The sequence below is a fragment of the Cetorhinus maximus genome, chromosome 10 (assembly GCF_964194155.1).
Source record: "Cetorhinus maximus chromosome 10, sCetMax3.hap1.1, whole genome shotgun sequence".
Taxonomy (NCBI): Eukaryota; Metazoa; Chordata; class Chondrichthyes; order Lamniformes; family Cetorhinidae; genus Cetorhinus; species Cetorhinus maximus.
Genome location: NC_135888.1, coordinates 69,981,372 through 70,125,550, shown reverse-complemented (window position 1 = coordinate 70,125,550; position 144,179 = coordinate 69,981,372). Strand labels below are relative to the sequence as shown.

The 144,179-nt window shown below is 40.2% G+C and overlaps 2 protein-coding genes across 6 annotated transcripts; both read right to left on the bottom strand.

The window, feature by feature from the left end:
- Positions 1 to 22,449: 22,449 nt before the first annotated feature.
- On the bottom strand, positions 22,450 to 38,572 carry LOC144685753 (vesicle transport protein SEC20-like). Its single transcript, XM_078550596.1, has 6 exons — positions 38,423 to 38,572; positions 33,370 to 33,462; positions 31,171 to 31,262; positions 26,761 to 26,865; positions 25,526 to 25,644; positions 22,450 to 23,436 (listed from the first exon to the last, which is right to left on the bottom strand). The coding sequence occupies exons 1-6, from the start codon at positions 38,504 to 38,506 to the stop codon at positions 23,240 to 23,242; spliced, it is 690 nt and encodes a 229-aa protein (XP_078406722.1). The 5' UTR covers positions 38,507 to 38,572; the 3' UTR covers positions 22,450 to 23,239.
- Positions 38,573 to 48,331: 9,759 nt separating this feature from the next.
- On the bottom strand, positions 48,332 to 121,663 carry crebrf (creb3 regulatory factor). Of its 5 annotated transcripts, XR_013577774.1 has the most exons (10): positions 121,495 to 121,663; positions 88,572 to 88,763; positions 85,938 to 86,063; positions 84,152 to 85,211; positions 82,014 to 82,211; positions 68,650 to 68,839; positions 65,117 to 65,187; positions 57,915 to 57,988; positions 55,687 to 55,806; positions 48,332 to 53,931 (listed from the first exon to the last, which is right to left on the bottom strand). XR_013577774.1 is itself a non-coding variant. In XM_078550592.1 (9 exons), exons 2-9 carry the CDS (start codon positions 88,578 to 88,580, stop codon positions 53,816 to 53,818), a joined length of 1,893 nt encoding a protein of 630 aa, XP_078406718.1. In that variant the 5' UTR covers positions 88,581 to 88,763; positions 121,495 to 121,663; the 3' UTR covers positions 48,332 to 53,815. The 5 variants fall into 5 exon arrangements, 4 of the variants coding, with proteins under 4 accessions (XP_078406718.1, XP_078406720.1, XP_078406719.1 ...); XM_078550592.1 differs by lacking the exon at positions 65,117 to 65,187; XM_078550594.1 differs by lacking the exon at positions 65,117 to 65,187 and having other exon boundaries at positions 121,561 to 121,663.
- Positions 121,664 to 144,179: the final 22,516 nt, after the last annotated feature.

Below are 144,179 nucleotides of genomic sequence, written 5' to 3'. Positions count from 1 at the left end.
GGTAGGAGTGACCACCGCACAGTCATTGTGGAGATTAAGCTCCATCTTCACATTGAGGATACCCTCCACCGTGTTGTGTGGCACTAGTACCATAATAAATGGGATAGATTTCGAACAGATCTAGCAACTCAAGACTGGGCCTCCGGGAGGTGCTGTGGGCCATCAGCAGCAGCAGGATTGTATTCAAACACAATCTGTAACCTCATGGCCCGGCATATCCCTCACTCTACCATTACCAACAAGCCAGGGGATCAACCCTGGTCAAATGAAGAGTGCAGGAGGGCATGCCAGAGCAGCACCCAGCGTACCTAAAAATGAGGTGTCAACCTGGTGAAGCTATAACACAGGACTACTTGCATGCCAAACAACATAAGCAGCAAGTGATAGGCAGGGCTAAGCGATTCAACAACCAACGGATCAGATCTAAGCTCTGCAGTCCTGCCACATACAGTCGTGAATAGTGGTGGACAATTAAACAACTCACTGGAGGAGGAGGCTCTACAAATATCCCTATCCTCAATGATGGAGGAGCCCAGCACATCAGTGCAAAAGATAAGGCTGAAGCATTCACAACAATCTTCAGCCAGAAGTGCCGAGTGGATGATCCATCTCGGCCTACTCCAGAGGTCCCCAGGATCACAGATGCCAGTCTTCAGCTAATATCAAGAAACGGCTGAAGGCACTGGATACTGTAAAGGCCCTGACAATATTCCGGCAATAGTACTGAAGACTTGTGCTGCAGAACTTGCTGCGCCCCTAGCCAAGCTGTTCCAGGACAGCTACAAAAATGGCATCTACCCGGCTATGTGGAAAATTGTCCAGGTATGTCCTGTACACAAAAAGCAGGACAAATCCAACCCAGCCAATTACTGTCTCATCATTCTACTCTCAATCATCAGTAAAGTAATGGAAGGGGTCATCCTCATCAGTCTACTCTCAATCATCAGTAAAGTAATGGAAGGAGTCATCAACAGTGCTATCAAGCAGCACTTGCTTAGCAATAACCTGCTCACTGATGCCCAGTTTAGGTTCCGCTGGGGCCACTCCTGACCTCATTACAGCCTTGGTTCAAACATGGACAAAAGTGCTGAACTCCTGAGGTGAGGTGAGAGTGACTGCCCTTGACATCAAGGCAGCATTTGACCGAGTGTGGCATCAAGGAGCCCTAGCAAAACTAGAGTCAATGGGAATCAGTGGGAAAACTCTCTGCTGGTTGGAGTCATACCTAGCACAAAGGAAGATGGCTGTGGTTGTTGGAGGTCAGTCATCTCAGCTCCAGGTCATCACTTCAGGAGTTCTGCAGGGTAGTGTCCTAGGCCCAACCATCTTCAACTGCTTCATCAATGATCTTCCTTCCATCATAAGGTCAGAAGTGGGGATGTTCGCTGATGATTGCACAATGTTCAGCACCGTTTGCGACTCCTCAGATACTGAAGCAGTCCATGTCCAAATGTAGCAAGACCTGGACAATATCCAGGCTTGGGCTGACAAGTGGCAAGTAACATTCACAGCACACAAGTGTCAGGCAATGACCATCTCCAACAGGAGAGAATCCAACCATTGCCCCTTGATGTTCAATGGCATTACCCCACTATCAAGGTCCTGGGGGTTACCATTGACCAGAAACTAACTGAACTAGTCATATAAATATTGTGGCTACAAGAGCAGGTCAGAGGCTAGGAATTATTCGATGTGTAACTTACCTCCTGACTCCCCAAAGCCTTTCCACCATCATCAAGGACAAGTCAGGAATGTGATGGAATACTCCCCACTTGCCTGATGAGTGCAGCTCCCACAACACTCAAGAAGCTTGACACCGTCCTGGGCAAAGTAACCCGCTTCATTGGCACCACATCCAAAAACATTCACCCCCTCCACTACCGACTCACAGTAGCAGCAGTGTGTACCATCTACAAGATGCACTGCAGGAATTCACCAAGGCTCCTTAGACAGCACCTTCCAAACGCACAACCACTATCACCTAGAAAGTCAAGGGCAGCAGATAGATGGGAACACCACCACCTGGAAGTTCCCCTGCAAGTCACTCACCATTCTGACTTGGAAATATATCGCCGTTCCTTCACTGTTGCTGGGTCAAAACCCGGAACTCCCTTCCTAATAGCAATGAGGGTGTACCTACACCACATGGACTGCAGCGGTTCAAGAAGGCAGCTCACCATCACGTTCTCAAGGGCACCTAGGGATGGGCAATAAATGCTGGCCTAGCCAGTGAAGCCCACATCCCAAGAATGATTTAAAAAAAACTACAACTATGGCCACCAGTTACGTAGAAAATTAAAAACAGTTTCCTTGCTTTTGTATTTAACCCCCAGATAAAACTCAGAACTCTGTTGTTTACTATTTGCATTTCAAGACCTCTCTACTCCTCCATTCTGTTAAGGGTATGTTTCCTAGCACTTATCCTCCAAAACATATTATATTACATTCCCCTGTGTTGAACAGTGTCAGCCAGCTCTCAGCCCCCTCTGCCATCCTATCTCTGACTTGCTGCAATCTTAAAATTTTCTGCCCCAAAAGGACAATAAGGCAGCTTTAAACAAATATTGTGATTTCAGGCTGAAAGAAAGTTGCAAAACCAAAACACCAGGAAGTGTCAGGACTGCTGGAGGTATTTAACATGACTATGCTACCACTAGGTCTCCCTAAAGTGTATTCTGAATGACTCCAGCAAAGACAGCATAGAAGCATTGTGATTAACATCCTTCTCTAATTAAAGATGAGTTTTTCACAAACATTTAATAATTCTCACCTTTCGAGTCTATTTAAAATATGTCCTGGCCAAACAAATTCCAAAAAGAAATTCGGACAATCAACAAAAAAAACAATATTTAAAATACATGGCTCTGTGCTTTACAGCTAGAATTTTATTGCTGATGAAAATTTGTGCAAACAAAGCAATGTTGGAAATACTCAGCAGGTCAGGTGGCATCTGTGCAGAAAGAAACAGAGTTACAAACTGATGTTCCGATGAAAGATTAACATGAACAGTGTTTCTCTCCACAGATGCTCCTGGCTTGCTGAGTATTTTTTTTCATTTCAAATATCAAGCAGCCTTGTAATATTTTGCTTTTGCGTTAGATATAGAAGCAGCATGGCTGATAAAGGATGGCAAGAATCAAATTAACTTCTGGGGAGCAAACTTGATTTTTGGCATCTATTTTTCCATGCCTGCATCACTCGCCCCCTCAATTCCTGCATGGCAGTTTGCACACCTCTAATTTGCACATGAAACCCAACTTTGCCTTATCTATTCATAGGAACACAGGAATTGCTAATTGTCCCTCTCGCCAGTTGCCCCAATTACCAATTGTCCCTCTCATCTGCTGCCTCTGTCAACTAGTTTACAACAGACCCGTTCTTCTACTGCTTCTGGTGCCCTTGCAAGTTTCAGCCAATTGCCTCCACGTAAATGGAATACTACAGTATCAATCAAGTAATGACATAAAAATTCAGATCCTACTTTTCTAATAGTGAGTTTTTTTTGTCTTTTTTCACAGAATCATAGATTGGTTACAGGACAAAAGGAGACCATTTGGTCTGTCATGTCTGCGCTGGCTCTTTGAAGGGGCAATTTACCTAGTGCCACTCCCCAGCCTTCTCCCCATTGTCTTGCACATTCTTCCTTTTCATATAATAATCCAACTCCATCTTAAATGCCTCAATTGACCCTGCCTCCATCACACACTCAGGATGTGTATTCTAGATCCCAACTGCGTCTGTGTGAAATTGTTTTTCCTCATTGCTTCTTTTGCCAATTACCTTAAATCATGCCCTCTTGTTCTTGATCCTTCAACCAATGGGAACAGTTTATTCCTATCTACTCTTCCAGCCCTCTCATGAACTTGAATATCTCTGTAAAATCTCCTGTCAATCTTCTATTCCCCAAGGAAAACAGCCCCAACCTCTACAATCTATCTACATAATTGAAGGTCCTCATCCCTGGAACCATTTAGTGAATCTTCTGAACTCTCCCTAACGCCTTCACATCTTTCCTAAATTGTGGCACCCAGAACTGAACGCAACGCTCCAGTTGAGGCTTAGCCAGTGATCTATTCAAGTTTAGCATAACCTCTTGCTTTTGTATTCTATGACCCTATTAATAAAGCTTAGGATGCTGGCTGCTTTATTAACCACTCTCTCAACCTGTCCTGCCACTTTCAGTGACTTATGTACATATACACCCAGGTCCCTCTGTTCCTGTACCCCACTTTAGAATTTACATTGCAGTTATTCTTGGCATCTCTATTTCAGAGACTCTCATCTGTGAGCTCTTTCTCCAACAGCCTCAAGAGTGCTTTCACTTGCCTTGAAATTTAGATAAAATATTGTCGCAGATCAGAATAAATCTAAATCTTATTTTCGTTTTAAATACCAAACAAATTTATGAAACAGTGAATGAAAAATATAGTAACAGGGATATAACACGTTACACCATACTAGCTCTTCACATGGAAAGAAAGAATTTGCATTTATATGGCATCTTCCACTTCCTCAGGACGGCCCAAAATACTTCAAAATTGCTTTTGAAGTGCAGTGATTGTTTTATGTAGGCAAACATAGCAGTTTAATTTACACACTGCAAAGTTCCACAAACTGTCATGAGATAAATGACTAGTGAATCTGCTTTAGATGTTGTTGATTGAGGAATAAATGTTGGCCAAGATGCTGGGAAAACTCCTTGTTCTTCTTCAAATAATGTCATAAAACATCCACCAGATAACATAGTTTAGTATCACCTGAAAACCACACCACCAACAATACAGCATTCCCTTAGCACTGCATGAAGTGTCAGTAAAGATTACACGATCAACCTCAGCAAGACTTACACAGATGAATGGAAAATACATGCAATGTGATCTGCCTTCATGCGCTCAAATTTCCAATATATTCCAGATTGCATAAAGTTCTGTTCTGGGGTGATAAACTTGTAAAACCTGCTCCCAAAGGACCACATATGACAGAGAATAACAATTAATTGCTAACTGAATTTGCAGTAAACATTCAACCGTAAGAGATCTCCTCTGGTGTTTACAAATCTCTTCAGCTTCACTGTGTCCGAGGATTAAATCAGTGGGGGATGGTGTTAGTCAAGCACAAAAAGAACATGAATTACCCAGTCATTTATTAAATCTAAAGACCTGTAGGAATATGTCAAATTGTCACTAGCTTGGTCATTAACTACATAACCAATTGAAATCTCCCATGGCCACTTGGGGCATGAGAACATAAAAAAATAGGAGAAGGAGTAGACCATATGACCCTTTGAGCTTTCCCCACCATTCAATAAGATCATAACTGACTTTCGACCTTAACTCCACTTTCCTGCCCTATCCCTTGATTTTGTTAGAGACCAAAAATCTGTCTATCTCAGTCTTGAATATACTCAATGACTGAGCATCCACAGCGCTCTAGGGTAGAGAGTTCCTAGGATTCATGACCCTCTAAGTGAAGAACTATCTCATCTCAATCCTAAATGATCGACACAGTGTCCTGAGAATACGTCTGTGGTCTGGATTCCCCAACCAAGAGGATCGGCCTTTCCACATCTTCTCTGTCAAGCCCTCTCAGAATCTTATATACTTCAATGAGATCACCTCTCATTCTTCTAAACTTGAGTGTATAGGCCCAATCGACTCAGTCTCTCCTCATTGGGCAACTTTTTGATCCCAGCAATTAATTTATTGAATCTTCTTTGCACCCCCTCTAATGTAAGTATATCCTTCCTTAGATGTGGAAACTAAAACAGTACACTGTGTTTCAGGATAGTGTCAACAAAACCCTGTATAATTGCAGCAAGACTTCCTTACTGCACCCCCATTTAAAGAATATTCTATTTTTCTATACTTTCTACCAAAGTGAATAACCTCCCATTTCCCCTGCATTATACTCCATCTGTCACTGTCACATTCCTGCCCACTCACTTGACCTGCCTCTATCCCTTTGCAGAGAGCTGATGGGGAGAGGGGAGGGTGAAGTAGATGTACGCCAGGAGTGCAAAGCCAGATCATAGCGGATCAGCAGCCTGCTTTAGGCTCTGCCAGTTTTTATTTTCCATTGACTTAGAAGATATTTTCAAGATTTTTAATGTCAAACTGTTAAAAGTTACAGCGAGACTAGGAAATAAGTTTCCAAAAAGCTTGAAGTGTTGTTCTGTGAACTTGAGTGGAGAGAAGATCAGGTGTGGTGAAAAATTGGCTACCAAGTCATTTCAACCTGTTTCATGCTGCTGATGTAAACCAATTTCACCCCCTCAGTGTCTTCCTCACAGCTTACTGTCCCACCTTGCTTTGTATGGGAAACAAACTTGGATAGGTTACACTTGGTCTCTTCAGTCATTAATATGGATTGGAAAGAGCTGAGGCACTGATCCTTGCGGTATTTCACTAATAACAGCCACCAACCTGAAAATAATCCAGTTATTCCTATTTCCCCTGTTTTCTGTCTTTTAACCAATTCTCCATCTATGCAAAGATATTATCCCCAACCCATGAACCCTTATCTTGGGTACAACTTTTTGTGAGACATCTTATTGAATACCTTTTGAAAATTCAATTATATTACCATCCATTGGCTTCTCTTTATCTATCCTGCTACTTGTATTCTCAAAAAAAAACTAATAGTTTTGTCAAACCTGATTTCCCTTTCATAAAACCATTTTGATTCTGCTCAATCAAATGATTTTCCGAGTGTCCTGTCACCACTACCTTAATGGATTGCAAGATTTTCCCGATAACTGGCGTCAAGCTAAGTGGCCTGTAATTTTCTATTTTCTCTCTCCCTGCTACTAGAATAGCAGTGTTAGATTTGCTATGTTCCAATTCACAGGGACCGTTCCAGAAACTAGGAAATTTTGGAAGATCAAAACCAGTGCATCCTCTTTTCTAGCCCTAGGATGTAGACCAACAGATCTAGGAGATTGACAGATTTTGGTTCCATTAATTTCTCTAGTACTTTTTTTACTGATATAACTTTTAAGTTTCTCACTCTCATTAGACCCTTGGTTCCTCATGGTATGTTTTGTGTGTTTTCTATTAGAACGTAAGATCATAAGAAATAGGAGCAGGAGTGGACCATTTGGCCCCTTGAGCCTGCCTCGCCATTCAATAAGATCAGAGCTGGTCTGATCATGACCTCAACTCCATTTTCCTGCCTGCTCCTCATAACCCTTGCCCCGTTCATCAAAAATCTGTCCAACTCAGCCTTGAATATGTTCAGCGACCCAACCTCCACTGCTCACAGGGGAGGAAAATTCCAAACACCTCAGAGAAGCAATTCCTCCTCATCACGGTCTTAAATTGGAGAGCCCTTATTTTGAAACTGTGCCCCCAGTTCTAAATTCCCCCATGAGGGGCAACATCCTCTCAGCATCTACCCTGTCAAGTAATCTCAGAATTATATATTTTTCAATACGATCACCTCTCATTCTTTTAAATGTCAATAAGTATAAGGCTAATTTGCACAACCTTTCCTTATAAGATTATCCCTTCATCCCAGGGATCAGCCTTGAGAACTTTCTGATGCAAGTATATCCCTCCTTAAATAAGACGACCAAAACTGTACACGGTACTCCAGGTGTGGTCTCACCAATGCCCTGTACAGTTGTAACAAGACTTCCTTACTTTTATATATTCCATCCCTTTCACAATAAAAACCAACATTCCATTTACCTCCCTAATTGTTTCCTGTACTTGCATGCTAACTTTTTGTGATTCCTATACGAGGACACCCAGATTCCTCTGTACCGCAGTGTTCTGTAGTCTCTCTCCATTTAAATACGAGAACACAAGAAATAGGAGCAGGAGTAGACCATATGGCCCGTTGAGCCTGCTCCGCCATTCAATATGATCATGGCTGATCGTGGGCTTCAACTCATTTTCCCACCCTCTCCCAAAATCCCTTAATTCCCTGAGAGACAAAAAAATGTCTATCCCAGCCTTAAATAATATTGTTTTCCTATTCTTCCCACCAATGTGAACAACTTTACATTTTCCCATCTTATATGCTGTCTGCCAATTTTTTGCCCATTCACTTAAACTATCTCTAACCCTTTGCAGACTACTTATGGGCAGGATTTTCGTCGGGCGGGTGCAGCGGGCCAGCCAGCATGAAACGCGTGTGGTGGGTTTCAGTGCTGCTGGGGTGAGGGCGGGAGGAGCGCGAGTGCTGAAGTCATTCCATCTACTGGTTCCTCTCTATCCACCCTGCTTGTCACATCCTCAAAGAACTCTGATAAATTTGTCAAGAGCTACACAAAAGGCAGAATTTTCAGGGCTTGCCGAGGTCAGGAACAAAGGCCCAAAAATACTGGCGCCAGCCATTTTAGGGAAGGCAACTGCAGGGCTGCCCTCCCATATGAGGCAGGTAGCCAACTAAATTGATTGTGTGTCTTGTAAAGGGCACAGACTGGTGGCAGACTGGGGTTTTCCAGCGGGCCTCCAGTTTCCCAAAGCAATAGAGGGCAGTTCGACTGCCTGGAGGTGGGCACCCAGCAGCAGTCCAGGGGGTCAGTTCTCTGAGCAGGCCTACATACTAAGTAGCGATTGTCATATTAATAAGGTTCTCCCTACTTGTCTGGTTGTGAGTACAGCCAAAGGTCAAATTCCACCTCACCCCTCCCTGCCCAACCATCCACCCTCACTTCTTCAGGTTTTAATTTGAATTTTTAATAAAGTTGGTGAGAGGGCACTTCAATGTTGAAGTATCCTGTAAGTTACTTACTCTCCACTGCAGCCTGCTGCTCCTCTCAAGCTAGAAGGTCCCTGATTGGCCCTCCAGTTGAGAACCTGCCCATCATCCTTATTTAGGTAGGGAACCTGACATCATGCCAATTAAGGGGGCATCTCCGTGAAAATCCCAGGTCAGTGACTCTGCCCCCATGGGAAAATTCAGGGCCTGATGACAGACCTGGGTCCTGTTTACTGACCCCAAAGCAAAAATTCAGCCCAAACTATTTGTTCAATACCTCTCCCACTTCCTTATTCTCCAATTATAATTTCTCCTGTTTCAGTTTCTAAGGGACCCATATTTACTTTCACTACTTTCTTCCTCTCCCTTATTACATACTTATAGGAGCGCTGATAATGTTTTTATATGGTTTATCTATATTTCTTACTGGTTTACTCATATTAAATTGCTAGTGTCATATTAATAAGGTAAGTATTGAAAATTTTTGGTGCGTTTTCTAATTGGGACATGCTGCTGAAGATTCGTGGGTAATTGGTGGGTAGATGAAGCAATCGGTACATAGCATTTAGCAGAAACAGCAGCAATGAGTTGGGATATGCAGTACAGGTTACCCAGACTTCAGTGCATGCAGCAAAAAATATAGTTGCAAATGGGAATTGAAAAAAATAATGGGGAAGAGGTCTTTGTGTGGTGGAGAGGGTTGAAATTAACTAAGGATGAGGGGTTTGTATCCAGTATTATACTTTGCTTCATGCATTAGCTGCTTTTGTTGGTTACTCTTGAAAGGAAAACATTTGCAAGTCTATGGGGAAAGGGCAGGGGATGTGGGACTAATTGAATACCTCTTTCAAAAAGCTAGTACAGACAAAATGGGCCAAAATAGGTTCCTGCTATGCTGTATCATTTCTATAATTTTAAGAATGAGCAGCAGGAAAAATGAGAAGATTTTCATTCATACAGTAGAGGGCAGTCTTGGGGTTGGATTCAGGCCAATTGATAAGAGCACAGCAGAACAAACTTTGCTGCTCTGGAAGTAATCAATGTCAGTTCTAGGAGCACAAAGCGGAACAAGAGTTCCTATCATTCCCAGGCACCGTTATCCTACATCTTAGTGAGCACACATACTCACTAATATATTTTCATTGAGACGTTTTTTTTAAATTTCAACTCAGCTTTGGTGTGATAGCAACAATTCTGAGCATGTTTAAAGCTGTATTAACATTATATATAAACTTCATACCGAAACTAAACATGTTGACTATAACTTGGAAGCAATACAACAGCTGCATTGCAAATGATCACTTAATTGCAATAGCTTAGGAACAGGATCATCAATTCAGTGCACAAGGCAACCGAAAAACAGAAAAATTATACACCTCAAAGTGTTATACTTAAAATATGACCTTACTTTGGGAGCACCACTCAATAATCTAAACTATGCAATGTTGTTGAAAACTACAGTAGATAGTGTTATATATTTGCCTTCTTGTGATTGTTCAGGCTCAAAAAAAGATTCCTGATAAGACTAATGCTGGCTATCATAGAAGAAACACAATGGCACATGTCATCTTATCGCCAATGATGTCATTTTTGTCAGGTGTATTTCTGTTTAGTGGAGAATGAACCTTGCATCAAAATGTTTTTCTGGGCTTTTTAGCAAATTAATTCCAGTGATTATGTTTGAAAATCTGCCAAATCCCACAACAGTTTTTTTTTAATAAAAAGATCAAAACTATTTCCATCTGTTACACCCATCATTTACTGAACTGTCCTTCTGAATTGTCAATACCTAAAGGCCAGCTCTGGGAAGACAAAGTGACTTTTGGAAACCTAGATTAAGTTCATTTTCAAGTGAGCGATATGTTAGGTTGTTTGCTGTGTAAATTAAACCAAAAATATTTTAAGTCACGCTTAATCTGATTTTAAAATTAACACTTCCTGAAACATTCATTCTTATGTACAGACATCAGCATTTCATCAATCCAATCATTTTTAGTTAAAGCACAAGTTTCGAAAGTGGATGAAACAGATTTGTAAGATTAGGGGTTCTTGGTAATAATGTATGCACCCAAATACATACACTGAACATTTTAAAACATCATACCTGAGTTTCATTGTAATAACATTTAAGCAATGAATGGACTGAAACACAAAATACCACCAGCAAATTCACAAATGGAGTCATGAGCAGGTGGTTGTGTGTTTTTCTTTCTGCACAATTCACTGAAAAATAGACTAACCAGCATAGAAAAAAGAAAGAGGAATTTCAAGCTCTAATTACCTTCAGCACACATCAAATTTCCATGATCTTTTGCACTTGTATTAATAATGTGCTAGAAGCTGGCCCTGCCCAGAGAGCTAACTAGGCTCCTAGGTTGAAGAATCACCATTGCGAGTTTACACCAATTGTGGCCATTTGTGGACCTTCGAGGAGGCTCCTAAAATTGAGATTTCTTTTTAGGCACAAGGTCACTATCAGGACACTTTAAAAGTGTTTTTTTTTATTTTCTAAGAGAATGACCACTGTACAACCAGTAAATGGTTCATATAGTTTTTCTTAAAAAAGCAATTTTCAGTTCTTTAAAATTGGGTACTCCAAGGTAGTCAGTGGACTAGACACTCCAATTAAAAATGTGTATTTTAATTATGATAAGCCCATTTTCAACTGTTAACACTAATGCAAAATTTTTTTTAAATTATGATGTAAAACATTGCTGATTGCGTTAGTTCACTGAAGATTTTTCTTCAACTAAATGCAAATAAGTTTATGGAAATATGAACAATAAAAATCATAAAAATAGCACAATCTTGAATGCTCAAAGCACAAACTCTTTAAAATTCATACTACACAGATACCCAGATTACATTGTACTTCTACAATAGTTGTTATTTCTTATTTTTGGTCTGGTTTTGGTTACAGATAGAAAATAAACACTTTGGTGCTAGACAGCAATACTACAGTTGCATATCTTGATGAAATGGCATGTTAAAGTTGAGTCCTGCTGTTCTCTAGACATTTACCACTGTAGATTATTTCTGAGACGCTTTTACATCATCTTGCTGTATGGCTAGCTTCATCTAATTTTTGCTATATTGGGATGGTTGGATGTCCCTTTTAACTGAAATCACACTTAAAGACATAATAGCAGCCTGACACAGTGACAGCCATGACAATCAAAAACATTCTCATTAAGGTGTTATCGGACATTATACAAGCACTACATTCAAACTGAATTATTAGCAAAATAAATGGATTCAAATCAAGTTTTTTTAAGAGTTGCACTCTATTTTCCCAACATCTGATTACTGTGTTCCAAATATGGCTTAACACAATGAATAACATTAATATGAATGTTAAAATGATCATCAAGAATGAAAAGGCTAATTGCAGGTCTACAATGTTGACTGCAATGAAATTACTGCAATGTTATGACTACAGCGGGAGTTAATTGCTGCACAAACCAAATCCCAGAGGGAAACTTGGCTTATGGGCCACAACCATTTTTTTTTGTATTCTGATAACAAGAAGACGATGTACCAAGCTCAGCAGTAAGAGGTCTAGTAACACTTTTGGGTTTTTAAAAATTACAAGTAAAAATTTTATTTAACAAAAAAACACCTTAAGCACTCAAGGTTACAGTTGCGCAATTAAAGTTAGTCTTACAAAACATTCCCCCCAAAACTCTTTTCTTGGTCAAACCCACAAGTAAACACCTTCCAGGCAACACTCCCTTATAGGTGTTTAAATATGAAAAATCCAATAATATCACACAAGGCAAACTGCTGTAGCTTCAATAAAGGTGTACCACATGACCTTTACCCTCTTCTATTTTATGGTATGGAATCCATTTCAGAATAGAACTGCTTGCTGCAGTCCAAGACTTCTCAACAGCTCAGACAGCTCCAGCCATCTCCAGCTTAATAGCTATATAGCCATCTCTCCAGCTCAATAGCTAAAAACCAGCTATCCACAGTAACTCTACTATACTTTTTTTCCCTTCCCTCTCAGTCCCATTGTTCTCACACCCCTTTGAAACTCAAACCCTTCCAAATATAAGATCTTTCATGTTTCCATCTTGTCTTTGCTTTTAGGGCAATAAAAATATATCCCACTATTATTTACCTATGGACTCCTGCAAAATGCACACATTTTCCTTGTGACCTCTGACTCCCTTTTGAAATTCAAACAACCTCTCAACTTATGTAAAAAATGCAAATGTTAGAACTAACCTATTTACTTGTGCCTCAACTTAACACCCTTTTCATGTTTCCAAAACCCCAGACAACCTGACTCCTATCAAACTCTTGCCCAGCTTAATTAAATCAACAAATCACACACATACCAAAATATTTTTAAAAATCCATTCTCACATCTCCCTCCCTAAAAAAAATGAACCATCTTAATTCCAAAAAGATGGTTTCATTTTTAAACACATTTCTTACTGCTTACTACACTTAACTGTACAAACAAAACTACTACACTATAGTATAGTAACCATGAAAATATATACAAGTCTTTTGTAAAAATAGCATTCATTCCAGTCCATTCTCCCTTTGCCAATACCCAAGTTCTTTTGAATTTTAAAATCTTGACAACTCATCAAAGTTTCTCATCCAGCCACATGTATAATTTGTAAATTGAACAGTTGCAATAACAAACTCCACTGAAACAGTCTTGCGTTTCTGTTCCAAAACTTTTCCAGAAACTTCAAAGGATTGCAGTCAGTATATAAAACTGTCTCTGAAGAATTGTTCGCAACAAACACTTCAAAATGCTACAAAGCTAACACCAAACTTAAAGTCTCGTTCTCTACAGTTGAATATTTCTTCTGGTGTACAGTCAACTTCTGTGAGAAATATCCTATCAGCTTCTCAATTCCTGGTTCATCTTCTTGTAGTGATATGGCACCAATACCGATGTCACTGGCATCAATAACCAACTAAACTGCTTTGTAAAATCAGGTGCTGATAGAACAGGTATAGCTGTTTAGTTTAGCTTTCAAGCTGTCAAATCCTGACACTCGTGTCCATTGGAATTTTATGGTTTTTTTTAAATAACTCAGTCAGTGGAACAACTACATGGCTGAAATTTGGCACGAATTTCCAAAAAATCCACTCATGCTTAGAAATCTCAAAACTTCTCATTTCGCTGTAGGCATTGGGAATTCCACAATAGCTTTTACTTTTGCATCTCTTGGGGCCACTTGACCATATCCAAAAGTGTGGCATAAATATGTAACTTGCGCTTTCCAAAATTCACTTTTAGCCAAATTGGCTTCCTGGAGTTGATCAAATAGTTCATTTAAGTGTGTAAATGTTCTTCCCATGTTTGACTGAATACTACTAAGTCATCAATACAAACAGCACAATTGCTCAGTCCACCAGTCACTTCGTTTGTTAGTCTCTGAAATGTTGCTGGTGCATTTTTCATACCAAAAGGCATTAATTTGTATTGGTATAGACCATCTGGTGTCACAAAAGTTGATATCTCTTTTTGCCCTTTCCGATAAGGGTACTTGGCAATATCCTTGCAGCAATTCAATTTTTGTGATAAATGTTGAGTATCCCACTTTCTCGATACAATCCTCCAAACATGGAATAGGATAGGAATCTGGTTTTGTTGCTGCATTCACTTTTTGGTAATCAATGCATAGTCTTTGTGACCCATCCGGTTTTGGCACCATTACAATGGGTGAACTCCAATTACTGTGACTGGGCTATATGATGTCATTTTGAAGCATAAATTCAATTTCTTTTCGCACTTGAGCTAATTTTACTGGATTTAATCTATATGGGTATTGCTTATTGACTCTGAATTCCCCACATCATCATCACGTGCAGCTCAATCTGTTTTCCCCAGTTTATTTCTACAAATTGCTTTGTGTGACTACAATAGCTCTTTAAATCACTCTGACACTTTTCTGGAAGATAATCCAATATTACATGTAGATTCTTAAGCACTCCCTCATTGTCCAATTTAATCAGAGGAAGATCAATTTCAGAACTCTTAATTCTTACTTCCATTTCTTTACTTACAATTGTTTTGGGGGAGGGGAGGTGATGGTGTAGTGGCATTGTCACTGGATTGGTAATCCAGGGTAATGCTCTGGGGACCTGGGTTCAAATCCTGCCATGGCAGATGGTGGAATTTGAACTCAGTAAAAATCTGGAATTAAAAGTCAAATGATTGCTGCAAAAACCCATCTGATCTAACCTACATGTGACTCCAGACCCTCTGAGAGTCCTCAAATCAACCCTGGGCCCCATGAAGTCTCATGGCAGCACATGGGCAAGGAAACCTCCTGCTGATTACCATGTCCTGCCCTCAGCTGGTGAATCAGTGCTCCTCCATGTTGAACACCACTTGGAGGAAGCACTGAGGGTGGCAAGGATGCAGAATGTACTCTGGGTGTCCACCAACAAGAGTGGCTTGGTAGCACCACTACTGACCAAGCTAGCCGAGTCCTAGAGGATTTGGCTGCTAGACTGGGCCTGTGAGAGGTGGTGAGGGAACCAACAAGAATGGGAAAACATACTTGACCTCATCCTCACCAACCTGCATGATAGTATGGGTAGGAATAACCACTGCACAGTTGTTGTTGAAATCCTGCCTTCAGATTGTGTTAAATGGGATAGATTTCAAACAGATCTAGCAACTTAAGGCTGGCATCCAGGAGGTGCTGTGGGCCATCAGCAGCAGCAAAACTCTACTTGAACACAATCTGTAACCTTGTGGCCCAGCATATCCCACCCCCCATTACCATCAAGCCAGGGGATCAACTCTGGCTCAGTGAAGAGTGCAGGAGGGTGTGCCAAGAGCAGCACCAGGCATACCTAAAAATGAGATGTCAACCTGGTGAAGCTATAAAACAGAACTACTTGCATACTAAACAGCATTATCAGGAAGTGATAGACAGAGCTAAGCGGTCCCACAACCAATGGATCAGATTTAAGCTTTGCAGTCCTGCCACATCCTGTCGTGAAAGATGGTGGACAATTAAACAACTCACTGGAGGAGGAGGCTCCACAAATATCCCCATCATCAGTGATGGAGGAGCCCAGCACATCAGTGCAAAAGATAAGACTGAAGCATTTGCTCCAATCTTCAGCCAGAAGTACGAAGTGGATGATCCATCTCAGCCTCCTCCAGAGATCCCCAGCATCACAGGTGCCAGTCTTCAGCCAATTCAATTCACTCCACGTGATATCAAGAAACAGCATAGTGCAAAGGCTTTGGGCCCTGACAACATTCCAGCAATAGTACTGAAGACCTGTGCCCCAGAACTTGCTGTGCCCCTAGCCAAGCTGTTCCAGTACAGCTACAATACTGGCATCTACCCAGCTATGTGGAAAATTGCCCAGGTACGTCCTGTACACAAAAAACAGGACAAATCCAACCCGGCCAATTACCGGCACCCATCAGTCACGGAAGGGGTCATCAACAATGCTATCAAGTGGCACTTGCTGAGCAATAACCTGCTCATTGACGCCCAGTTTGGGTTCTGCCAGGGCTACTCAGTTCATGACCTCATTACAGCCTTGGTCCAAAAGTAGACAAAAGAGCTGAACTCGTGAGGTGAGAGTGACTGCCCTTGACATCAAGGCAGCATTTGACCGAGTATGGCATCAAGGAGCCCTAGTAAAACTGGAGTCAATGGGAATCAGGGGTATAACATCCATGATTGTCAGTAGGTACTGCTTTCCACTTCTAGTCTTAGGGAGGTGTCCTACACAATCAATTAGGACCCTTTTTAAAGGTTCCTCAAATGCTGGAATTGGAATTGAAGGTGCAGGTTTAATCACTGCCTGAGGCTTTCCTATCACCTGATATGTTTGACGGAATTTGACTACATCTTTATGTAGGCCTGGCCAATAGAAATGTTTTTGCATTTTAGCTTGAGTTTTCCTAATCCCCAAAAATCCAACCATTGCAATTTCAAGAACTACTCACAAAATTTCATTCCAGTACCCAGATGGTATTACTGCTTAGTATACTACTGGCCACTTTTCATTTGCTGGAACATGAGGTGATCTCCATTTCCTCATTAACACATTGTTCTTAAAGTAATGACACTCTAGAATGCATTCTACTTCTGTTCAAAATAAGCTGTCTGATATCATTTCTTTAAATCTGAATCCTTCTGCTGTAACACCACTAATTTCACTGAACTAAACACCTCAACCTCATTCTCTTTACTCTTAACCTCCTGAGTAACCTTTTCAAAGATATTATCCAGCCAACTGAATTTCAGTATCCTCCCCATCTTTTAGAATCCTCCTCTTCCTGTTTAAACTTGTGCATTTGTGATCTCGTTACCACATAATCTGGAAACAATCCAGGATGCTCTTTCTGTAACACCTCTGTTGCTTGTGTCTCAACAGGCTACTTTACTACAATAAGCATCGTCAATATCCATGAACCAGTTATATCATTCGCTAGAATAAATTGAACCCCTGCAATGGGCACTTCCTCCACTATCCCAACAATTACCTCTCCTGTCTTCAAATAATGTTTTTAATTTACCATACACAATGAAATTGGTTTGACTTCGCCATGGATTCATTTAATTAATATTTTGTCCCGCAATAACCCTTCTGGACAACAGAAAGCACTATGCCATAACATTAAGGACTGGCTAGTCCCAGCATCCCTTAAAACTTTGACATCTTTTCCTGCTTTTCGCTGTTCACATGGATATATCTTTTCACATATAAAATCTTTAAATGTCTCTGCAACCTGGCCTTCAGAACTCCCTTGGGTAAATTGTGAAAACACTCTCGCTACCACTGATTCTTCCTGCTCCACCTGTACACAAATCACTGGGTTTTCTTGCCTCTGGATCTCAGAGCCCACAATACTCTTATCTCCAGAACTTTTCTGAGTTCTACTTACCGCAATCGGTTTTCCATTTAACCTCCAACAACTTGATCTAATGTTACCATTGTAATAAGGCTGGACACACATCAGTTTCCTCCTATGGCACCTCCCCATGCCCACGCAGAAGATGCAACACCTGCCCCTTCACTTCCTCTCTCCTCACCGTCCAATGGCCCAAACACTCCTTTCAAGTGAAGCGGCATTTCACTTGCATTTCCCCTTAGTCTACTGCATTCGTTGCTCCCAATGCGGTCTCCTATACATTGGAGAGACCAAATGCAAACTGGGCGACCGCTTTGCAGAACACCTGCGGTCTGTCCGCAAGAAAGACCCAAACCTCCCTGTCGCTTGCCATTTTAACACTCCACCCTGCTCTCTTGCCCACATGTCTGTCCTTGGCTTGCTGCATTGTTCCAGTGAAGCTCAACGCAAACTGGAGGAACAGCACCTCATCTTCCGTCTAGGCACTTTACAGCCTTCCGGGCTGAATATTGAATTCAACAACTTTAGATATTAAACTCCCTCCCCCCATCCCCACCCCGTTTCTTCCCCCTCCCTTTTGTTTTTTTCAATAATTTATATAGATTTTTCTTTTCCCACCTATTTCCATTATTTTTAAATCTACAACTAATACCTTGTCAGTCTTTCCATCCCACCCCCACTAGAGCTGTACCTTGAGTGTCCTGCCATCCATTCTTAATTAGCACATTTTCTTAGATAATATCACCACCTTCAACACCTCTTTGATCCTTTTGTCTGTGACATCTTTTGATTATCTGCTCCTATCACTGCTTGCTTGTCCCTACAACCACCTCACCCTCAACTTCTCTCCCCCCCGCCCCCCACCTTAAACCAGCTTATATTTCACCCCTCTGCTAACTACACTCAGTTCTGTTGAAGGGTCTTGTGGACTCGAAACGTCAACTCTTTTCTTCTCCACCGATGCTGCCAGACCTGCTGAGTTTTTCCAGGTAATTCTGTTTTTGTTATCAGTTTCCTTCCTTCAACTCTACTTTCCACCTTCCAGTCTTTAATAAACTGACATCCTTCAGCTTGATCTTTATTACCAACTCTGTGTATGAATGATCCTTTGCCATTATCAGGCCGGTTATATCTTCATTCATGATTTTACACCACAGCTTTTGACGCTGAAACAATCTTATTCACAATATTCAATTTATTTTTAAAAACATTTTTAAACTTCACAATTTCTGAACTTGGGCATCATCCAAGTGTGATAGGTAAACGAGGCCGAGGGTAACTTTTGCTGGACATTTGATTCCAGTAATAGAATTTTTAGATTGGTAACTATCGTGTTTATCTTTGTCATCTCGCCTTTGCTAAACATTGCTAGGAAACAAAACCAATTTGCCAATATTTATGTCAAAATGCCCCTTTTTTTGCATACGACATGTTAGAGGTACAGTACATTTGAACTCCAGTACACTGTGTACTTTTATGATTTCACCTCTACTCTTAATAACCAGTCTCAACCATGTTTAAAAGGGAATGGGGGAAGGAAATGAAGTTTCTGCAGTACTACTTCCAGTTTTAGTCTTCGCTTCCTTCAATAATCTAACACACTTAAGAGGCAAATTTTACAAGTGAACACTAACTATTGCAACAGGTCCAGTTCAGTCAGGTTCTCTTCTGCAATCACAAGCTGCCAAGCACTTTACAGAGCAAAGTGCTCTCATGGACAAAGAAACGAATGCATAACAGAATTAAAGTGCTGCTAGTATACAAATATCAACAGGTCTATTTAACTTAAAGCAGTCAACTGAGATATGGGAATGAGGAGAAAGAACACCTACTTCTCTTACTGGTGAGGGTATGCAAATCTCATATTTCTTCCTCATCCACCCACCCCAAAAACTACATTCTTCACAACATTGCTGGTCTTTACTGGTCTAACTTTAGATGGCCTTCTCACAAGTCTCTGCTCTTCAGTCTGTTGCTAGGAGGTGCGCAATTACATTCTCCTTCTTCCATTCCTTTGTAGACATGGCAGAGACTGGCAATCTAAGTGGTAGTGGTGAAATTATAAACACAACATACACAGTGTACTGGAGTTCAAATGTGCAGTACTTCTGGCATGTCGCATGCAATAAAAATGGGGCACTTTGATACAAATTACACTGACAAATCAGTTTTGTTTCCTTGCAATCTTTACCAAAGAGAGTTCCATTAAATGAGCTATTTCTGCAGTACTACTTCTGTTGCAATCTTTAAGTGGCAATTTTTACAGACCAAGACAGATAAAATACGCAACAAGAATGGAAAAGATTGGTTCATTTAGGGTTTCAAGGAGTAGCATATTCCATCTTTGACCAATTTCCTAAATACAGCAGTCTTAAAATATATATATAAAAAAATAGAGCAAGCAAGTATCATCAAAGATAGTCAGCTTCCTCAGTTTTTATGAAGCAATTTCCACATTAGGAGTAGAATGGTCTTTTGAATTTGGGAGTTTTTTTTAAATAACGAGTTTGAGAGAATTTTTAATGATATTGTTCTTCATATTGTGGTTGCAAAAACAATATGGCTCATCCAACTTCAAATTATTTTCAAAGATACAGACTTGAGTAACAGGGGAGCAAGGTTAAAGCACTGCAATTTAAGATCCAACACTGCTAAAGGGCCACTAATTAAACCCATAAAAATGAGTAATTTTGCTACTTTGGACAAAGTACCAATTTCTATTAGTATTATACTTTTAAAAATCAAACCAATGTTAATTATTTTCATCATCCACACTTGTTTAATCATAGGTTTATCAATTGCTTCGATATAAACCATTTGCAGTGCTTCAGGATCTGCTTTCAGGCTCATGTATGTCCAAACACTCAATCATGGTGGATGTATAGTCCTTGCGGATGAAAACAGCGTATCTAATGCTAACTTATCAATAGCAGTGGTATGAGGTGTTGCACAACCATGAACTGCAGGCAGCACCAGGAGACACCTCGACATACATCAAATACTCCAACCTCTTAGCAAGTAAGAGGGACTAGAGAAGCTGGGGTTGTTCTCCTTAGAGCAAAAAAGCTTAAAGGAAGATTTAATAGAGGTGTTCAAAATAATGAGGGGTTTTATTAGAATAAGAAGGGAAATCAGTAGCAGACAGTGGATACAGAGTTAAAGTAATTGGCAAAAGAACTAGAAGTGAGATGAGGGGCATTTCTTTTATATGGAGAATTATTCTAATCTGGAATATGTTGCTCGAAATGGTGGTGGATTCAGATTAAATAACAATTTTCAAATGGGGATTGGATAAATAATTAAAGGGGAAAATTTTTCAGGTCTAGGAGAAACGACAGGACAACGTAACTAATTGGATAGCTTTTTCAAGATTACATTCTCATGATGGGCCAAATGGCCTCCACCAGTGTTACATCATTTTATAATTCTTTGTATTGATAGAATAGATTTTAAAAATATTTTGGGGGAGTATTGTGTTATTCTACAAAGAAGACTCCGTGTGTGTGTGTGTGAGATTTAATTAAGCTGGGCAGAGATTGATAGGAGGCAGGTTGCCTTGGGCGGGGGGGGTGAAGTGGGGTAGCAACATGAAAAGGACAGAGGTGCTAAGTTTAAGTTTGAGGTACAAGCAAATAGGTTAGATTTAACATTTGCATTTGTAAATAAGCTAAGAGTTTGTTTGAATATAAAGGGGGAATCAGAGGTAGAAAGAAAGATGTTTCCATCTTGCAGGAGTTCCATAGGTAAATAATATTGGGGATATTGTATTTTATTGACCCAAAAGCAAAGACAAGGTAGAGGCATAAATCCTTCCAAATGCAAGATCTTTTGAGCTCCAAAGTGGTGTGAGAACAATGAAAATGAGTTATAAAATAAAAAAAAAGGTATTTTAGAGTTACTGTGGTGAGCTTAGGGGAGAGATAGCTGGAGCTGTTTGAGCTGTTGAGCTATAGCTGGAGCTCTGGGCTGGGAGAGGATGCCATTTGAATCAACCATCCAGTCAAGCCAGAAAAGTTTTGGGTTGCAACAATCAGTTTTATTCTGAAGTGGATTCCACTGCAGAGTGGAAGGGGGTAGAGGTCATGTGGTATGCCTTTATTGAAGCTACAGCAGTTTGCCTTGTGTAATATAACTGGATTTTATAGTTAAACATCTATAAGGGAGCGTTGCCTGGAGGTGTTTACTTGTGGGTTTGATCAAGTAGAGAGTCTTTTTGGGAGATGTTTTGTAAGACTAACCTGAAATTAATCGTGTAACTGTATTCTTGTGTGCTTAAGTTTTCTTTTATTCTTGTTAATAAAACTTGTACTTTTAATTTATAAAATCCCAGAAGTGTTACTGGACCGCTTACTGCTGAGATCGATATGTCTTCTTCTCGTTTTTAGAATATAAGAAAAAGGTTAGGTCCAGAGGCAAGCTTCCCTCTGGGATTTTGCGCAACAATTAACACCAGCTGTGGTCATAACAGTATCACAACTACTAATAGCAGGAAATAGATGATATTCACAAATCTTGGATTAGCAAGGAGAAATTCAGATAGATTAAAGGCCAGAATCCTGAACCAGACTGTTCCACCCATTTAAACCACTGCCACATAACTCACTTTACTGGTTCCATCAAAACTAGGGGGAGAAGCCGGACTCTGCCACATTCTGAGTCAGTGTTCATGTTTATGTTTGATTAATCTTAAAGGCAAATGACAATTTTGAGTATTATTGATGTTTTTAAAGAGTTTAAATAACAACAATTCAAATAAAAGAGCATAAATGTGGTATAAAATGCATAGAAGCCATTCCCTGAATAATAATTCCAACCACAGATAGTCAAACACTGAATTTCCTTCACTAAAAAGAGCTTCATCAAGAGATTAGACAATAGAATAGTTTACGCTTTTTCTAAAGCTTTATTTTGACAATTTGCAATATAAGTGCTTTACTCCAACAATTTGCAGTGCATGCCCCAGCCAATACCCCTCACATGTACAAGCTAAATAAGATTAATCAGGTTGTCCACATATTATTTAAATATTGTCTAATGGATGTTTCATATCTTTAAACCTGCAAACTTTAACGATTGTAATAACAGACCCAGATTCTTACATTAAATATGAACAGAGGTTGCAAAAATAGATCTATATAGCATTAATATAAGGAGGTCCGCAATGAAGGTAAATAATTGGTCCCATTTGGGCAAATATGAAGATATTAATTACACTGTGAAGGAGTGAACAGGTCTTGGAATAATATTTTTCAATTCTTAAATGTAAGCAGTCTTTTTTGAATCTAATCAAATTCAGCTGGCTCCACGATACATATTATGGAATAGATATTGCTAACAAAACTGTTGTACCTCAAATTTTAGCTTTTATAAGGTAACCGCAGATGTGAACTCTTAATTAGATGTTCCTGTCAATTTAGTAATAGCACACAGCTCAAGAAAAGGGAGAAAAAACAATATCTTAAGTTGGAAACAGTTATGCTTAGCTTCCTGGTGGTCATTTAACTTCCCAATTAATTCCAATTAGAATAGACATTATTTACAAGGTTTTCTTCATCTGTTTCCATTTCAATTCACATGCAAATATCACACCTGAATTGATTTCATTATGCCCTGGATAATTTAAAAGTATTCTCAATTTCAATTTCCACTTGATGTGTGCCTTTTATTCCAGCTCTATAAAAAAGGAAACAGGCGTTTCTTTAAAATATATACGACAGTTGCCAAAAATAGAGCCAATGCAAGGAAAATAAGTAGCTTGTCAGTCAACTCTCTGCGATTGTACTTTGTGATCAGCTTGCGCCCCAGCTGAATGGTGCCAGTCATGTTTTTAAATTCTTCATTTGTCTCCTGAACAGTCCTTGAGGATGTTGCTTGAGTAGAAGAAAAAAATAAAGATTTACATTAGAACAACACAATGCAAGACAAACAGCAAGATTTTTTTTTTTAAATATCAAAACCAAGGCAAGTTGTAAAATAGCAAAACAAGTCAATCAAGGCGCAAATTGTAGCCAATAAAGTGGTAGGGATTTGATTATACCTCGCACTACATTGGAGAACAAACCAAAGCACATTCACTTATCACTTGTGCATGGAGAATAACCATTGAAACAAATGACTAAAGAAATTTAGTGTCTTCCTCAGAACATCCGAAGCACTTCAACATTCAATAAATGCACCAGCTAAACTGCACGCAGCAAGATCCTACAATTAGCAAGTTCATTGAAGAATGGGCAAAATTTGACACCACCCTACAGTCCTAACGTATTTTCCAGTATGTTTGTTCTATGTCCTTCACATATTGAAACCAATGAAATAATACAATATTGGGTTAATGTTCCAAGACGGAGGTAGAGACTAGCAGCACCTGCATTTCAATAAAGTTTTGAAAATTTTGGCATTAAATTTGATATTTACAATAATAAAATCTTACATGTGACAATATTAAAATATTAAAATGTGTCAGAATATTTTAATATTGTAAATGGCGATCTTCAAATAGATGGATTTCAATACAAGATTCTGTACCACTTGCTTGCTTTGGTAATGGAACAGTGGGAATGTACTTTCTGATTTACTCCTGACTACTATAAGGCCTCACTTGACTGTTAAGAGCTGGAAATGGTAGAATGCAGCGTTTATAGCTTCAATGCAAAACTGCGATTAGCTAGAATTTCCAGTTTTATTAATGCAACTAACTTGTTTCACAAAATAGCATTTATTGATCAGGGAAGAATTAAGAGACGTCAATAAGTTAATGTCACATCTTGAATCTTTACATTTCATAATACCATCAAAACAGTTTACCTTATCTATCTGACTTCTGTTTGTGGGACCCTGTACGCAAACTGACTGCCACATTTGCCTTTTTTATGACACTACAAACTAATTAATTGGCTGCAAAGCGCTTTAGGACATCCCTAGAATGTGAATGGTGCTACATAAATCCAAGCTTTTTCTTTCAATATTTCCTTGCATTCAGCACTGAGTACTTTCATAAGCAGATTTTGCATCGTCCACAAAAAAGTGTGTCTTTTGCTCCTCAATATCTAGGTAAATGCAGTGAGATGTAGGGGTCAAACACAGAACCCTTCTCACAATGCACAGCCTTGCTGAAATATATCACGTGATACCACGTGACTTCTGTAGGCAGAAGAAAAACACCATCAAACAATGACTCAGGCTACAAACTACTAGACAAATGCATTGTGTATAAAACAGATAGCAAACAGTATATCTACAGTAACTGCAAACTTTTGCTAACGTTTTCAGAATGCCAAAAACAAAGATACATATCCTGTACTAACACAAGAGTGACCCTCAAAACATGGATACTTATGTGACACTCGCTATCTTTAACTAGTCTGTACCCTTGATGTCTGCAGACAGTCAAATATAAGCCCTCTATCATTAGCTCCAGTCTACAGATTTATCTATTGAAGCGACTACAAGGAATCATGGATCTTGCAAAAATCAGACTCTCATCATCACCTCAGATATAGCTAATCTCCAGCCAATATAGCGAATCAAAATCCCCAGGATGTCAACCATATGCAATATTTGAACTGAATGGTTTGGCCCCTTTTTTGAGCAAAATATTGCTTTCTTTCAATTATTTTGTTGAACTGGTGATGAAAGGAATTTAACACAACTTCAATTTAAATTCAATCATAAGGGATGCCATTTTGGACAAAATAGGTCTTAGATTCTGAACTGATAACATATTTAATTTTTCTTTTGTCCCATAGGAACAAAGTACAGACACATGACAATCTCCTTAGCATAGTAGTCGGTAACATGTACTCTCTGCACCTTGAAGAAACAGTGCTTAAATTTTAACCCTGCATGTACTGGGACAAGCAAAATCCCAATAAATAATCCATCAAACAGTAATTCTTCATTTGTGTCATAGAATAATTTAACATGGAGGACAGAGATATCCATGCACTACTTCAAACTTACCTAGTGTCTGCACCGACTCTTCGCTCTGCTGCACCTGTTGTGACATCATCCTACTGATACTCATCAGACTCTCTGTAATGCTGCTTGCAGTCTGTACCAAGCCTTCCTTCGTCATCTTTCTGAAACCCAAGAGAACTTATTCCATTTCAGCAGCAGTTTTTTCTGTTGTCTTTCTTCATTGTTTGGTCTCATTTCGGTGAGAAATGCAAAAGTATCCTGGACAGTTTGATCACAGTTTCTAACGGGAATATATAAACTGTGATAGAAAAGAAAACAACACTCACAAGAAGCCCTGTATTACAGAGCTTGTTTCAGAGAACATCCAAAAGATATAAATGTGTTAAACGTATACACAGAATGTAAAAGTCATGGCAATTTATTTTTTTGTTCAAAATGCACTAGCATTATTTTCTTCAGCCATGGCTTTTCAACACTGTTTACATTTCAGACAGATGGGGGTCTACCTCAAGTTTTTTCCCAATATTCATTGGCTGCTACCAATATATAATTTATGAAGTTAATGCTTATGCCTTTTTGTTTGAAAAGCTAACAAAGTAATTGTTTGCTCATCTTTATAAAAACTGAAACATGATTATATTCAAAAAGGCTTAATTAGGAAAGAAATTACTGCTTCATTTCATTTATAGACGCACATAAATATTCAAAAGCTCAGATTCCATCATATTACCATAGTTTATCACAATGGAAGGGGGAGGAGAGAAATGAGCACATAACGGCACAATTACTTAACCATTAAGAATAAAAATTTGTAGAACAAAACAACAGGATTCGGCACTACCAGAGTCACAGAAGTGTCATCTTCAAAGTCCTATTATTTAGAGCTTTAGGTTCTTCTCCAAATCATTTTAAAGGACAAGTGTGAAAAGCCACACAGAATATTCAATAGGTGTCTTCACCAATGACCTGTGCCTATGATTCATGTAGTAGGGGTTATATCATTGAAGAGGGATGGTACTAATTACATCTGTATTCATCCATCTCATCACCCAACCCAAGCACTGCAGATAGGGACATCTGAAATGCTCATGTACTTTGAGGAAATAATTGTGACATTCTGAGGGGTTAGTTAAGCTATATCCAGAAACCCTACCTCTGAATTATCATATATCAAGACATCCCAAGACACAGATTAATCAGTCCTTTCATAAACAAGTACAATACACTCAATGTTGTAAAACTAAATAATATGCATTTAAAAAATATACATAACTTACCGTTGCCGAATTGAAGAATCTCCACTTTGCAGCAATTCATCTTTTTCATAATTGTCTATAGCAAGCTTGCAAGCCAGGTTTGCTTTTCGCCAAGCTGTTTGGTTGCTGTAAAGAAGCACAGAACAACATTAGTATGCTGTGAGGTAATGAACAATTCTTTTTAGGCAAGTATCTGCACCTTGCTTCCAAAGCAATTTTTCTGCCTCGTTTGAGACTTGCCATACAAGATGGTCGCAAATTGTAAACAGAGTGCATCGTCTACAGTGTAAACACTGGGAATTTGGTGAGAGTGAGTAATTCGGTGCTGAGGACGAAGGAGGTGCTGCATTTGCCTTCAGTGCCTGTATTAGTTTTTGAAAGCTTGGAACAGTAAGTATTTTAAATTTTTGTCATGTTTCAGTGCGAGTTACTGTGTAAAGGAAAGAAAAACTTACAACAAGTGAAAATGCAGATACAACTACAACATGGCAGAGCAGGTTGTGTGTATTGGGCTGCAGTATGTGGAAGTTCGTGGACTGCAGAAGGGGAGGATCCAATTGTTATGATTCATGTCGGGACCAACAACATAGGGAAGTATAAGCAAAAGATCATATTTGGAGAGTACTAGGAACAAATTAACAACCGGATCTCAAAGATGATAATTTCTGGATTATGAACCACATGCAAATTAGTATAGGGATAAACAGATTAGGGACATGACTGAAGATAAGTGTGAAAATGAGGGGCTCCATTTCATGGAACACAGGCAGCAATACTGGGGCAGCAGCAGGCTCCATCTGTACTGTGCTAGGATTAGGGTCCTAGCAGAAGGAATAAAGATGACAGTCACAAGGACTTTAAATTAGTAAATGGGGGTGAAGAAGGGAAGGAGGGCTCATAAGGGTAAGTTAGTATAAATAATAATTCAAAAATAAACAAAAAGTAATAGAGCAGAACAACAGTCAGAAATTGTGCTTTAGGTACTACAAGTAAAGCAAACATTAAAAGATGAAAACTAATTAAACCACTGAAAGAAATAAGAAATGTTTGGCTGAAACATTAGAGCTGAAGGGCAGGTTAGGATGTGTGAACAAGCATTCTTCATATAAACACTTGGGAGTATAAAGGAACAAATTTAACAAATTGCAACTACAAATTCAACTTGGACTGCATAACATTAGTCATTATTGAGACATGGCTGCAAGACAGTCAGGGCTGAGAACTAACCAGGTTATAAGGTCTAAAGGAAAGGTAGGGAAATCGGTAGAGGGGTAGAATAGCCTTAGTGATTAAGAATGAAATCACTTTAATGATGAGAGGAAATAACAAAAGGTGAGCAGGTAGTGGAGACCTTATGGGTTGAATGAAAGTAATGAGAAGAATTTAAGTGGGAGTTAAGTGAGGCCCCCTGGTCACAGAGACTATTAAATTTTTACTTTTAAATTTGCGATTGATAAATTTTTGTTAACCAAAGGTATTAAGGAATATGGGGCAGAAGTGGTATGTGGAGTTAGGTCACAGATCATGTTCTCATTGTATGGCGTGAATCAGGCTCGAGGCGTGAAATGGTCTACGCCTGTTCCTATGTGTCTAAATCTGCTTTTCCAAATACATGATTTTATGAAAATGTATTCTGTCAATAAATACATCAAAGCTGTTGATGTTTGATGAACATATAAAAAATCCAAACTTCTGAGCTCCAGAATATACTATATGTCATGCCCTTTCCTAGAACATTTTTTATTTTTGTGGATTTGTAACTGATATTAAAAAATAGAATAACTTAATGCTGCTTGGCTCTCCATTACAAATAAGTCATTACAAAGAATTTGCCAGGCATTATCTTGAGGAAGATGTATTTTATTATTAAAATGATAGAAACCTGATGATGTGCAAATCTGTGGGGCAACCTTGTATATAAAAAAAAATACAGACAACTGGTGCAACCAAGCAGATTGACATTAAACATCGGAAATGTCAGTTCTGTATGTGTTAACTGAGTCAATTCAATTCCTTGGAGTGTAAACCTATTTCCTTTAAAGACAAATTTTGTTTCCTGCAAGCAAGAACATAGTTTTGAAAACTGTTTTGCATAGAAACAGACACACCTGAAACAATTTGGAACCTAATTTTTGTTATGATCACTGTAGAGACCAATAACTTTTAAAGGAGGTTTGAACTTCCAGTTACTAGTGAAAGAGTGACAGGAAAAGATTTCACATCAAAGCTTTTACTGTAACAAATGACTAAAGAAATACTAATGCCCAAACACTATTTTCCTTGTAGACAGCTTATACTTTAAACTACAGAAAAGAACATTCCTCTTTTTATACTCACCACACATTGCACTCCCCACAGAATTACAGTCCTTATAGCAAACAGTTGCTCTCAGCTTCCAATGCGTTCCCATATCTCCGGTTCACCAAGTAGTAACCGAGTGACCATCTCAAGGGTATTTTCCTCAGTTTTTGAAGAATATTTTAAATTCACCACTAGCAGTAAAGCCTGTTCTAATGATTCTTCTTTCCCCTGGTGATGCCAGGACAAATCTCCCGATATCCTTGAAAGGTGGCAGGATATGTCTCTTCGACTGGAAAACGTCTCCCTCCCACATCTGGCTGTGGTAGCTTGCAAAGCCAAGCAGCCTTTCTCCCGACTAACCACACAGAATTGGTCTGTCTGAAATTCACTGATCTGTGGGAAGTCTGTAACCTGATCTGAAAAATGGTTCTGCTGTCCTTTTCCCCATGGCAATGTGAAATACATTAGCCTTGTTAGTGAGGCAGAAATGTTAAATAGCTATTCTTGAGAGCATAACTCAACTGGACAGTTTACAGCCTGGTACCTTCAACACCTTTCTTGGACTTTAGCAGACTCAGAGTCTACCCATTGTAAACTCATAGGCTGCTACCATTGTCTTCAAGCGTAAATACCTTACACTTCTTTCCAGTAAAACAATTTGAGTCTTCCTTTGATTTCTAACAGGCAAACCACCTAGGCTTACTATCAGGCAGACTTCAAGACAGTAATACTTTGTAAAAATTGTTTAAAATCAAACATTTTATGAACTGTACAACAATTGATGGGTCCTACTAAAGTTTTTTTCCCTTTACAAAAAATTATCTTCCACAAAATTCTGATATGACAATCAGAAATCAGCCCAGTCTTTGCTGCTCTTTCACTCTCCCACCCCAAGAATGGGATGGCATCAAAAGCACAGGTGCACAGAACTGTTTCACAACAGGCAAAATCATTACTTTCTTAAGCGACAGAGTTAATGTCAGTTACAACAGGCATAACCATCTTTTTTGGTGGTATGATTTTGAATTAAATTAGCAGCACACGGGGCTCAGTTTCAATCAACATTCAACTACCTTAAGTCAGCAATTCTCATTGTGTCTTGAATTACCATTTATTTGTGAAAAGTAAGAACTGGTAGGAATCAATCCCCTGGCAGGGACAAAAAAACAAGTTTACAGTTCGCCCAGCACAATTCTGCCATTCCAAATCATTGGACTTTTAATCCATCTTGTGGACTTCTTCAACATGCAAATACTGTTAACAACAGGACAGCAACATGCACTTTGAAATTAAAGTCAAACTTTAAGACAGGAATATGTCCAGAATTAAAAATCTGATTACAAAAATGTTATTTTGAGAATTAATTTAATATAGAAAGCACACTAGAATCTGATTGGGGTGCAGTTTTCATATAGATTTTGCTGCAGAAAATATTTGCCAGAACTTGTTGCTTGCGGTTAAGTCACAAATTAATAATTTAATGTGTTTTAAACAGAAATAACATCCTAAAGGCAATTAGTACTTAAAAAGGGAGTGCACAATAGTGAAAAAAATGCACTCTGGGCTATGATATTCTAACAAGCCGGAGCAACAAGAGACAGTAGTGAGGGTTGCCCAAAATAAGTGCGGTTGTGACATAGGGGAAGGAGCATAGACAAGTTGCACATTCACTGTCCAGACAACAGTGGAGAGATAATAAATTACTGAATGTTATTAACATCCCCAAAGTTGGAGAGGCTGTAATTTATCCAAATCTTCAGCTATCCTTTGTCAAATTTTACTTTTTAAAAAGTCTCCCTATTATAAATATACTGTTACTGTAGTAGCAAGTCTGTGTAGGACTTGCGTGGTATTATAGAATTATTACAAAATAACTCTAATTCATAGGAATAGCATTTGAAGCAAATTTAGAACAAAATTACACATTAGTTGGACTACTAAAGTAAACAAGGCAGACAGGGCTGATGGCTGTAAGTTTTCTGTTTGTCATCATTTTGACCTCTGAAATCTTTTTCTACAGAATGAGCAGAACCTTTGCAAAGGCAACAAATATGCATAATCAATTACAAGTAAAGCCTGAAACTAAAATTAACCCAAAATTTTCAGACTTACACCCCAACGATCATTTACCTTAGCATCTGCTTGCGATGATTCTCCACTTCGACCAGCAGAGTTTGTTTATCAGATTCTTTGTCTTGTTCTTTTGCCATCTGTTCTAGATCCTTCAGAAAAATCAGAAAAGTATGTTAGCTTTCATACATAACAGACCACTTAAAAACCAGACAGTGAGTTATCAAAAGCCAGGAAAGCCAACTCTATATTGCTAGAATATAGTACTTTACTTTGCAACTCTTTCCCCTCTCTTCTCAGTCCCTCACCTATCCATTTTGCACACACTAAATGAATGTTGAAACCCAACAACAAACCCAATACATAGATTAAAAATAAAATGAAACTTGTCATATTTTGTTTCCCTTTTATATGGCAATATTTTACTTAGTAGAGCTGTGAAAAGTCAACTGCTCCTGAAGAGGCGCTGATAGCATTTCTTTTTTAAAATTATGCAGTCTCAACATAGCTTGCTATTCGCTTTCCCTTTCACTAACTCAAAGAATCAAAACCCTTTCTGTCTCTTGGAAATTTCCCTCAAGGCTTTGCTTGATGATATTTATAACATTAAATAACAGAATAAAGAATTATAAAATCTCCATTTCTTCATTGTCTCTTCACTGTTTCCTCTCAGTGAAATGACTTAATTGAAAACAGGACCAATCACTTTGTGAAAGCAGAGATTCCAAACTTTAGGATGCCGCGGAGCCCATCAAGCCTGTTCTTTCTATTGCCAAAATTTGTGCCCAGTCAACAAGGCTTAAAGTGTAATGGTCCCTGAACTACTACACAGTGATGAATTAAGTGAAAAATGAATATCTTGCAGTTTCCTTCATTTACCAGATGGGGTTCAGGGAATCTTCACTCAGGAGATGAAATAGAATGGGCAGTATCCATAATAGAATGAACTGCATACGGTCAATGGAAAACATGGCTGAAGCGTCTTTTCTTGCTTTATGCTTCTATATTTATAAATTGTTAGGTTACCATAGATGGAAAATTACCCCCATATCTCAATTGTCTCCTTACAAAAGTGGTAGTAGTATTACTGCATTACAACAAGCAATGTTAGAGACTGAAAGAAAATGAGATATTCCCCAAAAGAATGCAGGAAATGAACAGCCTCACATTAAGCAAGGAGCTTGAGCTGCACACTCAGCAGTTTATGATCAGGTCAAAACATGCTGACAACACTACTGTCCCCCTACCTTATCAATCTCATTGCCCTGTATGTTTCATTGGCTGTGAAATAAAACAGTATGTGCTTCAAACCAAATGGTGCCTTACCTAGTACTAATTTTGTTCATCTTCAGGGAGATTGAAGGTGTACACATGTGTAGAACATGAAGTTCCAGTTCAGGTCAAAAAGAAAAAGGAATTGTTGCACTCCAGGATCCTCTTACTGCACAAATACATACAGGTACCAATTTCTTTAAAGGTAGTAGTCAGGCCAAGAGAGCGGCTGACACCACTGAACCTAAGCAGGTATCTAAGGCAGACCCAAATTTGCAATATTACCTCTCCCCACTTTCAAAAATCTCCTCAAGGTCCTCCCCATCAGCCCTGCCTCCTCAAATTCTCCTTTACTGCTCAGGGTCTGTTTGCAGTTTGGGTGAAGTGTTCTGGTATGTTTGCTATGCTAAAGGTACTTTACAAACTCAAATTGCTGCTGTTGTTATGGGCATCAAGAATAGGATCAGGTTTGGTTTGGATATTCCTGATGGTTGAACTGTCTGCCAATACTCCCTGCTCCAGCTCACTCATGAAAGGTGACGTGGGTCAGATACTAGAAGATTGCTGACACTCATTACCTTCAAAAGAGGCTGAAAAAGGAGGAAAACTGGAGCAACAAATTGAGGAAGAAAAGTCCAAGAATGTCCTTGTTTTCATTTTTAGCTGCCGGAATGGATGTAGAATTGGAAGGTGGTGATGTATATCAGAAAGGTTAAATACTGATACTGGTCTAAACAAATTTCCAAAGTAGCAAAAGTACAGCACCTTATCAAAAAGAAGATAAATATGAAGGGAGCTGAGATTGAACTAAAAGTATCCAATAAATGACTCAGGTCAGTGTCCTAAATACACCAAATTATATGATGTTGAGTACAATTGCTGAGTCTGGTCACATGCCTAGTTTAAAGCTGATATATTCATATTCCTTGTTCGACACTATTTTAAGTAGAAAAAATGTATACAATGACCACTCAAGTCCTCACTCACCTGTATTCGAAGTCGGAGTTGCTGAAACATTTCTTTCACTTTAGCATTTAATTCTGTGAGTAAACTCAAGGGTCCAGGACTGTCTCTGATATCCTGCAGAGAAATCAATGGGTGTTCACAATCCAGCTCTTCTAACTCAAGCACTGAGTTTAAAATTACACAGATGTATCCCATGAGGGATTCTTATCCAATGATGGATTAAAATCAAGCCATAATTGATTTTGCGATTATCTAATGAGAATGAAGTTGAAAATAAATGTAAACTAGTCAAAACTAATATAAAAAGTACAAAGTGCTGGAAATTCAGAGCAGTTTGATCAACATCTGAGAGAACAATATTTCGCATTTCAGGTGTGGCTAACAGAAATCCGTACAATTTAATAAATGTATCATTTTATCATCCATCATTACGGTAAAGCTTTAAAGGCAAGTTTCAATTTAACAAGAGCACAAAGAACTTTCAACTGTTTGCAGTTAATTTCCCATTAAAGCCTGGATTATCCTTTAATTGGCAGTATTGAAAATTACTTTAGCTGAATCAATTTAGATGGGAAAATATAGCAACTTTATAGCAGAGTCTTAGTTGCTTTAAAGCTAACAGAAATATAAAAAGTTTCATCACTGGTTTTTGAAATTATTTAAATGTCCATTGTAGCGTGGCCCAATAACTTATGTCATGCAAACAATGTGTGCAGTACAGGACTGTGATATTATCCTGTCATGAGAATGCCACTGCAAATTTCACCCTCCACTGTTTGGCTATTTTTCACTGCTGCTTTAATCCTTTAGGACAAACAAGAACATAGGAACAAGTGTGGGCCATTCAGAATCTCCAGCCTGTTCAATTAGAACATGGCTGATCTCTACTTCAGCTCCTTATCCACTTTGATTTATATTCTTTACCTAATGCAAATATCATTGCACCCAAAGTCTTGAATATTTCAATTGACTGAAGTAGCTGCAGCCATTTAGCCAAGAAAACTACAGATTTACTCTAACTTTTATAAAAAGTATTTACTGAATTCATTGCTGAATGGTCTAGCTCTAATTTTAAAAACCATGCTCCTTTGTTTTAGATCCCCCACCAGAGTAAATAGCTTCTACCCTACCTAATCCTTTTATCGTTTTAAACATCTTAATTAGACACTCCCCCAAAATCTCAAGGAAACACAAGCCATGTTTATACAACCTGTCCTCATAACTTCACCCTTTAAGGCCTGGTATAATTCAGGTCAATTTGCATTATATCCATCTTTTTAAGGCTAATATATCCTTACTGAGGTATAGTATGGGACCCAAAACGTGCAGTACTCCAAATGGGGTCAGCCGAATACTTCATACTCAAAAACTATTCTCATATTTTGTCTGTCTTCACTGTAAAAGACACAAACACCATCCCAGAAATAATTCTAAATCAAGAGGTGAAAAGGAGGGAGGAACTTAAAACAATTACCATAAATCAGGGAAAGGGTACTGAGAAAATTCTTAGAACTACAGCCAGCAAGTCCCCAGGTCCTGATGGACTTCATCCTAGATTCTTAAAAGAAATGGCTGCAGCAATATTGGATGCATTGGTTTTAATTTTCCAAAATTCCATAGATTCTGGAAAGGTCTTATCAGATTGGAAAATAGCAAATGCAACTCCTCTATTCAAGAAATGAGGAAGACAGAAAGCAGGAAACTACAGACCCAGTCAGCATAGCATTTATCATAGGGAAAATGCTGGAATCCATTATTGAGGAGGTTATAGCAGGACACTTAGAAAATCTTAAAGCAATTAAGAGAGTCAACATGGTTTTGTGAAAGGGAAATCATGTTTGACTAATTTATTAGAGTTCTTTGAGGAAGTAACGAGCAACAAATAAAATGGATAAAGGAGAACCTGTAGATGTGCTGTACTTGGATTTGCAGAAAGCATTTGACAAGGTGCCACATCAAAAGTTACTGCACTGTAAGGGGTAACTTATTAGCATGGATAAAGGATTGGTTAACTAACAGGAAAGAGGGTAGGAATAAATGGGTTATTTTCATATTGGCAAGATGTAACTAGTGGAGTGCCACAGGCATCAGTGCTGAGGCCTCAACGATTTACAATCTATATCAATGACTTGGAAGAAGGGGCTAAGTGTTTGATTGATAAGTTTACTGATGACACAAAGGTAAGTAGGAGAGTAAGTTGTAAAGAGGACATCAGGAGTCTGGAGATATAGATAGGTGATGTGAGTGGGCAAAAATTCGGCAGATGGACTATAATATGGGAATATGTGAACTTGTCCACTTTGGCAGGAACAGAAAAGCAGTACATTATTTAAATGGAGAGGGATTGCAGAACTCTATGATATAGAGGGACCTGGGTGTCCTGGTACATGAATCACAAAAAAGTTAGTATGCAGGTACAGCAAATGATTAGGAAGGCAAATGGAATACTGTTGTTTATTGCAAGGGGAATGGAATATAAAGGTAGGGATGTTTTGCTGGGCATTGGTGAGACTACACCTGGAGTACCATGTACAGTTTTGGTCTCCTTATTTAAGGAAGCTTATAATTGCATTAGAAGCAGTGCAGAGAAGGTTCACTCAACTGATTCCTGGGATAAAGGCATTGTCTTATGAGGAAAGGTTGGGCCTGTATCCATTAGAGTTTAGAAGAATGACAGGTGATCTTATTAAAACATAAGATCCTGAGGGGACTTGACAGGTGGATGCTGAAAGAATGTTTCCCCTTGTGGGAGAGACTAGAATTAGGGGAAACAGTTTAAAAATCAGGGGTCTCCCATTTAAGATGGAGATGAGGAGAATTTTTTTCTCTCAGAAGGTCATTGGTCTGTGGAATTCTTTTCCCTAGAGAGCAATAGTGGCAGTGTCATTCAATATTTTTAAGGCCAAGTTAGATAGGTTCTTGACTGACAAGGGAGTCAAAGGGTATAGGGGTAAGCAGGAAAGTAGAAGCCACAATCAGATCAACCATGATTTTATCAAATGGCGGAGAAGCCTCCAGGGGATGAATGGCCTAATCCTCCTCCTAATTCTTATGTTTATGTACAACTAATGCATCATTTCCTAATTTTTGTATTCCAGTATCATCCCCTCTCCCCTTGAGATTGAGGCCAACATTGCACTGGTTGTTCAATTAGCTTTTATTGATATGTGTACATGGACACCCAACCCCATTGTTCCTCCACAGATCCTAGTATATTACCATTAAGAACACATTCCTGAACTTTTCCTCCCAAAATGATTTGCAGAAAATACTACAGGTGAAAAAGGTGTTACAAATTTAGCAATGATTTCTACAACTCTTTCCTTCAACATTGCATCATGGGTGTGCAAGTGAGGTGAAAGGGGCAGTCCTGGTCTTCTTCCTCATTTTCCTGAGATTATATTCATTAAGCAACCTAATGAAAGGGGAGTTAGGATCTAGCATCTTGTCCTTATAGACCAAAAATCGGCTGAAGCCCTATGGAAAGACCTAAAATAGGCAGGTAACCTTCCCTTTTTCTATTATAAACCCCTGTGTATTGTGTTCATTCAACAGAGCCCTTCCAGATGTTGATTTCAATCAGCAGCAAGAAAGCTGGTAAGTCAGGCAGAGGCCTGATCTGCAGATGCAGGTCTGTGTCTATGTTCAAATCTGTGCCAGTTTCTCAAGCAGATTGCCCAATTAGGGTACCCTATTCTCATCCAAAACGGAAGCAAGGGATGGGGTAGGTTGCGCTCCTCAATTTCACTAGTAAAGTGCAAACTCAGCTCACTTATGATGGAATTGAGAAAATACACATCACATTCAAAAAATCCTTCTCAATTGGTAAAAAATAACTTTTTCCCAACAAATTCAAAAAATAAGCACCTTAAAAAAACAAACTATCTGAAGACTATCTGCAACTGCTACATGGACTGAATCTTCACATACAAGCATATATAAGTCTTAAATATAACTTCAACCCATCTCCATATACTTATGGAAGAAGGCTATCCAGTCAATCTTAATTTCTTCATCTAGGATAGCCCTAAACCCCACTTATGGCAGCATCTAATTCTTTCCTAAACGACTGCAGGATTTTCACCTCTATCACCCTGCTTGGAGGTCCATTATATGTGCTGATTACTCTCTGCGACTGGTTTAAACCAAGGTTTTCCCATGTTTAAACAACTGTTGATATTAGCCTAAAAAACAAAGTAACACAAGTTCTAGAGTAAAGCAAAGTTATAAAAAACACCATCTTCATAAAAATGCTTGAGGGAGAAAAAGGACATGCTATTGTAATTGATACACTGATGTAGTTTGACATAGTTTACATCATTTTATGTTTACATAGGATGACCAACTGTCCGTATTTTAAGGAACTGTCCCTTATTTTGATTTTTTTGTTCCGTGTCCTTTAAAGCATGCCTTTTGTCCTGTCTTTCTAGGGCAGCTTTTGGGAGACTGATTCAGGGAGCCTCCAGGGTGAGTTTGAGTGACTCGAGTAGGACTACGAGTGAGTGAGTCAGCTGAGAGATGATAATGTGACTCAATGAGATAAATTGTAAATTTTGGTTGATTTTAATAACCCCCCCCGCCCCCCCACTATGATCTCAAGGCCCCACTGCCAATCCGTCTCATATTGAAAACCATCCCATTTCCAGTCCCAGTCGAAGTGCCCCTTATTTTATTTCATTAGAGTTGGTCACCCTAAATTCACAAAATACAATTATTCTGCCCAGAGTGGAAGCTGGAAAACAAAGTTACCCTCAATTTAGTTGGTTGAAATGTGCGTATGATCAAACAATCACGTGCATATCGATCACCGTTATTACACCACACTACCATTTATTTATCAGATAGTTGCAATGCGTTTGTGTATTTACACAGGCTATAAACTGCGCATGGATATATACACATTATACCCACATAATCTATAGTTTGAAGCCATACTCTCTACAGTGGGTCCTTTATTTAAATGCAATCTACCTCTGCACACACAATCCTATTTGTGTCGCTTCTGTCCAGATCATTCTGGTATAATTGCTATTAACAGATAGTGGGACAGCGAGTCACGTATTCGCGGCTTCACCTGCACCAACGCCTTGATTTCCAGATCGTATTTGATGATCTCCTGCGCGCAGATCCTGACATGAACACCCTGAGTCGCCGCCATCTTTCGCCAGTGATTACGGCGGCCGAGAGCCGGTTGGACGGAATGTAACAAACGCGCTTTATTCCAAAACAGATCAGCAATCAGGAGGTAACATTTCGCACTGCAGCATCTCCCGCTGCACTCAGTGAGATACTGCATTTCTATTCTCGGTTTCTGTAACTTGACCCTAATGCCATCAGCTTTGTTATTTTTTGTATAAAATATGAAACAACCTCATTTCAAATCTAGCATGCATTATATCTTTGAAATATTCAATTCCTTGTAATAACAGAGTGATTGGTGTGTCGCAGACCAGTGGTTCTCAGGACTTTCCAGAGAGTCCAGGCAATAGCAGGAAAGTGCTGCCTGAGCACAGCTAACCTATGAGGCCGAGAGTTCAAGGCCCCATGTTTGGGGTTCGGGTCTCATCTTACTCCACACAGAAACCTACGACCGCCTGCCACTGTTCAAGATGCTGAGCTTTTCAGATAAAAGCCTCACATGGAATAATATGGCAAATGTTGAGAATCTGTTTTTGTCATGATGACAGCTGATTGTGTGCATATTTGGACTTGAGTATTAGATATTTTACAGTAAGGTACACTCCATACTACTATTGGCAGATTAAATAATATTGTTCTTACAGTTAAATCTGACTTCGAATTGCTGTTCTTTCAGTCTGAAATGTAACAGTCGTCTCTTGCATTGGTACATTGTTAACCAAAGACCCCCAACAAAGCTGTCAAAGTAATAGCAGACTATTCTTCAGCCAGTCTCTCAGTGCTCCAAAAGCCCATTATTTTGATTCACTTGGTGTGGTAAACTTGAAATTTAATTAAATGGGATTTTTACAGGTGTTTAGAGGACCACATACTACAATTCCATCCACATTTTCCTGAAAAATAAGAAAAGTCAGCTTTTAAAAAGTTAATAGTAGCATTGTCAAATATCACACCAAAGATAGACACACTTTGCTGTGAGAAAGATATATCCTGTAAGTAATAGCTGTTTTCTTAAAAACATTATTAAAACGCTGTCTACATTCAGTATTTTCATGAGTATTATCAGTTAGATGAGGGTGGGGTCCATGATTGGTAATACATTTGAAAAGGGGCCCTTTAACCAAAGAAATTGAGAACCACTGCAGTAGGCCGATGCTCTAATTATGCAACAGTGCACAAGTAAGGAAAGGAATTCTAAACTTAGATTTCATTTTCTGAAAAATAAAGCTCTTTTTAGGATACACGTCTTAACTGCAACCCCACCTCCCCCCAAATATTAATGTTGCTTTAATGCATTTGTTTTACAAGAGCATGTGCTAATTGTAATATATTGCAAATATTGTCAGTTTCTTTCCTATTACAGCAAGGTTGCATGAACATCCTATAGCCAACTTTGTCAAGGAAAACTCTTGAAACAACTGGTGAACTAATTATTTACTTGAGTTGATAAATAAGATTGCATTTTATAATATTCAATGTGGAATTCAATAATAGTACTAACAAAATAGTGTCTTTACGCACTGTTCTTTCTTTTTAACAAGGTTGCTGCTCTGAAATAAAATGTTACCAGCTCATTCCATTATTTGCTTTAATTTTACTGAATGTTTGACATCAACATCATGCAGGTACTCTCACTAAAGGGACAACATAGTTTGTCCTCAATTGTTTCATATACACAATGCCTACTGAGGCAAAAGGGTCATTTTTTTGCTCAAAGATTACAGTTAATCAATCGTTAACCCATTTGCAAAGAAAATAGTTTACTGTAACCTAATACACACAATCCTTTAGACTGAGTCTTATGCAATTACTTGGGCATTTTTATAACTTGGTCAAAAGTAAAGCTATTTACAAATAAATTTCAGAAATCTTCATAATTTAGAATCAAATAAACACTACAGAGCTGATAATGTGGTCCTAGCATAGCTGCTTCTTCCAGCTTTGTGCTTGTTTATAGGGCAGAGCTAGTGCAAGAATAGCTTATTTACATGGAGTTGCAGAACTCCCAGTCCAAGGGCCATGTTACTCTCTGCCAGCTGCTCTTGGAGCTCCTTTAAAACTTTAAAGCTACTCTGCTGCTGAAGAGAATGAGAAATGACTGCACCTAACAGAATGGGTCCATTTAATGAATGTACACGATGGGTCAAATGGTCTTCTGTGCTGACAATTTTCCATGCTTCTATATGTGCCTATGCAGAAAACTGGCAAAAGCTTCAAAACAGCCAGAGCACCACCCAAAAAACTGACAATTCTGAGATGGGAAAACAGCTCTCTGCACTACTCCAAAACTGGAAAAACAACAGCCGTGCTAGGACCATGTTTTCAGCTCTGTATCATTTTGCTCTACGCAACTATTTTTCAGGTTCTATTGGAAAAAAAATAAAAGCCTGAAGATGGAAATACAATTGTTAGAGAGTCAAAATTGGTGATGCATTCCAGAAAATACTGACTTTCTTTCAATAAAAACATTGGTTAATTTAACCACATTTGTACTTCATTGAGATAGATTTCAGATCCCTAGTTCACAGAACCAAACTAACCGTGTACCCTCTTATCCACAGGGACATCATCAGAGTTAGTTATGCTCACAGAATCATATCTTTCAGTTAACATTACAGACTGCATCACCATTCCTGGGTGTGTTCTGTCCTACTGGCAGGGCAGACCCACCAGTGATGACAGCACAGTGGAATAGAGGTGGGAGGGAGTGACCTTGGGAGTCCTCAACATTGGCTCTGGACCCCATGAAATATCATGGCATTAGGTGAAACATTGGCAAGGAAACCAACCTGCTGATTACCAGCTACTGTCCTCCCTCAGCTGATGAATCAATACTTCTGGATGTTGAACACCACTTGGTAGAAGTGCTATAAAATAGCAAGGCACCAAATGTACATTGGTCAGGGGCTTAAATGTACAACAGCAAGAGTGGCTCATCAACACCACTACTGACCAAGCTGGCTGGATTCTGAAGGATATACCTGCCAGACTGGGCAGGCGTCAGATGGTGGGAATACCAATGTTGTAGGGTGGCTGAGGTGTACTATTAATGATACAGTTGAACTGCAGACATTTTTTGGGTTGAAACTTTAAGTTTATTTACAATATACTCAGCAACAACTACACATGTGCTTTCAACTCCAACTCTACACTGACTGCTGAGGTAGCCCGCGCTACTCTCCTATTGGTTACTACAGATCATATAATCTTGCCTAACAAGCATTATTCTTAAAGGTACATTATTCACTAAATAAAACCATAATTACCTCATTCTTCCCCCTTTAACTTGGCTATAAATATTATATTTGCTAGTACATATTTCTCAAGACAACATAATACTTACACTGCGTAAGGAATTTACAAGTTCAGTCTTTCAGGTGGTTTCCTGGTGATGTGTGGAATGTCGCAGCTCCACAACTTAAGATTCTTTGTCAGGAATCTCCTTTTCTGGAGTTGCCCGAACATCAGGTGCTTCGGTGGGCACTTGCAGCTCTGTATCCTCAACTCTTAAACGAAAATCAGACATGCTTGTCCTGGGTTGAGTTTCCTCAACAGGAAACGCAAACCCAGTCATGGTCACTGGTGGAACCAAATATTGGTAATTTGTCTGTCTCTTCCTTAAATGGTCCACATGCTTACAGATGATCCGGCCTTCCACCTCCACGTGGTAAGAAAGAGGTCCAGTCACCGCACTTATTTCACCCGGTAACCACTTTGGTCCTTCCCCGAAGTTTTTCATGTATACCGGCTCTCCTACGGTAAATTTTCTCTCGCAACTATGCCAGTTGTGTCTTATTTTCTAGCTTCCCTGACTCCTTTCCACCTTCCCCTCTAAATTCGGCATTTTTAAGCTCAATCTCATCCCGAGATGCAGTTTCAACAATAATTCCGCAGGTGTGATACCTGTTGCTGTTTGAGAGGTAGTCTTGTAGTGAAAAAGAAAGCATGCTAGTTTGGTTGTCAAGGAATCGCCAGTTAGGTTTTACATGCCTGCCTTGAACATTTGAACCACTCTTTCGGCCAGTCCATTTGAGAAAGGATGGGAGTGCAGTTTTCGTGAGTGATACCGTTGAGGCTGATAAACCGTTGAAACTCAGCACTCGTAAATAGCGTGCTGTTTTCGGAAACAACTACTTCTGGTAGTCCGTGAATGGCAAAACTCTGATGTAGTTTCTCAAATGTAGCGGCTGACGTTGGTGACTTCACCTCATTTACGTGCAACCATTTTGAATGGGTATTGACAATGAGCAGAAACATTGCTCCCAGGAAAGGTCCAACATAGTCAATGTGTAACGCACCCAGGGTCTACCTGGCCACTCCTATGGGTGTAATGGAGCTGTCACTGTGCAATGTCAGCAACTGCAAAAGTTGCCACAGTGCTTTACTAAACTCTTTATTTCGTCATCCATCCCAAGCCAGTGTGCTATGGTCTTCATACGGGAAATTCCTGGATGGGAACTGTTTGCGATTTGATTGCCAGGCCTACGTACGAAAGTGTATTCGTATGCTGCCAGAATTAAAGCCCATCGTTGTATTCTTGCTGAGGCTAAGGGTGATATAACCTTGTGCTCACTAAACAATCCCAGCAATAGTTTATGGTCTGAAATGATTGTAAAATGGTGGCCGTGAGTGTACTGGTGAAATTTCTTGATGCCAAAGATGATGGCCAGGCCTTCTTTTTAATCTACGAGTATCCCTTTTCCGCTATGGTGAGCGTCCTTGATATGCAACCTATTGGCCGTTCCATGCCGTCATTCATCCGATGAGAGAGCGTTGCTCCCACTCTGTAGGGAGATGCGTCACTTGTCAGCACCAATTCTTCTGGCTGATCATAATGCACTAATAGATTTGACGGGTGCAACAATTGTTTCAACTTTATGAAAACTTCTTTCTGGGGTGCCTCCCAAGATGTTTTGAGGCGTTCTTTGGCATAGGTACCTCTCTTATGGCTCTCACTTTCTCCTCAACCAGGTGGAGGCCCTGTGAATCTACCCAGTGACTCAAATAGGCTACCTCCCTCGCTTGGGACGTGCACTTTTTTTTCAAAATACACTCCAGCTTGCAAGAAACATTTTAAGATTTCTAAGTTTGCCAAATGCTCTTTTTCACCAATACATCGTCTAAATAAACCGCAATCTGGGGCAGTCCCTGCAGTAAGCTTTCTATTGTTCCCTGAAAGATGGCACAAGCGGAGAAGTCAAAAGGCAATTGTGTATATCGGTACAACCCTTTGTGGGTATTAATTGTAACAAATTCCCAGGAGGCATTATCCAACTCTAATTGTTGACAAGCATGACTCATGTCAAGTTTTGTGTATGTTGTTCCTCCTGCCAGCTTGGCATACAGGTCTTCGATTTTTGGAATGGGGTGCCTGTCTAGCTTAGCTACTTTAGTAACTGCCAGTTTGTAATCTCCACAAATTCGGACACTTTGGTTGGGTTTGAGGACAGGGACTATGGGCGCTGCCCATTCTGAGAACTGAACAGGGTGTATAACGCCCAGTTTCTCTAGTCTGTTCAGTTCAGTGTCAACTTTCTCTCACAGGATATATGACACCGATCTCGCCTTCATGAAGCAAGGGGTTGCTTCCAGATCCACATGAATCTTGGCCTGCAGGCCCTGAATCTTCCTCAGTTTGTCCTTAAAGATGGTGCCATACTTTCTAAGCTGCTCTGATAGCCCACTTGCTCTCAAACTGGAAATTTTCAGCCTATTCTAACTTAATCCCCTTTAACCAATTTCACCCCAGGAGGCTTGGTCCTTCACCTGCTACCACCATCAAGTGTGGCTTTGCCAGTAGGCTTCCATAATGGACAGTTACTCTGCTTGTGCCTTTTACTTGAAGGTCTTCGCCTGTATGTGTTTTTAGCTTGGCAGCTGTTTCTTCTAAACTTAATTGATGTTCACCATTATTCAAATATCTGAAGGTATGTTCCCCAATTACTGTAGTGGAAGCTCCCATGTCCACTTCCATTCTAACAGGTTTGCAATTTACTTTCACTGTGACAAATATTGGTTCTGTCTTTCCAACTTTCAGATTAAACGAGTAAATGTCAGAATTTGTTGTTTCAGGCTCTTCTAGATTGTAGATTTCATTGGGTTTCATTTGCTTATAAGCCTGCTTGAATCTTTCCTTGCATTGCCTCATCATATGTCCATTGCTATGATAATAATAGCATTCAGTTTTTTTAAATTGCCAATTGCTAAAAGACTGATCATTTCCACCTCTATTAACATTCTTCAATTTCGCTGCTAAATTATTTTTCTTTATTCTTTGGCTGGTGGGGGCTGTTTCCCGCTTCTTGTCTCACTTTTTCGCACCTCTTTCGGCTGAGGTTTCCTGCCCAATGTGGAGGACGGCATCATTTTGCGCACCCTGTATTGCTTGTGAATCTCTTATAGCACTTTACATGGCCAGCGCTATCTCTCACGCTTTCTTGAAATCCAGATTCACTTCAGACAACAATCTTTTCTGAATACAGTCCTCTTTCACACCACACACTAAACGATCTCTGAGCATGTCGTTCAGAGTCGTACCAAACTCTCAATGTTCCGTTAGCTGCTTCAAGTTTGCCATGTAGCATGCAATTGTCTCATTTGAGACTCTATTTCACAAATTAAACCTGAACCTTTGCATCGTGACAGAGGGCTTTGGTTGAAAGTGACCCTTCACATGGTCCACCAATTCATGGAAATTCTTCGAATCTGAGGCATGGGTGCTGTCAAACTTCAAATCAAACCATAGGTTTTGCTCCCACAAGTACTCAAGGCTTGCTCGCCTCTTCTCTTCCCCTGTAACCTCATTCACTTGAAAAAATGAACGAGGGGTGTTGAGACCAATTATCTGTGGCTGGTTCAAAAAGTTCAATTATCCCAAATTGTGGCATTTTGAGAGGGGATAACCTCTTCAAGTCTAAATGAACTTGCTACTTATAATCATTGGGCGAGGTACAGTGCAGATTTCCATCTAACTTGATTTCTTCTGTTCAATCCTGTTTTATCCTCATTGCCAGTGTTTGTAGGGTGGCCGAGTTGTACTATTAATGATAGAGTTGAACTGCAGGCACTTCTTGGGTGGAAATTTTAAGATTATTTATGATATACTTAGCAGCAACTACACATGCGCTTTCAACACCAATGCTATACTGACTGCTGAGGTAGCCTGGGCTACCCTCCTATTGGTTACAGATCATGTGATCTTGCCTAACAAGTATTATTTTTAAAAAGGTACATCACGCTTTAAATAAAACCGTAATTACTACAACCAACATGTGGGAAAAACCAATTTAGATTGGTGAAGACAAGGTTATCTGTCGTAGATAGCAGCATTGGTAGAAATTACCACCACACAGTCCATGTGGAAACGAATTTGTCTTCACATTGAGAACACTTACCATTGTAATGTGTGGCACTACACCAACCTTTGTTCACTGGGATGTAGGAGTGCATGCCAGGAGTAGCACCAGGCATACCTTCAAAACAAGGTTTCGAACTGGTGAAGCAACAATGCAGGACTAGACCACGTGTCCTGATCATTATGGTATCCATCTGAAATCGGAAAGTATGTTGTGGATAGAACGAAATGATCCCATAACCAAATGGATCAGATCAAAGCTCTGCAGTCCTGCCACATCCAGTTGCAATTAACCAATTAACAAGAACAGAAGGCTCCACGAACAACCACATCCTCAATGCTGGCAGAGCTCAGCGTGGCAGTGCAAATGACAAGGCTGAAGTATTTATAAGCATCTTCCACCTGAAGTTCTGAGTTGATGATTTTCTCCTGAGGTCCCCAGCATCAGTGCTGAGTCTTCCAACAATTTGATTTATTACACTCAGCTCCATACCTCATTACAACCTTGGTTCAAACATGGACAAAAGAGCTAAATTCCAGAGGTGAAGTGAGAGTGACTGCCCTTGACAGTTTGATCAAATATATCAAGGAATTCTAGCAGTTCTCCAGATAATGAAGTAGTCCATGTGCAGCAAGACCTAGATAATATTCAGGATTGGGTCGATAAGTAGCAAATAACCTGCCACACAGCACCTTCCCACAACCTCCACCGCCTAGAAGAAAGGCAAGAACCACATCTGGACACCAGTGCCTGCAAGTTTCCCATCGAGTCACACACCGTCCTGCCCTGGACATGCAGCGCTATTCCTTCAATGTCATTGGGTTGAAGTCCTGAAACTCCCTAACAGCACAATGGTGTCCCTACACCACACTGACTGCAATAGTTCAAGGTGGTAACTAACCACTACCTTCTCAAGGGCAATTAGGGATGCACAACAAATGCTGGCCCCAGTAACACTACTTGTCACATGCATCCAGATAAAGAACGAACCCCTTTAACCCTACTCTATCTCCAACCTCCCAGCCAACTACAGGCGCATGTTACAACATTACCACAAATTCTATGCACTCTCATTTTTGCTAATAATCTCTTGCACTAAATCTTATCAAATGCATTCTGGAAGTCCTTATGGATAACTTGCATAAAAATTTCCCTATCTGCCATGCTAGAGGCCTCCTTAAGAAATTCGACTAAATTAATCGGACATGACCTACCGTTTACAAATCCATCCTGTCTGGTCAACTGCTGTCCAACATGCACAGCTCTTCTGTAAACTGGACAAAACGGCATCTCATCGTCTGGCTCCCCATTCAAATGTATTAAAAGCCATGAAGTTCCTGTGCTACAGTCATCAATATGGAGTAAACTTACCACAAATAGGCCTTGTCTGTTAGAGACCATGTACCTTTTAACAATGTGGTAAGACTTAATTACTACCAAACAACATCTTTGGAATGAAAATTACCTATACAAGTAGGTCTCATGCCTTCAAATTTTAATTGCTGTTTGAGATTTAAAAAACAATGATATTTGTTCTCATCTCTCTCTCTCTTAATCCAATGTTAAATCCCTCTCTATCTTGCCTTCTTTATCTGATTTGGCATTGAATTCACTATTTTTACACTTCATGGTTGCAGGCTTTACACTGCACATTAATGATTCTTCAACCTGATTTGTTAAGGAGATAGTTATTTGCCCTGTTCACACAAATCCCAGATGGCATGTAGAGGGTGTTACACCATTCACATGTCCCACTCACAGCAACTTACCAGGCGATACCCTAGCACTCACAGCAAAATCCTGCCCAATGCTCTTCGATCCTCCAATTCTCTGTCAGAACTGGTCAAAATGATAGACAAGGCTTAAACACTAGCCATGACAAAAATAAATATTCCCTATTAAATTGCACAAATTTAAAGTTAAAGCGGAGTTCAAATTCTAAATGTTTTCAATATCTTTACTAAAACTTACATTTCATCCCAATAAACTAAAAAGTGCACAGAGCAGTAAACTCATCCCCACATTAACATTTTTTTTAAGAGAACCCACATAAATATTGCCCAAAAAATAATCTACCAATCCAAACATGCTACCCATTTTTATCAAATATTACAAAGTTGTTACAAAAATTTTCACACTTCTCGCCTTAAAAGATTCATGAAATAGCTTGAAGAGGCTCAGAATATCCTTCAATTGGGTGAGACATTGCCTTGAAATTGCAACATCACTTTCGTTCCACATTGAGCAACAGGAAAGACAAATTAATTGTTATTTCAAGAAATGCATGATCAAATATGCCAGTGCATTTTTTTAAAAAAGTGACACCTTATAAAAACACCAAAAAAGATGAACCTTTGCTTTATTGTTGGAACCCAATAAATGCTTATTCTGCCGATTAAATTAGCCATCAAATCTGTAATTCGAGTAAGACAACATTCAGTTGCTTTGAATTTAGTACAGTATACATTCAAACAAGTTCAGGACACACATTCTGGGGTTTAGTTGCTTTATTATAATCTCTGCAAAACAATATGAAATTCAGACTGTGATTACAAGAAGCTGTAGTATCAACACCTGGCTGATACAATGCAATAAGAAAATTGTTAAAGGGGCACAATCACTAAAACACAACACAACCTTGTTCATTAAAATCTGTTCCATCGTTTTCTGTACAGTCAGCAAATGCATATGAATTAAAACCCCTTCACCAGCATAAACCTACATAGAGGTTTAAACAAAATGCCTCCAGGTTGTCATTGGCAAACATATATAGTATCATTGGTAACTAGTTGCCAACTTAAAAAAAGCTCCCTTTTTAAGTCTCCCATTTCCTAGTCAAAAACAATGAGTAAGAAGCCCACTTCTATGAGTCTGCCTACATCACTCTTGAGCTAAGTATTCAAAGCTCAGGATGATTTGTCCTCCAATTTTCCATCTCTTGTGGGCAAGTCCCTGAACTCTGGCTGATTTAAATCCATGTTCTTCCACTTCATGGCACATTACATCTGTATAAACATACTACCATTAACTGCAGTTTTTAATGAGTACAAAATCAATTGCAATACAAGGCTCTGCCATGTATTTGCATCAATCCCATTCATACTGTACAAGCTATAAACACATTAATATATTTAAAGAATCGTCCTTTGTTACACTTGTATTTCAATGTGACTTTTAACTATCTATGAATAATCATTTGAAAGTGGTAATCACCATCAGTAACCAAGACTATTCACAATATTTACTGATAATTTGGAGTGATGGTCCTTTCACCAGCGGTTATCTGCATTTATTGTGATACCTTTGTTAATGTTCAGTCAAACAACAAGCAGCAGTGAACTCTGGATTGCTCAAAATGAACTACTACATATACTGTAATGGTAATCGAGTTAATGTACATGTGCTGGAAAGTCTCTCTTGTGCTGCTGTTGACAGTGTAATCAACAGGAAGAAAGTTAATGTGGAATGAAAAAGGAGATGCTTAGAATGTTTCCCTTTAAAAGTGAAAAAAATGTAAAACAAAGCTATCAATATTGTATTTATCACAAATAATTAACAGGCACATTTATTAACAGAGAGATTGGACATCGATATGACATTACTCTTAGCTAATATACTTTTTGGGGAGAATAGGCATTGGTAGTCCACTAAAGCATAAAAAAGTGTGTCTTGAAGTAAAATATTTTGTACTGATATATTAGTAATATGTACAGTACCTAGAGCAATATTGTGAAACTGTCGGCTCAAATTAACCCAGACGAAAAGTACTCCCTTCTGCTAAAGTATCATGAATACGATAAATGTGCTTTTATTTCAATGTGATGTAAAATTGTTGCTTGGTGAAATGACTGCTATCGTAACTTCCTTGAACAAATGCTGGTGCCAAACAGACCTATTTAAAGCAAAAATAGGATATGATCTCCTACATGGAAAAATACTTATGTACATATCATATTGTACATGTCATTATTAAAATTGATGCAAATTCCAAGTACAACACAGACACAAAAGAGTTTCCCTATGGGATACAACTGGAGTAAAGTTCGATATCCAAATATCGAATTGAAATTACTTTCTTTAAAAGGCAATAACCACTTTACAAATAATTTTTCACCAAGTCTTGCTTTCTTCAGTACGCAGAGAAGAGCGATGAAGATTTACTTTACTTAATACATACATTTATTTTTAAACTTATTGGGTCCCACAGATGTCAATACACAAAATTAAGATCCAGGATCATTTTGGTACATATACAACAATATACGTGACAGCATTTATTAACTCATTCTCTGGATATTAACAATGATGCCATATACAACATCTTTTATCCAGTCTCTCAGAAAGACACCACATGGTTGCATTGCAGAGATGGAGAGGGTAAAAGTAGGAATGAAATCAAATGGTATGACTGTAGTAAATTAGCCAACAGTTCGAGAGCTTTAATTTTCTTAAACGCAAGATTGATTGTAATACCAATTCAAAGAAAGCAGACAGATGTTCAAAATGTCTTGTAAAGTGAGCACTTATTTCACGTAATTTGAAGATGGAAGAAAACTGCATAGATGGTCAGGATTTCAAACTAATAGTAATGCCAGTACTAGTGCCACTACTAAATATATCTTGTGTGTCAAACACAATTTTTCTTAAAGTACATAAGTTTATTTACTTTGGAAACAACAGACCTGTCAACTTTAAGCGAGGGTTCATGTTGAATTCATGGTAGAACTTTAATTTTAAGCTACATAGAAAACAACCTTTAACCGTTTTGTAGCACTTAAAACTATGTAACAAACTTGCATAACTGACAAAACGCATTGTGAATTTGGACACATTTATCTAAATTGTTAACTAATAAAGTGATTTGAGGAGAATAGGTTCAGCAGTACATTTTTTTGAGATTTGTTAACAAAGATCCTTTCAGAAATAACTAGAATTAGAACTGAACTTGCTTGAAGAATGGTACAATTAATTACTCAGACACTTGTGAAAATGAAAAGTTTGTCATTTATTGCACTTTTATTTGAATATAAACCAGACACTTATACTAAGTGTTTGCCATTTCCTATGGATGTTTATAGACTTGTCAAATTTACATTAGACAGGAAAGGTGCTAAAATCTGAGTAAGTTGGCCAATTTTAGGAATGTTATTCTTCACAACAAAATCTACCATTTAATTATGAAATACTGGAAAGCATCATGAATCAATAGTCTTGGGTGCAATCACAATTAACTGTATGATATTGCATGAAGAATGTATCTTTAGAGTACTGATGATTTGGATTATCAATATTTAACTAAAAAGCACCATTCAAAAGCTGAGTGATACTGGTGAATATTGTAAAGTTTCAAACTTGTTCTCCATTATAATCTAATATAGCACCTCACCTATCATCAGTAGTTTTCAACAAAGTTGAATTTCTAACACCGTCCTGCAAGCGTTTTATCTAAAATAGTACATGGCATCAATTTACATTTGAAGATCCTTTTTATTAAGGCATAAACATTTCTCTCACTTCTTGAACTTTCCATGCATTTTGTTGCTGGGTTTTTACTTTCTGAATGGATCATTTTACTTAGAGTACACAGCATTTTCACTGCACATTTCTAAATCTGATTTTGAGACATATTTTTCTAGTACACAAAGCTAAATCTTAAAGGAAAATGTAATCTTTCTGATTTATCCAAATTGGCGGTTCGGGGTTAAGTGGAGAGTCTAGGTGAGACCTGCATTGTAAAAATTGTTGAAATTGTGCCAGAAAAAAACTGTTAAACAAAGGTCTGAAAATGGGATTAGACATATTCAAACTTACAAAACATAGCTTTTCAGTGCTACAAAATACTTTCCAACAAGAGACAGTTTTACAGATCTGTTGTTCCAGAAATTATGACAAAGATAAATCAATCATTCCAAGAACACTTAACATGCTCAGTATGTCAAAATTCCAAATAGAACATTATACATTTCTCTTTTTATAAGGTTATTTTATATATTAGCATACATTAAAATATTTCATGAAAAGGAAGCAAGATATTACTGGCATCAAATTACAACCATTTCTAGACTATTTAATGCCACAGAGTCCCCTGGTAAAATGTAAAGCTGCACAGCTTGCTTTCATCTTGTTACTCAAGAGTAACTATACATTTTACTAACAGGTATAAATCAAGTATCACTGTAGCATTCTTACAGGTCAGGAGTAGCAGCAAATGGCAGGAGTACAAACGCAATGGTGACAAAGTGCAATTCTAATATCCATAAAATAAAGTGTTGTCAATTAACGAGCTATCTTTCTTGTATTTACAGAGAAACAAGGTCAAACTGCATTTCTACAGGCTGCCAGTAGTATATAGGATGGATGTTAAAACTTACTCTTGACGTTCTTCAATACCACTCAGCTACAAGCAATTCACTATTAATGAAGTCATTAATATGTGAAGCATCTTTTCCAATCTATAACCTAACCGAAGTGATATAATCTTTCAATCCAGTTACTACTAGTGAATATACAAAATAAAAGCTAAAACCTATGTTGGTCTACTTATAATGTCCTAATTGAAAAGCTACACCAATTGAGCAAATAAGATGAACAGAATTCAGATATTTACCTTTTACAATATCTATTTTGGTTACCTAATTGAGAATACAAAAATATATAGCTTTAGAAGTACTTTTTTACATCCTATCAAGTAACATTTAGAAATCTGACATGCACATTACTACATTAAATGCAAAAGGTGGCAACTTAGGAATTTTAGTATTGGTAGGCAATATACATTTATACAATTGTACAAATAGTTAAAATTAAATTTTGGTTATTTGCCTTCGTTTCAAGAGTGTACCACATACATGCATTTTTTTTCTTTTTTAATGTAACAATTGCAAGCCACTATATTACACTGAAATGTTAACGCAAAACTACATATAAATTACATTCTTTTGCTATGCATCTACATCTGCAGAAGACAAGAGCCCATAAACTCTCAATATCTGATTTTCTAGAAGCTTAACAATAGAGTTATAGGATCAAAATCTATAAAGTGTACTTGCATCCTCTTTCTGTGGATATTTGGACCCACGCAACATATTTCACAGTTCTAGTAAAACCCTAACCCCAACCCTGATTACATTCAATTTTTGTATCAGTGTAAGCTGTGCAAAACCTTACTTCACTGGCATTATGCCATATAGTTGCATTTGTCTTTGGTACAAAATAGTGTGCAAATATTTCTGAAAAGTACCGAAACCCATGTTTCAATAACCATCTTTATACAATACAGACTCTGTGGCATATATCTACATTGTTGAAATATTCCTATATACATTCATAATGGTTTAAACAGCCAAAGAGTGAAAATAAACAAATACTTTTTTAAATCCATAAAATTTACCCACTGTACATCCATTACACCTTACACCTTTACTTTCATTTTAAATACAAGGCACAAAGAATATTACTCCTTTCTCAAACTCAAATACTCGCGCAATGTCTGGAAAAGGCCATGTAATTTACTATATGAACTATTCAACGCATACTTAAATGGTACAAGAATATATAGTATATACAAAAGGAATATATAGTAATGGTATTAATGGAAAAAATCAGCAACAGCTGTTAACGTTAAAAAGAACTACAAACTAATTTTTTTGATTTCTTGATTCAACCACTGCATCCATGTTTCTACGGAAACTTAACATAAGTTCCTACTAACATTTTTAGAACACATCAATCCCTAGGTCATTTTATAGGTAAATGAAATTTACCTCATAGTACCTGAGCACACAACAATACTTATCTCAATTAGCTTTCCTTTTATAGAACTCTAATATGTCAGCATGAGTTTTCGCTCTCTTTTTAAAGCAGGTCTAACATAACTAACAAAATGTCACTTGCTATAATGAATCAAACATTTATCACAGAAATGGCAAACATGTAACTATAGGCTGAAGCTGTTTCTGACAGAAGGTGGCACATTACACTTTTGATGTAGGTACTCGAAGACCTTCAAGACCACCTGTTGGGTCTCCTTCTCCTGTTTTCTCCAACACTTGATTGACGAAGTCAGATGTTTGTCCAGCTACTGTTGTCCCTATCAAAAAAGGAAAAATAATAAAACATTTGGCTCCTAGTTTTTAAAAAAATCAAACAATTTATAACCTTAACTGTTACCTCTATTACTTTTACTACTACATGAGGCACTCTGGGCTGAATTTTCATTTCAGAGTCAGGAACCTGACTTGGGGGCTACATCCAGGTGCTGACCCCACATGATATATTAGAGGCATGCCTACTGCTATTTTAAAATAAAGGCTAGAGAGCATGCCTGCTGTCCAATCAGCGATGGCAGGCAGGTGCCCAATGCTAGAGGGCCAATGGGAGGCCCTGCAGCACTCTCAGGTTGGCAGCACCACCAACCCAGGTGGGAGCCATCGGTCTGAAGATGGAAAGAGAGACGGAGATGGTCAGGTATGTTTTTTTTAATTATTATTATTAAAACAACAGTAGATGCCTGAACATGATTCTAGAGGAGCAACCCAGCAGCCATTACAAATGTGGAGGGGTGGGAGCTACTTGCGTGAACAATTACACCTCTCCCAGCTCCTTCCTGCCCTGAGTGCAGCATGTTGGTCTATGGACTGCTCGTACTACCAACTCGAAATCTCAGCTGGCGCAGAAAATGGGGTTATAATTAGGTCCCTTACTTAATTAGCAGATAATTAGCTACCCGCTGCTTGCTGGTGGCCAGCTGATCTGACCCCACCCCGGTCTCTTTGAAAATAGCACAGGGCAGGCTCACAACGCCACCAAATTGTGGGCCCACTCTACTCCCTGCCGGATCCTGACCTCAAGTAAAATTTTTTCCCTCCGTGTTTGTGCTCCCAAAACAAGTTGGTCAATTGACAATTTAGTAATAACCTTTAATAAGAAATTTAACACAGGAGGAACACTTATTAACTAAATTCTGATTAAACCTAACCATGTTTGAGTCAGTTGACTGTGGCATTTCAGAAGGTGTAAGAGAAATGATTAACACATTAAGCCGGAACAAGGAGGTCAGAGGCTTAGGACCAGATCATAATATGACATGCAGCTAGTGCATGGTCAGGGTAGCATAAGAGGAAAAGATGTAACAAATAATATACATCATTCCAAAAAAAAACCCCCAAAAAACTGCCAATTTCTCGATGTGTCTCTCCGATCTTCTTTGTACGATTTCCAGCCTGTTGCCCAGGAAAGTTTGGTGCAGTCAGGCAAGGTAAAACTAGGAAAGGTTACTCTATAGCCTCCTGCTTTGTGGGATTTCTTATTCTATTATCTGTATTAGCAACTCAGAATCCTATTGTTTTATAAGATTCTCTAATATTAAATTCACATGGAACAAATTTAACTGCTCATCTTTCCATTGCCTGATAAAGCAAGATCGACAAAGTGGAATATGTTGGGATTATTCCTCCTTCTCTACCAGTCGTAACACTGTTTTGTGAACTGAATAGTAGAAACTACAAAATCAGCCAGTATATCATAAGAACAAAGGGGACTGCATAAAAATACAAATATATATACGTGGCATTTTAAAAATTGTGATTTCCCCTTTCCAAATAATGATTATGTATTTTAAACCTTTAGAACCACAGATCTAGATTGTTAAGGTGCACCTAATTTACTGTTGTTAGGTTAATATCTTAGAAATACATATGGTACATTTAAAGCAAATTTGGTAAATTGTTCTAGTAGAGTATCTTACCAAAGTTATTGATTGTTTATAATCTTGAGGTAAACTACTGTGAGGAAAATGAGGGTGGTCAAACAAAAAATGGTAAGTAAATAGAATATAATTTCTTACCAAGCGTTTCATTTAAGAGATTTTCAAGTTTTTCTAGCATGCTGCTTCCTTTTTCCCCCTGACTCTGTACTCGATTTACTATTTCTTGTTTTATTGAATTAATCACATAAAGCAGACGATCTACAAAGGACAACATTTTATGAAAGTTAGAAAATTCCAATGTAGCTAAAAGCAAATACAAGTTTCAAACATCTGCTGTTCTGGGTCATTTATTAACAGAATATATAAAAAATAGATCTTTGGGTAAAAGAAAAACACCAAATTAGTAAATTATACCACAAAAACAACACTAACAAGAGATTAGATTGTAGATTGATAAAATTCAGCAATTTCTTTTCCATGACACAGCCTCCACCTAAAGCATGTTGAAACCAATTCTAATGACATTGTCAATGATGAGAAGCAAAAAAAAACTGCATTTCAATCTCATTACCAATACCTTTAGCCAGTTTGTATAGTTAACCATTCAATTAGCTGTAGCAGTTTTACTATAGAAATGGTAAGGTTAATAAAAATTTTATCAACTTATTGCCTCTTTTTTTGCTCATCAAGGAGACACATTGGAATAGGTATTTATGGAGGAGTTTATTGCAGACACTGTTATGACAACCAGTCAAGTGTTTCTATTGGACAACAAATGCTTTAGCACAGCATTTGCAGATCATTACAAAGACATGGTGCAGAGCTTTACTGACACTATAGTCCAACCTTATTTATTGTTAGGATCATCTTGAGGGAAGGGGTGGCAGGAGAAAGAGATGGGGGTAGTTTTAATGGGAGATGCAAAGGGGACTAATATATTACACATTATTGTACTGCATCCTGCGCTTGCAGAAGAATGGGTGCAATCTTATCCATGGGTCTTCTGAAACTGCCAGAATAAAGCTAGATGGCTTTACACCTCCTCAGAAAATTTGGAACACCTATTTTAACTTATCATTTCGTAAAACATCCTTGGGACAGAACAGGACAAAGCTGCAGGCGTGAACTGAATTATGGTTTTGCCTTGAAAATGCAACATGTACTTCCTAGAAATGTCTGCTTTGGGAAAACAGAGCTCATCAAAGAAACTATGTTGAGATAAAACACAGATTTAGCAATTAGTTCAAATAAAATTTAAAATGGAACCTGAGCTGGTTGTATTCTGCACTATTATAGCATTTTCTTTGGGGTCTATTCATCTGTTTTTAAGTGGAACCATGCTAGATTCTGCATCATTTCAGTGGGTACACAAATGGCCAGTGATTAAATTAACTATTTGCTAGGAGCTTGAGTAGAGGATAAAATCTGAAAAAAAATGAATTTAACAACTGAAGAACATATTAGTCCATCAGCTACCTCAAAGCTGAGCAATCACTCATATTGCATAGAATGAGTTCAAAGCCCCCGCAACAACTGCAGATCTTTTCTCTCTAGAGAAGCAGCAGACATTGTTGGCTACACTGCCAATAGAAAATTTTGATTTGAAATGTTGCATCATTCCACACATCTCAGAATCTGTAAATATATGCTGTAATATTAATATATGTTGGTGAATCTTTGATACCCTTACTCTCTGTTAGTTGGGGTTACCGGTATGCCTTAGCCATGTTTGTTGTAACATGTTGCGAGGTTACAGAGCCAGATTTGGCACAAATTAAAAACAAGCAATAGAGTCTTTGTTACACTGTACCAAACTAATTTCAGTGGACTGGTTGTATGATACAACCAACTTAAGGATGTTAATCTACTACAGAATTATCTAGTCAAAATGTATGCACGATGATGCATGATGAAATTGATTTTTCTTTTAAAATAGCATAGCCTACAAAGGATGAAGAATCATGGTTCACTTAAGCTATTGTAAATGCAAAGTGTAGATGCTAGAAATCTGTAATAAACACAGAAAATGCTGGAAATACTCAGCAGGTTTGACAGCATCTGTGGAGAGAGAAACACAGTTAACATTTTAGGTTGGTGATCCTTTCCCATCACAGACCATCCTTTTTGATCTTTCCTCTACTCACCATCCACCCCCCCACCCCCCACCCACTTCACCTGCCTGGCTTAAGAATTTACATCTCTAAACACTCCCAGTTCTGACTAAGGGTCACAGGCCTGAACCATTAGTTCAGTTTCTCTCTCTCTCTCTCTATAGATGCTGCCGGATCTGTTGAGTATTTCCAGCTTTCATTTTCTGTTTTTATTGCAGATACAACTAAACAAAATGTACAAAACTATTATCTTACCATATTCGGTATTGAGACCCCATAGCTTTACTTTATTAGCCTCATATTGAGCCTTTTTCTTCAGGCGGCAAGCCCTGCAAATAAAAATATACAGTTAGGAGGCACTTACATTCAAAAATGGTTATTATTGCAACTTAAATTTGATATTTGGAAACTTAAAGGGAATTATATCAGTGCCAGGGAATGGAACCAATTTCCATTTTGAGCATTTTGAACATCATCTGCTATCAAAGACATGATTTTAACTGCCAGAATCCCATATAGCTATTAACATTTTATATACAAACTGTGCTGAAAGCATTTTTTTAAAATGGCTATTTTTGTATAAATAAAATCAGTCAAGTCCACCCTGCTCCTGTACCAGGCCTGCCATGTTAGAATGTCAACATGAGAAGCTCACTCTACACTGATTTTAATCTGTTGTTTAATTCTTCTCCTTGTAATGTGCTGTACAGAGACAGGCAATTAGTTCACCATTTCTGTTTTTATACATGACCCTGAATAAAATTGAGACCAGTAAGAAGCTGCTAAATAACAAGTTTCCTTTTAGAAAGAATTGAATAATAATGTATTTAAATCTCAATCCAATGCATACAAATCAACAGAGAGTTTATAAAAATGAATTTGTTTGCCAAATATTCAACTACTTAAGACAATGAGTAGCAATACCATATAAGCCAGAAACTTCCCAGGTTTGATCCCCAGTCTAAACTAAGTTAACTGATCTCAACCACAGCGGGCCTTTACAGCCAATATGGATTTGTAATGGGTAGCGGATTTCCAATGAACCTAACTGATTTTTTTTTTAAGTAGTAACCAAAGTACGAAACAAAAAATGTCTATGGATATGGGTTATATAGACTTCCAGAAGGCAGTCGACAAAGAGTCGACATAAAGTCCACATAAAAGACTGTAAGCTAAAATTGAAGCACATGGACATGAAGGTTATTGACCTGGTTGGGAAATTGGTTAGGTGATAGCAGTCAGAGAATAAGGATAATTCTCATGCACATGTACTCGAATTGGAAGGAAGTGACTGTAGCATCCCACAAGGATCTGTTCTGAGCTCTCAACTTTTCTCTATGTTTAATAATGACTTAGATAATGCAATGGAGAGCCATATAGCCAACTTTCCTGATGACACAAAGGTTGGTGACATTGTAAGTAGTGTAGATGGAAGCAGAAAATTACAAGTAACATGGATAGACTAAATGAGTCAGGAAAACTGTGATAAATGGATTTCAGTGGAAGTCAATTGTGAGATTATCAGTTTTGGACCAAAAAGGATAGATTCAGGTAGTTTTCAAATTGTGCAAGGCCAAGGAACAGTGGACAGCCAAAGTGACTTAGAAGTGCATGTATACTGTTCACTAAAATGTAGCATATAGAGCAGTGTTGTGATTTGGGTAGAGGAAAAGAGGGTGATAGCCAGGGACAGTGTGTTTAACAGTGAAAGTACATCAGTGAATACGGTCAAATCAAAGAAAATGGTAAAAAGTTAAAATTGGCTCTCAATGCATGAAGATGGACAAATTAATAGCACAATTAGAGATAGATGGGTTTGATCTAATAGGCGTTGCTGAAATGTGGTTGCATGGTGACCAAGGTTAGGAATTAAATATTCCACAGTGCTTGATGCATCAAAAAGAAAGACAAAATGGAAAAGAAGGGGCAGTAATGATAGTAAAGGATGATATAATGATACTAGTGAGGAAGGATCTTGGTTCAGAAGATCATGATGGATAATCACAATGCATGGAGAGAAGAAATAACAAGGCACATAGTATTAATCAAGAAACAAGGAGCCTGTAAAAAGGCAATGCAATACCTGTGGGGGTCTTTAATCTTTACATAGAGTGGACAAACCAAATTGGCAGAAGTAGTTTGTAGGTTGAGTTCATGAAATGTATTCAAGACAGTTTCTGAGACCAAGGCATCATGGAACCAACCAGGAACAGGCTATTTTAGATTTTGTCTTGTGTAATGAGACAGGATTAATTAGTAACTGCATAGTAAGAAATAGTCTAGGGAAGAATGATCATAATATGTATGAATTCAAGAGTGAGATACTTAAGTCTGAAACTAGAGTCTTAAACTTAAAGTCAACTGCAATAGGTATCAGGGGCAAGTTGGCTAAGGTAGATTTAGAAAATAGATTAAACGGTACGACAGTAGAAAAGCGATGAAGAACATTTAAAGAAATATTTCATACTTCTTAACAAATATATATTTCCTTGAGAAATACAAACTCCACAAGAAAAAAGTGATTCATTCCTGGATAATTAAAAGAGGATAAGGATAGTATTTGATTAAAAGAAGAGGCTAATAATGTTGCCGGGAGTAGTAGTAATCCTGGAGTTTGAGAGATTTAGGAACCAGCAAAAGATTATCAAAAAATAAGCATGAAAAAATAGAATGGCAGTAAACTTGCAAGAAATATTAAAACAAACTGCAAGCGGTTCTACAAGTATGTAAAAAAGGAGTAGAAAAGCAAAAATAAATGTAGGTCCCTTAGATGCCAAAACAGGAGAAATTAGAATGGAATAAGCAAATGGCAGAGACATTAAACAAATATCTTGCATCTGGCTTCACAGTAGAACACAAAAAGATACCAGAAATAGTGGGAAAACCAATGGTCTAATTAGAGTGAGAAACTTAAAAGTAATCAACATTAGTAAAGATAAAATATTGAAGAAATTAATTAAACTAAGATGGCTATAAATCCCCTGCCTTATGGTCTAGATTATAGGGTTCTAAAAGAAATGTCTACAAGAGATAGCGGATGCATTGGCTGTGGCCTTATAAAAATTCTTTAGATTATGGAATGGTTCCAGTGGATCAGAAAATAACAAATATAACACTGCTATTCAAGAAAGAAAGGAGAAAGAAGACAGGGAAATCCAGGCCAGTTAGCTTGATATCAGACATCAGGAAAATGCTGGAATCCATTATTAAGAAGGTGGTAAAACAGCATTTAGAAAATCATATTATAAGGCAGAGTCAACATGGCTTCATGAAAAAGGAATTGTGTTTGACAAATGTATTAAGAGTTTTTTGATGATGCAACTAACAGGGTAGATAAAGAGGAACCATGTATGCAGCATATTTGGATTTTCAAAAGATATTCAATAAAGCTCCACAAGGTTGTTGCATGCTATCATGGGCTGAATTTTCCCTCCGTTGCCGGGGGTGGGGGGGGGTGGGAGTTGATGGGCGGGTGCGCTTCCGATCGGCTCCCCCGATCAGAGGCACGGCGCCATTTTACGTCAGCGGGCCAATTAAGGCCTGCCCAGCATGACATCCGTACAGAAGTGCTATGCGCTTCCTGTGCGGGCGGGGGGGGGGGGGGGGGGGAATGCCTAAAATCGAGTGCGCGCTCTTTTGTGCATGCGCACAAAAAAGCGCACTCATCTCCCTGAGGCTAAGTGCTACCTCAGGGAGATCGCCTCTACTTTCAAAAATATTAAAACTAGAGAAAAAAAAAATTCCCTTACATGTCACCTCATGTGACAATGTCACATGAGTTGGGACATGTTCATAATTTCCAAAAAAAAACTTTATTAAAATTTTTAAAACCCTACGTGAAGCCTCATTCCGCCTGTGGATGAGGTGTCATGTTTTTTCTACTTCCCACCGGGGTTCCTGACCTGCTCGCCAACCTTAAGGTTGGACGGGCAAGTCCACTAATTACTTTAATTGCTCCGTCAATGGCTTCAATTGGCCATTGACAGGTCAGCGGGCGCGCAGCTGATTTTGCTGCGCCCCCGCCTTCTGAAAATTTAAATAGGGCGCGGTGACATTGGGAGTTCCGCCCGACGTCACCGCGCGTCATTTAACACGTCGACGAGCGGGCCCTGCCCCCACTTGCCAACGGTAAAATCCAGCCCATGGGGTTGGGTTTATATATTAGCATAAATAGAGGATTAGTTAAAGAGCAGAAAAAGAATAATTGGATCATATTCAACTTGACAGGCTGTTGCATGATCGTTGCTGGGGACTCCTTTCTTTCAAATCTATATTAATGATTTGGATGCAGAGACTGACAATATAATGCTAACTGGGAAAGTAAACTGTGAAGTGGACACAAGAAGTTTGTAATGGGATTATAGACAGGTTAAATGAGTGGGCAAAAAGGTGGTAGACTGAGTATAATGTGAGGCAATTGTGAGGTCATTCACAGAGGTAGGAAGAATAGAAAAAACAGAATACTTTTTAAATGGTAAGAAAATGTTGTTGAGGGATTTAAGAGTCCTTATGCACAAAACACAAAGTACAGGTACAGCAAACATTAGGAAGACAAATGGTGTGTTGGCCTTTATTGCAAGGGGGTTGGAGTACAAAATTAAGGAAGTCTTGCTGAATTGTACAGGACTTTGGTGAAACCACACTTGGAGTAGTATATGACTTTGATTTCTGTACCTAAGGAAGGATATACTTGCCTTCGGACATGGTGCAAAGGCTCATTAGGATGATTCCTGGGATGAGAAGATTGTCCATGACGAAAGACTGAGCAGAATAATCCTATACTCTCCAGAGTTTAGAAGAATGAGAGGTTATGAGGGGCATGGACAGGGAGCAGCTGTTTCCCTTAGTTGAAGGGTCAGTCACAAGGGGGCATAAGTTCAAGGTGAGGGACAGGAGGTTTAGGGGAGATGTGAGGAAAAACTTTTTTGCCCAGAGGGTGGTGACGGTCTGGAATGCACTGCCTGGGAGGGTGGTGAAGGCGGGTTGCCTCACATCCTTTAAAAAGTACCTGGATGAGTACTTGGCATGTCATAACATTCGAGGGTATGGGCCAAGTGCTGGTAAATGGGATTAGGTAGGTAGGTCAGGTGTTTCTCACGTGTTGGTGCAGACTCGATGGGCCGAAGGGCCTCTTCTGCACTGTGATTCTGTGATAATCGCATTGATACACAAGTCTTTGAGAGGACTTGACAGGATGGACGAGCTGAGACTGTTTTCTATGGCTGGACAGTCTAGAACCAGGGGGCATAGTGTTAAGATTAAAGGGGTTGATTACTTAGGACTGAGATTGGAAGAAATTTCTTTACTCATAGGGTTGTGAATCTTTGGAATTCTCTACCCAGACTTTAATGTTCAGTCATTAAGCATATTTCAGAAAGAAAATTAAGGGATATGGGAATCAGGAGGAAAGCTGGAGTCGAGGTCAAAAGATCAGCCCAGATCCTTCTGAATTGAAAAAGAGGTTCAAGGGGCTGTATACATGGCCTACTCTTATTTTATCTTATGTATCTTAGTAGTCAGGAAATAAAAATAATCAAAAAATGGCCAACGGCATGCTAGTCTTTATAACTAGAGGGCCAGAATATAAAGTGGAGGAAGAAGTTTTGCAACAGCTGTACAAAGTCCTAGTGAAATCACTGTGGACAGTTCTAGGCATCACACCTTAGAAAGGATATATTGGCCTTGGGATACAACCAGTGCAGATTCAACAGTAAATTACCGGGGTTCTAACGGTTAGATTATGAGGAATTCCGTAAACTAGACTTAGATTCCCTGAAATATGGAAAGTTAAGGGATGATTTGATTGAGGTGTTTTAGGATTTTCAAAGAAATGGATAGGTAGAGAAAAACTTTTCCACTGGTGGAAGAGTCTAGGCTAAGGACATAACTTTAAAATCAGAGCCAGGCCATTCAGAAGTTACAAACACTTCATGCAAAGAGTGGTATAAGCGCAGAACTAACCCACACACAAAAGCAGATGTGAATAGCAGTAGAAATGCTTAATTTTAAATCTTAAGATGAATAGATTTTTGCTAGCCAAGGATATTGAGGGATGTGGAGCCAGGGTGGTTGGATGGATTAGGATACGAATCAGCCATGTTTTTTTACAATTAGCCTCAATTGTCAACTGTGGCTCAGTTGGTAGCACACGCCACTGAGTCACAAGGTTCAGGGTTGAACACGGAAATCAAGGCTCTGTTGCAGCACTGAGGGAGCGATACACTGTTGCAGGTGCTGTCTTTTGGATGAGACATTAAACCAAGGCCCCAACTATGTGCTTGGGTGGATGTAAAAGATCCCGTGGTTCAGGGGAGTTATCCCTGTTGTTTTGGCCATTATTTATCTCTCAATCATTATCATGTTGCTGTTTGTTGGAGTTTGCTGTGCACAACTTGGCTACTGTGTTTTTCTTTATCCGCTCATGGGGTGTGGGCATCGCTGCTAGGCCCGCATTTTATTGCCCATCAGTCTGGCTCATTAATTGAATTAATTTAAGAGTCAACTCTTTTTACTATGGGTCTGGAGTCACATGTTCCACATGTAAGCCAGATAAGGACAGCAGGTTTCCTTCCCTAAAGGACATTAGTGAACTAGATGGGTTTTGATGACAATCGACAATGGTTTTATGGTCAGCATCAGACTTTAAATTCCATATTTTTATTGAATTAAAATTCCACCATCTGCTGTGGGATTCGAACCCGAGTCCCCAGAGCTGGGTCTCTGGAATACCAGTCCAGGGATAATATAACTACGCCACCACCTCCCCTCCTATATTACAACACTGACTACATTTCAGAAGTGCTTCTTTTGAAGTGTTTTGAGATGTCCAGTGATCATGAAAAGCACTACATTAATGCAAATCTTTTTTCTAAATGGGGAGAGGGAAATCACCTTGGTTCCCGCCCTTGCTTCAGATCCAGCAATCTGTATTTAATGTATGCTTGTTTGCAATCATAGATGAGAACAGAATCAGCCACAGCTGAGATATTCCTCCCCTCACTTATTGAATAGCTTGTTGAAACTCATTGTCTACATTCACTGGGATAGCATCTACAGACCCCAGTACCACAGGAAGAAAATCAATGTCTTCAGAGGAAAAGAGGAGAAAATTAGAAGGAAAATAAAAAGAGATCTACACTTCAGTTTTAGATGCATACTTTACACATATTATACAGCACAGAACCAACTATGACTACAAATAAAAATGTCTCTGGTTAAAAAGTCATCATTTTGAAATGTTGGTTGAACTTTTATCTCCTCTCATTGGTTTCAACAAAATCAGCTTCAGACTGTTGTTCAGCCAACCAAAAGCAGCTTCTATTTATTAAGCATGTTAGTGTTTAGAACTTTTATCAATGAAAATCAAACATAGCATGCAAACTTACACTATAAAACATAGTTTAAGAAATACTACATCATCAAAACTGAATCTCCTTGGAATAAAGATTATTACTCACCTTTAGAATAATGTAGTCATCATTTTCTGAAAAGGTACACTCCACATCCCAAGGGTAGGTAGCCTATTCAACTGGGGGGAAAAAAAAATAAAAAAAAAATTACAGGGCTGTGCCTCCGCTACTACTGCGTGAAGTTCACCAACACTCCTGGCAGAGAACAGAGTTAGGAACAAAGTCCTTTGACAGCAGCTTTAAATCTACAGTAGCCGTAGGCTCAAAAGGGGCTGGGTTGGGGTTGTGTGGTTGCATCAGGTTATACAGCATAAAGGTCCCATGCTTGGACTAAGCACTTAGTTGGGATCTTAATGTGGGGAGAAAATTCAAGGAATCGCATTACGAAGAGTTTCCTTCCACTAGGGAATGATAGGCAGAGATAGTTTAGGCTGAGATTTCCATGGAGTTGTGCTGAAGTCCTTCATGTAGCAGTTCCAGGACATAAATAAGCATCCAGGCTATCACTAGAAAGGACCAAATCTAAAGATCAGAAGTAAATAGTTAATAGCCTAGCAGATTGCAAGTGCTAAAAGTTGAAAGGTATTACAGCAAAATTCTGTCGTTGACAATTTAAGTTTCTTGGAAGAAGAGTCGTCGAAAATAAGTTTAGCCCATTTATTATTGACAAAGAAAAACTAAAGTGGATTTACACGATGGTCATCACAGCTTAGGCCTTGATATACAAGTATTTGAAAGACAAAATGGTGAGCCAAAGATGGCTCTGAAATGTCAAAATTGTACAACGGTATTCTTATGGCCCTTCATCAACATTTTGGGCGGGGTGAGGGGTGCAGGAGGGTAAGGAGGCATTGATGAGATGGTGGAGAAAGAAACAAACTTGGAGGCTTTCCTAGCCAAGTTTGATTGCCACCTATAGGACATTATGAAAGAACAAATCCTAATTAACTGTAATAGCGATTTGCAATATTTTACAAACTCCAAGCTTGAGTTTGGCTGTTTAAGCCCCCTCAGGCTGTAGCACGTAGTAATAGTGTATTTATCATCATCACGTTTAATGGCGTGTAACTCTAATAGGTAAATTGGCTGCTTGTGATTTCAATCTTCATCACATACAAAACAAGGCATTGAGTTAAGTTGCTTTCCTCAGAGAACACTCAAGGTAGGCCTAGCTACGTGCATTGTAAAGTGAAATGGTTGTATGACACGTAGCATGCTATGGTATTACCCCATTTCTGCCTCTTGATAAACTGCTCACTCTGTCCAGCATTCTATCCAAATGCAGTAACAAAAATGGGGTTACACTGTGCTCCAAGAAAGGAGGATGGTGAGGCTGCAAAGCTGGCCCCTCCCCCATTACAAAATTATTTCTATTATATTTCAGATGTTCAGAATTTTTTAAATCTCCACTTGTAAAGTTTTAACAGGATTATGGGAAATCATAATGATCTACAATGGATGAGTGGGTTTAATCCCAAAGACATCAGATTATCCATAAATAGTCAACTGGTTAAGGATAGATTTCAGATGATTCCCCTTTCTACAACAAGATATTTGCTTTGATATAGAGTCAGAAGATGAATTTCCAAGTAGAAGACAAGCTCAGAGTGCTAGAGGTTCTGAGAACAGTATGGTGCTATTAGTGTTACTTTATGAATCACGAGAAAGGAGCACAGAAGGAACACAGATCGTGGTTTCTCTATCTGGGGTAAAGAAAAACAATACAGTGCCAAGTTATTGCCAGGAGGAGGATTCCCAAAGTAGGAAAAGTCTTCACCATCCGAGAGTGTGTCTCAATTCAATTCCAGGATTTGTCTTGGGTGAATGTTGATAGACCTCTGGCGAAGGCTGAATGAACCTTACAAATCCTAACATTTGAAAGTAAAAGTAATTTTTATAGCAATCCATGATGCCTTGTGGAAGAATGCATCTCAGAAGTTGATGGTTGCACGTCAGCACGCTTTCTGAATGATAGCAAGTGTAATAACACAAATATTTTTGTTAAAAGGAACTTCTCCTGGCTTAAGACATCACAAATAGGTTTGAACACCTCTGTCCTTGTGGGAAAATAGGAGATAAGAATATACTGTTGTTCATTTGGCTGTACAGGTTTGCCTTTGGGCCCAAAGCCAGAGAGTGGTTTTAATAACTTACCTGCTGTGCCCAGGCTTTCAGAGTTTCTCCTGTTTTGTTTCCAGAAAGATTTCAGTTGTTTAACAGTGCAAATGTGGAATGTCCATGATTATTCTTGACAGTGTGCATCAGCATAAGACAACTCCTTCAACATGAGAATGGACCAACACAAATTCCAAACCAATAGTGGAAGATAACGCCTCTTATATCCAGCCTTCTATGGTGACGTGGGATAGCATCAGGTGCAGCTGCCTTAAGGCAACTCTCTACGGTCAGCTCTTACAATATTTCCTCCACTTTGACTTGTTCTTTTCAGAGAGCACATGAACCTTATGGACAGTAAAGTGTATTATACGCTAATACATTTGTCATCCTATACTCCAGGTATGGAACTGGCACATTGAGGAAATTCAGTTGGAGCAGTAATAGGAAAAGCTTAGCAAATGACCTAGTGTAGCATTCTTCACAGAAACTTGCAGGTCTGAAATGAAGCTCCAGTTCTTTTGTTATGTACCATTTTTTTCTTCTCACAAGATATGTTAAATGAGGAGATCTCCGATGTAGTCAAACTGAATGATAGAACTTCCTTGATACCTGTCTGTATTTTGGATGAATGATAATGCTGCAAACTCTTTTGTATTTCTATTAGGGTAAACCAAAGTTCACACATTGGTCAAGACAGCACTGGATGCCACATATTTACTGCTCGCTGATGAAGAACTTTCTGTAGCTGATGCAGAATTTTAAATTCAGCTAAACAAGATACTTTACTTTTGAAAAAAAAATTCAGTATAGGTAAGAAATGTGGGTTATCAGCAGTAAAAACAAACTGTTGATTGAGAAGACTCCTTATGCGATGCAACAAACATAATGCAACGGGTGTCAATGGTGGGAGGAAAATAACTGAAGATGGATGCCTGGAGGTGCCCCTGTATTTTGCAAGCATCACACAGTTACATTAAAATCTAAAGGGACAAATGTCCCTCTTATTTCCCCAGTTGGATAGGCCACCTATGTGTAGCGTATGTGGAGTGTCAATGAAGATAATACAAAAAAAAAGTGAGTTTCATCTTTCAATTATGTTAGAAAAACTGCTTTTATTAACATGTCCAAAACAAATCCTTTTTCCAAATATCTAACTTTCAGATAGAGAAAGGTGGGTTAATTTTACATGTGGGTAGAATGAAATGTGGTGTGCTGTACTTAAATTGCAGCATTTCACCTTTTTGTACAAAAAGTGGTAATGGGTAGGTAGATAAGGAATAGGTAATTAGAGCTCCACCCACCCTTCTAGAGAATGGATAGAATTTAATTTTTGAGGGGATGAGGATAGATATCCATTTTTTGTTAAGATTGAAACATATTTCTGGTAATAACAAATATTAAAAAGAATTGGTTTCAATTATACACTGTATATACACAGTGCTGTTTGTAATTCTTCTCATTACCTGGATGCTAGTTTGTTCTTCTCTTTTCTGGATCTTGGTCTGGCAGTTAATGGCAGTTCACTTACAGGTGTCAGATCACTAATCACCTTGTTTAGTTTTCTGAGTTCATTTCCAATCTGTAGCAGTTTTCTTGGATTTGGAGTCAAATCTTCCACATCTGTCCTGCGAGACTTCTTCACTAAATATTTTCCTATTTTGACAAGAACACATACCATTAGTTTATCCAGATTCACCACAATTCTATGAAATTAACAACATCTTGCTATACTGCATTTGAGCAATTGGAGGCATGGCATGAAGCTTGGGAGGTACAGGTGACTTTGGACCTATGGCTCTCAAAGCTCTCCACCACTGTGGTCCCTTGCTTCATTTCTGGGACTGATGTAGATTAATGATAGAGATTGATTGCGCCACCAGGATTGTAGAGGGCAAACTAAATGAAACATGGGCTTTTTTCCCCATCTAACAATTCCAATGTTACTTAATCAATTAATGAAACAAATGCAATTAATTAAAGCCTCCCACAATAAGCTAACATTTTCAGGAAATTGATTCAAAGCTAATAAAAAATTCTAACTTCAATGGTCAAGCATAAAGTTCCAAAAAACAACTTTAGAATAGGACAATTTTTAAACCAATAGGGCAATTTTAAAACCATTTAAACTATAGAGGTGTGGTATGGCTCTCATCACACAGTGGTTGGCCTCCCTACTCTTCAGACATCTTCTCCTTTGAGCACCTCAACTTGCCCACTTGCCTTGCATTTTTAAAAAAAAAAATACTCGTTTTCTACCACCCACCCAAGTACCATGCCAATTTTCTCACCAAGATAACTTTCTTCCCTCAACATTTTTTCTTGTGCATTCATGGGATGTGGGCATCACTGACTGGGCAGCATTAATGCACATCCCTATTGCCCTTGAGAAGGTGGTGGGCTGCCTTCTTGAACTGCTGCAGTCCATGTGGTGTAGGTACCCACAGTGCTGTTAGGGAGTTCTAGAATTTTGACCCAGTGACAGTGAAGGAACAGCGATATATTTCCAAGTCAGGATGGTGAGTGACTTGGAGGGGAACTTCCAGTTGGTGATGTTCCCATGTGTCTGCTACCCTTGTCCTTCTACACGGTAGCACCCGTAGATTTGGAAGATGCTGTCGAAGGACTGTTGCCGAGTTCCTGCAGCTCATCTTGTAGATGGTGCACACTGCTTCACTGTGCGTCGGTGGTGGAGGGAGGGAACTTTTGTGGAAGGGGTGCCTATCAAGTGGGCTGCTTTGTCCTGGATGGTGTCAAGCTACTTGAGTGTTGTTGGAGCTGTACTCAGCCAGACAGGTGGAGAGTATCCCATCACACTCCTGATTTTTTGCCTTGTAGATGGTGGACAGACTTTGGGGAGTCAGAAGGTGAGTTACTCATCACAGGATTCTTAGCCTCTGACCTGCTCTTGTAGCCAGTGTTTATATGGGTAGTCCAGTTCAGATTCCGGTCAATGGTGGCCCCCGCAGGATGTTAATAGTGGGGGATTCAGTGATGGTAATGCCATGAAATGTTAAGGGGCGATGGTTAGATTTTCTCTTGTTGGAGATGGTCATTGCCTGGCGCTTGTGTGGCGCAAATGTTACTTGCCACTTGTCAGCCCAATCCTGGATATTGTCCAAGTCTTGCTGCATTTGGGCATCTGTACTAAGTGACTTCTCATCCCCAGGAATTTCAACGTCCACCTCAATATTCTGATTTCAGTGACCTCCTGTCCTTCCTTAATCTCTTCCACCAGATAAACTCACCAAATATATTCACGGCCACCCACTTGACCTTACCAACGCAAATGGCCTTGATATATGTCAATTACAGGTAAGGCCATCTCTGATCATTTCCTTGTATCGCTCTCCACTCTCAGCCCCCTTTTCCACTTCCAACCTTACTTTCTTCTGTGTTCTGCTGGAAAAGACTGTCAACTGCACTTTCAAAATCCCAAATAACTAGCCTTTGGTCCTCCATTCAACACAACATTTCTGCAGCTAACAGTCTGCTCAATCGAACCCCCAACCCCAACCCCCAACCCTACCCCACCTTTGGTACCCTAGCACCTATTAAAACTATCACTCATTCTCTCATCCTAAGCATTCTCCCTGATACAACCCTTATTTCTGTTCCCTTAAGTCCAAGAGATGCAGACATGAACATTTATGGTGGACAGCTAGTTTAGCCATTCATTGCCAGATCTAGCTGGAGCACGCAAGGAACCTTCGGGTCCTGCTCGTCTGCCAAAACTGTTCATTATTCCAGGATCACCATACAATGCTTTCTCACCCTCAGCTTTCTCTATTGCAAACTGTTTTCATAAACCTCACCCCTATCTTGTTCATTCTCACCTCTAACAATATACAACAATGCACCTCTAATAGCTGCTTCTTCAATGGCCTTCCTTCCCTCATAAGGTCAGAAGTGGGGATGTTCACTGATGATTATATAATGTTCAGCACCATTCGCTGCTCCTCAGATACTGAAGCAGTCCATGTCCATAAGCAGCAAGGCTTGAACAATATCCAGGCTTGGGCTGACAAGTGGAAAGTAACATTCGCGCCACATAAGTTCCAGGCAATGACCATCTCCAAGAGAAAAATCTAACCATCGCCCCAGGACATTTCATGGCATTACCATCACTGAATCCCCCACTGTCAACATCCTGGGGGTTACCATTGACCAGAAACTGAACTGGGCTAGCCAAATAAACACTGTGGCTACAAGAGCAGGTCAGAGGCTAGGAATCCTGCACCAAGTAACTCACCTCCTGGCTCCCCAAAGCCTGTCCACCATCTACAAGGCACAAGTCAGGAGTGTGATGGAATACTCCCCACTTGCCTGGCTGAGTGCAGCTCCAACAACATTCAAGAAGCCAGACATCATCCAGGACAAAGAAACCTGCTTAATTGGCACCCCATGCGCAAACATTCACTCCCTCCACCACCGATGCACAGTGGCAGCAGTGTGCACCATCTACAAGATGGACTGCAGGAACTCATCAAGCCTCCTTAGACAGCACCATCCAAACTCACAGCCATTACCATCTAGAAGGACAAGGGCAGTAGACACATGGGAACACTACCACCTGGAAGTTCCCCTCCAAGCCACTCAACATAACATATTACTGTTTCTTCACTGTCACTGGGTCAAAATCCTGAAATTCCTTCCCAAACAGCACTGTGGGTAGCCCTATACCACATGGGCTGCAGTGGTTCAAGGCAGCAGCTCACCACCACCTTCTCAAGGGCAATTACGGATGGGCAATATTTGTTGGCCTAGCCAGCGATGTCCTCATCCGATGAATAAAAATTAAATACATGTTAAATCATCAGAGCAGCTATATTTTCATACTCAATTTGGCGATGTCACTCTTATCAATTCAGAAGAAATTCAATAAGAGCCCTGAAAGATAATTTAGTTGGCAATTTATATGGCAATGCAACAAAAAATATAACTTATAAATTTTTAATTTCAAAATTTAATATCCTGTTGGATCTTGATTGAATTTTTTTTTTTAAAAAGGGGTGGTAAATCGACTCTGAAATGAAGACTGTCCTATTTAGTGCCCATTCTAAATTTTACTTTGTGAATGAATAACCTTTCACCATTTTACTCAAGTGGTCATTCTTTGAGAGTCTAGGCTGTAAAAGTTACCTGGCTTTTTGATCATGAAGGGCATCACAGAGAAACACAAAGGACAATTCTAGGGCCACAAATAGCCTCCTGCAAGAATTCTGCAATCCATTAACCTGTAAAATTCTAGCTACAAGACTTGAAACAAATGAATAATAAGCATACTCTATCCAGTGAGATCTACAACAAAACCCTTTGTAAAGGAAGATCCTGTGACATCTCCATTTCCTTAGTATGCCTAACACCAACTTCAAAATCATTTGCAATTCTGAAACAGAGCTAATCAAAACTTTGGATAGGTAGAAGGAGGCTGCAATTAAAAGAAGTTTGCCATTAATTGTAAGTGCTCTGTGAATCTTCTAGATGTTAATACAAAAATAAAATGGAAGCATTCTGTTACTGAGTTTTCTCTTTTATGCTTTGCCTCAAATATTCTTCATGAGAAGGCTTCAGCTTCTTTGGCCCCACACTCTAGAATTTCCTCCCTAAGTTACTCTCTTCATCTTCCTCTTCTCAAAGGACCCTCCCTCAGAACCTACCTCTGTAACCAAGCTTTGGTCGCACCTACGAATATTACCTCTTCAGCTCAGTGTCCATTGTTTCCTATGTCTCTGGAACATGTTTTCCACATTGAAAAACTACACATAAATGCAGTTGTTCAAATATTTGACACCTGTGGCCCTCAGCCAGTCTCCCTTACACACAGCCTGAAAATTCAGCTATCTTGAACATTTTCTGGTTTTATTTGTTCAAGTACTATAGGTCCAATTAGTGGATCCATGTTATCCTGTTCCTATCTCTGGTGTTCTTTCGGAAGCAACTAAATGAACAGCCTAGCTCAAGGAAATGTTCCAATGGTTTCAAACAAAAACAGATGCTCTGCCATTAAAATTCAGAAACTCTTAGGAATGCTGTCTACTGAAAAAAACTTAACCCCATGAAAGGAAATTCTCTCAACAATAAGAGTATAGCTTTCTTGGGCAATTTCCTTCGCTCACATATCTGATATGTTAGACCTTACTTGTTGGAACAATCCCCCACTGGTATTTTAGCCAGTATTATGAAAAGGATTATGAGCAATCACTGTCTGTGTAATTGGTTGCAGAGAGTGGTCCTTACAGATTCTGTTAGCAGATTGCTTCAGCGGTTACTGCCGCAACTTATTCAAGTGACAACAACTCTCCTAATGATTCACGCACATTTCTTTTATAATATCAAGCTTCTTTACGCTGATGGTGATTTAGTCTTTTATATTAAATGACATGCAAATAAAACATTCTGGCTCACAGGCTCTGACTACCTCCAGAATATCCTCCAAGACAAAAGAGCATCACAATCCTGGAGTCACCACCTCCAGCCCTCTACACAGATGTGGGCCTCAAGAATGTTCTGCCTTAAAGGGGTAGCAACTTATTTTCTTAGGAGAATGCGAGAGGAGGACCCTGGGGCAGGCAGTCACCAGCACCTAGAGGAGAGGGCAAGAGAAAGACCCTGGGACAGGCAGTCAGCAGCACCTAGAGGATCCAGTCTATCTAGAGAATCCAGCATCTAGTCTATACTCAAGTAGGAGTAAGGGTAAAAGAAAAGCAAGGGTCCATATTCTATTTAGCTAAGATATGTCTGGGGAGTTCAGTCCCGTAAATCCTGCTCTATGTGGGGAATCCTAGATGCTCCTGGCGGTCTAGATGACCATGTGTGCAGGAGGTGCCTCCGACTGGAGCAACTTGAGCTCCGGGTTTTGGAGCTTGAGCGGCAGCTGGGGGCACTATGGTGTATTCACAAGGCTGAGGGGTTCATGGATAGCATGTTTCAGGACGTGGTCACCCCACAGCTTAATGAAGTGCAAGCAGAGAGGGAATGGATGATTGCCAGACAGAAGGGGACCAGGCAGGTAGTGAGAGATGCATCTCGCTCGCAAACCGTTTTTCGGCCTTGGAAAACGGTGAGAGTGACAGTTCCTCTGTGAAGGCCAACCACAACCAAGGACATGGTCCAGCTGCTTGGTGGGTTGGGGGGTGGTTGTGGTGGTGGTGGTGTGTGGAAGGGCAATAGTGGTAGGGGATTCGTTAGTGAGGGGAGCAGACAGGCGCTTCTGCGGCCGTCGATGTGACTCCATGATGGTATGTCGCCTCCCGGGTGCCATGTTCAAGGATCTCTCAGAACGGCTGCAGGGCATTCAAAAGGGGGAGGGTGGACAGCCAGAGGTCCATGGTCCATGTTGGGACCAATGACTTAGGAAGAAAGAGAAATGAGGTCCTACAAGCAGACTTTAGGGAATTAGGTAGGAAATTGAAAAGCTGGACTTCAAAGGTAGTAATCGCCGGATTACTCCCTGTGCCGCGCAGTAGTGAGTACAGGAACAGAAGGATAGAGCAGATGAATATGTGGCTGGAGAGATGGTTCAGGAGGGAGGACTTTAGATTCCTGGGGCATTGGGACCGTTTCCAGGGGAGGTGGAACCTGGACAAGTTGGTCGGGTTACATCTGAACAGGAACGGGATCAACATCCTTACAGGGAGGTTTGCTAATGCTGTTGGGCGGATTTAAAATAAGTTGGCAGGGGGAACTGGATCCTGAAAAGTAGTTCAGAAGAAAGAGAAGCTGAGGTGGAATTAGAAGTTAAAACGGTGGTAAGTGAGTCTGGAAGGCAGAGGAAATATAGGCTAGATAAGAAAAGAGTGAGTTTAGCAAGGCTAAATGGAATATATTTTAAAGCAAGGAGCCTGAGGAATAAGACAGAGCTGAGGGCACAGATAGGCACGTGGGAGTATGATATCATAGCTACAAACGAGACTTGGCTAAAAGGGCATGATTGGCAGCTTAACATTCCTGGTTATAGGGTATTCAGACGAGATAGAGAGGGGGATAGAAGAGGAGAGGATATCACTGCAGGAGTTCTTCAGGGTGGTGTCCTCGGCCCAACCATCTTCAGCTGCTTCATCAATGACCATCCTTCCATCATGAGGTTAGAAGTGGTGTTGTTCACTGATGATTGCACAATGTTCAGCACCATTCGCGACTCCTCAGATACTAAGTAGCCCATGTCCAAACACAGCAAGGCCTGGACAATATCCAGGCTTGGGCTGACAAGTGGCAAGTAACATTCACGCTACGCAAGTGTCAGGCGATGACCATCTCCAACAAGAGAGAATCCAACCATCGCCCCTTCATGTTCAATGGCATTACCATCACTGAATCCCCCACCATCAACATCCTGGGGGTTACCATTGACCAGAAACTGAACTGGACTAGCCATATAAATACTGTGGCTACAAGAGCAGGTCAGAGGCTAGGGATAGTGCGATGACTAACTCAGTTCCTGACTCCCCAAAGCCTGTCCACCATCTACAAGGCAAGATCAGGATGAGTGCAGCTCCAACAATACTGAAGAAGCTGGACACCGTCCAGGACAAAGCAGCCTGCTTGATTGACGCCACATCCACGAACACTAACTCCCTCCACCACCGACAGTAGCAGCAGTGTGTACCATCTACAAGATGCACTGCAGCTATTCACCAAGACTCCTTTGACAGCAACTTCCAAACCCACAACCACTACCATCTCGAAGGACAAGGGCAGCAGATAGATGGGAATACCACCACTGCAAGTTCCCCTTGAAGCCACTCACCATCCTGACTTGGAAATATATCGCCATTCCTTCACTGTCGCTGGGTCAAAATCCTGGAACTCCCCTCTTAACAGCACTGTGGGGTGTACCTACAACACATGGACTGCAGCGGTTCAAGAAGGCAGCTCACCACCACCTTCTCAAGGGCAACTAGGGATGGGTAATAAATGCTGGCCCAGCCAGCGAAGCCCACATCCCGTGAATGAATAAAAAAGAAAAGGGAGGTCGCAATATTGATCAAGTAATCAATTATAGCAGTAAGGAGGAATTATATCTTGGAAGGATCATCAAATGAGGCCATATGGGTGAAAGCAAAAAACACAAAAGGGGAAACCACGCTGCTGGGTGTGTACTATAGGCCACCAAACAGTCAGGGAGAGATAGAGGATCAAATATGTAATCAAATTTTAGAGAAGTGTAAGGATAATAAGGCAGTAATAGGGGATTTTAACTACACAAATATTCACAGGGATAGTTTTAGTGTGCAAGGTAGGAAGGGAGAAAAATTCTTAAGTTGCATCCAGGAGAACTTTTTTAGCCAGTATGTGGAAATTCCAACAAGGGAGGGGGCAGTTCTGGACCTAACATTCGGAACTGAGCTGGGGCAGATGGAAGGCGTATCAGTAGGGGGGCATTTTGGAGATAGTGACCATAACTCAATTAGATTTAGGATAGTTATGGAAAAGGATAAGGTTGGGCTGGGAATAAAAGTTCTAAACTGGGGAAAGGCTAATTTTACTAGGATGAGATATGATTTGGCCCAAGTGGGCAGATAAAACTGTCAGAGCAGTGGAAGGCATTCAAGGAAGAAATAACGAGACTACAGGGCAAATATGCTCCTGCAAAGAGAAAAGGGGGACCAAGTCCGGAGAACCCTGGATTTTCAAGGGTTAGGATTAAGAAAAAAAGAGAAGCTTATGGCAGATACCGAGGGCTCAATACGGCAGAGTCCTAGAAGAGTATAAAAAGTGCAGGGGGGAAACTTAAAAAGGAAATTAGGAAAGAGAGTGCATGAGAAAATATTGGTGGGTAGAATAAAGGAAAACCCAAAGGATTTTTAAAAATATATAAAGAGCAAGAGAACAACTAGGGAAAGAGTAGGGGCAATTAGAGACTATTGAGGTAATGTTGTGTTGACCCAGAAGATGTGGATACAGTCCTCAATGAATACTTTGCGTTGGTCTCCACAATGGAAACGGATGACGCAGGTATAGACTTCAAGGTGGATGACTGTGAAATATTAAAGCAAATTAACATAGAAAGAGAGGAGGCACTAGTGGGTTTAGCGGCCTTAAAAGTGGATAAATCCACAGAACCGGATGAGATGTATCCCAGGCTGTTGAGGAAGGCAAGGGAAGAGATATCAGGGGCCCTGCCAGTAATTTTCAAATCCTCTCTGGCCACAGGTGAAGTGCCAGAGGACTGGAGGACTGCTAATGTTGTCCCATTATTAAAAAAGGGAGGAAAGGTTAGACCAGGAAATTTCAGTGGTGGGGAAGTTACTAGAAAGAATTCTGAGGGACAGAATATATCTGCACTTGGAGAGACATGAATTGATCAGGGATAGTCAGCATGGATTTATTAAGGGAAGGTCGTGTTTGACAAATTTGATCGAATTTTTTGGAGGTAACTAGGAGTGTTGATGAGGGTAATGCATTTGATGTCATCTACATGGACTTTAGCAAGACTTTTGATAAGGTCCCTCATGGCAGACTGGTCAAGAAAGTGAGAGTCCATGGGATCCAAGGCAAAGTGGCACGTTGGATCCAAAATTGGCTGAGAGGCAGGTGGCAGAGGGCGGTGGTAGAGGGATATTCCTGTGACTGGTAGGGTTCCACAGGGTTCGGGGCTGGGGCCCTTGCGGTTTGTGATGTACATAAATGATTTGGACTTAATTGTAGGAGGTATGATCAAGAAGTTCGCAGATGACACGAAAATTAGTAGGATGGTAAATAGTGAGGAGAATATCAATGCACTGGTCAGTTGGGCAGAGCACTGCCAAATGAAATTCAAACCAAAAAGGTGTGAGGTAATGCTTTTGGGGAGGGCTAACAAGCAAGGGATTACACTATCAACGGTAGGACCATGGAAAGCAAAGAAGATCAGAGGGACCCTGGTGTGTATTTCCACAGATCCCTGAAGGAGCAGGGCAGGTAGATGAGGCAGTTAAGATGGCATATGGGATACTTGCCTTTATTAGCCGAGGCATAGAATACAAGAGCAAGGAGGTTATGCTGGAACTGTATAATATGCTGGTTAGGCCACAAATGGAGTACTGCATGCAGTTCTCGTCATCACATTGTAGGAAGGATGTGATTGCACTGGAGAGGGTACAGAGGAGATTTACCAGGATGCTGCCTGGACTGGAGGGTCTGAGCTATGAGGAAAGATTGGATAGGCTGGGGTTGTTTCCTTGGAGCAGCGAAGGTTGAGAGGGACCTGATAGGTGCGTATAAGATTATGAGGAGCATAGATAGGGTGGATAGGAAGGCACTTTTTCCATCAGTAGAGAGGTCAATAACCAGGGGACATAGATTTAAGGTAAGAAGTAGAAGTTGAGGAGAGATCTTTTCACCCAGAGGGTGATGGGAGTCTGGAACTCACTGCCTGAAAGGGTGATTGAGTCAGAAACTCTCGTAACATTTAAGAAGTATTTAGATATTCACTTGCATTGCCATAGCCTCCAGGGCTATGGGCCAAGCGCTGGAAAATGGGATTAGTGTAGTCAGATCTTTGTTAACTGGCACGGACACGATGGGCCGAATGGCCTCCTTCTGTGCGGCAAATGTCTTTGAGTCTATCTACCTTGATCCATGCTTATGTTATATGTAGGTACATAATACATAGGCTGCATGTTCAACTGTGGATTCATTTTTAGGTGTTTACCGTAAGGTGGCATATTAGCAACTAGTCTCCTAATCGGGAATGAGTTTATTTCTTGACCTGGGTGTTTCCATTTTCTACCCCTGCATTCCAAACTATTTGTTCGTACTTAAAGGCAATATGATTTTCCACATTTTTCCCTGTCAGTAAAAATGCAAAGAGGAATGTTGGGAGAGGTTGGCTTTTTAAATAACTTCAAAATATTCTAATATGCTCCCTATCTTTTGAGCCCAGCTTTATACAAGCCATTATGACTTGAAAAGGAATGCTCAATTAGAATCCAGGAGAGATGGAGCCCACTTTAGAACCTAGCCACTTTGAGATCCCTGCATCAAGTGGTGGTGCACTATTAGACACTCTTCTAACAGCAATGTCACCTTATATTCAAGTCAGGTCTGTATTGGGTGTGGGGGGATGGTGGTGGTAAGGTTGTATCCCAGTGCCAGGTACAGTCAAAATAAGATGCTGCCGTGGAATATTGGATATAAACTAGGTAATATTGAGGCTAAGGATAATTCAAGCAGCTATATAGCTGTATAGAGTACGAGAGTAAGATTGCAAGGAACATAAAAACTGACTGTAAAAGTTTCTATAGGTATGTGAAGAGAAAAAGATTGGTGAAGACAAATGTAGGTCCCTTACAGTCAGAAACAGGGGAATTTATAATGGGGAACAAAGAAATGGCTGGCCAACTAAATACATACTTTGGTTCTGTCTTCACAAAGGAGGACACTAATAACATACCAGAAATGTTGGGCAACAAAGGGTTTAGTGAGGGGGGGAACGGAAAGAAATCAGTATTTGTAGGGAAATGGTGTTGGGGAAATTGATGGGATTGAAGGCCGATAAATCCCCGGGGCCTGATAATCTACATCCCAGAGTACTTAGGGAAGTGGCCCTAGAAGTAGTAGATGCATTGGTGGTCATCTTTCGAGATTCTATACACTCTGGAACAGTTCCTACAGATTGGAGGACAGATTGGAGGGTAGCTAATGTAACCCCACTATTTAAAAAGGGAGGCAGAGAGAAAAAAGGGAATTATAGGTCAGTCAGCCTGACTTCAGTAGTGGGGAAAATTCTAGAGTCCATTATAAAAGATTTAATAGCTGAGCACGTGGAAAACAGTGGCAGAATTGGACAGAGTCAGCATGGATTTATGAAAGGGAAATTATGCTTGACAAATCTACTGGAATTTTGAGGATGTAACTAGTAGATTCGATGAGGGGGAGCCGTGGATGTGGTTTATTTGGACTTTCAGAAGGCTTTCGACAAAGTCCCACATAAGAGATTGGCGTGTAAAATTAAAGCGCATGGGATTGGGGTTAGTGTATTGAGATGGATAGAAAACTGGGTGGCAGACAGGAAACAAAGGGTAGGAATAAACGGGTCTTTTTCCGAATGGCAGGCAGTAACTAATGGGGTACCACAGGGGTCAGTGCTGGAACCCCAATTATTCACAATATATATTAATGATTTAGATGAGGGAATTAAATGTAATATCTCCAAATTTGCAGATGACACAAAGCTGGGTGGGAGGGTGAGCTGTAAGGGGGATACAGAGATGCTTCAGTGTGATTTGGACAAGCTGAGTGAGTGGGCAAATGCATGGCAGATGCAGTATAATGTGGATAAATGTGAGGTTATCCATTTTGGTAGCAAAAACAGGAAGGCAAATTATTATCTGAATGGCTATAAATTGAGAGAGGGGAATGTGCAATGAGATATGGGTGTCTTTGTACACCAGTCACTGAAGGTAAGCATTCAGGTGCAGCAGGCGGTAAAGAAGGCAAATGGTATGTTGGCCTTCATAGCCAGAGGATTCGAGTACAGGAACAGGGGTGTCTTGCTGCAATTGTACAGGGCCTTGGTGAGACCACACCTGGAATATCGTGTGCCGTTTTGGTCTCCTTATCTGAGGAAGGATGTACTTGCTATAGAGGGAGTGCAGCAAAGGTTTAGCTGACTGATTCCTGGGATGGCGGGGCTGACAATATGAGGAGAGATTGAGCCGGTTAGGATTATATTCGCTGGAGTTCAGAAGAATGAGGGGGGATCTCATAGAAACCTATAAAATTCAAACAGGACTAGACAGGGTAGATGCTGGAAGGATGCTCCCAATGGTGGGGGAGTCCAGAACCAGGGGTCACAGTCTAAGGATATGGGGTAGACCATTTAGGACTGAGATGAAGAGAAATTTCTTCACCCAGAGTGGTGAGCCTGTGGAATTCGTTACCACAGAAAGTAGTTGAGACCAAAACATTGTATGCTTTCAAGAAGGAGTTAGACATAGCTCTTGGGGCGAAAGGGATCAAAGGGTATGGGGAGAAAGCGGGAGCAGGCTATTGAGTTGGATGATCAGCCATGATCAAAATGAATGGCGGAGCAGACTCGAAGGGCTGAATGGCCTACTCCTGCTCCTAGTTTCTAAATTTCTATATGATTTGATACACAATTATTTCAGTTGGCACACTAAAGGAAGAATGTTCAAGGACAATCTAATGGTATCTCTCCATGCCCGAGACCCTCTCTCATGGAGTTCTTGAACATTTTTTTAAAAGATTTTGTTCAACATAGTTCCAAGATTCACTCACATGGAAGAGTGCAAGTGGCAAAATCCCAAGATTGATAATCCCTTGATTCCAACATGGCAGGTTAATGACAATTGTGAGCAGTTGTTGCACTTCTTGAAACTACGTAAAGGAAGAAGATGCAAACGCTCTGATGGGTCACACTTTCTGGCATTTCTTTTGAAAACACCCAACAGGTTGTACAAAATTTGAATCCTATCACTTCTCTCCATCAGAAAAAAGGATATTTTTCAGCACTTCAACACAAGAAAGCAATGGAATTTCAATAGGAAATTCAACACTGAATTTGATGGTGGTGATGATAATGATGGGACAGGAGGAAGTACGGTAATGGAAACAAAAAGAGATGAAAAACTTTTGGAAGCTTCCTAAGGATCAGTGCTTCCCTTTTTCTCTGCTCTAGTAATGTAATATATTACTGTGCATGGATAAAGAACTAAAGAAAAATGTGCAATCTGGCAAGTAAGTAGATAAAACATTCAGACATATTAACCAAATGCTTAACAGACTAGATTGTACTTGTATTTTGTCAGAGAACGTAGCTCAAATATTGGGTTTCAAACATTCAGAAAGCAAAGCCCAAATTAAATTATAATTTCCTTCAGCTTACCATGGTGTAAACCATTTTTCTGATACATATTACTAGGCAAAGTATCTCTATCCCATTCAGAAGGCTTTAACATTCGATCTTGCTTGGGTGGTGGAATCAGCTGTTCACTGTACTCCCAGAAATATCTTCTTTTGCTCCTTTTTCTGGAAACACCTGTTACTGCATCTTTCACATCTTCTACGGTGTCATTTTCAAATCCTGTACAGGAGAACACAATATTGATGACATTCTGAAACTAGCACCATAAGAAAATAGCATCAACCATTACAGACAAGGAACATAGATAAGAGCAGTTTCTTTTAGATATACATTGGAATTAATGTGAAAAACATAAATTGTTTTCATCACACTGATAAACTTAAATTCCTAATTTAAGCTAGGCATATTTTTTGTTTCTTTACTTGTCCCATTACTCCTTTCTTTGGCCATTCCCCACCAACTCTTTTGTCATTTAAACTTTCCTGCCTTCCACCCTATCATAGATCTTCTTTTTTGTTCTTTTTCTATCCTTGTCCCTTTCACTTTTGAATACCTATATCTCTAACTTTACTCAGTTCTGATGAAATGTCATCGACCTGAAACATTAACTCTGTTTCTCTCACCACAGATACTGCCAGACCTATTGAGTATTTCCAGCATTTTTTGTTTTTATTTCAGATTACCTGCATCTGCAATATTTTGCTCTATTTGTAGGGTTCTTGGCTTTATGAATAGAGCAACAGAATACAAATGCAAGGAAGTTATGCTAGTTAGCCCTCAGCTGGAGTATTGCATTCAATTCTAGGCACTGCACTTTAGGAAGGATGCCAAGGTCTTTCAGAGGGTGCAGAAGAAATTTACTAGAATCGTACCATGGATAAAGGACTTCTGTTATGTGGTCGGAGTGAAGAAGCTGGGGCTGTTCTCCTTATGGCACAGAAATTTAGGATAAAGGTGTGATAAGAGGTTTTCAAAATCATGAATGCTTTTAACATAATAAAGAAATCGAAACTCACCATCATTCTGACTCACCCACAATCCTGACTTGGAAATCTATTGCCATTCCTTCACTGTCGCTGGGTCAAAATCCTGGAACTCCCTCCCTAACAGCACTGAGGGTGTACTTGCGCCACATGGACCACAGTGGTTCAAGGCGGCAGCTCACCGCCACCTTCTGACGGGCAATGAAGGATGGGCAATAAATGCTGGCCTAGCCAGTGATGCCCACATCCCATGAAAGAATTTTAAAAATACTGTTTCCAGTGACTTTCAAGAAGGTTCAATAACCAGAGGATAGGGATTTAAGGTGACTGGTAAAAGAAGCAGAGGTGACATAAGGAAACTTTACAAAAAAGGTGAGTTGTTGTGATCTGGAATATACTGTCTGAAAAGGTGGTAGAAGCAGATTCAATAGTAACATGAAAAAGGGAACTGGATATATACTTGAAAGGAAAATATTAACACAGATATGGGGAAAGAGCAAGATAGACCAGGTTGCTTTTTTTCTGTGCTGCAATCTTTTTACAATTCTATGATATATAAAAATACAACCAACCTCATTTTATTTGTACTCATCTGGTACTTCAATTGCATTAAAAAACCTGTGCCAACCATTTCTTACATTTAGCCAGTACCGGCTGATCAACGCTGTATTACCGTGCCATATAACATATATTCTCCATTTTGGTTACTTACTCCAAATATCATTTGTGTTACCTTTTCTCATATAAAACCACATGTGCTGCCTATTGATCCTGTTACCTTATAAATATAAACCCTTCTGAATCTGATTGTATTGCTCTCCATTATTTCCTTTGCATTTCAGCGATATTTTAAATAACCTCCACCAGTTATTAATTTATATTGAAAATAGCAATAGGCTCTGTATGAAACAGGATGCCAAAACCAAATAATAAGAGGAAACTCTGTAATTTGACAATAATCTGAACCCAAAGCTGTAAAGTGCATGAGTAATGAACATATAAGTACATGAATTCTGATGTTAGATCAAACAGGGTTGGAGGAGGCTGCTGTGGAGTATAAACACCAGCATAGGCCAACTGAGCCAAATGACCGCCTTTGGTGTTGCAAATACTGTGCATAGTTAGAGAAGGATGAAACATTACTATTTCAGTTTTAACACAATAAATCTCAAGTACCTGGTTCAGAGAAGGTGTCACTGACATCATCATCCTTGTCTTCCTCCTCATCATCATCATCGTCATCTTCCTCATTATCACTGTACTCATGCTCACTACCAAATCCTTCATCATGGTCCTCATCGTCTTCTTCATCTTCATCATCTTCTGCTTCCTGCTCAATACTAGGAGACTGTTCATTCAAACCATCAGAAACAAACAAAGAATAATTGTGCTCTTCCTTTTTCTGAGTATGATCAGAGACAGGTGGTGATAAAATTTCGACTGTTTCAGTTTGAGTATTCAGGTCATTGGCTTCTTTGAATACTGTGGGTGTTTTATTGGAGTAAATACTTTCTGCACTCTTTTTCTCTAGTTTCCTGACTGCAGTTCCAATATCACTACAACAGGAATCATCTGGTAAGTCACTGTGAACCTGGGTAGCACCCAAAGTTGATTTACCAAGTGGTGCTGGATTGATCCACACTTTAGCTTTTTTAACAAAGTCTTTGTTATCCACAAGAACAGACCCTATTTTGGTGTTAAGGGGCTGAAGTTTGTTGCTGATGTCCACAGTTGCATTTGAACAAACAGATTTGGCTACCTTTTGGGTAGTCTCAGGTAAGCACGCATCTATACAGGGACTTCTGGCAGATGACACTGGTGGCGCTGCCCTATTTGTTGTAAGTTTTTTCCCAGCCAAGGAAGAGGTTAATGAATTCTGATTTAAACTCTTCAATAAATCGGGATGATATAATGAATCTAAAACAGGCTGTGAATCTTCGCAGTTTAGCTGGGCCAAAGTTGGCGTCCTGCTGATGACCTCTTCGTTTTGATAAGGACTGGAAAAGTCATCTAGCCCAAGGAAGTCCACTTCCTTAGTTCCCCAAATGTCATAGCTAGTTAATTTGGTGTATTTTGTTAAGTCTTCCCAGCATGTGTCCCACTGCTCCCAGTTTGAATTATAGGAAGGATCCGAATCTAATAGTTCATTTAAAGGCTCTAAAATTTCAATGTCTTTACAATCTCCCAAAGTAAGAGGATCATCTCTTGAGCTCTGAGTGTAAGTCATCTCTCGATCCTGAAAGAAATGAAAACATTCTATTAAAAACAAGGCATTATGTAGATTGGGGAAAACAAAAAAAATTCTCAAAGTAAGTTTTCCCCTCCTGCCCAGACAACAGAAATAAGTTTTATAATGTAACCAGAATGCTATTTAACTACAGCTGGAAGATATGGTCGATTCAACTCTGCACAGCATTCTTAAGATTGTAGTTGTGTTTGTTCACAACTGGATTGCTGACCCTAGTGGGTAAAGAAACCTTGGCATATAGACAGAAAAAAAAAAATGCAGATTTAATTCACAATTTGTTTTAAACTGCCTGATTTCAGCTGGGGCCCCAGGAGGGTCATGACTTTTTGTCTTGGTACCCCACAATCAGTTAGGCAAATAAAACATTAACAAAATTCCCTCTCTCAGTGCTATTCAATAACCCCTACTAGAAAATAGTGTGTGGACTCTGGAATAGATAGAATCAGCCTTTATAGTAATCTTGCTCTCAGGGTTAACAGCCTGCAAACACATCTCATCTAGAACTAAATATGAAGAATGGCCAGCTGTGCAAAATATTAAGAGTGGGTCTGAAATCAATGGAACCATACCCCATAAAAAGCTAGTGCCTTCAAGACAAATAGGGAGACAACTGGAAAAAAATACAGAAAACTACAAAGAGTAAAATTAGCACGTAGCAAATGAAACATCCAGAGTAAACAAGCTGTTGATTTATTTGTATACTATAAATCTTACCAGTTCGTACATGAAATCAGGATCCGAATTATTCCCCAACAAATCTGTACTGGTTAAGGCCTGGTCTGGAAATGGGCGGTTACAAAAGGCATCCCCAAATGGAGGATCCATTCCACTAATGTTGGGCTATAAAATAAAAGGATACCCAAAGCATTAATAGAGTAGTTTATTAAAAATATTTTTATGTACACAACTGAGATTTATTTGCAGTAATCATGAAGTTGTGCTACTAATGTTTTGTGAATTATGACAGCGTGTTATTCCTTACTCTTGCGCCCTTGATGCTTAAAACTTCCTATTCTGAGTTTTGAAATAACCTCCCATACTAAAAACATAATTTTGCGCCACTCCAAATTCAGTTCCACACCTTACAAAATTACAACTAATATTAAAGTACATTATGGAATCAAACACACTAATGCTTCACCTGAAACTGCCAGAATTCAATTTACCTGTGAGCACTTAACAGTTTTCTGATAGCAAGAGTGAAAAATATTGAGATGAAAAGCAGGTACCAGGATCAGTGCTTTTGCCAATCTACAAAATCAGTATAAAAACCTGGCTCAGAAAGTTGCACAGATTTTCTTTTCTTCCCAATTGCCAAAATTAGGTAGTTGGTAAGAAGGAAGGAAAGGAAACAGTGTATTGGTGTAGAATGTGTTGCAGTGTTACAGCGTTTATTATGTTGTATGTTGTAGTGAGGGTGGAGAATAGATATCATTTCACTCTTCCACAGCATAACCTAACTTAAGATGTAATGAGCCTGTGTAAAGTGAAAGCATGTTGCTTTTTGTGGTAATAGAGATACTTAGCTTGCTTTGTGCAAATATAAATGCAGTCGCAACCGACAGTCTAGGAGGACCTCAATCTAGAGGTATCCTAGTACCTTTACTAGCGTAAAAGGTAAAAGATATTTCATAGAAACTGGGAAGGAATGTGGAATGAGACTGAGAGCAATCCAGTTGTCATGATCCCACCTTGGCATAGTCCATGTTGGGGCCAATGACATCAAAAGGAAAAGGATGGAAGGAGAAGGGCTCCATGGATAGCATTTTCAGGATTACTACTTGAGCCACATGCTTACTGGCATAAGGATAGGCAGATCATGAAGGTGAATATACAGCTGAAAGACTAGTGTCTATCAAGACACTGGCACACCTAATGGGACAGGAAAGAGCTGTAGTACTGGGGCCTGGTGAAAAGGATGCAAGTTTGAAGGTGAAAGAAATAGGAAATAAGAATACCAGTTAGGTAAAGGAAAGGAACAAGGGTAACATAAATGGCCAGGGAATAAATACGGTTTATGAAAAACCAAAAAAGGACAGTTAAAAATAGAGGAGAAGGAACTACCTATAGACAAACTAAACTGTCTGAATAGCAACATACACAACATCCAAAATAAAACGGCGGAACTGGAAACAATAATCTATAACAAAGAACCAGATGTAGTAGGAATAACCGAAACATGACTAAAGAACAGGAATGCCAACCAAATATTGGAGGTTATAGCATAACCAGAAAGGATAGGGAAGAAAGATGGGGTGGGGAGCTTCACTATTTAAAGATAACAATGGTAGTAGAATAAAACCATAACAAACAGAAATTTAGAAACAATTCATGTGGATTGAAATAAAAAGATAAAGAGGAATCTATCACACTAATAGGAGTATACTTGTCTCCACACTATAATGAGAATATAGAGACACAGGTGTAGGTGCAAACAAATTTTACTAGAATAATAACAGGACTGAAAGGTTATACCTAACAGGTAAAATTGAACAGGCTTTGCTCTTCTTTTTCCAAAGAAACCTGATAGAGGCCTTCAAGAATATGAAAGGGTTTAATAAGGTAGCCCATCAAAAGATGTTTCCATTGTGAAGAGACCAGAACTACAGGCCATGGTAGTCATTAATAAACCCAATAGGGAACCGAAGAAACTTCTTTACCCAGAGTGTATGTGAATGTGGAACTCACCACCACAAGGAGTAGCTGAGGTGAATAGCATTGATGCATATAATGAGAAGCTGTAACAGACACATGAGGGAGAAAGGAACATAAAAACATATTAATGGAGTTAGATAAAGAAGGAAAGAGGTTCATGCAGAGCATAACAATGGTATGTATCAGATGGACTGAATGACATGTTCCTGTGCTGTAAATGCTAATCAATACTATTCATATATGATTTTAAAGTAAAATTTGCTGAAAAACAAAATCATGTATCATAGCCTTCAAGCCATCAGGTAGACTTCCAACCATAAAACAAGTAATAATAACGATGATGAAAAATGCAACATTTTAACTATTTTATCCTCTAGATTATAAACCGCTTTTCAAATTCATCTGCACAGCAGCATTGAAATGTGTTATATACCTGCATTAATTATCTCTCTACATCAATAGTACATATTTTATTCTTGTTTTAATTCAAATTCTAAAGCAGGTGGCAAAATCATAACCATTCTAATTTTGTATGAAAAGCTAAAATTTCAGTCTTTGGGTGCAAATAGCAATGTATTTTTTTTTAAATATTGTAAACTGCGATTCAAATACCTTCTGAGTGCAAGCAAACAGTGCAGTGTTACAGGAATGCTTCAAAGTTAGGATCTGTACGGTAAGAGTTTACAAACCTACCTGCGGCATTGCCAAGCCCACATCTGCTTTATCCAAGAGAATTTTTTTCTGCTGTTTTGGTGGAGTCGTTTCCAGTTTTACTAAATGATTGAAGTGGTGAACGAATGTGTCAATAGTAAGGTCAGCTGTCAGAACACAAAAGTCACTGCACTGAAGTTTTTTCTGGTCAGCTATTCTTTTTAATTCACGAGCCTAACAGGAAAAAAGGCATATATACAATTAGAACAAAGTCCAATATACTGTATCATATTACTTAAATCACAAGATTAAATTCTGCTGAATATTCTGCATTTTTATTTCTTTATATCAATTTTCTTGCCTTCCCTCCTGAAGACTAACCCTTGTTGTGGTACAGTTCCTCAAGACACCTGCAACTTTTCAAAAACTCGCTTAAATAGGCTTCTACGTACATTTGACTATCTTGGTACTAAAAATAGGTTGTAATTCTAATGCATGATCTTAAGGTCAATTTCTAGGAAAGATAGAACAAATGAAACTATCAGGAATGACGGGACAATGGAGTGCCAACTGTTAGCAACATTTTACGGTAACATTTAGTGAAAATTTGGATATTACTCTGAGCAACTAAACTTTTCTAAACGGTCTCCTCTACATTGGAGAGATCAAACGCAAACTGGGCGACCGCTTTGCAGAACACCTGCGTTCTGTCCGCAAGAAAGACCCAAACCTCCCTGTCGCTTGCCATTTTAACACTCCACCCTGCTCTCTTGCCCACATGTCTGTCCTTGGCTTGCTGCATTGTTCCAGTGAAGCCCAACACAAACTGGAGGAACAGCACCTCATCTTCCAACTAGGCACTTTACAGACTTCCGGACTGAATTTTGAATTCAACAACTTTAGATCTTGAACTCCCTCCTCCATCACCACCCCCTTTCTGTTTCTTCTCCCTTCCTTTTGTTTTTTCCAATAATTTATATAGATTTTTCTTTTCCCACCTATTTCCATTATTTTAAAATCTATACCTTTTATGCCCTGTTAGTCTTTCCACCCCCACTAGAGCTGTACCTTGTGTGTCCTGCCATCCATTCTTAATTAGCACATTCGTTTAGATAATATCACCACCTTCAGCACCTCTTTGTTCTTTTGTCTGTGACATCTTTTGATTATCTGCTCCTATCACTGCTTGCTTGTCCCTACAACCACACCACCGCCCCCCACCACACTTCTCTCCCCCCACCTTAAACCAACTTATATTTCACCCCTCTCCTAATATTACTCAGTTCTGTTGGAGGGTCATGAGGACTCGAAACGTCAACTTTTTTCTTCTCCGCCAATGCTGCCAGACCTGCTGAGTTTTTCCAGGTAATTCTATTTTTGTTTTGGATTTCCAGCATCCGCAGTTTTTTGTTTTTAACTAAACTTTTCTGTTGGCCATTAAACAAACATTGTTTCTGTTTTTCCAGAATAGGAATCAAATATATTTTAAACAGCCACCCCCTCCCCAAGCCAATGTGGTGCAATGGAAAGGGACTGCAAGAGTATTTAGTGCACAAATAATTATCTGGCATATCAACAATCCTTTGCCTTCATGCATGAAAGGATTCTGAAAATACACAAGTAAAACTTGTGGCCATCTGGATGATACATGCAAGAAAAAGTTGGACACCATAAGCTTCTAATACAAGTAAATTACAAAGCATTTTTAAGCAGAAATTTTGGACAAAAATAGTATCTGCCTGAATGCCTCAAATTGTACAATGCACTGTCCTGAGCCTGAAATTAAGCAGATAATCATCTCAAATTCAGTAAATCAAATTACTTTGTTCCAAAACCACACACATTTGCAGCAAGGAAGACAATCCTGCTTTTTACTCAGCTGGTAACACTGCCTCGAAGTCAGATGCCAATGGGTTCAAACCCCATCCTAAATTTTAAAGAATCATGCAGACAGATACTTTAGCACACTATGATTTCAGTGCTGTATTGTTGAAGGCGTAGTCCTTCAGGTAGGAGATAAACCATCTGCATGCTCTATTGGGTACAGTGAATGTAAAGCTATAGCACTCTTCAAAGAACATTCTGACCAATATCCTTTCACTAACCAAAATACTGACAGTCTAATGATCTGTTGAATTTATTGTCTGAGATGCTATATCCAGGTAACAAAAGCAACTACACTTCAAATAAAAAGCAATTAATTGGATGTGAAGTCATCTGGGACATCCTGAGGGGCATGATTAAGCTTTTTTTACTATTTGTTCATGGGATGTGGGCATCACTGGCAATTCCAGCATTTATTGACCACCCCTAATAACCCTAGAAAAGGTGGAGGTGAGCTGGCTTCTTACATCACTGCAGCCCATATGTGAAGGTACTCCCACAGGGAGTTAAGGAGGGAATTACAGGACTTTGACGCAGCTATAGTGAAGAACCAGAGATTTATTGACAAGCCAGGACTCTGTGTGGCTTGGGAGAAGAATTTGCAGGTTGTGGTGTTCCTATGCACCTGCTGCTGTTGTTCTTCATGACAGTAGCAATGTAGATACAAAATTGGCTGAGGGAAAGGAAACAGAGTAATAGTTAAATGGATATTTTTCAGGCTGGAAGGAGGTTTGTAATGGAGCTCCCCGGGGTCTGTATTGGTACCTTCGCTTTATATATGGTGTGCAGGGGACAATTGCAAAGTTTGCTGATGACACAAAATTTGGGAGAATTGTAAACTGCGAGGACAGTGTAGAACTTCAAAAGGACACTGACACATTGGTGGAGTGGGCCAATAGGTGGCAGATGAAGTCCAACGTGGAGAAGTGTGAGGTGGATACACTTTGGTACAAAGAACATGGAGAGGCAGGATAAAATAATGGATACAATTCTAAAGGGTGTGCAGGAGCAGAGGGGTCTGGGTGTTTATGTACATAAGTTATTAAAGGTGGCAGGACAGATAGAGAGAGCTGTTTCTAAAGCATACAGTATTCTAGGCTTCATCAATAGGAGGCATAGAGTAAAAGAGCAGGGAGGTTTTGATGAACTTATATAAGACATTGGTTAGGCCTCAGCTGGAGTATTGTGTGCAGTTCTGGGTGCCACACTATTGGAAGGATGTGAATGCATTGGAGAGAGTGAAGAAGAGGTATACGAGGATGATTCTAGGATTGAAATACTTCAGTTATGAGGAAAGATCGGAGAAGTTGAGACTGTTTTCCTTAGAGAGGAGAAGGCTAAGAGGACTTTTCAAAATCATGAGGGGACTGGACAGAGTAGATAGGAAGAAACTGTTCCTGCTCATAAATGGATCGAGAACCAGAGGGCACAGTTTTAAACGGTTTAGCAAAAGAAGCAAATGCGAGGTGAGAAAAAAACTTTTTCACATAACGAGTAGTTACGGTTTGGAATGCACTTCCTGGAAGTGTGGCGGAGGTAGGTTCAATTGAAGCATTCAAGAGGGCATTGGATGATTAGTTAAATAGAAACAACGTGCAGGGTTATGAGGAAAAGGCAGGAGATTGGCACTAAGTTAAAATGCTCAGAGAGCTGGTGCAGACATGATGGGCCAAATGCCTTCCTTCTGCACCATAACAATTCTGAGATTCTGGTAGAGATTTTAGGATTGGAAGATTCTGTCAAAACAACCTTACCAAAATTCAACTGCCATAAGCTATCCGATTGCCCAGCCTCTAGGAGTGCTGCAAAGACACTGGGGTGAAATTTTAGCAGAACAAACACAAATAAGAGTAAAGGCAGGGTACTGAACCAGCACCAATTTTATCTCAGGCAACTGAGAAATGTGTAGTCAGTGGAACACTCATGTGTGCCAGGGGATTGGTTAGAAGCCCAGAAAGAAGAAACTGGGGAAAGAGTGCGGTCTTAAAATGTTTAGTCAGAGAAAAATTGGTGGGGCAAACAGCCAAGAAAATCAAGAACAGGTTCAGCGCAACACGTTTATTAGCAAGTTGGGGCCCCGAGAGCCCATAAGCTACCAGGCAACAAAGTATAAATATGATCACAATTTATACCATTGACTGTAGCACAAATATTAAATAGAAATATAATTTTGAAACAAGTTGAGAAACTTACAGGCAAATTACGAAGTAGCTGAAGTTGCCAGAGAGGAAGTTTTGAGGTTAATGCAGGCTCAGCAATGGGAACAGGAAGCACCACAGTGCCATCTACTGGAAGATCTACAACTACATCATTATAGGAAATGCTTTACATAAGAATTCCAATCTTAAATGCATACGTAGACAGTTTCCACTATATACAGACATAAAAAGCATTATACCCAATTGCAATACAGGAAGGAAGATTTGTGGTCAGTAAATGATCCCATGGGTGAGACTTTGAATACATCAACAGATATATTTTGCCTATGCAACAGTGAAAGAAATTCATGAAAATATTCCAAGTACTACAACATTTGAGAGCTACGATAAGGGACTATACTGTGCTAATAAGAAACCCACATTTAAGCCTGCAATTTTAGAGTGAATTGATCATTCCCATGATTTCAATGTGTCTGGAAGCGCTAAAACAGTCAACTGCAGATTTAGCAATCAAGCATCAATTAGAAGCAATTTTCCTGTAGTGGTGTATGTAATGTAGGCATTGAGTACACTGACTGACACACAACAAAGTTTCAAGTTGGCTCAAAGACCAAGGGAAAGAGTGTACAGGTTTTCAGGCATGGCACTAGAGGTCCTGGTGGAGACCGGATGTCCTACGACAGATGTGGAAGGAGATGGACCAGTCGAGGCAGATCCTCACAGCGAGACGCACCAGGCACTATTGGGCAGCAGCCACACTGGGTGGGACACATCAGGTGCCACCTTGCCTGCAGGTTGGGGAGGGTGGAGGCAAGGCTGCACATTCATTTTGTTGTAGAGGAGTCAGATGAGGGCCTTGCAAGGCCAAACTTCAGAAGATGGCGAGTGGGTTTGACAACCCAAATGCCTGGCGCAATAGACAGCTGGCCTGAAAACTTAGGGTTGTGGCGGGAGATGGAGGAGCCCACTTCTAGGTTGGTCCATGGCTTGACGTACAGTCTGGAACAGGTCCTGTCCAGTGTGGAGAGCCTGAGCAATTCCAGCCATTGACGTGTGGAGCCCGACATCATACTGCATCCGACGACACGTGTCACAGCTTCCACTGCAACCATTGCAGCTTCCAATTAACTCCAAAGTACTGCAACAGATGCCCAAACAGCTTCCATTGCTGATCCACAGAAAATGCAGACAGTGCAAAGTGCTGCAGTGGAGTCCTAGGCAGCTGCCATTGGAGCTCTGGGCTCCTTAGTTGAAAGGGGCTTGCACACAGTGTCGCAGATGCCCAAAGATTTGCCCCCCAGCAGATCACTAGGTTGGCTGAACAGAAAAGCCCAAGGTAGTAGCTTGGAAATCATGAAGCAGGAAACCATTGGCCTCTCTCCAGATGGCAGAGTTCCTGCTCCCTCCCCACCACTCAGCTGCCTGTCAGCCAGGCAGCCCAGACTTCTTAAGCCCTTGCTGAGACGGTGGAACAAAAAGCAAGACCATTGCAGCCCATAGCCTCTTGAGGGCGTCATAGAAGGATACCTGAACTGCCCTCTTCAGATCTCAGCAGTCATCCACCTCGTATGCTCCTCCACTCAGGCTGTACTTCATATAAATGCCAGAGTAGGCAAGAGCACTTGTAGCTGCTAAGGGTACACACCAGGATGAATAGTTTAATATTTCTAAGTGCTGTTGGTTGTATCATGTTATTTTTGCTGTAGATAAAGAGTGATGTTGGTACTCAGGTAGAGATAGAATTTTTTTCATAGTGATCTTCCTGGGAAAGGGGGTTAAAGGGATTTAATGCAAATGGTTGAACGGATGAATCCTCAGGCATGGAAGGTAAGATGTGATAATTATTTCAAAGTCTGACAGTGGAGGGTGTCTCTCAAAAGTGGTCTTCAATTAGATGGCAGAGTGTCCTTTCCAGGTGTAGTCTACCTGGGAACCGTCTGGTGATCTCAAGGTCCTCATCTGCCTCCTCTGCTGGCGCCTGAGCTTGATCCTCGGACACAATTGCAGTGGTAATTGTCAATTCCAGTGCCTTCACAAAATCCTCCAAATCCTGTGGCAAGAAAGGCAGTCCAATAGCAGCTTCCCCTCCCAAGCAAACATGCCAGAATTGAGGCGCTAGTCAGCTAGTCAATCAAAACCAATTCCGCAGGGCAGGACATGTCATTTGTAATAAAAGCAAAGAACTGCGGATGCTGGAAATCCAAAACAGAAACAAAAACAAAAATACTGGAAAAACTCAGCATGTCTGGCAGCATCGGTGGAGAGGAGCACAGTTGACGTTTCGAGTCCACATGACTCTTCAACAGAACTAATTAAAAATAGAGAGGGGGTGAAATATAAGCTGGTTTTGGGGTGGGGGGTGGGGTTGGGACAAGAAGAGCTAGGTAGAGGGCCAGTGATAGGTGGCGATAACCAAAAGATGTCATAGACAAAAGGACAAAGAGGTGTTGAAGGTGGTGATATTATCTAAAGGAATGTGCTAATTAAGGGTAGAAAGCAGGACATCAAGGTACAGATAGCCCTAGTGGGGGTGGGGTGGGGTGAAGGAATCGAAAAAGGCTAAAAGGTAGAGATAAAACAATGGATGGAAATAGGTGGGAAAAGAAAAATCTATATAAATTATTGGAAAAAACAAAAAGGAGGGGGAAAAATCAGAAAGGGGGTGGGGATGGAGGAAAGAGTTCATGATCTAAAGTTGTTGAACTCAATATTCAGTCCGGAAGGCTGTAAAGTGCCTAGTCAGAAGATGAGGTGCTGTTCCTCCAGTTTGCGTTGAGCTTCACTGGAACAATGCAGCAAGCCAAGGACGGACATGTGGGCATGAGAGCAGGGTGGAGTGTTGAAATGGCAAGCGACAGGGAGGTCTGGGTAATGCTTGCGGACAGACCAAAGGTGTTCTGCAAAGCGGTCACCCAGTCTGCGTTTGGTCTCTCCAATGTAGAGGAAACCGCACCTCCGTGACACCCTGGTCCACTCCTCCATCACCTCCTACACCTCAACCCCCTCCCACGGCACCTTCCCATGCAACCGCAGAAGGCCCCTTCACTTACCCTCTCCTCACCGTCCAAGGGCCCAAACACTCATTTCAAGTGAAGCAGCATTTCACTTGCACTTTCCTCAACTTAGTCTACTGCATTCGTTGCTCCCAATGCGGTTTCCTCTACATTGGAGAGACCAAACGCAGACTGGGTGATCGCTTTGCAGAACACCTTCGGTCTGTCCGCAAGCATTACCCAGGCTTCCCTGTCACTTGCCATTTCAACACTCCATCCTGCTCTCATGCCCACATGTCCGTCCTTGGCTTGCTGCATTGTTCAAGTGAAGCTCAACGCAAACTGGAGGAACAGCACCTCATCTTCCGACTGGGCGCTTTACAGCCTTCCGGACTGAATATTGAGTTCAACAACTTTAGATCATGAACTCTCACCTCCATCCCCACCCACTTTCTGATTTTTCCCCCTCCTTTTTGTTTTTTCCAATAATTTATATAGATTTTTCTTTTCCCACCTATTTTTATTATTTTTAAATGTGTTTCCAACCATTGTTTTATCTCTACCTTTTAGCCTTTTTCGATTCCTTCACCCCACCCCACCCCCACTAGGGCTATCTGTACCTTGCTTGTCCTGCTTTCTACCCTTAATTAGCACATTCCTTTAGATAATATCACCACCTTCAACACCTCTTTGTCCTTTTGTCTGTGACATCTTTTGGTTATCTCCACCTATCACTGGTCCTCTACCTAGCTCTTCTTGTCCCAACCCCCCCCACCCGCCCCCCCACCTTAAACCAGCTTATATTTCACCCCTTCTCTATTTTTAATTAGTTCTGTTGAAGAGTCATACGGACTTGAAACGTCAACTGTGCTCCTCTCCACCGATCATGTCATTTGTATGCCTATTACCAGACTCTAAGCAATTGCTCTACTTGGAACTCGCCATGGCAGGAGACTCCCAGGAGGTCATCGGAATTTAGGAATCCCTGAAGAGACCAAACATCCCCAATGACTCATGTCTTATAACCTTGGAGAAGGTTCATTCAGGAAGATACCAAGCAGAGACACTTCATCAGGAACACACAAAGGCAAAGTCAAGGTGAAGGAGAGAACACACAAACCTCCAAACAACTCATCTACCTGACCCTCCAGCACCACCTGCCCCACATGTGACAGAGTCTGCAGATTGCTCATTGGACTTATCAACCATCTCAGAACCCATCGAACCAGAGTAGAAGGAAGTCATCCTCAACCCCAAGGGACTGCCAAAAAGGAACTGTCAATTATTTATTAATTATGTTTAATTGTATACAGATGGTGGACATTAACAGGGCAGACAGTAGGGTAATGGTAATGTCACTGAGCTAGTAATTCAAAGGCCCAGCCAATCCAAGAGACATGGATTCAAATCCCACCACAGCATCTGGTGTAATTTAAATTCAAATAATAAAATCTGGAATATAAAAGGTAGTCATCAGCTGTCATAACCCATCTGATTCAATAAAGTCCTTTAGGAAAGGAAATCTGTCATCCTTACCTGCTCTGGCCCACATGTGACTCCAGACCCACAGTAATGTGGTTGACTCTTAACTGCCCACTGAAATGGCCTAGTAAGCCACTCAGTTCAAGGGCAATTAGGGATGGGAAACAAATGCTGGCCTTGTCAGTGAAGCCCACATCCACGAAAGAAGGAAAAAAAACACAGACTAAAATTGTGGTTGTTGGGTGAGGAGGTATATGCTTGAAATCTGTAACTCTAGAAGTATACAAAGATTGGTTCCAGTTCTGTCCATCACCAACAGGCTTTCTGGAATAGAACCTGGGAGCAGACAATGGTTACCTAAAGGTGAAAGTTAGAGAAGAAGAAAAACATTTTCAGTCTTAAAAGCTACAATCCTAGTAGCCAAAAGAAATGGCAGAAAGCAAGTGTAAATTGCTACGGTATGGTTAAGTTCTGAGTCTGAACCACTTGACCAGTGGAAAAGCAAAGTGGATATATGGACAAGGGTTACAAAAGAGGAAACAGGGCAATGTCTTGACATTGTCGCTTCCTACCAGAAGCAAGAAGTATTTCGCGAGTTGAACTCAAGAACACAAGAGGGGCAGGAGTAGACCATATGGGTTGTCGAAGCTGCTCCACCATTCAATGCAATCATGGCTGATTTTGGGCTTCAACTCCACTTTCCCATCTGCTCTCCATACCCTCAATTCCAAGAGACCAAACATTTGTCTATACCAGGCTTAAATATATTTAACAAATTGAGCATCCACAACACTCTGGGGTTAGGAATTCCGAAGATTCACAACCCTTTGAGTGAAGTTATTTCTCCTCATCTCAGTACTAAATGATCAACCCCTTATCCTGAGGCTGTATCATGGTTTACATTCCTTGACCAGCTGAAACAGTCTCTCAATGTCTACTCAGGATCTTGTATATTTCAATGAGATCACCTCATTCTTACAACCTCCAGAGAATAAAAGCCAAACCCCCTCATCCCAGGGACCAATTTAGTGAATCTTTGTTCTAGTGCCTCAAATGCAAGTCAATTGCATAGTGATGACGGTTAACCCTTCTATTAGACTTCTTGAGTAAAATTTATAAGAAAGATGATCTACTAAATGTCTCTGAGCCATGGTAGACTTTGAAAACATATGGTTATTCTATGGAGGCATATACAACAACAACTTACATTTATATAGCACATTTAATGTAATGTACATCCCATGGCACTTCACCGCATCATTATTAAACAAAGTCTCACACTGAGCCACATAGGGAGATATTTGATCAAGCTTTTTGTCATCTGACCTAAGAGGTAGGTTTTAAGGCGTATCTTAAAGGAGGTAAGCAAGGAGGAAAGGTATAGGCAGGGAATTCCAGAGCTTGGAGCCTAGGTAGCTAAAGGGATAGCCACCAATGGTGGAGCAATTATGATTAGGGATGTTCAAGGGGCCAGAATTAGAGAAGAGCACATATCTCACAGGGTTGTAGGATTGAGGGAGATTACAGAGATAGGGAGGGACTTGAAAACAAGGATAAAAATGTTAAACTCAAGACAGTCCTTGACCGGGAGCCAATATAAGTCAGCGAGCACTGGCAATGATAGGGGAATGGGAATTGCTGCAAGTTAAGAACGAGTAGCAGAATTTTGGGTGGCCTCAAATTTACGGAGGGTAGAATTTTGGAGACAAAACAGGAGTGCATTGGAATAGTTGAACCTAGAGGTAATAAAAGCATGGATGCGGGTTTCACAGCGGATGAGATGAGAAGGGGCAAAGTCAGGCGATATTACGGAAGTACAAATAGGCAGCCTTAAAGATACCACAAATATGAGGTTGGAAGTTCGTCTCAGGATCAAATGTGACACCAGGGTAGCAAAGAGACTGGCTTAATCTCAGACTATTTCCAAAGAAAGGGATGGAGTCAGTAGCTAGAGCATGGAGTCTGGACGGAGGGACGAAAATAATGGCTTCAGACGTACCAATATATAACTGGAAGAAATTTCTGCTCATCCAGTACCTGAAGTTGGAGAAGTCGAGAGAGATGGTGGTGCAATAGAACTGCATACATTTTTTTTTAAACTTATTCTTTCATGGGATGTGGACATCACTGGCAAGGCTAGTATTTGTTGCCCATTCCTAAATGGGTTTGAATGGAGTGGCTTGCTAGGCCAATTCAGAGGCACATAAGAGCACATTGCTGTGGATCTGGAATCACACCTAGGACAGATCAGGCAAGGACAGCAGAATTCCTTCCCTAAAGGACATTAGTGAACCAGATGGGCTTTTACAACAATCGGTGATAGCTTCATGGTCACCCTTACTGAGACTAGCTTCAATTCCATTAATTGAATTTAAATTCCACCAACTGCCATGATGGGATTTGAACCCATGTGCCCAGAGAACTGGCCTGGGCCTCTGGATTACCAGTCCAGTGACATTACCACGATGCCACCAGCTCCCCCGCGTGAAAACTAATGTGCCTTTGAGTGTCACCAAGGAACAGCACGTAGAAGAGAAATAGAAGGGGGCCAAGGATTGATAATTTGGCGTAACTGTGTGGGAGCAGGAAAAGAAGCCAATGTCAGTGATTTTCTAGCAACCATTCTAGATAAGAACAGAATCATGCCAGAGCAATCTCACCTGGCTGGATGACAGTGGGGACATGTTGGAGCACGATGGTGCAGTAAACCCTGTCAAAGGCTGCGGACAAGTCAAGAAGGACAAGGAAGGAGAGTTTATCTTTGTCACAGTCATATAGGACGTCATCTGAGAGTTTCACAAGAGCCATTTCGGTCCTGTGGCAAAGGCAGAAACCTGATTGGAGATTCAAACATGGCATTCTGGGAAAGATGGGAATGGATTTGGAAGGTGACAACACATTCAAAGACTTTGGAGAGGAAAGCGAGGTTGGAGATGGGATGGTAGTTTGCAAAGATGGAGGGGTCAAGGGTTAGTTTTTTGGGAGGAAGAAGGGTGATGACAGCAGATTTAAAAGAGAGGGACAACACCTTAAGACAGAACCGTTTACAATATCGTCTAACAAGGGGACCAGGAGGGGCAGTTGAAACAGCAGCAGTTTAGTGGGAATAGGATCAAAGGAACAGGAGGTGGGGCTCATGGACAAGATGAGTTCAGAGAGGGCATGAGGGGAAATAGGAGAGAAACTCATGAAAACTCTAGCAAGTTCAGGGCTAGAGCAGGGAGGGAGCATTACAGAAGTTTTGGCCAGGCAGGCTAGTGGGAGGGAGGGTGACAGCAGAGACAGCTGATCATATTGCCTCAATCTTAGTGACAAAGAAGTCCATGAGTTTCTCACACTTTTGTTGAAGAGGAGAGTGGAGGGGGTAGGGGAAGGGGGATTTAAGAAGATGGTCTGTAGTCGAGAACATAATCTTTGCATTCTAGGATGATCCTGGAATAATGAGTAGTTTGAGCAGATCGAGAGTAGGATCCAGCACTGTTTGAAGGCCATATTCTTTCAAGTCTGCATCCCTTGGACTTTAGTGAGAGAAGAGGGCCATATGGGGGGAATGGCCAGGATGAGCAAGGGTAACGGTTTTATTCAGGACCAGGATATCAAAGGTGACGGTAAGGGCGCAGTTGAGTAAATCAGTAGCTGCAGAAAAGTTGCAGCAAATAGAGGGTCAAGGCTAAATAGTTGGGATTTTGAAAGTGCTGTTCTAAGTGAATTGGGGAAAAGCTTTTCCCAAGGATGGATACAGAAGGAGGTAGGGTTGGGGTATGGAAGGTGGCCGTGGGTGGTGAGTGATGCAAGAAAGTGATCAGAGTTAGTGTTATCTGAGATTGAAGTTACGGGGGCAGCAAGACCATGTGCAATGGCAAGATCAAGGGGGTAGCCGTGAATATGGGTTGAGGAGTTTACATGGCGGGAGAGATTTAGGGAGGATAAAAGGGCAGCGAACTCAGAGGGTCGAAATCAGGATGAGTGGAGATAAAGGTTGAAATCATAGAGGATGAGAAATTGTTCGGTGCCAAGGCTGAGGGGGGAAAACAGTGAAAAAAACCTCGGTGATACAATAAAAATGTTATCTTTTTTTTTTAAAAATGAGATGTGGGCATCGCTAGCTAGGCCAGCATTTTACTGATCATCCCTAATTGCCCTTGAGAAGGTGGTGGTGAGCAGCCGCCTTGAACCGCTGCAGTCCCTGTAGTGTAAGTACACCCACAGTGTTGTTAGGGAGGGAGATCCAGGATTTTCATCCAGCAACAGTGAAGGAACAGCAGTGTTTCAAGTCAGGATGGTGAGTGGCTTGGAGGGGAACTTCCAGGTGGTAGCGTTCCCATGTATCTGCTGTCCTTGTCCTTCTAGACAGTAGCAGTTGTGGGTTTGGAAGGTGCTGTCTAAGGAGGCTTGATGAGTTTCTGGGTGCACCTTGTAGATGTTACACACTGCTGCCACTGTTCGTCGTCAGTAGTGGAGGGAGTGAATGTTTGTGGAAGGAGTGCCAATCAAACAGGCTGCTTTGTCCTGGATGGTGTCAAGCTTCTTGGGTGTTGTTGAAGCTGCACTCAACCAGGCAAGTGGAGAGAATTCCATCACACTCCTGGCTTCTGTCTTGTAGATGGTGGACTTTGGGGAGTCAGGTGGTGAGTTACTTATGCAGGATTCCTAGCCTCTGACCTGCTCTTGTAGCCACAGTATTTATATGGCTAGTCCAGTTCAGTTTCTGGTCAATGGTAACTCCCAGGATGTTGACAGTGGGGGGATTCAGCGAGTAAATGCCATTGAATGTCAAGGGACAATGGTTAGATTCTCTCTTGTTGGGGACGGTCATTGCCTGGCACTTGTGTGGCGTGAGTGTTACTTGCCACTTGTCAGCCCAAGCCTGGATATTGTTCAGGTCTTGCTGCGTTTGGACATGGACTTCTTCAGTAACTGAAGAGTTGCACATGGTGAACATCATTTGCTGATGATTGCACGTCACCACTTCTGACCTAATGGTGGAAGGAAGGTCATTGTTGGAGCAACTGAAGATGGTTGGGCCTAGGGTAGTACAGTACATAATGACAATTTTCAGAGGGTGAAATAAGGCAAGATGCTCAAAGGAGGAGAAAGTGCCAGAAGGGTAAGGGGTCAAGTCAAGGTGTGACCTTGTGATAAGTGCAACACCACCATGGGTGAGTGTTGGAAGATGTAGCCAGGCGGGGAGGCTTCATTAAAGGGAAAGTTCTCATCACCCCTCAGCCAGGTTGCCATTAAGGCCATGACTTCGATGCAATCATACACAATAACCTCATGGATGTGGGGTCTTGCTCACAAGTGAACAGACATTCTGGACATGGATGTGTAGAGGGGTGCGGTGAGAGCTGAACCACTGGCAGAGTCAATGGGATCAGCAGTGGAGGAGTGAGTTGGACAGGAAGACAATTGGCAAAGTTAATATATGTCATGGACTTCAACAGACTGTTTAAAAATTGACAAAATTCAGTTTAAGGATCACTGGATCAGTGGTATTGCTGGATTGCACTAAGGTGCAGTTGTCAATACAATGGAAGGTTAAAAGGCAAATGGAATGAGGATGAAAGCACCTTAAGCAGGTCTGGTTATTACAGCAGAGGACAGAAGTATAACAGCAACAGTAGGCAAATGAATCCCAGGAATGCTCAAGGAACAGTAGTTAATAGGTGCCTCAGCTGGGACTCAAAAGTATCATTATGTAATCAACTGCGCAAATAGGAGAGGCAGGATCTTCAAAATGATGATGCAGAGAATTCTGAGAAAGATAAAGATAGTGATGAATCTAACAAATTATGCCGATCACAAAGAATTTTAGTCCTGTGCTCCTTGTAAAGAACATATCTTTTATTTCTGTTAGACTGTGGATTAAAATTACAATGGCTGCAGTTTGAAGGACAGTCTACTGGAACAGTGTGAGGGATATATACAATGTTGCTGCCCTGGAACAGAGTGTGCCATAAAAGACAGGATGATGCCGAGGAAGGGTCTGATCTAAAGGGGAACTGCCTGGCAACATCATTTTAATTGGCTCCTGACCAGGTGACCAGGGTGTATGGTCAGCAGAATGGCTCCTAGCCTGAAAGGAAAAACACCTTGCTTCTGTGTGTGAGGGTTCCAGTAATTCTACAATAATACCTAGCTGGCTTTTTCTCCACATATCTCTTATAGCCTGCTCTCTCTTTGAAAACCCCTGCCAAGAGGCAAAGGAGAAAATCACTGTTAAGAGACATTGAAAGGCATGTGCTCAACCAATGAACTAAAGACTAAAAGTGCTGGAAGACCACCTCATGTCATCAACAAAGAACTGAAAGGAATTTAAAAGACATCAATCAAAATCAATTCATCGAATCCTGTACTCTGGAATTGGTACCATTGAATTGTTTTCGCCTACCCTTAAAATCCATGTTTTGTATGTTTTATATGTCTTGTACGTATGTGTATAGGGATTTAAGAAGGGGAAGAGTTTAGGTTATAGATTTAGAAATTAGCAGTTCATGCTTCTTTCCTTTGCCACTGGTTAAAGACAATTTGTTCAATAAACAGTTAAGTTACTTATTAAGTTTACAAACCTGGTGCTCATATTCTGTTAACCTAAATTAAACAGTTAGGTGGGTTGATCAAACTTTTTCACATTTGTCATGGCCCAGGGAGCAGTGGGGCTTAATGTTGCAGCACACTATGCCCAGTGAATTGTGACAAAGTTCGGGGGCTTCGCTGAGATATCATTGGAACAATTTAGTAAGTAATAACCACTTAAAGGAAACACCAGGTTTGTACCATCAAAAATAAGATGGCACTGGAAACCACTAAAGCTTTCCTGCAAGTGGAAAGGATGTGCCTGGAGATTTTACAAGGGATCCCAAAAACCAGGTTAATCAAATTGGCAAGTAAATTAAGAGTAGGGTTTCCTGTCAAAGCTAGGAAGGCAGAGATAATCGAAGAGATGGCACAACATTTGAAATTGGAAGGAATACCCAAGTGACAGAGATCTCCAAGGGGTGGATCATTGGAATGGGCTCAAATTCAGTTGCCAATAAAAAAAATTGGAACTAGAGGCAGCAGAAAAAGAAAAGGCAGAGAAAGAAAAAGAAAAGGAAAGAGAGAGAGCATTTCAAAGGGAGTTAGAAATGGCAAGGTTAGACAGGCACTAAAGAGAAAAAGAGAGAGGGAGAGAATTCCAACTTAGAATCCTGGCAGTTGAAAAGAGACACCAATAAATGAGACAGGACTTATTTCCAGATTAGGACCCAGTAGGGACATGTTTAAATTTGTACAAGCTCTTCCAAAGTTTGAGGAAAGGGATACTGAAGCATTCTTTATTTCATTTGAGAAGATAGCTAAATAGATGAACTGACCAAAGGAAAACTGGACATTGCTCACCCAGAGCAAATTGACAGGTAGAGCACAGGACATTTATGCTTCACTGTCAGAGGAGGTTTATGATGATTAAGATATGGTGAAAAAGGCCCTTTTGGTACATAAGGTGGTCCCTGAACCATACACACAAAAAAGTTTTGTAATTTAAGGAAACAGCCTGGGCAAACTTATATTGAATTTGAAAGGGTTAAGCAAAGTAGCTTTGACAGGTGGATACAAGCATTAGGAGTTGAAGCTACCCATGAAGTTCTCAGAGAGACCACTCTCTTGGAAGGATTTAAAAACTCCCTACCTTCTGTAATAAGAACCCATTTTGAAGACCAAAGGGTTGCAACTGCTAGACAAGCAGCAGTAATGGCTGTCGATTATGAGCTGATCCATAAAACTAAACCTTTTTCCATCACCCCATAAATTTGAAAAGGATAGAAAGTAGAAGTGAAAGGAAGGCAGATAGCCAGGGTAAAGAATGGATAACTGGGAATACCTTGAGATTTCCTCCCCAGATCAGGAAGGAAGGTAATGAGGGTGGAGGTAACACTCAAAGTCCTAAGTGTTTCCATTGTAATAAAGTAGGACACGTTCGTTCAGAATGCTGGAAGTTGCAAGGGAAGCCCATGGGACTTATTGGAGTTTGAGAGAAAGAGTCCGAAAAGGGAACTCAAAAAGAAAATGCCATGGGTCAAAATGTAGCTTTAACTACAAATAAGGGTCTGGAGGTAAACACTGCTGTGAATGCAGGTGGTGAATAAGGTAGAGGAAATATAAAAGGTTTTTGTCTAAAGGAAAGATAACCCCCTTTTCATCAAATGCTACAGCTAAACCCATGACTTTATCATCTGACACAGGGCTACTCAAACTCTTTTGCTGGAGAAAGACCTAATTTTCCCTCCAGAGAGTTAAATGAAAGCTAAAGTATTGGTAAACGGGATAAGTGGAGAGTATATCCCAGTTCCATTGTACAAAGTGCAATTGGAGTGTGGTTTGTCATCTGGATCAATGGTTGTAGGGATGGTTAAGAAATTACCTATGGATGGAGTCGATTTACTCCTGGACAATGATTTGGCAGGAGTGAAGGTTAGAGCTTCGCCCATAAGGACGGAAAATCCGTGAGTGGCTAAAAAGACAGAACAGTTACAAGAACAAGTTCCTGGTATTTTTCCACCGCGTGTGGTGACGAAAGCAATGGCTGACAAAAGTCCATCACCAGAGGTCAAAACAATACCATGAGCAGACATTAGAGTAGCTAAAACTTTCTTTAAGAATGAGGATAATTCAAAGGAAGTGTTTGGCATGTCTTCATTAATTGAAGCTCAGAAAGCAGATCCAGAGTTAAATAAGATAGCACAGTCAGCTCACACTGAAGCTGAGGCTGAAGGAGTTCCAGAGTGCTATTATATTAAAAGCGCAGTTCTGATGAGGAAGTGGAGACACCCTCACAGACCTGTGGATGAGGAATGGATGCTTGTTCATCAGAGAGTGGTACCACCCAAATATTGTAAGGAGATATTGCGAGTAGTACATGAAATCCTTATGGCAGGATATGTAGGAATACGGAAAACCCAAGCATCAATGAACTGGCATTTTACCTATCCAAGACTTCATAAGGATGGAGTGCAATTTTGCAAAACATGTCATACATGTCAGGTAGTAAGTAAACCTCAACACATAATCAAACCAGCACCTTTAATACCCATACCAGTTTTTGAAGAACCATTCAGTCACGTACTAGTAGGTTGTGTAGTACCATTACCCAAAACAAAAGCAGGACATCAGTATATCCTTACAATCATGGATATGACAACCCAATTTCCAGAAGCTATTCCTTTAAGGACAATTACAGCTAAAGCGGTAGTGGGAAAGTTAACTCAGTTTTTCACTCGTTACGGCCTACCGATTGAAATAGAACCTTGGTCAGATTGTAACTTCATGTCTGAAATTTTCCAAGACACAATCCACAATTTGGGTATCAAACAACTAAAATCTATCGCCTATATTTGCAGACAAAGGGAGCTTTACAGAGATACCATTAGGCTCTCAAAACCATGATTAAGACTTATTTTCATGAATACCCAAAGGATTGGGACAAAGGATTAAATTTCTTACTATTTACTACCAAAGATTCCCCAAATGAATCTACTGAATTTAGTCAATTTGAATTGATCTATGGCCATGAAATAAGAGGTCCATTAAAAATAATTAAGGAAAAATTTCTAAAGCAGAAAAACGAATCCTCCATGTTGGATTTTGTGTCCATGTTTCTAGAAAAACTCACAGCAGCACATAAAGTAGCTGTAGTACATAGCTGTGTGGCTTATTTAGTTGGTGTTATAATATATAATAACACATGGGAAGAGCTTGTAAAGCAATTAGAGACCTGTTTAAGCAGCTACAGTTGGCTGGCTTAGTCATCAATCTGACCAAAAGCGAATTCACAAAAGCAAGGGTAATTTACCGAGGTCACATCATAGGACAAGGGAAGTGTTGCCAAGAACAGCAAAAGTGAACAATCTATTAGAATTCCCCATTCCTAAACCTAAACGAGAAATCATGAGGTTTTTGCAAACGTGTAGGTGTTATAGGGAGTTTGTGCCTAACTTCAGCACAATAGCTGTACCTCTCACCAATTTAAGAAAACAGGCAAAAGTGGTATGGTCAGCAGAATGCCAAGCAGCCTTTAACAAGCTGAAGGCAATTTTAATAAATGAACCAGTGTTGGCTGCCAGTGTTTATCAAGTCTTTTAAAATGGCAATTGATGCTAGTGACTTGGGGGTAGGTGCAGTTCTATTATAAGATGATAAATTAAGGATGGTGAAGCCAGTGGGGTACTTTTTCAAGAAACTAAATCAATATCAGAGGAAGTACACTACAGTAGAAAAAGAAACTCTAGCAATTCTGTTGTCTCTTCAACACTTTAAAGTTTATGTCCAATGTGATAACAAAGAAACACTAATCTATACTGACCATAATCCACTGGTGTTCATTGAAAAGTCTATTGTTTCAACCATTCAATGTATAGATTGTTCACATTGCCAGCAAAGATAATGTGATCACAGATGCATTGTCCCGGGTGTAAAATAATAAAATAAGTTAAAGGGGTAAGAAATGCTGAAGATTGTTTAGGGGGAGAGAGGATGAATGGAAGTAAGTCTCGTGTTTTGTTGTCCATGTGTCACAGACCTTGCGATGAAACGCATTTTTGAAATGGCGTTTTATCTCTTTTAAGGGTGGAGGCATGTAAAGAATATATCTTTTTATTTCTGTTGGACTGTGGATTAAAATTACAATGGCTGCAGTTTGAAGGACAGTCTACTGGAACAGTGTGAGGGATATATACAATGTTGCTGTCCTGGGACAGAGTGTGCCATGAAAGACAGGATGGTGCCAAGGAGGAGTCTGGTCTAAAGGGGAACTGCATGGCAACATTTTAATTGGCTCCTGGCCAGGTGACCAAGATTTGTACGAGAGCAGTGCAGTAGAATAGCTCCTAGCCCAACAGGAAAAACACCTGAAACCTCTTATTCCAGTGTGTATAAGATTTCAGTAATTCTAAATAGCTAGCTGACTTTTTCTCCTCATATATCTCCATAACCTGCACTCTCTCTGAAAACCCCTGCCATGAGGCAAAGGGGAAAATCACTGTTAGAGACATTGAAAGGCAAGTGCTCAACCAGTAAACTAAAGACAAAGTGCCTGAAGGCCACTTCGTGTCATCAACAAAGAACTAAAAGGAATTTGGAAGACATCGATCAAAATCAACCCGTCAAATCGTGTAGTCCGGAATTGGTGCTATTGAACTGTTTTACCCACCCTTAAAATCCATGTTGTGTGTGTTTAGGTTATAGAGTTGGAAATTAGCAGTTCCTATTTCTTTCTTTTGCCACTGGTTAAAGACAATTCGTTCAATAAACAGTTATTTACTTATTAAATTTACAAACCTGGTGCTCGTATTCTGTTAACCTAAATTAAACAATTAGGTGGGTTGATCAAACTTTTTCACATTTGTCACGGCTCGGGGAGCAACGGGGCTTGATATTGCAGCGCACTGTCTCCAGTGAGTTGAGACATCCTTTTGACTGTGTAGTGCTAGATAGTGCTTGCACTTCAACAGTGTGTACAACTGAAGTAGTGAAGATTGCCACAAGTTAAGGAATTTAAACAGTACTACTTGCTTTAGATTTGGTGAGGACACTAAAGAGAGTTGAAATTTAATGTAAAATAGTTTCTTAGGCAGTCCCTCGAGATCGAGAATGACTTGCTTCCATGGGTTTCGATATGGCTGATAAATCCAATGCGTGATCTGCAGACTCTGCCACAAGCAGGTGGTGCTTGAAAGGTCAGGCAGACAAGTTGTTTGGAGGTTTGTGCACTCTCTTCAATGCCTCAACTTCGCCTCTGTTCCTGACGAAGTCTCTCAATGTGTTCAGTGCCTTTCCTGAATAATCCTTCTCCATTTTGATGAGTCACAAACCAAGGACTCCCATGAGTTGGTGGGGGCATTTTATTTCATCAGGGATACTTTGAGGACATCCCTAAAGCATTTCTGCTGACCTGGAAAATGTTGCTGTTATAATTCTGCCCTCTGCTGTAATAGCCAGATCTGCTTAAGGTGCTTTCATCCTCATTCTGAGAGTCTCCTGTCATTAACGAGTTCTGAATAGAACAGTTGTCTTGAGAGTCTGGTGTTAGGCATATGAACAACATGTCCTTTCCAGCAAAGCTAGTTGAGTGATTAGTGGCTCGATGCTAGGCATGTTGGCTTGGGAGAGGGAACTGCTGTTGAACCACATTTGGAGGATCCTGCAAAGGCACCACTGATGGTACTTCTCCAGTGCTGAGGTGCCTTCTGTAGGTTGTCTGACTGTGTTAACTAGAGGAGCCTTCCTGTTGTCTGCCGCAGAAAAGATCATTGCAAGGATCCTCCTTAATTGTCTCCTCCCAGTGGCCAAAGGGCTTCTTCCAGAGTCGCAGTGTGGTTTTCACTATCAAGAGGTACCATAGACATGATCTTCACTGCTCGGCAAATTCAAACAAAATGCAAGGAACAGCACCAACCGCTGTATATGGCCTTTCCCAACCTCACAAAAGCTTTTTACTCTTGTCAACCATGAAGGCTTATGGAACTTTATCCTTAAACCTGACTGTCCTAATAAATTTGTCACCATCCTCTGCCTACTCCACAATAACATGCAAGCTATGATCCACATCAACAGAGCCATCACAGACCCTATCTCAGTGAAGACTGGGGCCAAACAAGGTTGTGTCATTGCACCAATCCTCTTCTTCATTTTCTTCACTGCAATACTGCACCTCACCTCCAGTAAATTACCCCAGGCATGGAGATAATCTACAGAACAGACAGGAAACTATTCACCCTACACTGCCTTCAATCCAAAACAAAACTACTCCAACCTCAGTCTTAGAGCTTCAGTACGCAGATGATACTTGTGTGTGTGCTCATTCAGAAACCGAGTTCCAGGTCATTGTCAACTCCTTCTCTGAAACACAAGAAAATGGACCTTTCACTGAATACCCTGAAAATTAAGGTCCTCTTCCTACCAGCTCCTACAGTAACACACCTCCCCCTGTTGATTAAGATCAATGGTGAGATTCTGCAAAACCTGGACCATTTTCCATATTTTGGGAGCCACGTCTCGAAGGTAGATATAGACAAAATTCACCTCCAATGTGCCAGCTCAGCCTTCTGCCAACTGAAGAAAAGAATATTTGAGGACCAGGGTCTCAAACCCGAGACTAAGGTCATGGTTTACTAGGCAGCAGTGATCCCTGCGCTCCTATGCGCTTTGGGGATTTGAAAAATCTACAATAAGCACCTCATTTAATAAATACTGATATAGTCTCTAATGAGATAACTATGCATTTGAGTAATCTTGTTCAAAACTTGACATAGAGCATAAGGCAAGTTTTTTTTTTAAAAAGAATCAGGACATAGCTGTATCCCACTAACAAAACCTGATGTTTCTCATCCAGTGTGTTAAACAAGTATTAATGGCATCAGGTAATAAAAATCAGTGAAAAAAGGCAAAGTGTCTTAAAATTACATAATGGGAACATCACTATCTGTTATTGAAGGAATGACTTGGAGGGAAACTGTCGCTGGGTCCTAGAATAATTATTCTAATTCTAGAACTCACTTCTTAACAGTACTGTGTGTACCTACACCACATGGCCTGCAGCAGTGGAAGGCGGTGGCTCACTACCACCTTCGTGAGGGCAATTAGGGATGGGCAATAAATACTTGCCTAGCCAGTGACACCCACACCCCACGAAATAATTAAAAACGCTACTTTTTCCTCATACTGAGTTCTGATGATAGTCACAGACCTAACTGTTTTTCTCTCCTCAGGTGCTGCCTGACCTGAATATAGTTATTTTTTTATTTTATTTCAGATATCCATCATCTGCAGTATTTCATTTTTGTATTAGTCTCAAATGCTAATTCTAAAAGTCTAGGGATTTGATTTTCACTTTGGGTTTTCATTGAATTAGTATGCGAGAGGTCCCGGGTTCAATACCTGGATGAGTTCTCTCATGCAGCTATGAGGAAAGGTTGGATAGGCTGGGGTTGTTCTCCTTGGAACAGAGGAGACTGAGGGGAGATTTGATTGAGATGTACAAAATTCTGAGGGATCTGGATACAGTGGATGGGAAGGGCCTATTTCCATTATTTTTTCATCCAGATGGTTGTGGGGGTCTGGAACTCTCTGCTTGAAAGGGTAGTAGAGGCAGAAACTCTCAACTCATTTAAAAGGTGTTTGGAAGTGCTGTAACCTGCAGGGCTATGGACCAAATGCTGGAAAGTGAGATTAGGCTGGGTGGCTCATTTTTCGGCTGGCATAGACACGGTGAGCTAAATGGCCTTTTTCTGGGCCATATACTTTCTATGATCCTAAATCGCCTTCTGCTCGGCGTGATGGTCCTCCTTTCTAGAAGGTGCTACAATTAGTTCCATCTTTTTTTCTGCATATTTGAATGCTTTACATGCAGGGAGTCAGGCTTTCATCAAGGCTGAGATCTTGGAGAAAATTGGGAGACCATCTAAGACAGAAATTAATTCAGGAGACTGGTAGATTGTAAAAGAGAGGGTCATAGCGAATGGAAAGGCCCTGGTAAGGCAATAGGTTGTAATTGTAAGACAGTACTTATCAGACATGGCAACCAAACTGTCAAGGTTCGTGCCTCAGAATTAATAAATCTGAAATAATTCCAAAATATGACTAATTAACTGTTGGAGATACTTTTCAGTATTTATGAAACCAACGAAAGAGGCAGCAGATGCAGAAGGAAAATTATAGAAACTAAACAAACGCACCCATGGCCTAAATTATGCTTTCAGCTTGTGGTATTTTTCATCGAGATCTGTGTTGCTGAAAATAGATTGTGCTCAACTAAAAGCAGATCCCGCAATGTTTTATTGGTATCAAAGGAAAACTTTCAGGGATCTTCATGATGCATGAAGAAAATTTCTTACAGGGTTGTACTGCAGGATTTGAGAAATGTTATTAATAAAGGAGTAGAATTTTAAATTGGAAGTCAGGCTTGTGGGACTTGTAAATATATTGGTTTAGATATTAAGCAGAGTAGGTCTGGAATAACCGTTAAATCAACAATGCTATTTGGGGAGTGTTACTCACATCTCAGTTGATCATACTTGGTCACCACAGAAATGTGGCATAATATCTAAAGACAGGGCAATGGCAAAACTTGCTTGGTCACTACAGTGGAGCTGGTTGGGCACTCAGACTAGACCAGATTCTACTTCTGATGTAATGGAATTAGGTATTACAATGAAAGTAGAGAATGGTTTAAAGGCAAATAAAACATTTTTAAAAATTAAATCTGGAGAAATTAAGTGACCTAAAGAACATGAAACTTGTCATTTGTGACGATGCTTCACATGCTAACCTTCCTGATGGATATTCTAGTGCAGCTGGTTTCATAATATTTCTTGCAGTGAAAACAGGAAATATTATTACAGCGTAGCTTGGGAAGCTAAGAAAATGAAAAGGATTTTCAAAAGTACTTCAGCTGCTGAAAGCATTGGTTCTAGTGGTGGAAGTGGATATGGGGTTTTATTTGTCAAATATTTTAAGTGAGATTCTGTACATGGAGCATAATGAAGGTTGCATACCCACTGAATGCTATGTAGATAATCATTCATTGTGGTCCTAGCTGTACTGTGTGAGGTCTGAGTCTCTCCCTCGCTGGGTCACAGAACTGTGATGACCACCTTCGTAAAGTGCAGCCTCAAGTACTAGTCTTGACACTTCTCTGAAGACCTGGGGTTGATAGGGCCTCCTGTTGATTGCCCTCCAGAAGTTGCTTGAGCTGCTCTGGCTGGCCTCATCTCTCCCAGGCCAAGAGTGCCTATAGCAAGATTCAAATAATCAAGCACGCCCTTTTTCACGGTGACTCCTATAAGGTCTGCAATAGTACAGTAGCACAGCACTCATTCTCTTTCAGTGAAGTCCTCAGATAATTCCTGGGAAAAACATTGATGGAGTGTTGACAAAGTCTTGGCAGTGTCCCAGATAGTCTCAAATGTCTTTTGCAAACATAGTGTAATCAGTTGATCTCCAGCAGCAAGTGAACAGTGAAAAGGTGAGCAAGGTGAGCTTAACTTTAAGCAGTGCTAGAAATCCTCAGCAATGACTTCTTTACTCTAATTCAGCTGGCTGCTTTAAGAGATTGTTAATTGCAGCCTGAGGCAGCAAAATGGCTCAAGACCTTTTAGTGAGTGTTAGCAGCCAACTAATTACCAATCAGTACCTTAACAATCCTTGGGGTGGCCATTCCTAGTGTGTGCTTTACCTTTACCTATTCCTTTACCAGGATGGCATCCTGCGCGAAATGCATGTTAAACTTGGAATGGAGCTCAAGGTCACATCTTGGCTAGCTCGGAGGCTCTTTAATGCCCAAAATATGCAAGAAAAAACACCCCGTATATTTGAATATTCACTGGGTAAGTTGCATTGGTCTGCACCTGACACAACAGTGAAGCACATAGTCAACAATCTCAAAATATCACTTCAAAATTTTGGACAGTCATGAAGTCTGCATAAGTCATTTCAAACTCTTATTCATACCAACTTTTGATTCAGAATCAGGATCAGCAATTTTTAAATGTGTGAAAGCATTTACACTCCTTTAAATAAAAATCTCATTTGTCCTAATATAAACACACACCATGAAGTGGGTGAAAATAGAAACTCAAATAAGCAATTAGGAAGTCAGCTATCGAAACCATGTGATGGAAGGGCCCAATGGAAAATTCTTGTAGCAACTACGGCCAGTCTACTTATGAAAACTGATTAACCGAATTACTACTAACCATAAGCCCCATGTTGATTTCTGACTTTAATATTAAACAGTCAAGCTATCGAGCCTCACTATTTCAAGCTATTGGATGAACAGGTATCAGGCTACTGTGATAATTATACTAATTATGTCAAAACTTCTAAGAAAGGTTTGTCCTTCTTTGGTCTGCTGCATCCCGTACGAAACATACATTGTTATTATATTATCACATCTCATTCCAGAATGTAATTTAATTGCACATTCATATCAAAAAATGGTTAAAAGGCTTTAGAAATACAACTCAGTCATCCTGGTGTTATGACTACAGCCGTTGTTAATTGCTGTGCAAACCAAATCCCAGAGGGAAACTTGGCTTACAGGCCACACTTTTTTTTTGCATTCTGAAAACGAGAAGAGGACGTACTGATCTCAGCAGTAAGAGGTCCAATAACACTTTTGGGATTTAAAAAATTAAAAGTAAAAGTTTATTAACAAAAATAAAAGAAAACTTAAGCACACAAGATTACAACTATTCAATTAAGGTTGGTCTAACAAAACATTCCCCAAAAAGACACTCTACTTGGTCAAACCCACAAGTAAAGACCTCCAGGCAACGCTCCCCTATAGATGCTAACTATAAAAGAAATCCAGTAATATTACACAAGGCAAACTGTTGCAGCTTCAATAAAGGCACACCACATGACATCTACCCTCTTCCACTCTGCAGTGGAATCCACTTCAAAATAAAACTGCTTGTTGCAGCCAAAAGCTTTTCCGGCTTGACTGGATGGTTAATTCAAACTGCATCCTCTCCCAGCCCAGAGCTCCAGCTATGGCTCAACAGCTCCAGCTATCTCTCTAACTCCAGCTCAACAGTTCAAAACAGTAACTCTAAAATAGCATTTTCCCCCTGTTCATTCCAGGTTCCATTGTTCTCACACCTCTTTGAAACTCAAATCCTTCCAAATATAAAATCTTTCATATCTCTATCTTGTCTTTGCTTTTGGGTCAATAAAATATAACATCCCCACTACTTGTTTACCTATGGATCTCCTCCAAGATGCAAATCATGTTTCTTGTTACCTCTGACTCCCCTTTGCTATTGAAACAAACTCTCCATTTATCTAAAAAAATGCAAATGTTAGACCTAACCTATTTACTTGTACCTCAAGTTTAACATCGCTATCTTTTTCATGTTTCGAACCTCCCAGATAACCTGACTCCTATCAATCTCTTGACCAGCTCAATTAAATCACACAGACAGATACCCAGCCTTCTTTACAGAGTAACACAATATTCTCAAAAAGTATTTTTAAAAATAACATCCATTCTCACACTGGGCAGAGTCTTTGATATCAAATTTCATTTACTGTGTCAATTTCAATCAGAGCAATCCCATCTGGTAACAACAGAAAATGCTCAAAACGCTCAGCAGGTTAGGCAGTATCTATGGAATGAAGGAGATAGGGTTAATATTTTAATTCTATAATCCTTCTTCTAAGAGTTTCTTGCATTTCTGTTTTTATTTCAGATTTCCAGCATCTGCAGTATTAGAAAGCAAAATGCTGTGGATGTTGGAAATCTAAATTAAGAACAAAAAATGCTGGAAGTGCTCAGCAGGTCTGGCAGCATCTATGGAAAGAAACGCAGTTAATGTTTCAGGTTGAGATGGTGGGTAGGATGGCAGGCGGGTGAGATGGGAGGATGGCAGGTGGGTAGGTTAGGCAAGTCGAGTTGGGGGAGGTAGTTGGGTTGGGAGAGGTAGTCAGGTCAGATCGGGAGGACAGTCAGTGGGGTAGCAGGGGTTGATTGAGGATCAGTTGTATACTTACCCAGGAGTTAGACAAAGGTTTTTCCATCTAACATTTCTGTGGAACTTATCTGAATAATTACCCAGGAACTATCTGAAGTCTCCGACTCTAACTCAAATTGGAGTCTTGTTTGGAGGAGCCTGGGAGCGCAAAGGAATTCCCCATCGGAGGTTCAAACTTCCCATGCAATTCCCATAGAATCAGCGCGTCAGGACTTCTGCAGAGATGTATAACTACTTTAACTGACTAAATACCAGAAAGTGGAATTAAGGGCAATTTTCTCTGATCTGAACAGTGGTGCTTTCAGGATCACATACCGATACCACCATGCCTCCCAACCCCTCCTCAACTGGGTGCAGCTCTATTTCTGAGAGCATACTGTGCTGCATGTTTAAAACAGTGAAATCCTGAAAAAAAAAATGCTATCAGAATTATGTATTTTAAGTTTTATATCTGAATGTTTAAAGAATAAGTTACTGACCTGTAGTTAATCTTCATGTTAATTTTAATCATAATGGTTACTGTTGCGATTTAAAGCAGTATTATCTCCCTTCATGGTAGACCCAAACGTATGATCCTCATTTGCTGTATGTTGCGCTTAGTTCAGTATTTTGACCCTCCTACACACATTTCTTTTTCCTTTGTCTTCTGACTCATTATGGCCAAAATTATATAGGAAGTAGCACCAAGTAACAACAACTTATATTTATATAGCACCTTTAACATAATTGAACGCCTCTAGGCTCTTCACTGGAGCATTAGATAAAGTATGACAAAGCCACGTAAGGAGATATTAGGCAAGATGACCAAAAGCTTGAACAAAGAGACAGGTTTTAAGGGTGTCTTAAAGGAGGAACACGAGGGAGAGAGGCACAGAGATGTAGGTAGGGAACTCCAGAGTTTGGTGCCGAGGAAACTGAAGGCACGTCTGCCAATGGTGGAGCAATTATACTTGGGAATGCTCAAGAAACCAGAATTAGGGAAGGATACATATCGTGGAGGGCTGGGGGCTGGAAAGGTTTGCAGAGATAGGGAGTGCTGAGCCATGAATGAATTTGAAAACAAGGATGAGAATTTTAAAATCTAGGCATTGCTTGACCAGGAGCCAATGAGGTTAGTGAGCACAAGGTGACAGAGGAACGGTACAGGCTGCAAATTAAGACATGGGCAGCAGAATTTTGGATGATCTCAAGTAAACAGAGGGTAGTATGTGGGAGAACAACCAGGAGTGCATTAAAATAGTCTACTCTACAGGTCACTTAGGCATTAATGAGAGTTTCAGCAGCAGCTAAGCTGAGACAGGGCGAAGTCAGGCAATGTTATAGAAGTGGAAATAGGTGGTTTTAGCAATGGCACAAATGAGGTCAGAAGCTCATCTAGGGATCAAATGTGACACCAAGGTTGCAAACAGGCTGGCTTAATATCAGGCTGTTGCCAGGCAGAGGGCTGGAATCAGTAGCTAGGGAATGAAGTGTGGAATGGGGACTGAAAACAATAATTTCAATCTTCCTAATACAAAGAAAAAAAACTGAAAGTTTAAAATCATGCACAAGTCTAGACTAGCATTTTCGTCGACTACATTGTTCCAAATTGGTGAAAACACAGATAAGGGAAAAGATGCAACAGTGAGGCCTCTCACTGCATTCCTACACTATTCCCTATGTCCCTCCCTACTGGGAAGGCTGCCCCTTCATCATTCTGCCACACACAAATGAAGGAGGAAACAAGTGTACAGGAAGCAGTGCAATGAAGGGGTGGCAGCAGTCCCAGGGACAATGGCAGAAACTCCATACCAGGTGTCTCTCCTCTCCTCTCCTGCCTGATCCAATGCTCACTTTTAGTCTTCACCCATGTCTACTGGCCTAAAAAAGAACACGTTCTGTTTAAGATTTTTCCCTTTGAATGGCCTGCTCTTCTGGACTGAAAATGCAATGAACTTCCATTGCACCAGGAGCCCACAACATTACTGAAATGAGCCCCCCACCCAAGAAGAGGGCAGCAGAGTGCAGTCCCTCATATGCCCACTTCAGATGGTGGAGGTAAATTCAGACCAAGTGTCAACAAAATCTATCACATGGGGTTTGGAAGGAGTACCAAACATGAGCTTGTACCTATCTTCAGCCAACCCCAAGACAATGATGTCACATGTTTTAAGTCATCAGCACTATTTGATTTTTCCACACTCTAGTTAGAGGGCAAAGAGGCATTGTTGCCCCAACCATCAATTTGAACCTGGGAACTTTTGCTCCGCATACCGTAATATCACATCATGCTGTAAATTCACTGACAAAAAATACTGGCTTTATAGCTTTTTAATAGCAGAAGAAAGTATTAACCAATGGTGCTCTTGATTGAATCACAGATTAAGGTTAAAAAATAAAAGCAAAATACTCCAGACGCTGGAAATCTGAAATAAAAACAGAAAATGATGGAAAAACTCAGCAGGTCTGGCAACATCTGTCGAGAGAGAAGCAGAAGTAACGTTTCGAGCCCATATCTTTAGCTCTGAAGAAGAGTCATAAGTAGAAATATGATGGGTTTTATACTGTTTAAGGGGTGGAGAAGCTGGTACAACATAGAAGTTCAGGGATAGGTGACAGCTAAGGCAAGATTGACAAAGATGTCATGGACACAAGACAGTGTTAATGGTAGAGGTGAAGAGTAAAGAAGGTGCTGAGAGTGGTATAAAGGTAAGATAGCAGAAGAAGAGGTGATAATAGCAGAACAAGGGTCAGCACTTGTGAAAGCAAAACACAAACACAAGTGACAGATAGTCCTCTGGGGGGGGAGTTTGGGGAAAAGGATAAAATCATTAAATATAAAAATAAATCCATCAATAATGGATTTGAAAAGGAGTCAAAAGGGGGGGAAAAGAGTGCATGGTCTGAAGTTGTTGAATTCAATGTTAAGTCCGGAAAGCTGTAAAGTGCCTACTCAGACACGGTGCTGTTCCTCCAGTTTGCATTGGGCTTCACTGAAACATTGCAACAGGCCAAGGACGGACATGTGGGCATGAGAGCAGGGTGGTGTGTTGAAATGGCAAGTGACAGGAAGGTCTGGGTCATGCTTGCGGACTGAGCCAAGGTGTTTTGCAAAACGATCACCCAGTATGCTTTTAATCTCCCCAATGTAGAGGAGACCACATTAGGAGCAGCGAATGCAGTAAACCAAATTGAAGGAGGTGCAAGTGAAGTGCTGCTTCACCTCAAAGGAGAGTTTAGGCCCTTGGACAGTGAGGAGGGAAGTGGTAACGAGGCAGGTATTGCACCTTCCGTGATTGCATGGGAAGGTGCCGTGTGAAGGGGATGGGGAGTTGGGGTGTTGGAGGAGTGGACTAGGATGCACCAGAGGGAACTGTCCCTGCAGAATGCTGACCGGGACCGGGACTTGGGGGGGGTGGAATGTGTTTGGTGGTGGCATCATGCTGGAGTTGGCGGAAACAGCAAAAGATGATCCTTTGAATGCAAAGGCTGGTGGGGTGAAAAATGAGGACAAGGGGGACTCTATCATGGTTCTGGGAGGTAGAGGAAGGGGTGAGGGGTGAGGCGCAAGATGGGTCAGACACGGTCGAGGGCCCTGTCAACTACAGTGGTGGGGGGCGGGGGGAAATCTCGGTTAAGGAAAACAGGAGACGTGTCAGAAGCGCCGTTTTGGAAGGTGGCATCATCGGAACAGATGCAACGGAGGCAAAGGAACTGAGAGAATGGGATGGAGTCCTTACAGGAAGAAGGGTGTGAGGAGCTGTAGTCGAGGTAGCTGTGGGAGTTGGTGGGCTTGTAATGAATATTGGTGACAGTCTATCACCAGAAATAGAGACAGAGAGGTCAAGGAAGGGAAGTGTCGGAGATGGACCATGTGAAGGTGAGAGAGGGGTGGAAATTGGAAGCAAAATCGATAAAATTTTTCCAGGTCCAGACGAGAGCATGAAGCGGCACCAATATAGTAATCGATGTACTGAAAGAGATGTGGGAGGGGGCCTGAGTAGGACTGCAACAAAAACCTACCCCACAAAAACAGGCATAACTGGGGCCCATGAGGGTACCCATAGCACTTCCTCCAAATGAAAGGTGTGGCTAAGGTTAAAAAAGTTAGGCTTTTAGGCAACATTGTCACAGGTTAATCCTTGATGGAATCATAGAAACTTTGTGCACACTTACGACCACTGAAATTTATACCAAGAGCTCCAGAGAATAGTTTTGGCAGGAATTTTGATTTATACATTTATTTCAGGCAAAATTTTGAACAATATAAAACAATGATGACATTTCAAATAAACACATTGCTGTTGGCTACAGCCAGCATCCACAAGTCAGCAAAGTGCAGTGTTGAATTTGTTGTGATCTCATAAAATATGACAAAATATTTACAGTATATGAACCCAATTGTGTGACTACAATAAATACTTCGAGAATAAGGATTACTCTATAAATCTCAATTTTTGACCTGAATAAAATTTGTCACATTTAATTCTTGCTATATTATAGTCCCCTAATATACTAGAAAATAAAAGCACCACCCAGTGCAGTACAGTGCTAAGCATCCAAAGCTTTAAGAAGCCAGATTCGATTTTTAGTCTTTGTTGAGTTAGCTGCTGACAGCCAGAACAGTAGCTCGAGTGCTAAGGTCTACCTTCAACAACCGAAGTTTGGGTATGGGCACAGAAAATAAGTTACACAGGCCCACTGGTAATTCTTACACACAGAAGATTTTTGAGAAACACATTTTGTACAGTTATTAATTGAAAAATGCTACTGGCTGAGCTCTGACACCATCCTACATCAAACTGTTAAGATCTAGGCTGAGACAGAATGACCACAGAAGCAAGACAAGAGTCCTCTTAATGAAACACATCCGTGTCATTTTACTCATCAATATCACAGTAAGGTAGCATTCTGATACATTAACACAACTTACCAATTTAAATGTTTAAATTTCCCAAAGCATCTTATGAGATTAAAACATTTTAAACAGCACTTTGAAAGTTTTATTTTAAAACATTTTATTTGCGCTGTAATTTCTTCAAAATGCACGAAAAAATAACCACATCATACAAATTTCTGATTGTATGTCTTCAGCATTTCTGCAGAAAACAGGAGGTAGACTCCAGTAAATAAATGCTTTACAGAAAAAGGGGCGTGGTCCAAATAAAAGCCTTCAGCAAACGTTTCAATTGCTTTCTTACGTGGATTATGATTAATCTCAGTAAGTGTCTATTCACAAATTTTAAATACGGTTAGCAGAATGACAATATTAATAGAGCCACTGCCACACGTTTGACATCCAATTACCAGGCAACCTTCAACTAGCTTATGCCTTACCAACTTGTAAACACACACCACGTGTAAATATAAATTAGACCTTTGCCCATGGTAGAAAATGACGAGCATAGTAAAGGCGCCGTTTTACTTGGCTACACTTTAAAATACAGATCAAACGAGTTTCCTCCACTGTTAACCCCTTTAAACATCAGCTGCAGAGACAAAATGATGCCATGTGTTTACATAAAGGTTGGTGGGCGGGTTCGCTGATCCATCCAACGCCACGAAAACAGCCACAAGATATCGTTCCTTTTCTCTGACTAACTCCAGTGTCTGATCAGAACAGCTACTAGCGGGGATCCTCTGGGCTTCCAATGACGGCCCTGGCCTCACTCACATTATATTGTTTTTAAGCCCTGGTTTCTAACATGGCGACCAACACAAACAAACCCGCCGTGGGCGGGGCCCCCAGCAACTTGAGAGCCCGGCCAGTCCCGCCCACCCACCGCGCTCATTGGCTCGCCCGCTTCTATTTACGGAGGACTCGTCCCTGGAGCCGTTTTCGATTGGCTGCCGGGGAGTGCCAATCATGTGACATCACGGTGGCTCCAGTTTCTTCCCTCTCCCTCATCCTCCATCTCTCTCTCTCGGGTTACTTTTCAAGCTCACCAGTTGAAGGAAGAACAATTACCTGCCACTGCCGCTGCTTCGACAAATAACTTCTGAAATGTCAGAGTTTCACGGCACCCACCTCCAGAAGGCCTAGGGCTTGCTGTCAGATTGATTTGCGGCCGATGGCTCCGGGAAGCTGTGAGGTGACAGCGAGGCGCGCGTTTGTTTTGTTGATATCTTCCTGACGGGTTCCTGGAAAGCGCGTGACTGCTCTGACGGGGGAGGGGGAGTCACAAACCAGCCAATGGCGGCGCCGCCTTCCCTCCAGCCAATCGGGGGCTTTTGGACGTTTCTCTCACCCTCCCCCACCCCAGATCCCGCACCCGACACCAAAATATTCCAAGGTTCATCGCCCTCTTAGGTTAATGGGCGTGAGAGAGTAAAACGCTTGATGTATTTGAAAATTAATTACATATTGCATAAGCTGTACAAAAAGAAACAATTTCCCCCTTATGAATATATATAAAACTTTAAACATATAGATTGTGAATCAATCAATTTGGGTTAAAAATGTTTTGATGCACTTTAGTTTTCACAGATCCATGCTTAAGGGGAGCAATCTGTCAGTCGGTCATAAAGTACACATTTGACAGCTCCTGACAGCTAGAAAATTATTCATGCCACATAACAGCCATACCAGTACAAATGTTGTTATGCATCCCATTGAAAAGTATGAAAGTATCATTTGTTTTACAAGAAAAAGAATGTGGAAATATTAAGCAAGCGAGGCAGCATTTGCGGAGAGAGAAATAGTTAATGTTTCAGGTCAGTGACCATGTATCAGAATTTATTTCAGGTTTTCAGCATCTGTAATATTTCGGCTATGTATGCATTAGATTGGGGTGACCATTTTTTTCTAAGCCAAGTCCAGGAACATACATGCTACTCATCCATGGCATCCGAAGCTGCAGAGCCCACTCTGAGCCAGCTCCACAATGGTTTCACTCACCACTAGGTAGTTTATTGACAGTTTGGCTCCCAGCCTAACTTTAGGAAAGCTACACACTGAGGATTCGGTTGGTGGGGATGGGGTTGGAGGGTTTGCATGATGGAGCGCGCACACACTGTGGCCAGAGAGCATGATCTCTGCATAAATTAAAGCCCTCAGTGAATCCATTCCTCCTAACAATCGGAACCTGCCCCACTGTCATACTGTTATATTATTCGTAAAGAAATAGGAATCTTTGAGAATTTACAATGTGTGCCATATTTTATTGGTGCACTGCAGTCATGGGCTGAGTCACAATGCTACATGGTGAGCAGCAAGAAATAAAATGCTGGAGCTTCATGGAATGTGAGTCTAAAATGTAATTATTTCTAACTTATGGAACCAGAAAACATAACACCCACCACACAGTCCTGCCTCCAACTTCTTCCAGTCCCTCGGGATTGAGGCTGACTTGCTTCCACTCTGGTTCAATGGGTTCTGAGAAGGCTGCTTGGAGAGTCAGGTACTTGAGTTCTTTGAAGGTTTGTGCATTTGAGGCCCAGAATCTCAAACTGGAAATTAAGGTAGTAGTCCGCACATGATTCCTGCACTTCTGCATGCTTTGGAGACTTGGGTAACCTACAGCAGGCACCTTAAAAAGCACTGGAGAAGTACCACCAGAGAATCTTAGCGGGATTGTTTGCCCAGGCATGTAATGCCTCATCCAGGACTGCTTCCAGTAAATGGGGACCTTTGGCCACCCTGCATTGGATGTACAAGCAGATCTTTTGTAGTGTTGTTCAGTGAGTGAAGGAACAATATAAATGTTATGTTGAGCACAATATAAGATTGTGGACATAATAATTTTTCAAGTGGCTGAACAAGAAATTTTATTACATGGGTTTTTTTTAAATCTGAAAAATGTTAGAGATAAGAGTGTCAAAGTATTTCTTGGATAATGGTTAAAGTTTATTTGAAAATTTTAAGAAATTATATATTTTCCATTCAAGTGCAATTAGTTAGTATTTTCACTCATCCACAACAGCTACAGGTAATAATTTTCAAATAATAAATGCAAACATACAATTCTGTATCAGCTTGATATCCTTTCTGCAGTTAAATAAAGTTGGAACAAACAAGAACTAGGAGAGGTAGGCCATTCGACCCTTCAAGCCCACTCCACCTCAACTCTAATTTCCTGTCTGCCTCCCATAAACCCAGACTCCTTTGCTGATCAAAAGTCTAACTAACTCAGCCTTTATCATATGAAATGACCCAGCCTCCACTGCTCTCTGGGGAAGAGAATTCCACAGACTAATGACCCTCAGAAAAAAAATCTCCTTACCTGTCTTAAATTAGGTTTTATTTAAAAGATCAGTTGAAAATCAAGTCAGTCATCATTCAGTGCATACCCAAAAACACAAAAATGTTACACGCAGAAACGTAACTTATCTTTTCCACTGGAAAGAATTGGGAAATCCTTTAGACAAAGTTGAAAGATCTCTCAAACCAGGGCAGTAATAGGTAGAATTGAAGGGAAAAGGCAGCATGAGCAAGAAGCTAACAGATTCTATGACTGGCAGCAGGAGTCTAACAATGTATGTAAAGCAACAAATTTCAAGTGACACTTATTAGTAGGGCAAAACATCATATCAGTAGCAGACATCAGACAGGATACTGAAAGAAAGACAAGTGATGCAACTGGTTGTTTTCCAAATTCTTAATAGTTTCTCAATAATAGTTTTCTAGTCTGTGTGTATGTCTGAGTGTGGCTGAAGTGGATTAACGCCAACTAGTCTGGGTACCTTGATGTAGTTTTGAGATGTTAATTAGATAAACAAATTTAGAAACATGGGTGTCAAGGGGGCAATTTGCATTTTTAAATAAACCATTCAAAACAATGGGTGAAATCTTGCACCTAGTTAGGAGACGTCAAGCAATATGTCTATATTACTAATAAAATTAGTGGGATGAAAATGTTATTGTTAGAAGGTGGGACATTAACAGCCTAGGATATATGGAAAATTTACATTCAAAGTGGAAGCTAGGTAAAAATAGAAAAGAGTTTGCCTACTGTTTCTGCAAAGGCACCAAATTGCAAGGAACCTCATTTTGAATTCATACAGTCAAATGTGCTTTGCCCGGTGTCTGTTTAAAGTCCATGGGTTATTGTTGCCTTGGTGAAGATTTACCTGGGAGTGATAATTTGGGGATTTGTTCAAAAGTTATTATGGTAATAATTTGTAGATGTGTACATGTTTAATTTGTTAAATTAATAAATGTTTAATTTAGTTTTATATATAAAAAAACAACGGGGCTCAGTGATCTTATTCCTGAACTCGGAGTGCATCTCAAACATACCAATTGAAAATATAGGTTTTGACAGTTGTTCAAGTTTCCCTCAGATTTAAACAACTCAGCCTTTACCAGCTGCTGTGTCACAACATCAGCCACTTGGATTCACTCCACATGATATCAAGAAACAGCTGAAAGCACTGGATGCGGCAAAGGCCATGGGCCGTGACAATATTCTAGCAATAGTACTGAAGACTTCTGCTCCAAAACCTGCTGCGCCCCTAGCCAAGCTGTCCCAGTACAGCTACAATGCTGGCATCTACCTGGCAATGTGGAAAATTACTCAGATATATCCTGTACAGAAAAAGCAGGACAAATCCAACCAGGTCAATTACCGCCCCATCAGTCTACTCTCAATCACCAGTAAAGTAATGGAAGGGGTCATCAACAATGCTATCAAGCAGCACTTGCTTAGCAATAAACTGCTCAATTGTCACTCAGTTTGGGTTCCGCCGGGGCCACTCAGCTCCTGACATTATTACAGCCTTGGTTCAAACATGGACCAAAGAGCTGAACTCCAAAGGTGAGGTGAGAGTGACTGCCCTTGATATCAAGGCAGCATTTGACTGAGTGTGGCGTCAAGGAGCGTCAAGAAGCCCTAGCAAAACTGGAGTCATGGGGAATCGGGAGGAAAACTCTGCTAGTTAGAGTCATACCTAGCACAAAGGAAGATGGTTGTGGTTGTTGGAGGTCAATCATCTCAGTTCCAGGACATCCTCAGGGTAGTGTCCTAGGCTCAATCATCTTCAGCTGCTTCATCAATGAACTTCCTTCTATCGTAAGGTCAGAAGTGGGGATGTTCGCTGATGATTGCACAATGTTCAGCACCATTTGCGACAACTCATTCTGAAGCAGTCCATGTCCAAATGCAGCAAGACCTGGACAATATCCAGGCTTTGGCAAGTAACATTTGTGCCACACAAGTACCAGGCAATGACCATCTCCAACAAGAGAGAATCTAATCATCACCCCATGACATTCAATGGCATTACCATCGTTGAATCCCCCACTATCAACATCCTGGGGGAAACCGTTGACCAGGAACTGAACTGGATCAGCCATATAAATACCATGGCTACAAGAGCAGGTCAAAGGCTAGGAATCCTGTGCCTGTCCCAAAGCCTGTACACCATTTCAAGGCACAAATCAGGAGTGTAATGGAATACTCTCCACTTGACTGGATGAGTGCAGCTCCAACAACACTTAAGAAGCTGGACACCATCCAGGACAAAGAAGCCTGCTTAATTAGCACCCCATCCGCAAACATTCACTCCCTCCACCACTGACGCATAGTGGCAGTGTGTACCATCTACACGATGTACTGCAGGAACTCACCAAGCCTCCTTAGACAGCACCTTCCAAACCCACAGCCACTACCATCTAGAAGGACAAGGGCATTAGACACATGGGAACACTATACCTGGAAGTTCCCCTCCAAGCTACTCACCACCCTGACTTGGAAATATGGCCATTCCTTCACTATCGCTGAGTCAAAATTCTGGAACTCCTTTCCTAACTGCACTGTGGATGTGCCTCACCACATGGACTGCAACAGTTCAAGGCGAAAGCGCACCACCACCTTCTCAAGGGCAATTAGGGATGGCTAATAAATGCTGGCCTAGCCAGCAACACCCATATCATGAATGAATTAAAAAAACAAGTATTGCATACAGCAGTAAATGTAGACAAGTGCATGATGTGTACTTGCCATCTTCATGTCCCTTCAAGACACTTATAATCTCTTGTCAAAGCTAACTCCTCTAACCTCTGTGAATTCCTTCTCATTCCTCTTGCATATTTGCTAGGTCTCATAGAGCTAACTTCTCTCCTTCAACTCCAACCTCAATAAACTTGGATAAAAACGAAAAACAGGTGTAGGCCATTTGGCCCCTCGAGCCTGCTCCACCATTCAATAAGATAATAGCTGATCTGATTGTTGCCTTTACTCCACTTTTCTGCCCACCACTCACCCCCATAACCTTTGACTCGCTTGTAGATCAAGAATCAGCCTAACTCAGCTTTGAATACATTTAATGGCCCAGTTTCCACTATTCTCTGGGGTACAAAACTCTAAAGATTAACCATCCTGGGAGAAGAAATTCCTCCTCATTTCTATCATAATTCAGGGACCCCTTATTTTGAAAATGCACCCCCAAGTTCTAGATTCCCTAACAAAGGGAATACATCCTCTAGCATCAACCCTTACAAGCCCTCTCAGAAACTTGTTTTAATAAGATCAGCTCTCATTCTTCTAAACTCCAATGTGTATAGGCCAAACCTTCCCTCATTAGAAAAGCATTTCATCCCAAGAATGAACCTAGTGAACCTTCTCTTAACTGCTTCCAATGCAAGTATATCCCTCCTTCAGGAAGGAGACCGAAACTGTACAGCATTCTAGGTGTAGTCTCCTCAATGCTCTGTACAGTTGTAACAAGACTTCCCTACTTTTATATTCCATTCCCCTTCCAATAAAGGCCAGTAGTCCATTTGCCTTCCTAATTACTTCCTGTACATGCATGCTAATTTTGTGATTTATGTACAAGGACATGCAGATTGCTCCGTATCACAGCATTCTGCAATCTCTCCTCATTTAAATTATATTCTGCTTTTCTGTTCTCCCTGCCAAAGTGGATGACCTCACATTTTCCCAAATTATACTCCATCTGCCAAATCTTTGCCCACTTAACCTATCTATATCCCTTTGCAGATGCTTTGTGTCCTCACAACTTGCTTTATCTAACTTTGTACGTCAGCAAATTTGGTCTCTTCATCCAAGTCATTAATTTAGATTACAAATAGCAGAGGCCCCAGCATTGATCCGTGGCACCTCACTAGCCAGTTTGCCAACTTGAAAACGACATTTATCTGACTGATTCCTGTCAGTTAGCAATCCTCTATTCATGCTAATACATTACTCCCAACACCATGAGCTCTTTCCTATCTTTTATGTGGTACCTTATTGAAAGCCTTCTGCAAATCTAAATACACTACATTCACTGGTTCCCCTTTACGCACTGTTATACGTTCAAAAAACTGTCAAACATGATTTCCCTTTCATAAAGCCTTGTTGACTTTGCTTGATTGCATCATGATTTTCTAAATGTCCTGCTATTTACTTAATAATGGATCCCAGAATTTTCCCAATGACATACTAGGCTGGACCTGTGGCTTCCAGCTTTTTGTCTCTCTCCTTTCTTAAATAGAGATATTACATTTGCATTTTTTCAGTCTGCTGGAACCTTTTCAGAATCTAGGGAATTCTGGAGATTACAACCAATGCATCCACTATCTCTGCAGCCACTTTGAAGACCTAGGATGCACACCATCACAGCCAGACTTGTCAGCCCTTAGATAAAAACAAAAAGCTAAAAGCTACTGCGGATGCTGGAAATCCAGAACAAAAGCAGAATTACCTGGAAAAACTCAGCAGGTCTGGCAGCATTGATGGAGAAGAAATCAGTTAACGTTTCGCGTCTTCATGACCCTTCGGCAGAAGATGAAGACTCGAAACGTTAACTGATTTCTTCTCCACCGATGCTGCCAGACCTGCTGAGTTTTTCCAGGTAATTCTGTTTTTGTTTTGTCAGCCCTTAATCCTATTATTTACATAGTACTTTTTCTCTATTGATAGTTACTCCCTCCCCTTTAGATCCTTGATATTTTACGAATCTTGATGTTTTTGTCATCTTCTGTGAAGACAGATACAAAATACTTGTTCATTTCTGTGCCATTTCTTCACTTCCCATTATTAATTCCCCAGTCTCATCCTCTAAGGGATGAACATTTACATTAGCTACTGTCTTGTAGAAGCTCTTACTGTTTTTATTTCTTGCCAGTTTACTCTCATTCCAATTTCTCTCTATTATATTTTTAAGTTAACTTTTGCTGGTTTCTAAAATTGAGACTCTCCTGACCTACCACTAATCTTCACAGCATTGTATGCTTTTTCTTTCAATTTGATACCATCCTCACTTTCCTTAGTGAGCCACAAACGGTGCATCCTTCCCAGTTTTTCTTACCTATTGTGTCCAACCATCATGACCCAGATCAGTTTTACTGTTTCAAGTCCAAAGTCCCTCAATCCCTGGTTCAAATACTACTCTCCATTAAGAGATTTGCACCTAAAGTTTTACCACCCTTTTAATCTCTCAATTCCGGTCCATTTCCTTTATCCTTGGAAATTTTCTTCAGTTCAGCCAATCACGGGAAGATGATCCCTCCTGACCATTAAATGACTCTGCTAGCACCTTTAAATAATTTTATGAAAGTTGTTACCATAATTCTCAAATTATCCATCACCTTAAATGTTATTACTTAAAACATTCAGTGATCTTATTAACCATGTTATGCATCACGAACGTTTTTGAACACTAATTTTCACCTCCAAAACCTTTGGCAGGATCCGAGTAAATCTATATAATCTATTTCAATCTGTGGCTAATGGCTGATCTCATGACTTCATTTCCCCTCAGAGTTTTTGCTTATCCTTCCCAAGTGTAACCTCCTTCATTCTTTTGTTGATTTCACTCTCCATTAATCTACTCCCTTAATATTCAGCTTGCAGTTCTCTTGCAATGTAAACAGCCAAATCACTGTTACCGAATATGTGCCACTTGCCACACTGTTAATTATGAATCTATAGGTGGATAATTATTTTTGATCAGCAAATAAAATGATTGTGCATGTGATCTAAATACCCACTTGCACAGCATATGTGTGTATTTTAATCTGTGTGGGGTGGTAAAATAGCAAGGTAAATGGCAGGGTGTGCCAATATGTTTTAATTGTGCATGGTTTACTTCACTTACCGCTTTTTGGTTATCTGATAAAATGTCATGTAACGTGGATGAAAAGCCAAACATTAGCATCATCCAAACACCATCAACATGACTGCCCTGCTAGCAGCCAAAAGCAAGCCAAGCCAATAAGGAGCAGATCTCACAGGGCACATCATAACAAAGAATAAGCAGAATCCAACCATGTTTTGGATGAATAGTGGCAGTGCAGTGCCTGCACATATTGCCGAGAACATTGACTTGCACAGAATGTAACTGCCTGAGACTTTGCGAATCAAAAGTACTGCTTGCAACTGTTGGAAGAAGACCTAGAAGCCACGTTAAGAGTTGCTGTGTCTACTTTGACAAAAGAGAAAGACTCCAAAGTTTCAGTAATGGTGGTAGACGTTTATTGAATAAATATCTGCGATGTGCATTCACCTGTATTATCTACAAGGTATTTTACATGTGCAGTAATTTTAGCAGAAAATGTTGATGCAGCCACAGGAATTTCTATTTCTATTTATTTTCATCATGCCCATAAATGGACAATAAAACCAAGACCTCAGTTTTTACCTCTCTTGCAAGTGAAATAGTACCACATGATGCCTTTGAAGGTTTCCACTTTTGACCATTTATTAGTGTTTGCCTCACTATTTCCTTTGACCTCAAAAGGAACTTCTACATTTCCTTCATTCAGTTGGCAGTTAGTACGGATCTTGAATATCGCTGAAAAAGAGACATGTTGCTCAAGTTTTTCACCTTGCACTCATCAGGACAAACAAGAATGCCAAACTTCAAATGATAACTTATACTACAGGAGAAAAGGGTGCCAACTGGTTGCCAAGTTGACTGATTGTTCAATGCATGTAGCTATGCGAGTGGTGTTTTCCACTGAACGGTGCTGTCAGTCCAAAAAGATGTTCTGCCTACCACACATTCGTATATGAATTTCAGTGCTGGTGCAATGCCAGCTACATAGCCTGTAAACCCAACAATTGGCTGATCAAATCAAATAGCATTTTCCTTCAATTGTTGATAATAGGCAGAGTACAGCCCACACTTACATACCCAAAACAAAACATCTACTGTTAGATGTGATTCCACATTTGGGCAGCACTTGAACAATCCTGAGTGTAATAGATACATGAACAACCAATTTAAGATAATCAGTCGAGCTCGTAACATGGCTCATTTATGCTTGCTAAAAGTGACATTCATTCATGTACAGGGACCCGTTCTCTGAAAACAGAAGGAACACGTTCAAACCTTGCATCTTTTTTGAATTACCCAGGAGCTTGGAAAGCCATTCCCGGTTGCTTTCGCCATGGCAATGTCTCAACCATATTTGACTTGCCAATCAATCAGCACTCCTTTCTCTAGTATAAACTGTTCTGACTGTATGAAATTTGGCATTCATGCATTTGTCCTGATGAGTGCAAAATGAACAGCTTAAGCAACATGTCTCTTTTCAGCAATATTTTCTTCATTATTAAAACTATTGCAAATAAGCCCATTTTCCTCTTTTGTTCAAAACACTTCTCACCAATAACTGCCAAAGTTAACCATTTTGAAATTAGGCATTTTTCTCCCTTACATTTCCAGGCAGAGTTTAGGAATAAGTTTTTGATTACCAATCTCTCCTCTTATCTCGATATTTCCTGCCCTATTTTATCAGTACATGGTTAGTGTCCCTCCAAACATTTCTCAATACTAAGCCGCAAATATGGTATCCTGCGTGTTGTTCCTCCTCACATTACCCACTTCATTAAAATTAAAACTCAATCTCTCACTAACTTGTTCTTCAAAACTGGAATTCCTCTGTTCCTTAGTTTTATTTCCACTTTTGCATTGCTTTGTCACAACTTCCTCCCAGTTCGGCTCTTGATGCATTTAACATTTACTGATTATCAGAGATTTGTGAACATGCATACACAAAACCCTATTAGCATATCCTTTTATTCCTTTCCTCTTCAAGTACTTACCTAGCCTTTTAAATGTATCTATGCTATTCGCCTCAACCAGTTCTTGAAGTAGCGCATTCCACATTCTTACCACTTTGGACATTATGAACAATGTACTGATGACGGCAAATGAATAGTCACTGATCTGTGAACAGCATTCTTCAAGAGATAAATCATTATGTACAAACCAACATTCTATAACCCCATGGTATAGGAACAAAGGGCTTGTCAAAATCATGTAGGTCACAGTTCCATTCCCTTTGTGAGCTATGTAATCTTGAATATTCTGTGTGATTTATAATTCACAAGTACTTGCTTAAATATTACAGGCGATCATGAAACTCAGAGCAGCCTGCAAGCTGAAAGATGAGAACTGTCCGTTATTACATATGCCTTGGATACCTTACTGTTAGTTTCTCAGATATGTAATTGTAGGTATCAAACTACATGTGTTCCTTCATCATGTTTTATGGCATAGACATTGTTCAAGGAAACTGTACTGCAGACATTTTGGAACTGCCAACCATGAGAAACAATTATGCTTCATGACTATTGTACTAGCCAAGCAGTAAATTGCAATAAATTGGAGGTAATTGCCAGATTGTCATAAATTGTTGTGAACTCACCTGGCTCACAACACGCCAGTTATAGTAAAGTAAAATGCCAATCTAGCTTTTGACAGTTGGCTAGTCATACTAACTTAAAGGAAGGAAATTTGCCATTCTTCTTCAGTCTGGCCTATACATGTCTCTAGACTCATCGCAATGTGGTTGACTCTTAACTGCCCTCTGAAATGGTTTAGCAATCCATTATGAAAATGTCTAACACCACCACCAGATGGACCACCTGGGATCAAGCCAAGCACCAGATACAACATAGGCACACTTAGCCCAGTGAAGCTTACAAAGTCCTCCCCGCTAACATCTGGGAACATGTGACAAAATTTGGAGAGCTGTCCCACAGATCCATCAAGCAACAGCCTGACAGTCATACTCTTAGAATCCCTTTAAAGCAATGTCTTAGACACCTTCATCATCACTCCTGGATGTGTCCTGTTCCATAGGGCATAGAATGCTTTCTGGGTAGGAGACTTCAGTGTCCATTACCAAAAGTGGCTCAGTAATACCACTCCTGACCGAGTTGGCAGAGCCCTGAACACAGCTGCTAGAATGGGTCTGCAATAGGTGGTAAGAGAACCAAGGAAAAACCTGAAACGTGAACTCTTTCATGCTCCACAGATGGTGCCTGGCTTGAGTATTTTCAAATTTTATTTCAGATTTCCAGCACGGTTTTTGCTTTTGTAGAAAGAAAAGCATACTGGATTTTGGCCCCACCAATCCACCTGTTACAGATGCAGCTGTCCATGCCATTATTGATAGACATGACCACCACACAATTCTTGTGGAGACCAAGTCCCAACTTTACACTGAGGATAGCCTCCATTATGGTGTGTGGCACTACCATGGTGCTAAATGGGATAGATTCAGAACAGATCTAGGAGCTTAAAACATGGAATTCAAGAGGCACAGTGGGGCATCAGCAGCAGTAGAATTGCACTCCATTACAAGTTATAAACCTTATGGCTCAGCATATCCTTCACTCTACCATTACCATCTACGAGATACACTGCAGCAACTTGCCAAGCCTCCTTCGACAATATCTTCCAATCCTGCAACCTCTACCACCTAGATGGTCAAGGGAACAAGTGCATGGGAACATCACCACCTGCAAGTTCCTCTCCAAGCTTCACACCATCCTGGCTTGGAATTTTAACTCCATTCCTCTATTATCACTGGGTCAAATTATGGAACTTCCTAACAGCACCATGGGTGTACCTAAACAAGACCTGCAGCAGTTCAAGACGGCAGTTCACCACTACCTTTTCAAGGACAATTAGAGATGGCAATAACCACATTAACAGCTAAATTTTGACATGGGAAGAAGTGAAATTTGAAATTTGTCAGCTATACCTCACATCTCATCAACAGAGTCTATGCTCAGCTTCAAAGAACAGATTCACACAAAGGGGTAGAGAGCATAGCATAAGGATGGCTCAGGAATTGTCATTTATAGGGAATCAGACACCATCTCAGATTAGAACACTTTGTTCACATGTTAAAATGAGAAAATCTCATCAATGCTTTGTAATTCAACCAAGAGAGTGCCAACAGCAGCTATAGGTCACTGGCAATCATACAAGGAATGCATCTTGAAACCAGTAACAAAAATTACACATCAAAATATCAGGATTTGTAAATGCTCATACAATTATTGCACAAAATTATACTGCAAGCCAGTATTGCCTAGTGCTCTCTATTTCCATCAATTCTATGAACATCTTTGAAAGAAAAGCATTATTTGATTTGCCAACAACCTGATGGAGGAAACGAGATGAATAATCTCGTCTACAGGTATTGAAATTATACTGACGTTACATTATGATTTCCTAACGACACTCCCCTCCAACTGTGTTCAATTTAAAGCCATACTTTAAGGCACACTTTTCAGTCTCTGACCAAAGGCAGCAGCATGGAGGCTTCAAGAAACAGAGACAAATAATAATTCAGTAACAAGGTCCAACCAGGTTCAAGTTAGAGAATTAAGACTTCCAGTGGGGTAGATGGTTTAGATGGGAAACAATGAGGAGTGTGAGAGAGGATCACCCTGGGACAGGCAGTCAGCAGCACCTAGCATCTAAACATCACAGGAGAAACATAAGTTCATTGGTTGGTGAGACTGTTGTTAGGGAGTGTCAAGTAGCTGAGAATTAGAAAAGCATTTTTAAAATAGGGGCTACTTACATTTAAGAAACACAAGCAATAGAGAAATAAAGTTAAGTCAAAGCCAGGCAAAATAAAGCTGCATAAGTAAACCAAAGTAAAATAAAGTTTATGCAAGGGAAGTAAATTGGAGACATGGCAGGGTAGTTTGGTCATGTGGAATGCATGTCTTGTAATGTGGGAAGTTGTGGATGCTACCAGTGTCCTAGGCAACCACATGCGAAGTGTCACCAGCTGCAGAACCTTGAGCTCCGGGTTTCGGAGCTCAAGCAGCAACTGGAGTCACTGTGGTGCATCCAGGAGGCTAAGAGCTACGTGGATAGAACGTTCAGAGAGGCGGTCACACTGCAGCTTAGGAGCCTGGAGGCAGAAAGGGAATGGGTGACTGCCAGGCAGTCCAAGAAAATTAGGCAGGTAGTACAGGAGTCCCCTAGGGTCCCACTCACCAATCGGTTTTCCGTTTTGGATACCCATGAGGGTGTTGGTTCCTCAGAGGAGTGCAGTCAGAGCCAAGTTTATAGCACCACAGGCAGCTCTGCTTTACAGGAGGGGAGAAAGAGGAGGGGGAGAGCAGTAGTAATAGGGGATTTGTTAAGTTAGTGGAACAGACAGGTGTTTCTGTGGCCGTAGATGTGACTCCAGGATGGTTTTGTCAGGAAGATATCATTTCCATAATGTTATTGGAATTTATTGTAAAATAGAGTAATAGTGGGATGCACGTGTGCACGCATGAGGCTTAATTGAATTAGAGGCAGCTAGTACGGGTGCTTTGATGCAAGAGAAGTTAGGTTTGAAATGTTAATTAGGTAAACATGGTAAATTTGAGTGTAAAGGGAACATTTGCATTTTTACACAAATCATAGTGGCTTGAATTCAAAGGAAGGGGTGCAATGTATATATGGCCAGCAGAAGTAGTAAGAAAGTGTTTGTTTATTTTTCCAAGATTACTGGTGGAACTGGTACTATGGTAGATTTTTTTATTGGTAGGGAAGTAAAGTTCAAAAGACAGCGAAACAATGGGAATTTGCATTCAATGAGGAAAATATGCATAAAGGGAAGACAACTGGTTTGTAAGGGAGGCAGTTTAAGATGCAACAAATCTTGTTGTACCAAAGTGCTGCCTCCAGGGACTAAAATGAAGAGAACTCACTTTGAATCTGACTGTTCAGGGTATTGTTTACTTCGCCTGCGTCTTTTAAAATTTGTGTCTTACTGTTGCCTTCACGAAAGTGTAACTGGGAGTTAGATTGATTAGGGGATTTAGAAGTTATCATAGTAATTTGTAGATCTATGCATTTAAAATCATTTCTCTTAAAGGTTTAATTTAGTTTTATAAAAACCTCAAGACTCGGTCTTATTATTGAATTCAAAGCCCATATCTTGAAACATACAAATTGAAAATTAGTTGTGACAGTTGTTTCGAGTTTCCCTCTGGGATTTGAACAGCTCAGCATTTACCATCTGCTGTGTCATAACAGCAGGTTGCCTCCTTGGTGCCAGTGTCAAGGATGTCAGAGCGGCTGCAGGACTTTCTTCCGGGGGAAGGTGATTAGCCAGGGGTCGTGGTTCATGTTGGTACCAATGACTTAGGTAGGGCAAGGGATGAGGTCCTGAAAGCAGACTTTAGGCAGCTAGGAAGGAGATTGAAAAGCAGGATCTCTAAAGCAGTAATCCCAGGATTTCTCCCAGTCCCACGTGCAAGCTAGTGTAGAAATCAGAATTGAGTGAATAAACATGTGGCTGGAAAGCTGGTGTAAGTGGGAGGGCATCAGATTTCTGAGGCATTGGGGCTGGTTCTGGGGAAGCTGGACTGTCTACACCTAAACAGGACTGGGATGAATACCCTCGCAGAGAGATTTGCTAGCGCTGTTGGGGGGATTTAAACTAGACCGGCAAGGAGATGGAAACCTGAGAGCCATTTCAGAACAGGGAATGGAAGATGGAAAATTAATGAGTGACTCAAAGACAAAAGCAACATAAGTTAAGAAAGAGTACAGCACAACAATTTGGCAGCATTAAGACGTGTGTGAGTGAATACAAGGAGCATAGTAAATAAAGCTGATGAGCTAAGCGCACAGATATAACGATATATCGTGCTGTCATGTGTCTAACAGAAAATTGGCTTGAGGAGCAAAAATGGCAGCTCAACATTCCTGGATAGTTTTCAGGCAGGATTGGGATGGGTATAAAATAGGGGGTGCAGCATTACTGGTTAAAGAATCAATTACAGCTATGAGGGGGGATGATATACTAAATGAAGCATCAAATGAGGCCTATGGGTTGAGCTCAGAAATAATAAAGGGGCAGCCACCACTGCTAGGAGTGTACTATAAACCCAAATATTGGAAGAGAGTTAGAAGAGCAAACATGTAGACAGATTTGAGTGCAAAAACAATAGGGCAGTAATCATTGGGGACTTCAACTACCCTATCAATTGGGGTACGAGCAGTGTGAAGGGCAGAGGGCACAAAATTCTTGAACTACATTCAAAAGAACTTTTATAGCCAGCACATAAGTCCAACGAGAGGAGGTGCAATTCTACATTTAGTCTTAGGAAATGAAGCTGGGCAAGTGGATGAAGCAGCAGTGGGGGACCATTTGAGAGAGAGGGGCCATAATAGTTAGATTTAGCATCGTTTGGAACAGGGACAAAGGTAGAACAGGAGTAAAAGTTCTAAATTGGGGGAAGACAAAGTTTTACAAAGCTGAGAAGTGAGCAGGCAAGAGTGGATACAACTATTAGAAGGAACAACTGAGTCAAATCAGTGGGAGGCAAAGGTGAAATTCTACAGGCACTGTATAGACATGTCCCTACAAAGAAAAAAGGGTGCTGCTGCCAAATCTAGGGTCGCTTTGTTATCCAGAAGGATACAGGCCAGGACAGGCCAAGGTAAAGCAGGAAAAGAAAGCTTAGGACAGTCACAAAAGACTTAATACTGTAGAAAACCTAGAGTATAGAAAGAAAGTACAGGGGTGAAGTAAAAATGGAAATTAGGAAAGCAAAGAGAGGATACGAAAAAATATTGGCAGGTAAAATCAAAGAAAATCTTAAGATGTGTTACCATTCATTAAGAACAAGAGAATGACTAAGGAAAAGGTAGGGCCTATCAGATGTACATAGTAACTTGTGGGTTGATGCAGAAGTTGTGGGCAGAGTTCTCAATGAGTACTTTGTCTTCACTAAGGAGGGATGATGCAGACTCCTTAAAGAGGAATGTGAAATATTAGATACAATAAGCATAGTGAGAGGGGAAGTACTGGAGGGACTGGCATCCTTGAAGGTGGATAAATTACCAGGGCCAGATGTATTGTATCCCAGGCTGAAGGAAGCCAAGGAGGAAATAGCAGACGTTCTGAGGATCATTTTCCAATCCTCACTAGATAACAGGAAAGGTCCCAAAGGATTGGAGATCAGTGAACGTTGTACCATTACTTTTGTTGGCATAGATCATGTCCTACTAACTTAGAATTTTTTGAGGAATAAACAAGGAGGATTGATAAAGGTGGTACAGTGGATGTTGTCTACATGGATTTCAGTAAGGAATTTGACAAGGTCCCACATAGTAGACTGATCAGGAAAGTGAGATCTCATGGGATACAGGGGAAGGTGGCAGGTTAGATACAAAATTGGCTCATTGACAGGAAACAAACGGTAATGGTCAATGGATGTGTCACAGGGCTGAGTGTTGGGGCCCATGATTCAGAAATTTGCAGATGACACAAAAATTGGCCATGTTGTTGATAGTGAAGAGGATAGCTGTTGACTCCGGAATGATATCAATGGTTTGGTTGAGTGGGTGGAAAAGTGGCAAATAGAATTCAATCCAGAAAAGACAGAGGTAATGCATTTGGAGAGGGCAAACAAAGCAGGGGAATACTGAATAAACAGTAAGTTATTGAGGGCAGTTGAGGGAGTGAGGCGCCTTGGAGTGCACGTCCACGGGTCCTTGAAGGTGGCAGGACAGGTGGACAAGGTGCTCAAGAAAACATATGGAATGTTTTCCTTTATTGGGCAAGGTGTTGAATACAAAAGCAGGGATGTAATGGTGGAACTGTATAAAACGCTGGTTAGGCCACAGCTGGAATTGTGTGCAGTTCTGGTCACCACATTACAGGAAGGACATAATTGCTCTGGAGTGGAAGAGATTTACAAGAATGTTGCTATTGCAGCTATGAGGAGAGATTAAATAGGCTAGGGTTGTTTTCCTTAGAACAAAAGGGGGCTAAGGGGCGACCTAATTGAGGTGCACAAAATTATGAGGGGCCTAGGCAGGGTAGAGGGGAAAGACTGTTTCCCCTAGCTGAGGGAGCATGGATTTAAGATGATTGGTAGAAGGATTAGAGGGGGCATGGGGAAAAACCTTTCTCCCAGAGAATGGTGGGCATCTAGAATTCACTGCTAAGTTGGTGGTTGAGGCTGAAATGCTCAACTCATTTAAAAGGTACCTGGATCTGCATCTGAGTGCTGTAACCTACAAGGCTATGGACCAGGCGCTGGAAAGTGGGATTAAGTTGAGCAGCTAGTTTTCTTTCTCTTTTTGGCCAGCACAGACATGATGGGCTGAATGAGCTCTTTTTTGCACTGTAACTTTTCTATGATTTTTACCACCATACTTCCTTTCAGTTATTTGCAGTGTGATTTTGATCAAACTTTAATCAAGAGATAGTAACTTGACATGCACTCAACTATCCAATTTGTTCAAAAGGTGTGTATATTTTGTAAAGAACATATCTTTTTATTTCTGTTGGACTGTGGATTAAAATTACAATGGCTGCAATTTGAAGGACATGTCCACTGGAACAGTGCGAAGGATAAATACAATGTTGCTGTCCTGGGATAGAGTGTGCCATGAAAGACAGGATGGTGCCAGAGGAGGAGTCTGGTCTAATGGGGGAACTGCCTGGCAACGTTTTAATTGGCTCATGACCAGGTGACCAGGGTTTGAAAGAGCGCAGTGCAGAATAGCTCCTAGCCATAAAGAAAAATATCTAAAATCTCTCCAATGTGCAAGATTCCAGTTATTCTACAATAATAGCTAGCTGGCTTTTTCTTCTCATATCTTGATAACTTGCCCTCTCTCTCTGAAAACTCTTGTCAAGAGATAAGGGGGAAAATCACTTAGAGACATTGAAAGGCAAGAGCTCAACCAGTGAACTAAAGACTGAGTGCTGGAAGACCACCTCGTGTCATCAACAAAGAAAGGAATTTTGAAGACATCGATCAAAATCAACTCATTGAATCCTGTACTCTGGAATTGGTGCTATTGAATTGTTTTATCCCACCCTTAAAATCCATGTTTTTGTGTGTCTTGCATGTGTATGCATAGGGATTTAAGAAGGGGTGGAGTTTAGGTTATAGTTAGAAATTAGCAGTTCATATTTCTCTTTTGCCACTGGTTAAAGACAATTTGTTCAATAAACAGATATTTGCTTAAGTTTACAAACCTGGTGCTCATATTCTGTTAACCTAAATTAAACAATTAGGTGGACTGATCAAGTTTATATACATTTATCACAGCTCGTGGAGCAGTGGGGCTTGATATTGTAGCGCACTATCCCCAGTGAGTCATGACTGTTTATAAAATTACATTCTGATGTAACTAATCAAAATGGTTCTGTTCAGCACAAAACAATTGGTAAGGCAGACATTCATTTGATTGAGAATTTTGTTATTTCAAATCTAACATTGTTCCCTTTTCCAAATAATAACCAAATGTTATATGGTTCCATCTTATTTAACTACATTTTTAAAATCTTCATTATTTCATTTTTTTTTAAAACAATGGCTTCATAGCACACTATACATTTCAATGCACTTTGCTAAACAATGTGCTTCAGCTGGATAAATCAGAATACAAATGCTTTGCTATTTATAGACAATCTACTGAAATTCACTTTGAATCTTTAAAGAATTTGTGCTCAATACCTGAGGTTTGCTGTAGAAGGCAGGCCATCTCTCAGACCCTGCTGCAGCCTTGAAGCGACATTTCAAGAGGAGAATGAGCTTAGAAGAGATCACGGGGGTTAAGACTTGTTCAAGTTTAATGCAACATTTAAGGGAAAGAACACATTAAAAACCCAAATTATACTAAATTTATTTTAATTTCTTCATAGCCATTAAGTTCTTCATCCCTAACCTCTGCTACAACCACAGCTCCAGCCACATTTGCATTCCAACTCTTCCCTTCAAGATTGACAGCTGTGCTACTTTGAAATTCACCTTCCAAATTTCTGCTTCTGAGACTATCTTTAAAATCCACCCTTCAGTCCTACTTATCTCTCATTTGGCTCAGCACCTATTTTTACCTGATTACAACTCAGTGAAGCACCATGTGATTTTATTTGAACATTGAAATGCACGCTGTTATGCGTGGATGGGTGGACTTACTGGTGCGTACCCCTTGGAAGCAAATGATTGATAATCATGCAAATTTTGGGTTCTGTGTAGAAATCTAAAATCAATATTTACTGTTGAAGCAATGAGGAAGATAAAAGCTTTATCGTTTCTTACAATAAGTGAAATTAAGCCGCATCTGTCAGTACTAACAAATAGGGTTTAAGGCTAATCCATTTACATGTCAAAACACTTTTTGACATATAACCCTTCATACCAAACTAGGAACAGTGCAGTTAATGGTTAAGGAACTGATGGTTCAAACACAATAAACCTTTTAAGAAAAATTCAAATCCAGAAAATAAACTGATCAAAAAGGTACTAAGGAGCTCCGCAAGTTGAATTCCAGCAAAATCACACAGATGGCTCTAACAGAAACTCTCAATGACCAGAACTTTTAATCTAGAAGCACATTTAAGGGTATCCATAGAAAACTGCTGCAAAGAATCATAGGCACAGGTAGCCACCATTAGATCCATTATAGCTATGCCATTGGTAGTTTTTTTCAAAATTGGATCCATTGGGGATTCCAATTCATTCCCACATACTTGGTCTTCCGTTTCTACTTTAACTCATCACCTCTACTTCAAATCTTAACATATTCCTACCCATTCATCTCAATAATCCTGTCTATTTTCTTGTTACCAATGCAATAAAACAATGGAAACAATCTTTTCCATTTTTAAAACGCTTTCAAAACTTGTAATTTTGAAATACCTTCAAATTCTCCTTAAAAACATTTCTGCTGTCACAAAGAAAGGCTTTTCTCAACCATAATCTCCTGTTTAGTGTTATTCCAGTGACTTTTCCAGAGTTCCAATATCCTTCTGGTAGAGAAATACGTGCAATATTTCAACTGTAGCTTAATCAATGCTTTAAACCAATTAAATACAACTTCACTTTAATATATTTAATGTTCCATTTATAAACCCTGATTCAATTTGCTCATTTGAATGTTCTCACTGCGTTTGCTCCTTTAAAGATTTATGTATCACAGCTCTAGACCAGTTTGCCTAGTTGGAAGAATATTACCATTTAAAAAAACATTTCCTTTCACTATCCACCCTCTTGGCTCTCCAAATAAAATATATACTGTTTCATTTGTCTCTGCCATCCATATCCTTCATTCCGCAGTCTGCCTGTACGCTATAACTTGAGTAAATTTTGATATCACTCATTCTTGTATCCAAAGTAGTTCCAGATTCCTGGAGCGTAATATCCGAATCCTACTAATTGAAAAATTTACCCTGCTTTCCGTTATCAACACAGCTCCAGTTCCTTCATTTTCATGCTTCTTAAACCTATATACCACTGCCTTCTATTTATCTATAGATGGATTTTCAGAGCATTAAATTTTATTAATCTGAATCTGCTCTTATATATTCGTACAGTTAATTTGTCCATTCCCTTTAAATGTTGCACATTGTAGATTCAGCATTTACCCACAACTGAATACTATCTGGCCAAAATTTCCTGGTTCATTGTTCCCCTTTCTTGAACAGGGACGTAATATTGCTACCATCCAGGCCCCATTTCCAAAGATTATTGGAAAATTAGATTGTACTTCCATAATTTTCTCCTTCACTATTCCAAGTGTTGAAAGTATCTGGTTCATTTTTTTTTTGTTTTAGGATATAACTTCTAGTTTAAGGAATTAAAGTTTTAACTGTAGTTAAATGGGGGCATCTGTGAGAAACTGAGAAGCAACCCTGAAGTAAATGTAATTAAAACAAATTTGGACTTACAGTTTAAAAACTAACATGTTTACCTTACAATGTCACAAGTAGGGTTGCAACAACAATACGGGCTCTTCTAACATAGAACAGGGCAGAGCAGACAATCTATGTAGTCCCAGATCAAAAGGCAGCAAAACCAGGTAGTAAACAAGTTCCTCAACAGGGCCAGCAATTCTTGGATGGGAAGTCGTAAAACTCCAGTAGCAATATAAACTATTCATACGGGTTACAGAATCAAAGTAGCATGGAAGGTAAAATGATTTGTTTGCATTTGAGAGCATCCAAGAGCATGCCACTATGTCATGGAGACCAGGTGTCGGGGTGGAAGGTTCCTTTGTTTATTTGCACCCGTTTATTGGAAGAAGCAGGCAGCTCAGCTTGGGTTTTGAGGGAAAAGCAGCTAGAGAATTTGCTCAAGCTTGCAGCTAAAGGAATAAACCTAGTGGTCCTCACAGAGCCTTGCAGCAGAATGCAGTCAGCTTGAATAGTTAGCTTAGAAAGAGCTATACAGAATCTGTGGTAGCAGACAGGAAAAGAACGGTTTATTTATGCCCCAAAGCCAAGATAAGCTGAAGAGTCTATAGCAGTGAGGTATCTAAAGAAAATTGAAGGATCGCTAAGCCAAAAGCTAATGGAAGGATACCAGTGTAATTGGTACCTCAAGGAACAGCTGGAACACCAAGAATTAAAGTAAATTCTGGAGGGCTGTGGCATTCACTTTTCCTGGGAACAACCCAAAAGGTATGAACCATCAAGATTTCACAAGATAATGGAAATCTTGGGGTTTTGAGGGGGGTGGTGTGGGGTGTAGGTAAAAAGTAGAGCCAAGTTTATACCTTAAGTCTTATAAACTATAGCGTTTAGTGGTGTTTGTTTGATTTCTCTTTATATATGCACAATAAAGCTAGTTTTTAACAAACATGAAATCTTGTGTAATTCTGTTGCTGGGTGTTCTGATTTCTTTAAATGTTAACGGTCCCTAATAGGATCACATGAGATGCATATTATCTAGACCTTAAGACTTTTGCCTTCCTCCTAGTAGTTTCACTCTGAATATTTATCAATATTTAACTCAAGTTAACAGATTCACAATCTAACTTCTACCGTCTCCATACACAGGAGCTTTATTAGCAGCACCAATGTCTTAAAGGGGCTACATTTGTATGTAGGGATTGCACAAACGAGAAAGTATTCAGTATATGCTACTATGTGTGCATGTGCCTTGTTCTGGGTAATAGTGAGGCCAACAGGTAGTATGTATTACATGAGCAACCCAGCTTGATAGGATACTGTACTTTGAGATAGCATGCCTATTCTAGATTGGGTCAATTTAATACGAGAACTGATTTTCCAGAAAGCATGGCCTTAAAGGTCAACTTCAACTTCTTTCTCCCTTGCTCAGATTCCTTAACAATTAGAGCTATAAAGGGTTAGTTATCTTGAGGAATGTGCCCAGCATTGGAGGTAAATTGGTTGACCCAAGGTTATCCATCTCACTGGTCAAGTTACACAAAATATTTGCTTGTCAAAGGTTTATATATGGAGTGCATATCTTTCCAATTGAGGAGTATCATTGCATTTTCCAAGTCCAGCAGATATTTAACACATTTTTGCATTTAAAGTTTCTCATTTTAATTGTAACTAATGTTGTACAATACATTAAACTTGGGGTTCTACAAACAAATGGTTTTTCATTCCATTCAAGCTTAATTTGTTCTAGCTCAAAAAGACTTACAAATTTATTTTTGCAAATAAACTGATTATAA

Bases quoted from the DNA above. Each gene is read 5' to 3' on its own strand.
- LOC144685753 (XM_078550596.1), bottom strand. From the start codon at position 38,506: ATGGCGGCGACTCAGGGTGTTCATGTCAGGATCTGCGCGCAGGAGATC. The intron at 33,463-38,422 runs GTGAAGCCGCGA...ATTTCTCTGCAG, and splicing joins AAATCAAGGCGTTGGTGCAG to GATATCAGAGACAGTCCTGG. The intron at 31,263-33,369 runs GTGAGTGAGGAC...ATTTTTCTGAAG, and splicing joins AACTCCGACTTCGAATACAG to GATCTAGAACAGATGGCAAA.
- crebrf (XM_078550592.1), bottom strand. The intron at 85,212-85,937 runs GTAAGATTTATA...CATTTCTTTCAG, and splicing joins CTGATTTCATGTACGAACTG to GATCGAGAGATGACTTACAC. The intron at 53,932-55,686 runs GTAAGAAATTAT...CTTTTTTGATAG, and splicing joins TCTCTTAAATGAAACGCTTG to GGACAACAGTAGCTGGACAA.